This window comes from Heteronotia binoei, chromosome 6 (genome assembly GCF_032191835.1).
Source record: "Heteronotia binoei isolate CCM8104 ecotype False Entrance Well chromosome 6, APGP_CSIRO_Hbin_v1, whole genome shotgun sequence".
Lineage (NCBI taxonomy): Eukaryota > Metazoa > Chordata > Lepidosauria > Squamata > Gekkonidae > Heteronotia > Heteronotia binoei.
In genome coordinates, this window is record NC_083228.1 from 84,758,443 (window position 1) to 84,882,849 (window position 124,407).

The 124,407-nt window shown below is 42.5% G+C and overlaps 3 protein-coding genes across 3 annotated transcripts; all 3 read left to right on the forward strand.

Moving 5' to 3' along the window:
- The first annotated feature begins 3,628 nt into the window (after positions 1-3,628).
- PTTG1IP (PTTG1 interacting protein) lies at positions 3,629-21,854 on the forward strand. Its single transcript, XM_060242032.1, has 7 exons — positions 3,629-3,899; positions 7,357-7,409; positions 16,996-17,104; positions 18,524-18,629; positions 18,782-18,847; positions 19,353-19,399; positions 20,374-21,854. Exons 1-7 carry the CDS (start codon positions 3,800-3,802, stop codon positions 20,418-20,420), a joined length of 528 nt encoding a protein of 175 aa, XP_060098015.1. The 5' UTR covers positions 3,629-3,799; the 3' UTR covers positions 20,421-21,854.
- A 7,858-nt stretch (positions 21,855-29,712) lies between these two features.
- On the forward strand, positions 29,713-37,621 carry LOC132573985 (small ubiquitin-related modifier 3). Its single transcript, XM_060242033.1, has 4 exons — positions 29,713-30,017; positions 32,221-32,349; positions 33,027-33,098; positions 35,858-37,621. The coding sequence occupies exons 1-4, from the start codon at positions 29,997-29,999 to the stop codon at positions 35,918-35,920; spliced, it is 285 nt and encodes a 94-aa protein (XP_060098016.1). The 5' UTR covers positions 29,713-29,996; the 3' UTR covers positions 35,921-37,621.
- Positions 37,622-41,281: 3,660 nt separating this feature from the next.
- Positions 41,282-76,721, forward strand: UBE2G2 (ubiquitin conjugating enzyme E2 G2). The gene is made up of 6 exons (XM_060242034.1): positions 41,282-41,534; positions 47,394-47,429; positions 47,517-47,562; positions 62,530-62,648; positions 73,979-74,119; positions 74,423-76,721. Exons 1-6 carry the CDS (start codon positions 41,492-41,494, stop codon positions 74,533-74,535), a joined length of 498 nt encoding a protein of 165 aa, XP_060098017.1. The 5' UTR covers positions 41,282-41,491; the 3' UTR covers positions 74,536-76,721.
- The last annotated feature ends 47,686 nt before the right edge of the window (positions 76,722-124,407 follow it).

The following is a 124,407-nucleotide window of genomic DNA, read 5'->3' on the forward strand; positions in this document are numbered from 1 at the left end:
TGGGGGTTAGGTAACTGTTTGGTTAAGACAGCATGTTGTTGTCAAGTCGGCTGGATTCAATAACGAGTCTTTGGTTGAAACAAAGTTGCTAGTTTATTGAAAGCAGAACTGAAGACCATGATAGAGATTGAAGGACTGGGGTACATAGACATTAACCAAGCATTTAAGGTATAGATCAAAGGATTCCTACGGGCGGGGCACTCTATGCAGTATATTTTCGCACTAGGATGTTACTCCCTCGTTCCCAAGCCAAGGCCTTGGCGCTTCACACTCCCACAGACACCCGGCCTGAGAAGGTTCCACTATCTTGTTCACATATCAGCATTTCAAAGCAGGCTACATAACAAAGGCATAGCTAGGAGGGGGGAAGGAGAGTTAGCTAGCAGCATTCGGTGTTCAGTGTGAGCTACCCAGAATCCCTTACTTCTGAACCAGAGTTAGAAAACAGGTCGATCAAAGTACAGCAGACTTGACAGTTGTTAAAGGAAGTAAAGGCCAAAGTCCCATTTAAGAGAGATGGGTTGGGCAAGACAAAACCAAAGTGCTGAAGTATGAGGCTGCATACCACCAGCTGTTAGTGTGAGCTAGCTCACAGATTTTTAGCCTCCAGCTCACACATTTTTGTCTTAGCTCAGGAAAAATGATCCCAGAGCACACTAATTTATGCAGTAGCTTACAATTTTAATGCCAATAGCTCACAACTTTAATGTCAGTAGCTCACAAAGTAGAATTTTTGCTCACAGGACTCTGCAGCTTAGAGGGAACATTGGCCACCAGTCCCCTTAACTACTCAGACAGCTAGAGACAACAGCCCTCCAATAACTAAGATCATGAAAGCTTACATTCTGAATAAAACTTTGTTGGTCTTAAAGGTGCAGCTTGACTCTTGCTTTGTTCTACTGCTTCAGACCAACATGGCTGCCCACCTGGATCTAAGATCAAGAAAGTCAGTCTTGCAGGGTTGTACACTTAGAAGGCAAGTTTCAAACAAATTATGTTGGTAGCTGTAGCCAATGTAGGCCAAAGTACTGGCTTCAGACTGAAACCCCAGAGTTCAACACCACCACAAAATATAATTAAAGTGATTTATTAAAGATTGTTAAGGAATATACAATAAAAGAGCAGTGAGGATAAAAATATTAAAGCTAGATAACTAACCTAACATTTTTACAAGCATTGGTTCCAGTTAGATGTTACCTTGTCAAAACTGAGTCTCAGGTAGTTCCTAAGTCCAAGTCAAACAGTTGCTTGGCCATTCTGGCCCAAAACTAATTGTATTCCAGACAGAGGACAAGTCTAAAATAAAATATCTTTCCTTTATGCCTCATGACGTGTTGCCATGATTCTGGCTGACCAATCAAATGTAGAGCCATGATGTAGCTAAACTAACCACTGGTGTTACTAACCAGATGACTCAACCAAGCAGGTAAGATGCCAATGTTGCCATCCACCAAGTAAAGCCTCTCCTGGAATTGCAGCTGATCTCCAGATAACAGAGATCAGTTCCCATGAAGAAAATGGCAGCTTCAGAGGGTAAACTCTATGGTAGGGTTACCAGATGTCCTCCTTTTAGAGATGATGTCCTCTTTCTTTTGGTATCCATCATCTTTTGGGGTTAGGAATTAGGGTTGCCGCTGCCAGCTCCTTTGCACCTGCCAGCAGGGGATGGGGGTGAACTTGCCAGGAGCGGGGAGGAATGGTGAAAATAAATGGAATGTGCCTTTGTGACCCAAAGTGATGTAGGCATATCAGGAACATCAGATGGGTGGGTGAAACTCTGGGTTTTGGGCAAAACCCTATGGTAGAATTAGTTTCTACCACAGATTCTAAACTAATTCTACCACAGAAGCTAATTCTATGAAAGTAATTGTTTAGGATATCATTGTTAATCTCATTAATTGGGTTAAACCATTAGATCAAATGCATATGCACTATCTAAAGTGATTTTTAGTGGCTCTCAGATAGGAGCCAAAATAGGTCGTTGTATATTGCAATCCCTCTCCTGCTGGATTTTCCTATTCAGACAGGACATTCCAGAATTACTGGTGATTAAAGAGCAGCCAATTTATAGTGACTCCGAAGGGCAAAAGACTTGCAGAAGTGGTTTGCTATTGCCTGCCTCTGCATAATGACCCTGGTATTCCTTGGAGGTCTCCCATCCAAGCACTAACCAGGACTGACCCTGCTTGGTGGTGGCGGAGGAAAGTGACATCAAATCACAGCTAACTTATGGTGACCCCATGGGCTTTCAAGGCAAGAGACGTTTGGAGGTGGTTTACCATTGCCTACCTCTGCGTCATGACTCTGGTATTTCTTGGCAGTCTCCCTCCCAAATACTTGCCAGGGCTCACCTGCTTTGTTTCTGAAATCTGACAAGATCAGGCTAGATTGGGCCAGTTTGGTGAACCATTAAAAGGTAAAGGTAGTTCCCTGTGTAAGCACCAGTTGTTTCTGACTCTGGGGTGACGTTGCTTTCACAACGTTTTGGCTGCAGACTTTTTACGGGGTGGTTTGCCATTGCCTTCCCCAGTCATCTACACTTTCCCCTCAGCATGCTGGGTACCGGTACTCATTTACCGACCTCGGAAGGATGGAAGGCTGAGTCAACCATGAGTCGGCTACCTGAACCCGGAATAGTGCAATATTCAGTGACCTGTGAACTCAGTTTTAGCATGCATGTGTGAAGCAGAGTAATAGTTCTGAATGTGTCCATATACTGAAGTTCTTAATAAAGCTCGCATATATTGTACAATGCAGCGCAGAGAGATCTAAATGCAGGAAACGCTGAACGTGCATAAGCCAGCACCAAACACACTGAAAACCTGCCTTTGTATTTTTCTCATGGGCACACCCCTGGCAAGAAAGCTGAAGTCCGCTCGAGGACAGACAGTGAAATTCTACACAAAGTGCGTTGGAACTACATTGCTAGAATCAAAAGTGTAGCTTTACGCTGCACTCCTGATTTCAACCATGCTTCGTGTGGGGAGAGTTTTAAAGACTTGCCTATCAAATATACAGGGACTAAAAATCCCAAGATTGCTCTGTATGGCGAACTTTCCTCCGGCCATCGAAATAGAGGGGCACCAAAGAAGAGGTACAAGGACTCCTTGAAGAAATCCCTTGGCACCTGTGCATCAACCATCACCAGTGGTCTGACCTAGCCTCAGATCGCAAAGCATGGAGGCACACCATCCACCACGCTGTCTCTTCCTTTGAGAACGCACGCATAGCTGGTCTTGAGGACAAAAGGAGATTGAGGAAGAATCGCACTGCTACAGCACCAACCCCAAATCAGACTTTTCCCTGCAGCCACTGTGGCCGGATCTGCCTGTCCCGCATTGGTCTTGTCAGCCACCAGCGAGCCTGCAGCAGACGTGGACTACTGCACCCTTTTTAAATCTTCGTTCGCGAAGTCAAGCCGAGAGAGAGATCAAATATACAGGGACTAAAAAGCGCTTCCAATACCACATGAGAACTCACTCTACAGTTTCTCTTCTGGTAAACCAGTGGCAGGCCTGAGTAAAGACTCGAAAGGAGAGCAGAAGGGCTTGAGAAGTCACCGAAAACAGCCAACAGAGCAACTGCTGAGTCTTGCTCCAGAGACCAACCCTTCGCCAAGCCCACCGCCGGCAGACGCGGGGCCGCCTCTCGCGAGTGCTCTTTGTCCCGCCCTGTGCGTGCTCTCGTCAGTCAACAGTGCGAGGACTGGGCAGGGCCGCGGGTGTCACGGGGCGCTTCCTGTTGTGGAAAGCTAAGGAGTAGAGGTTGGTGCAGACAAGAGGACGACGCCGGCTCTGCCATGGGGACCTGCTTGAGAGGCGCGCTCCTGCTGCTCCTTCTCTTGGCTCTGGAAAACGCCGCCTGGGGAGAACCCACCTCCGCGCCCGCTCAGCAAGGAAGTAAGTCTTTCCGATACCGGGGGCGGGGGTGCGCGGACTGCAAAGGCGAGCCCTGGATAAAGGGGCGCTTGCGGGGTGGCGGAGCGGCTAGGCTCCCCTGCCGCATCTTTGGACAGCAGCTCGTGCCTTTCCTACTAACGTGTTGTGCCGTTCCAAACGGGGCCAGAAAGCTACCTTGCGGTGAGAAGGAAAGCCAACCAAGGAGGGCGTCCACGTTTGGAGTAGGCGCTTGGTGTGTGTTTCTCGTTGGCCTGCATTCCTTGGTCTTGTGGCATGAGACTTAGGTGCTTGAGGCGATTGGCTTTCTCTAATCTCGAGGGTGAATGACCTTGTTTACGCAAATATTTCTGGAAGGGAGTTCTAATAGAATTCTCCTGATGCCAAGGCCATGTGTGATGTAGACTCCTTAGCACCCTGTAAACACTTGGTCGTACTCGCTTGCGTTTAAAGGAGTTGAAATGGGAATTCCAATCAATAGAAGTCTGATTCTATCTATTACATCAAGTGCGAGTTAATTAATGTGTAGGCATACGTTTGAATTTAGCTGCCAGGCTGTGAACCTTAGCAACCGGTGCTAAGTGTTCCTTCCAAGGATTTGGACCTTTAACAGTGTCATTTTAGACTTCTGTTAGGGATTAAATGCTATGCCTAAGGGACTTTAGCCTTGTAATGGGAGTTGAGATCACTAGAACAGCAGTTCATTGCTGGAATTACTGTCAGCTCCAAAAATTCCGGCAGGATTGACTGCAGTGGCTTTGTGACCCTAATATGGAGCTTCTCCTGGGTTCTCAGAGTTGCTGTCTGACCTCTGCCTAGCTCGGTTGTAACTGTTTCTAAGTAAGTTTCTTTTCTCCTTAAGTAGGAAAAATGTAAACAACTATATTAGGCCATGCAAAATCCAGAACTAGAAACAAAATCCATGAAATGCTTTTAATGTAAAACTTAAGATGCGAATTTGAAAGATCTGTTTTTCTTCTCCTATTTAAAATCTTTGTGATGTCTAGCCCAGAGGTCCCCAATCTTTTCGATCCTGGGGCATCTTTGGAATTCTGACACAGGATGGTGGGCACAGTCACAAAATGGCTGCTATACAACTTGGCACTAACCACAGAATATCATGAAGAAGCTCTTGTCTTTTATTCTGCACAAAAGCCCAAGTTGTGCAAAAGCCCCACCCAGCCCTGCCCACTTTCTAAAAGCACTTGGTGGGTACCAGAAAAGGTCTTGACAAGTGCCATGGCACCCACCAGCGTGGCCTGACTCAGATATGCTGTTGGTCAACATTTATTTATGAAGCATCCTAGCCTCTCTATCACAGCATGACATTGTGAATTCCAGAAGGACAAACTGAACCAGGTGCTGGGAGAAGATGCTGAACTTCTCAGTGTTTTTAAAAATGAAAATAGCTGCCATGCAGGGCCCTGAATTGGATCTAGGCTGTAAATAGAAGAGGGTGTTTAACTCTTTCCCCCAATCCATATGCAGTTTCAAAATGTACTGTTAGTAACTTTGGAAGGGAAATGTGATGGTTTAATAAGACTAATAACAGTATGAGGGGTAGTGGTGGTTTTGATTGGAAAAATTAGGCATGGATGGGAGAGTTAATCTCCCCCCATGATCCCAGTTGGGGCACTACTGTTTCTACGCCAAGAACACTGGAATCAGATGGCCATAGATCTTGAAGTACCTAATTTAGTTAGGCCAAAATAAGACTCAGAGAGGTTTTATATCTATGTAATTTGTGCAGGATTTGGGACTTTTTAAAGTTATGCTGATGTCTAAACTTGAGTTAATCAATTACTGTGTTGCTGACTAAAATTTAAATCTTTATGATCTCTCACAGTTACTCACTTAGTATGTCTACAAGGATATGATACTACATATTCTTATTATAGCAAACATATATACAAACTTAGACAATGGCACAAAAATGATCACACAGGCTTTGGTGCTTCCTCTTCTCAAAGAGCTGCTGCTTTTAATTTCTTGTGTGAAAAATGACTGTTACAAAATAAGTGAACAGACACTGCCTCTATATCTCCTGTTTAAGGAGGCAAGAAGCACACTGAAATAGGAAATGGGTTTTGACCTGACTCTCACTAGTTGACAAAACTGAATTGGTTCCCAGTTCCCTATTTTCTGTTCCTAGTTCATTCTGCAATCCACCTACAAATAATATTGATGTTTAAATAGTTCTGCATTCCACAATAAGCTTTGGACTGACACAATTTGTTCATCCTAGGAATTAGGAGATTGTTCCGTCTGAGATCCCATATCATGTTGTCTGATTTAGGAATCCTAGTGAGGAAGAATTAGGACGCACCTTCCTCCTGGGGGGCGATCCGCTGCCTCTGCCTCCGATCCGGCGCTTCCCCCGCGCCTGCCTGCCTGGCTCCATCTTCTTCAGGCAAGTGCTGGGATCGCTCCACGTGGCCCCACCGCAAACCCAGCACTTCACAAGCACCGGCTGCAGAGGGGGCAGCGTGCTTCCTCCTTGCCTGTGTGCCTAGCTTCAGCTGTGATGTTTAAAGCAAGTGCTGGGATCGCTCCCTCCCCCCTCCGATCCCAGCGCTTGCTTTAAACATCACAGCTGAAGCCAGGCACACAGGCAAGGAGGAAGCACGCTGCCCTCTCCACAGCCAGCGCTCGCAAAGCGCTGGGTTTGAGGAGGGGGTGGGTGCTTCCTCCTTGCCTGTGTGCCTGGCTTCAGCTGTGATGTTTAAAGCAAGCGCTGGGATTGGAGGGCGGAGGGAGCAATCCCAGCGCTTGCTTTAAACATCACAGCTGAAGCTAGGCACACAGGCAAGGAGGAAGCACGCTTCCCCCTCCTCAGCCGGCACTTACGAAGTGCTGGGTTTGCGGTGGGGCCACGTGGAGCGATCCCAGCACTTGCCTGAAGAAGATGGAGCCAGGCAGGCAGGAGCGGGGGAAGCGCCGGATCGGAGGAAGAGGCAGCGGATTGCCCCCCCCCCGGAAGGTACGTACCTTCGGACCATAAGACGCACACACTTCCCCCCCACTTTTTTTGGGAGGGGGAAGTGCGTCTTATGGTCCGAAAAATACGGTAAGCATTTGAGGATGTTGCACCCCATAGTACATTTGGACCTCCCCTATTAATACATCCCTGGAATAAGGAGACTGGTACAAAGTGTCATAGAATGGTGCCCAACCTAAAGTTTGGCTTCTGAGTAAAGCCCTCCTAAGCAGCATATTCCTAAGAATCCCAGGTATTTAGAAATACAGTCCAATAGGAATTCTGAGATAATACTATCTCCTGATTCTAAAGATGAATGACTTGGGGTGATCTGAAAGTATTTAAAAGTATAAGTAACAAGGAACAGAATTTGGCCTTGTAACCAGTTTGCTAAGAAACTGATGGACTACTTATTTTATAATTAACACTATTTTAATCACTCTCTTTTTTTCTTTTTTTGCCTGTTTTCCACTCTCTCAATAGGCTGTGACCAGTACACAAATAAAACTTGTCAGGAATGCCTGAAAAATGTCACTGTAAGTAATCACCTCTTAGCCGAAAGTCCTGTTGCATGCTGTGTTCTTAAACAAAGTCAGCGTAACTCAGAGTTGTTCAGATATTCTACTGTGCACCCTCAGCACACTTTATCCCCTACAATTAAGAGAAAGAATCTGCATCTGCAATAAAAGTTCATGTAGACAGTTGTCCCTAACTTTGCTTGAATGGGCTGTATCTCCCAGACTGTGTGCATATGGGGGTTAGAATGTGTGTATGGAACTTCTGCAAGTTCTTGATTGGGGATTAAGGGTGGTAGACAAATAACCATATTTATTTAAGATAGACCATGTAATTCTAAAATACCATTTTAAAGGGCTGCTGCAAATATTGATAATTTATTGATTTTTACTTGGTATTTTATATTCTTGCTGAAACATGCACTGTGTGAAGAGGAAAATATAACATTGCTGAAAGACAGAGCATTATGTATCATGAACTTACAATTTAGAAGTGAGTGGTGCTCAAGGTTCCATGGTTTGGATTGGGTTTATTGGTTGTTTTCAATGCAGTCTCATCCAATGATAATCTTGTGACTGCTCAAGCCTTCATTTCTTTAGTTTTAGCTTTTTATTACTTAGACTAATTACAAATATGTGATTCTCAGCACAATGTTTTCCTCATCATGGTGTTGGTAGGGATCTTTAGATTAGATAACTTGCTGGCTTGTGTTGGCAGATGTCAGAATTTTTAAGAGACAAGAGTGTGCACATGTTCAGTTGGTCATGTTAGTAAACAGTCTTTATATTGCTAACAGAATTGTAGACTCAATTTATCCTGTAGTCAGATCTTACCTTGTCATTTTCTAGTTTTCTCTTAACTTATTGGCATTAGATTAAACACAGATAGACATATGGATTTAGACTGCAGTCCTATGCACGTGTAAAAGTGAATTTGGTGTAGCTTAAAGGGATTGGCTTCTAAATAAAACTTGAAGCAACATTAAATGGTGACAGATTTCGTTTTGTGATTGCACTTCCACGTTGTTATGATAGACATCAGTTTATGATAGACATCAGCTGGGCGATATCTACCAGATACCATTATGATAGGAACCTGTGTTATAGAGTGTCAACCCATCATATATTGTCAACTCAGACTAGTAGCTGTTCTCTTAGATTCTTAAATAGAGAAACATCTTTCCCCAGACCTTGATTTTTGAGACCCTTTAACTGGATGTGCCCAGTATTGAACCTAGGAATACATGCAAACCATGAAGTCTTCTGTTGATCACAGTCTGCTGTACTTTTCTGTACAGATGTATGTCTTCATTGCAGAGGCATGACATAGGATTAAGCTGGTTTCCTTCCAGTTTTGAAGAGCAAGATCCAATGTACACTGCAATAATTTCAAGACAGGAGACTTGATTTGAAAGCTAGAAGGCAAATTTCACTACAAAGTTATTGTCAATAAAATGGGCATTTATGGTTATGAACTAGAAACTGAAGCAGTTTCTCAGCTTGTAAATATGGGACAAGCTTTTTTCTCAGCACCCTCCCCCACAAACCATATGGTAATATAGTAGCATGATAATCAATATTCCCTCTAAGCTGCAGAGTCTTGTGAGCAAAAATTCTACCGTGAGCTCCTGGCATTAAAGTTATGAATTCCTGGCATTAAAGTTGTGAGCTCCTGCATAAATTAGTGTGCTCTGGGGTCATCCTTCCTGAGCTAAGACAAAAATGTATGAGCTGGAGACTAACAATCTGTGAGCTAGCTCACGCTAACTCAGTTTAGAGGTAACAGTGATGATAATATAGTAGCAAAGTTTGCTCAGCTTTTGTGGGGGAGGAAGGTGAAGACTATGGCCAAATACTTGACCTTCACCAGTTTAAATCTAAAATGAGTGTAGCAGTGTCTAGTAGTATACACTGTACAGTGTTCAGTATTCAATAATATTCAGTGTATTCAATAATACATTGAGGCTATTCCTAGTTGTGGCTTTGAACCCCTTTGTATTATATTGCTAACACAGAAAGTACTCCATTGCTTTTCAAATAGAGGTCAAAACACTTCTGCTTTACTTGTGCCTCCTGGAAATTTGTAGAGCAGAAAGTCCTTGCTCAGTTTCATGCAATACATTGGCTGAAATCCCTGACAACAGTGTCTTGCAATCACACACTTGTTTATTTTTCAAATTTCTCATGCAGATCCTAAGAATGTTAGCAGTGCCCATGACAACTTGCTAGTCTCTGATTTAAAAGGATAAACACATTGTGTTTATCATGCTTGGCATTAGAAATTGGGTATAATTTCTTCCCATCCCTTGATGATTTTATGTGGAAAAGCAGCCTTTAATGTTGTGTTGTAGCCAGACTGTTTTAGAAAATTGCAACTGTAGAGTTCATCATGTTAACTTCAGTTTTCATTTTAAATCAGTCTCTTTAAATATTTATTGAAGCTGTAAAAATCTAATTTACATATTTTTAAACAAAATAATCTGCTCTGTTTATGTAGCATGTCTGAGAATATGGATGCTTTCAATATTTAAGAGGTCTGAAACTAAAGTTCCTGCATTAAGTGAGAGCTCATTTGTTTCTTCAAAATGCCCCCACACCCTGTATGTAACAAGATTTTTGTGTCTGAAGACAGTCAACTGTACCCTGAGTTGAAAGTGCATTCAGTCACTTTCTGAAAAACTGGTACATGAGATATTTTTGAAATCAGCATTGTCTTTGATATTTTAGCACTGAAAGGCTCTCCAGCCATATGGCATTTTCAGTATTACTGAAAAATTCATCTCTGTTCAGAGTACCCTCTGAAGTAATATGTTTCTGCCTGAATTAGTATAGAAGAGAATTGTTTGAGCTGAACCAGAAAGCAATGAACATTTTAATTCTGTTTCCATCAACATTTAATGAGTGTAGCCACTGAAAAACAAAAACAAATGTAGTATGTGAATTAAGGACTGTTATTTTCAGTGTAGAGGCACTTTTAAAAGTTGTGCATTTCAAGGTAGGCATATCCTCACTGGCTTGGACAGGATATTCTTTATTGATCTCTCTATTGTATATTTCTAACAGTCTTATTTTTTCTCTCTCTGAATTGATCTAAAAGCAGATTAGGTTTGTTTTTGGAGACTAGAAATGTGTGAGAGTCAATCTCTTGGCAAACCATCTGAAAATATGTTTATTTATGGTTCAGGAACAGATGAAACAATCTTGCAAATGATACTGCTGAGCAATTTCTGTTCATTTTAGTCTGTCTTCTATGTGAAAGCTTTTCAAATCTCATTATATAGTAACATTTTATTTATGGCCTTCCTTTATCACTGAGACTCAAGGAGAATTACATAATTTTTAAAAATGCAGTTATGTGTCTTAAAATATCCAGTGAATGCTATTTGATTAGGATTACAGAGTTAGAGGACACTGCAGATGTGAGGGAGCTAAGGTCAGTGGGCAAAGGAGACCAATTTGAATCTTGTCACACCTTTACCCAGAACCTCAGGAAAACAAAAATTAACCTTGTCAAAAATAAATGAAGGCACATATAGCATTTTAAGTTCAAAACAAAGAATGAGTTTTATTATATACAGATAGGCTGGGAAGGAAGGAAATAATATCAGAGGAATATAATTCTTAAAATAGTTGACAGGCAGAAAATCAAACTTAGAACATACGAGAACACTTTATACTGGCAAACTGTTATTAATATAAAAAACAAACAATGTTTCCCTCAGCTGAATAACACTCTTAAATATAGATCTTTTGAGAGATGGATTTGGCTTTTAATATCTCCACATACTATCTCATTCACTTAAAGAAGTCTGACTGAACTTGTGTAAGAACTTCCCACTGCAGACCCTTTCCCCTAGCAGACTAGGTATCCTCTTGATGGAAAAGCTATACCCCGGACATTGATCTGCACCTAAAAATTTATGTACTGTGGCTCTGTAAAGCAACTTTAAAGAGAGACCAGGCTGAAGAAGGATCGAAACCATGGCAAAGTCCTAGGAGGGCAGTCTCAAATTCTCTCTTCTGGATACTTTGGACTCCTTTAACAATTATTGGATCTTCAAGGGTTCAACAGCAGAATACTTTGGAGGTGTTTAGCCCAGTAGAACATTTTTTGAATTATTTCCTGAGGATGATATGAGAACCTGAATTTTGTTAAAGATCTAGTTGCTGTGTTCAAGGAAAATACAAAGGTTGTATTGTAAGAATGGTGTGCTTTAATTGTTGTTTGTATAAAATTTATCAAGATATACACATTTTGAGTGTGAGAATTAAATAATGTCCGGTGAGTTATTGCTATTCCAGTTTAATCTAAAACCTTGGCTGATTTATCCAAAGGGCTTTAATAAAGATTGAATAGCATGGGGGATAATTCCAAGCCTTGTGGAACCACAGTATGAGCCCCACACTGATGACAACTGGTCTCTCCCTGTCCATAAGGAATTATTTAAACCAATCCAAAGCATATCCTTTGATCTCTATTTCTTTTCCCCAATGCCTAAATAGATGGCATGGTCCAGAGTCACAGAAGCTGCAGTAAGAGCAACAAAGAGGCATTGCCTTTTCTACACAGAGGTGGAGAGCATCAGTTAAAGCTGCCAGCACCATCTCTGGCCTGTTGCCTGGCCTGAAGCAAGGGTTCTAGAGCAGATGAGTCATCCAGGAAGACTTGGAGTTGTTCTGCTACTGCTCTCCATCTCATCTTGCCCAGGAAGGGCAAATTTGAGACTGGGCAATAATCGGCCATGTCATTCTTCTTTAGTGATTTTTTTTTAAGTAGTGTACTGGATGACCACTGTTTCAGTGACAAGGAAAGGTGCCCTGATTTATGGTACACATCATGGGATCACTGGTTTTAATTTAATTATTGGATTTCTAGTCCACTCTCCCCTGCACAGCAGGGCTCAGGGCAGATTACAACAATAGTTATAAACAAGTAATATAAAATAATTTAAACAATTAAAAGCATAATACAATTAATAAAGCCTACAAAAGCAAGATAGAAGACAATTCATAAATCTCTAAATGATTATCTGTGATGTGCTCCTTATGTGATATCAGTAACCAGGATAGACAAGGATCTAGAGTGGAAGTGGTAGCCTTCACAGATCTGAGGATCCTGTCAACATCCATCATGGTAAGTGGATCAAAATGATCCATAAATAGACCAGATGGTGCACTGGGAATTTCTGGTCTCTCTACTATATTGCTTGCTGGCATCCAAATTAGACACACTTGACATATTTATCCGCAAAAGACATTCCAAAAGCTATCACAATTAGTCATAATTTAGAGGCTGAAACTTGTGAGTCAGCAACTGCATGAGTAAGTTAAACAGCTCAGGTGGATGTGAACTAGATGATGCAATGTTGGCAGCGAAGTAGCATTCAGCCCTACTTCATAGATGTTCCAGTGAACTCGGTAGCATGCTCTGTCACATCCAGCTCAGGTTTTGGACCAATACTGTTTTAGATGCCTTCCAGCTCTCTTTGGGTTACCCAGTTCTTTTTCTTTCTTTCTTTTTGCATTCCCTTTTTTAATTAAACTTTTAAAAATTATATAAAACAAGTGCAGTCAAATATTCACAAAATCTTAACCCTTTAAATCCCCCTCCCTCTAAGACAAAAACCTATAATAAGATATCTATACCATTATCCTAGGATCAGATTCAGACAGGCGAAGTTCAAGAGGTAGATACAATAAGACAATGTGATCAAAATAAAAAGCTGTAAAGTTCCATAGTAAACCAGGGTGCTGGAGTCCATCTCGAGGGTTGGAGGCATTGATGGAGGGGCAGCCATGTTGATAGCTTCCAGGAGCTTCTCATTCCAGGCTCCCACTGGACTCTCAACAGAGCTGTCTATTTGGGATCTTAAAATGCTGCAGGGATTTATAACATTTCTTGCAGGTGTTCAACTTGTAATATAATCAAGTGAATACAAAACAAATATTAGCAAATATTAAATGACAGTATAAGACAGGTACTAACAGCTGGCTTCTCAACTCTTCATGCAAAAGATTTTTGCTACTTAAACAGGAAACTTCCTGTATTGAGGATGTTGTCTAGGTATGAATGTATAAAGAAGCTTTTGTTATGGCAGTTTGTATATGTTCTTGAATGGTGCCAAACACATTGTCATTTCTTTGGAAAGTATTGCAACTCTTGAATAGAACACTTACAGGTTCCAGAATCCTAAAACTCTAAAAACAAGCTTAATCTTCTCTTCGAATATTTTGGATCTTTTTAATCATTTGGCATACTGCTCCTTTGTTCACTTGTCTTAAGAACTGCCTTATGGGATCAACCCATGATAAATAGAGTCCAGTATCCAGTTTCTATTAGTGATCAGCTAGATCAGGGGTGTCAAACTCATTTGTTATGAGGGCTGGATCTGACATAAATGAGACCTTGTTGGGCCAGGCCATGTGTGTACCTATTTAAGATTAGGTAGCAGAGATATAAACTTTATAAAGGACACAAACACTATTAAATATATATTTTTAAAAACTTAAAACATGCTTAAAACATTAACACTCATTGATCTTAAAGGAGCTTTCTTTGTATTTCTCCCATGGGATCCATGGAACTGGTGCAAAGGAAACTCTGGCTCTTTCCTTCCTTCCCCAAGGGTCTGGTGGGAGAGGAGCCTCAGCCAATAGAAGGAAGAGAGGTTTGGCTCAGTAGCTGCTGTGTGATTGAGAGAAAAAATAATTATGGGATTACAGTTAAGATACACTACAAGAAATACAAAATAAAACTGTGATGTAAGGTCTACTATACTTTTACTTATGAATTTCACAATGATAGATGTAAAAACAGTTTTCAGCAGAGCTGAATTTTCATGTTACTTTCAATTTTCATTCTAAAGTTGGCATAATACTCTCAAAATGTAGAAGATGATATTGGATTTATATCCCACCCTCCACTCCGAAGAGTCTCAGAGCGGCTCACAATCTCCTTTACCTTCCTCCCCCACAACAGACACCCTGTGAGGTGGGTGGGGCTGGAGAGGGCTCTCACAGCAGCTGCTCTTTCAAGGACAACCTCTGCCAGAGCTATGGCTGACCTAAGGCCATGCTAGCAGGTGCAAGTGGAGGAGTGGGGAATCAAACCTGGTTCTCCCAGATAAGAGTCCACACACTTAATCACTACACCAAACTGGCTCTGTAGACAATACAGCAATGAGACCTCATGAAGGAAATAATTATTTCTTATAAGTCAGTCTTCATTTCAAGCAGGAACAAAGCCTCTTCCTCAATAAGAGTTTTAAAGATACTACCAACTACTGCTCCTTAAGAGAATATGCCAACTTTAGAATTGATCGCTTTATTCCAGATAAAAGTAAAATGGTTGGCAGCTCCACATAGAAAAGTAAAAAGTAAATTGCAACAATGGGTGAGTCTTAAGAGTATATGTTCCCTGTAAATAATAAAATAATGAAGTGAATAATTTGGGAATAAAATTTTGAATTCATCCTAGGGTCTTTTAAATGCACCATATTAGTGTAATAATAAATTTTATCAGAGCATTGTTATCTGTATTTATAAGATGGTTCATTCATGGAGAGTGTTTTGGCCAGCAATGAAATGGAAGGCTTTGCACAAGTTTTTAAAAAAAGATACTGGCTTACTCCTTCACTGCATACAGCTTAAGAAGAAGACATTAATAATACTGAAGAAGTGGCAACACTAAACACGTCTATTATTATTAACTACGTGCTGTATGACAAATCAACAATGAGCTCTGTTGAAAATTGTTTTTACTGTCTATCATTGTGAAATTCATAAGTAAAAGCATGGTAAAATCACAGTTTTATTTTGTATTTCTTGTAGTGTGATTGAGAGAACCTGGCAAAGCAAGCTCTGTCTCTCCCCTTTTTCCCCAAGGGAAGAGCCTCAGCCAATGGATAAAATAGAGGTTTTGCTCTGTAGTTCCTGCGCAATTGAGCAAGCCTTGCAAAGCAAGCTGTTCTGCAGAAGGAAGAAAGAGAAAGGGAGAAGGAAACAGATGACAACCAGTTGTTTGGGGCCTGATTCAGCCCCCGGGGCACATGTTTGACACCCCTGAGCTAGATAATTCTGGAATTAATTCTTATATTCTAATAGTGAAGTTGGCCAATCTTTGAATGCTGTGTATAGGCAAGAAAGATCTTTCTACAAACCTGAAAATGGCCCCAAGTTTGCAGAAGTCTGTCTGTGTCTCTGTCTCTCAAAATATGAAAATGATAAAAAGAGTGCCTGTAGCTTTAAGCAATAGATTCTCTCAGTGGTTGTTGCTAGGCAACCCCAGTATTCCAGGCTGGGTTTCACAGAATAAAAGGCATAGGGGAGGGGCAGGGTCCTTTCCAGGCCTATTTTGGCCTTTGAGGAAGGACACATTGGGGCAAGGCCTGCTAGGGTTGCCAGCTCCTGGTTGGGAAATTCCTGCAGAATGGGACACTTCACAACTGGGCCACAGTTTTCGTAGGAAGAGAATGCTGGGGGGAACTTAAGAAAGAGGGACAGATAAAGGTAGATTGGCTGTTGGATAATGCAATGTTGCCAGATAGGGTTGCCAACTCCAGGTTAGGACATTTCTGGAGATTTGGGGGTGGAGCCTAGGAAGGTGGGCAGGGACCTCAGAGGGCGAATATTGCCATTAGACGTTTCCCTCTGCAACTATTTTTCTCAGGGAACTAGGGTTGCCAACCTCCAGGTGCAGGCTGGAGATCACCTGGAATTGTTTCCTTCCTCAAACCTCATCCTTCCAAATCTCCCCCAAATCTCCAATTTCACAGCTTGGAGCCGGCAATCCTAAGGGGAATGATCTGTGTACTTAGGAGATCTGTTATGATTCCAGGAGCTCTCCAGGCCCCATATGGAGGTTGGCAACCCTAGAAAAAGAAGCAGGAAAATGGGAAAGACTATGGGACTTTCAGGAAAGGGAAAGAGGAAATGGTGGGGAGGGGACAATGAGATGCCTCCAACAAGTCCTTGTGAGTTCTAATTCCTTTTGATTTTATTTATGATTGTCCATTTTTTATAAGACTTTTTAGCAAACAGATGTACCTGGATTAACTTGTTTTAGGGAATCTGCAGTCCAGTTCTTGAGGCTGTTTAGTGGAACATTCCCAGGAATGTGCAGGATTGTCACTGAAGTCTTTCTTCCACTTGTAAAAAAGCTTTAATATTAAGGCTGTTTGAACAAATTACTGATATCCTAAATTTTTACATCTGAAAATGTCTTGTTCTAGGCAAGTTTGGCTAATAACTTCTTCCTGTTTTCAAACAGATGGGAGTTGAAATGGAAGACATTTGACTACCAGTTGTTTTAAACCAAATCTCTTACACCAAGAGAAAATGGAGGATATAAATGTTTTAACAATAAATAAATTAATAAATGACGCAGATAGCTAAAGCCTCATCATAGGTGTTCAGTAGTAAAAGTGGAAGCAGTCCTCTTATAGCTATTCTTGACAATGACCTTTAGAGAAACTGAATAGATTTATTAGTATTGCTTCCTTATATTAGAATGTAGTTGAGCAAAATAAACCCACTGCTTATCTTTCTGTAGTTTAGACTGGTTTCTGCTGTTGTTTTATTTACCTTTTATTTTCTCTCCTCTCCTCAGTGTTTATGGTGCGCCAGCAACAAGAAATGCATGGACTATCCTGTAAGGAATATACTTCCTCCCAGCTCTCTTTGTGCACTGAATTCTGCACGCTGGGGTGTCTGTGGTGGTGAGTGACTCTTAGAAATACTCCAAGAGTATTGTTGACATTGCTGTATTTAAACCATTTCTAGTTCACTTATTGCATACAATCTGTGCATCTTGCCCTTCATTACATGCTATAGCAACCTTGAGGGAAATTGGAAGCCTGCAGTTTGTTTACATTATGCAGAGATCAAGCCAATATTAGGGCCGACACTGCCACTAGGCAAACTAAGTGGCTGTCTAGGGTGCCGGTGGACTGGGGCTGTCGAATTGGGCACCCCCCAGTTGACTCCAAGTTCCCTGTGCTTCTCAAGAGTCTCCTGAGAGGTGTGGAATAAGGGGCTTTCTCCTTGCCTTTGCACCCCTGGGGTGCAAAAGCAGGGAGAGGATCTCTCTTCCCCCCCACACACCTCTCAGGCAAAGCAGGAAGAGGATCTCCCCCCTTTTATTCTATCCTATTGGCCCATTCTTTCCTGTGAGCCCATAGGATAGAATGGAGGGATTGGGCTGCCTCTGCAGTGCAATGCCAGAGAAGGAGTTTAAAGTTTAAATCCCCTTCTTTAGCTTCGCACCGCAGCAGTGGCCTGATCCCTTCATTCTATCCTATGGGATCATAGGAAAGAATGGAGTCCATTCTATCCTGCAGCCCATAGGATAGAATGGACTCCATTCTTTCCTATGGGCCAATAGGATAGAACGGAGGGATTGGGCTGCCACTGCTGTGTGACTCTAGAGAAGGGGATTTAAACTTTAAACCCCTTCTCTAGTGTGGTGCTGCAGAGGGGGGCGCAAGTCGCTAGTTTTGCCTAGGGTGCAAAAGGCTCTAGGGCTGGCCTTGGCTAATATCTATTACAAATTGACGAGTAAAGGGATTGTCTATGACACACCGATTTGAAATTCTTGTTGGTGTTCCACAAGAATTGATAAGACTTTTTAGCAAACAGATGTACCTGGATTAACTTGTCTTGGGGAATCTGCAGTGATATCTGTGAAATCCTTTGGGTGAACACAGAGGGGAGGTCACAGGAATCCCTCTTGCCAGGTAGATTAATCTTGGAAACCTATAATTGGGGCATAATGGTTATAGTCATCTCACACTTGTCCTCTTTGTCTGGTTAATGAAGGCTATTCTTTTGAGCATTTTTATCTGTTGATGAGGTGGATGGTTATAAATGCATAAATGCATGGGGAGGAATAGTTTTTATTTAGAGCATTTTAGCTAGAGATCCTCATGCTTCAGTGGCTATTTGTTGTTCACCTCAATGTAGGGGTATGAAGCTGTTGCACTGACTTATGGTTTAACTGTTAGACATATTACTTGTAGAACATTACATGTGAAAATTTATGTTTTGAAACAGTGCTTAGATTTTAAATTTTGTGAGATGGTCTTTTGTTATTGCTGTTGTTTTGCAAATGGCTCACTTGCCCTCTTATATTGTCTTAGTGAATTTTGAAGTTCTGATTATAACGATGTCTGTTGTCGGAGGAGGCATCGTTATTGCTCTGTGTGTTTGCTGTTGCTGCTGCTGCAGGAAGAAAAAGAGCAAAAAGCAAGTATCTGAACTTGTTTAGTGTATTTTGGCATAAATGGAAATAAGTGTTTTGATCCCATCAGGTTGTTACATGCATAATCATATATGTTACATGCATATATGTTACATGCATAATCATATATGTTCCAATTACTCTTATTTTTGAACAGACCAGATAAGGATGAAGAAAAAGCTGCCAGGGAGAAGGAACAAAGAAGAGTAAGGCAAGAAGAGAGGTGAGTTGCTATCAGCCAAAGGCCTTTTTGGCTTCTTCACACAAGATCTCTGAAATAGGCAGGGGTAGAATTCTAGCAGCAACTCCTTTGTATATTAGGCCACACACTTCTGATGTAGCCAATTCTCCAAGAGCTTAACGGGTTCTTTCTTGTAAGCTCTCGGAGGATTGGCTACATCGGGGTGTGTGTGTATGTGTTGCCTAATATGCAAAGTTGCTCCTGCTAGAATTCCACCCCTGGAAATAGGCTTAGAGCATTGCTGTGTTGTCTCATATGTTATTCCTTTATTGTGATTTAGTATATATTTGGTGCATTCTATGTGTCTGGAATAATATACTGTAAACTGTCTTGAAGGTCTTTTCTTATTGGGTAGAATGAAAAAGCACAGCGTAATATAGGTAGTTCTTACTAGCATTAACTTATTTCCTACTTGGAGGAGAAAAATATATGCAGTAACTTTTTCTGGGTTTTAATAACTCCTTGACATGCCTTGTATATCTTGCAGGAGAGCAGAGATGAAATCTAGACATGATGAAATCCGGAAGAAATATGGTAATTTGTCAGCTGCCTGTTTAGTCTGTGGATGTATATGATATGCCAATTTACTAGAGTCCAGGAGTTTTACCATACTACCTACTCCTTGTTTTCCAGCATCTGCCTAAAAAGTGGAGGTGGCTTCTCAAAAAGCCTGCATCACAAGCAGGATTTGAGCAACAGCTTTTTCACAAGAATTGTACCCTTCCCCTCATCAAATGTTTTTACATCACTAAAATCTTGGCCTTGGCAGCTCACAGTGGTTGCAGGTCACCAAGGCTTGGTCTACACATGCAGTAGAAAGAGGTGGTAGAAGGGACTGTACCACTTCAGCATTTTGAAGAGCAAAGCCTCATTATTAATGCTGCCCCATATAAAACCTTCCTGCCAATTAAAACGTTTGCATTTCAGGGGAAGGAGTTTTAGTCTAGCTATCCAAAAGCTTTGCTAATTTTCTACTGACAGGATGTTATTAATGCAGATGAGCTATGGAAAATCTCCTCTCCTGCAGTCTACTGGTAGAGTCCTGAGCACTCTGCTACTGCATTAACTCTTCAGCCCACTGTATGTCTAGACCAGGCCCAAGTTAAAGTAGAAATTGGTACTTCTACTCTTGGTTTCTTAACCCAAATCCTGAAAGTACTCTATGTTCTGCATTTGAGCTAACAACAGTTCATATTCTCAGAACCAGTCATTTGACTGGGATTTGATTGAACAAGGACTGTTGTTCTGGCAGTTCTGATAAGCTGTTATTAAAGCTCTGTTTCCCTTGGCCTCTTAAGTACTAGATTAACTCTGACTGGAGAGATAACCAGTTGAGTAAGCCAGAGTGCTAAGAAGCGCTATGTACTGTAACGTAAAAGTAAAAATAGGTGTCCATAAATATATTGCAAGGAAGGAAATGTTGCTTTCCTTTTATTTCTGTTGGTATATTTACCCCTTACCCTTAATTCTTAATGTTTCTTCTGACCAGAGCTTTTTATTTTTTCCAGGTCTGTTTAAAGAAGAGAACCCATATGCCAAATTTGAAAACAACTGAAATACCAAAACCAGCTCTGGCAATATTGTTTATACGATACAGCTGGTATACACTACAGCTGCTATACCTTACAGCTCCTGTATATATCTAGATGCCTTAATTGCAAATGAAAGAAATTGTCTTTGCACAAGACAAAGCCAACTATAATTCCAGGGAGCTGTTAACAGATCAAGCCAAACATACCTCTGAAATTCCTACTAGTCTAGCGAACTGCAAATGTTAAGTTTCTGTTCTCTGCCTGCTTTGCAGGGTCTTTGCTAATACAGTATCTTTATATTGTATATTCTTTGTCAGGTCACAGAGAGGTAGAGAATGTTTTGTCTTCTAGTATTTCTCTGATTGTAAAATGTAGCTGTTTTTAATGTAAAGATAGGAGATTCACACAAGCCTTAATTGTGCCACTATCAGAAAATGCCTAACACTTCTGAATTCAGTTTTTCTATAACACAGAGTTGTTGTTTTTTAAAAAAAACCCTGGGGTTATCAGGTTTGTACTTTTTATATAAATACTATTTTTTTCATCGTTAAACTGCTTGCCAAATATTGCTCTTTTCTCCTCTTGTGCCTTTAAATTACATCTCAATAACTGCAAAATTTATTTAAAGACTGATTGTATGGATTTTTATGCCAGGATGTACTGAATGGCTGTTTGTATTAGAATTTTAAAGGCTCTGCTGTACTTAAGTGCATTGATAGCTCAGTCAAACTACTTTTTGCTTGAACAAAAGTACTGTTTGTAAATATGTTGTTGCCAAATCCCTGTTGTATCTGAATCAGTTGAAATCTCAGAAAGAATATCCGTAATAGCTGAGATGGGTAGCCATGTTAGTCTATCTCTAGCAGTAGAAAAGAGCAAGAGTCCAGTAGCACCTTAAAGACTAACAAAATTCATGGAAGGGTATGAGCTTTCATGAGTCACTGCTTGCTTGTTCAGATACCTGAAGAAGTGATATCATACTCTGCCACATATGTTATTAGCCTTTAAGTTGCTACTGGACTCTTGCTCTTTTCTACTGCTACATAGTAGCCAAATAATCAAAAGAATGAAAATGCTTCCTTTTTACAGAAAAGACAGAGTAAACCTTGGGGCTAACTTCTTTTGTGTGAGTAAAGACCTGTTTCTCTACAGAGGGTTTAAATGTGCTGTTTGGATGCCCAGCATTTAGAAAAGAAAAATTTAGGAGGGTATTAATCCCTGAACATTCCATTGTGATCTTTAAAAGTGTATAGATACCAACAGTGGCACACGCACATGCTTTTAAATTAGGACTGAATGTATATAATCTTCTGTTTACTTACTTTCATAAATGTCAGTGACCTCTGCAGAGTTTTCCGGAGTCCTGCCTAAAACATGTATGTGATTCATGAGAAGTTTTCATATGCTTCTCTGCTGCCATATTAATAAAATGTTTAAGTATATTTCTACCTGGCTAACACAGTGAGCAGATTTTTAAAATATATTTGTCTCTTCCTGTTTGTCTCTTCCAGACCCCTCCCCCTCGAAAAAAAGTACTGTTAAAGGGTTAGGTAGTGGTTTGTTTTCATATAGGACTAGTTAAGTGTTCAACATTAAAAGAAGACAATTCAACCTTAATCATATAATTGAAAGTAGTAATGCTACCATTCTAACCTTTGAAAACAGGAAAATACTCTGATATAGTAATGAAAACACTCCTAACAATTTATATAAATATAAATCGGTGATATCCAACTCACAATTCATGTCACCAAACTCACATCGGGTAAGTCATATTCATAACATGTGATCAATACAACTAAGCACACATGAAACCTTGACTGAAAATTAATTTCAAACAACCCACAAACAAAATGAAGCTAGGGTACAAAAAATGGATGTTATGTCATCTTCAGCCATATCTCTTTCTTTATGAAAGCTGAGGAATTAGAAGTTTATATAGAGCTTCAAATTAACCCATTAACACAGGAGTGTCAAATGTGTAGCCCGTGGGCCAGATGAGGCCCCTGAGCAAGTCTGCTTGTTTGCCCTCTCTCTCTTCTTTCTGTGTCACAGCTTGCTTTGCCAGGATTTCTCAATTGTGCAGGAGTTACAGAGCAAAGCCTCTGTTTTCTCCCTTGGCTGAGGCTGCTCTCATGGGGAGGAAGAGAGGGGGTAGAGCTTGCTTTGATACTGATCACAATACTTTAAGCATGTTTTTTTTAGTTGTTTAAAATCTTTAATTGTGTTTGTCTGTATCCTTTATAAGTTTAAATCTCTGCTATCTAGCATTACATTTTATGACACACATGGCCCAGCAAGGTCTCATTTATGTCATATCCGTCCCTCATAACAAATGAGTTTGACACCCCTGCATTAATTGGTGCCAAAGCTTATAGTAGAATGCCCCATCTATCAGTAAATATCAGTTATAGGACACATGCTCAGATACTCTTTGAGCATCAAATATTACAGTTCTGCTTCACAAGAGTGGATTGCTATTTGTGAAGCCAATTTTTTTTTATTCAGTAGTAAAAAACTGCCAGTTAATATTTTAGAATACTAAGAGTTGCCAGATTCAGGGACTGGATTTCCCAACTATCTAGAATAAGTGTCTAGACTTGACATTAGACTCATATGCTTGGTTTTAGGAATCTTTAACAAAGTGATAGGGCTTCAATCCAAGGCTGGAAATAGTAGAATAATTGTAGAAAGATTGTAGACAAGAACCACAGTACAAACATCCAGTCCTGAATACATTGCATTCTGGAACCTAGAAATTCTTGTACCACAGTCCCAAAGTTCACACAATTAGCCACATTGCAACTTCCAGTTGCTGAATGATGTTTGTTTCATAAAGGAGGAAAAAACCCTTTCAAATAGGATGGGAAATTATTGAAGAATATCATGGCTGATTTCAGCTCCTTGTATCTATTTTGATTGAGGGTGAATTCCTATAGCCTGTTCTAGAAAAACAGCTGTGATTATATATGTTTCAGAATCTGGAATCTAAAGTTCTTTTGGGCCTTGATAAAATAGTTTCATGACTATGATCAACCAATTGTTGATGTATTTACTTTTTTATAGCCTGCCTTTCTAAGCAGCTTACATTGTTCTGTTTTATTGTTGCAACAAGCCCTGCGCACTGAGACTGGCTGAAGGTCACCCAGTGAGCTTCCATGGCAAAGTGAGGATCCCCCCAATCCTTGTCTGACATTCTAACCACTCTGCTAATCATTCACACTTCCATCTGAAAAAAAATGTTCTTTCTATGGACATCTCTGATTACATAAAGCTGTTTCCTTTCACACATAGATTATTGTTCCCTTCTAGTGCAGCATATTTCTGACAGATGTTCAGGACAAAATGCTTTGGAAATTAATGGCAAAGTAGCTGCCCAAGCAGTGAAGAAAGTTTTAAACCCTAGTGGTGTTAGGTTGATTTTAAATGTGTCTTCCTGCTTTCGAGTTTTATGTGCATTGCTTGCAGTTTATATGTGATACTGTGTTTTTGCTAATTTGCCTCCTTTACTTGAATACTTGCCAGTTTAAATTTAACATATAGACAACATCTTCTCTCCCCCCCCCTTCAACTTTTATTATTTATTTCTCCTTCATTAATCCTTTCCCCTCCAATCTTCACCGCAAACTCATGCCTTGGGTATGTTTTAGTCTTCTTTACCTTTTAGTTCATACAAATCCTTGCCTTCCTCATCAAAATATTTCTACTAAAATACTAATCCAGGTAAGCATGTTGTTCTGCATGAATGTTTTACTGTTAGTTTTCGACTGACTTTACTCACCATTTAAATCAGGTCAGTCCTTGTGTTTTCACTGGTTACTGTGCTATTTTGTAATATGTTCATTTTTTCTTTGCTTTTTATATCCCTTGACAGTCTTACTATATATATTTCTATTGCCCTTCCTCCATGCTCTCTGTATTGTCTGCTCACTTAATAACAATTTACTTGTGACTTAATGCCATTTCCTGTGTTCATTCTCTTCTGCTGTACCTTATACATGGAATTAATTAAAATTCTGTTCTGCTTCTCTGATTCATTTTAAATAGCTGTCAACAATAAATGATGAAAATTAAACCAAAAGAAGCTTTTTAAAAAGCACCAGAAAAATCTAATTTCTGAGACCATATTAGAGGCATCAAATTAAAACAGGATCATAGGAAGGATAAAAAAAATCACCAACCCAGCCACAAGCAGAAAGAAAAGCCACTGCCACCTAAATGCATGCATTAAAATTGCCAGATAAACCACACAGGGAGATAATTCTGAAAATACCACACCACCACTGAGGGTCCTGTCCCTAGTTACTGCCTACTTCACCTCAACTCATAGAATCATAGAGTTGGAAGGGACTTCCAGTTCAACCTTCTGCATAATGCAGGAAATTTACAAATATCCCCCCCCACACACACACACAGTGATTCCTGCTCCATGCCAAGAAAATCTCCAGGATTCCTGGCCAAATTGGCCTGGAGAAAACTTGCTCCCTGACCCCAAAGTAGTGATCAGCATTTCCATGGGTGTGTAAGAAAGGGCCACGAGAACTCAACACTGATGCAACCCTTCCTGCCCACTTTCCTGTGTTCTGCCTAAGTTCACAGAATCAGCATTGTAGTCAGATGGCCATCTAGCCTCTGTTTAAAAATCTCTAAAGGAGAGCCCACCACCTCCCGAGAAAGCCTGTTCCACTGAAAAACTAACTGTCCACAGATGAGAGGGACATGGAAAATGCCCTTTCACATGTTAAAAAGTCAGAACCAACAAATAAGGTTTCTTCCCCATCTCCACTTTGCTCAATGTATACCTTCTTTTGCCTCTGCACCTGTTAGTCCACGTAGATCTTGAGATCCTAGGAATTTACTGGGCTGGGGGAGTCTTTATTAATTGAATAACTTCTTTCTTATATTTTTTCATGACTCAAGATGGCTTACAAATCACAAGAACACAACATCACAGTTTAAAACATTCTGGATACCACCCTTCTATTGAAAGGTTCCTGTAGCCTGATCTTATCAGATCTCAGAAGCAGGGTCAGCCCTGGTTAGTATTTGAATTGAGAGACCACTAAGGAAGTCAAGGGTCACTATGCCGAGTAAGGTATTGGCAAACCACTTGTTAGGCTCTTAACTTGAAAATCCTATTGGGTTACTGTAAGGTAGAATCACAGAGTTGGAAGGAGTCATACAGGCCATCGTCCAACCCCCTGCTCAATGCAGGATCAGCCTAAGCATCCCTGACAAGTGTTTGTCGAACCGCTGCTTAAAGATTGCCAATGAAGGGGATTTCACAACCTCCCTAAGTAGCTGATTCCACTGTAGAACACCTCTTAATGTAAAAAAGATGTTTGTTACTTGACTGCACTTTACACACACAATACTTGGTTAAAACCCCTGGCAAGTAAAATGGCTTTTCTGAGTCTTATAATGGCAGTTTTCTGAACAGTTAAGACTTTCATCACAAAGAAACCAATGTGCGTAAAAGATTTTGGTATTGGAATACCTTTTTTACCATCTCCTTAAATCTATAGTGAGGGACTGAGATTCATCTCTCAGTGTAATTGCATCATTACAAGGAGAAAGCAGAGAACAAAGAATCATACATATGCTTTGTAACTTTTCTCCATTTTTGTTTCAAAGACTCATTTCCCCCCATACAAACTTTCATCCAGGATCTAAGTGGTTCCTTTGATCAATTTGACAAGTTGTGGCATGTGCTAGTAAGACTGAACAAAGTATGCTGCTCTTGAAATTCATTTGGAATTCCAAACAAAGCTTTAGTGTCTATGTAGCCCAAGCCCAAATTTGTTTTTCACAAGAGGACTTTGTCCTAACCATTAGTTTAGTGGGAAGCTCTTTCATCTTAGAATTCAGAACCTGTCCAAAGGCCGGTGCACTCCTGCATGCTCATTGCATCTTTCCTATTGCCATCAAGAGATTACTGGGCCTAATTTCTAGTTGACATAAAGTTGTGATCAAGGTCTTTGCTCTCCAATTTATGAACATGGAGTGATTCAATCTGCACTTCAAAGGATTCTTCAAGATACTGTCAAGAAGAACACCATATGCAGTCTTCACCTTTATGTGCTGTGGCTGGGTTGGGGGCATTGCTGCACAGGGTCATCGGTTCCTCCTTGGAATGGGACAGCCTGCCAGCCGTGTGAATGCCAAAAGCTGTATGAAAGTATTCTTCATTGGATTATTCCCTTGTCACTCTTTCTTTAATGCCAAAACTTTACCTAAACCCATGGAATATAATGTTTGTAGTGATTACAATCCTGAGCACATTTACATGGAAGTGAGGCTTGGACTGCATTTTATTTGTAAGCAGAATACAGTTATTTCAGTTCCTTATCTGTAGATAGGGCAAATCTGTTGTAAACTGCTTGGGATGGATCATGGAATAATACACACAGTTTATAAATACTTAAGTGGATGGTTCATCTGTGAGGATATATATCTTTGTTAGGATTTTGGTGTTTGCGTATCTGTATAAGTGAATATTAATACACATACACATGCAGGTTCTTGTAAATAGACCCTCTTTTGTTGGGTGGATCACCAAGAGATCCAGTGCTTCAGTATTCCAGTGCTTATTTCTCTCATCTGATCAAGGCTCCTGCAGGTGCAAATGGGCAAAATCAAGTATCCATACACATGCAATTTCTGTTGCAGCATCTGGTGGAATAGCCTACTTGATGAGGCTAGGAAAGTCCACCTTCCTGGTTTTCCACAAATTACATAAAATGAAATTATTCAGAGGTGTGTGTATTTTTTAGCACAAGTGGAGTGTGGACAGTATTACTGTGCATAATTTGCACTGTCGTAAGGAGGTTCCTACTATGTAACTGCACTATTTAATGTGTTATATCAACATTTATATTGTTTCAGCTCTGCTTAGATTGCTGCTTGATTGCAGATTTTTACAATCCAGATCCTATTGCATAGTTTACTGGATGCTGGTTGTATTAATTTAAACTATGTAATCCACCTTGAGTTTCAGTAAAATAACAAATATTCTGACCCTTTGTTGTGTTCCAAGCACATTTTTACCTGCAAAGCAAAAGCCTTAATGACCATGGCTCAATATATCTTTTTGCATCTTCAGAAATCTGCATATATTCTTATCATTGTAACTAAGCCAAAATGGAACTGATTGAAATTCAGACCTGGATATGCAATGACTTCAGGCTGGGTTGTGTGCAGTAGGGATCTTCGAGAAACCAAAGGGTACTGAAACTGACTAGATTTGTGGCTGACTAGAGACCTGACTAGAACTGACTAGACCTGGATATGCAATGACTTCAGGCTGGGTTGTGTGCAGTAGGGATCTTCAAGAAACCAAATGGTACTGAAACTGACTAGATTTGTGGCAATGTAGCAACCCTTGAAACTCTGAATTCAGTTTGCATCTGCACTAATGCATCAAATACAGGAGCCCACCTATCTCCTCCTGAAGTGTTTATCTGCTTATTGGAAATCGATAGATTTCTCCACCCTATGGCTTGATTCAAACATGATTGAATTAAATCAGGGCTTTTTTCCCCTAGGGGAATGCAGTGGAATGGAGTTCCAGAACCTCTTTGTGGAGAAAAAATATCAAAAAATGTTTAAAAGTTCATGAGGGGCACCCATGCATTCATTTCCCTCTCGAGAGTTCTGGCATTGCCTTTTCCTGGAAAAAAAAGCCCTGAATTAAACTATGTTTAGTGTAATCTGAATACAGCCAACTGTAATAGCTGTGGTTAATTAGGGTCTTCCAAATCAGGATCTGAAACTAGTTTCTGACTAGAATAAAAAGATCCAGAGATCTCCATTTTTGCTCTTGTCTGACAAAGGGAGCTTTGATTCTCGAAAGCTTACTATGGATCTCTAAGGTATTAAGGTAGATGCAACATATATTTCATGCATAATAATTTTGAGCAGTGACTCCACACAAATATTTAGGAATCCAAAAGAGATTGGGATTGAAACATGCCAATTCCATCTGGGATGCATGTTATTACTTTTATCTGCACTGGAAACTAGACAGCAGATTGCTCCAATTAATTTTTGGTGGCATTGTAGTGTGGGCTTCAGTGAGAATGTCATTGGATTCTTGAATTTGATATCGAAGGATTTTTGAATTGGACCTTGATATAAATTTTGTATTGGACATTATATTAACTGTGAAATTAATATTGATATAATATACCAGATAAGAAGACAAGAGGAAGTGTTTTTCCATATAGTGTTTATTTGCAAAGTCAGTATTTGTTGTTTGTACTCCATACACTGTGGTATCCCTTCTTTTAATAGGATCTGAGTGATGGCAAGTCACAAGTTACCACAGTTAAAATAAATCTTGGTTTTGTGTGGTCTCAGTTTGTGGGGGGTCCAATATTCATTAGCTTAATGCTGGTGTCAGGGGCATGGGTAGGAAGGTTTGTACCATTTGCATCATCATAAATCTTGTATGCTCTTTAGGAGGGCGACAGTTACCCTGGACCTCACACATGAAGATGGCTACATCACATTACCAAAATATTATACCTAATGGTCAAATTACATCCTTCCAAGATAATAATATTGATCAGTGAAAATTTGCCATCCAGTATTGTTAAAAAAAAACTTTCCAAACGGATATACATACCATTTTCCCCAGCAGATACAGCGAGAAAACGGACTGGAACATTCAGCACTACCCTGCTTACAATCATTAAAAGGGCATGATGACCTGTTTTTGTGACACTGGTGCTAACTCAATTATAGCCATGCCCAGGTTATGATGACCCTTCTAAGAAAGAATCATATTATGGTTGGAATACTGGGATATGATTATAATATTCCTGAAACAGAAGCACCATTTGATTTCAACTTAATTAAGGGTGCTATCCTACACACACTTGGCTTGGTTGGGAGCCAAAAAAGCTTAAATTCACAAAGCAGATGGCAGGCACTGTACATTTGCTGAACTGATGGAAGAGAAAGAGAGGTGAATAATCTGCCATGTTTTATTCATTTAATCGATTTGCTTTTTTAAAACATTCTTTCACAGACTCCTTTTGTGAACTGTTTTGAATGTAAGTAAGAAAAATCTCTATGAGTATGTGACGTGTTGATGTGAACGTAAAGACTAAAATGCATTCATGTAAAATATATCTTTGAGCCTGGTCTCCTAGATTTTTGCAGGAGAGCCGACTTCCTTAGGGTTAGGGAAGGCAACTTGATCCCACCCATTTCTCCGGCTTTTTGTTTTAATGACGGTACATTTGAAGAGCTGACCCCGCCCCCTTCCTCCTCCCGCGCTAGAAGCTTGCCTCGCCCTCACCTAGCACCTTCCCCCTCAAGCGTTCTCGCTTCAGCGGGCGATGACGCACGTTCACCGCCATCCCCTCCACCCCGCTAGGCGCGCTCCCGACAAGGAGAGCATCGATCGGGAGCGCGCCTCGAGAGCGTGCACCCCCACGTGACCCTTCCAGGGCCAACAGGGAGGCGAAGATTGCGGGGCGCGAAGCGCGTTCTCGTGAGCAGTTGAGGAGGGCGGGAGAGCGAGCGCAAGAAGAAGCGGTGATCCGAGCGCGTGCGGACTCGCTCTCTGAGAGGTCTCTGCTTGACGCGTCGCCATGTCCGAGGAGAAACCCAAGGTAAAGGGGGGAGCAGGCGAGAGGACCCCCCTTATCGCATCCCGCCACGACCGCAGCCCTGCGCTGCTTCCCTTCCATCTAGCGGCCCAGGCCCGGCAGGATGGCGCAGGCGGGCTGGTTCTGAGCCTGCGCTGCACTTCTGTCTTGGGGCTCGTCCAGGCGAGAGCCAGGCTTACTTTCCGTTCCAGGCCTCGGGTGGAGGTTCCCCCGCCCCGGTTGTGAGCGAGACCCGGACCCGCCTCACCCGGAAGGAGGGAACTGCAGAAGGGGCGGCCCGTCGGGGCTCTTCCTTCGCGCTCCCGCTGCAGTTGGCGTTGCATACGCTTAGGCCGCGCCCGCGCCCCACGCTGGGCTAACTCCGGCGCTCTCTTGCCCCTCCCCGAGCGAGCGGAGTTCCCATTGTCAAGGGAAGAAGAGGGCGCGATCGCCGCGTGGTCGCCCTTCTCACGTGGAAGGCTGACCCCGACTTCCCTTCTTGGTTGCCCGCTCGGTAAAGAAAGGTGTTAAAGTCCAGGTCACTTGAAAAAAAAAGTCTTGTGGCGCACTTATCGTGGGAACGGTTTCGGTCGCTTAGGTCTTATGTTCTCGAAAGCGTTTCCAGTGCAGTCAAAGTGAAGTGGTTAGGTTCAGGCTGTGATCATCGTATGCATGTTTACTCAAAAACAAGTGCCACTGATCATCTGCAGGTTCTGGCTGTAGCTGGTCTCAACGGAGCCTGGGCCCTTTCACATTGAATTCTTCTCTAGTTCTGCTATTAAAGTGCTTGAACCGATGGTAGTGTGCTTACTTGGTGTTCATATGGTGCAGAACCTAAGCGTAATGACTTGAGTCAGTGGATACAAAGAATATTAAATATCCAAATGTTTTATAGCAAAATTAAACAAGAGTCTAGAAAATACGTAAGAAAATATTTCTGTGTAGATTTCTATGAGCCAGAGCTCTCTTCAGATCATTCTCTTGTAAGTAATCCAGATGTGATATTTGAATACTCAGAAATAGGGCTGAGGGCATTATTGAATTGGGTGATCAGTTAATAATAGATTGCAAGTGGATTTTTTATTTTTCCTGGCAAAAGAGTTTTGGCTAACAGGCCTCCATGTTGTCAGACTTTCAAAGGAACTGGTCGACCACTGCTTGAGACAGGATGCTGGACCAGTGGTCTGATCCAGCAGGGCTCTTCTTATGTTCTTATCTGTGTAGTTGGTGGATATATGGCAAAGCAAACCCAATGTAGCAGGCCACCCTCATCCATTACAGAGGATATAATGGTATTGCATTGCATGTTGCTAGTTAGGGATGGGCCCAAATTTTAAAAATCTAGTTCAGGGCAATCCCCAAATTGAGCCAGAAGGCCTGGAACCAATGAGTCTGGTTCCCCTTTCTCCCAGCTGGTCTCAGTTGATAATGCTAAAATTGGGAGAGTGATGTGTTACTGTATCTTTTAAACAACTGCTTCATATCTGGTTTAATATAAGCAATCTGTTGTACTTTTAGTTAGTAAATCATCCCAAGATAGTAGAAGTTTATTGCTTTTGGTAGTTTTTAATGAATTCTGAAAATAGCTTACTTCCTATCTGGGATATGCTCTGGACTTCAGTTTTAAAAGTAATGGTACAGATACGGAATGTTAATGGTGTGTTGGAAATCTGGTATAATATAGGAACATGTTATTTAGTTGTGCCTGGAATTAGCTTAATGGTTAAACAGGAAGCGAGGGTGTAGTACTACAAAAAGAGGTATTGATCTCTGAGTTATGGTCAGTGATCCTGGAACATTAGGACTGGGCTGCTCCTACTGGTGCTGTTAATCTCCAGTTTACCATATGAACTAGGGTGATCAGTATGGAGATTGAGGAGGTCCTTGTGCTTTGCAAGACAAGAATGCATTTATCAGTGTACCTAAATCCGAACAATGGTCAGGTGCAGTTTTAAATAGGTTTTTGCTGGATTTTGTGTCCAGTGTTCCCTTTAAGCTGAGTTAGTGTGAGCTAGCTCACAACTTTTTAGCCTCCAGCTCACACATTTTTGTCTCAGCTCAGGAAAAATGACTCCAGAGCAAACTAATTTATGCAGTGGCTCACAACGTTAATGCCAGTAGCTCACAAAGTAGAATTTTTGCTCACAAAGCTCCATAGCTTAGAGTGAACATTGTTTGTGTCATGTCTTTTTTGCTCTATGCAGTGTGTCGTTATTTTGTTTTTCAGGAAGGAGTAAAAACAGAAAATGACCATATCAATTTAAAAGTAGCAGGTCAAGATGGATCGGTGGTCCAGTTTAAAATAAAAAGGCACACACCGCTGAGTAAACTGATGAAGGCTTATTGTGAGAGACAGGTAAATATATTGACCATATTTTTATGTTATTGTCTTGTATATCGTCCAATACATAAAAGTGCCAAAATATCATTAATGTGATGGTGAAATGTAATGTTTTCTTGAGGCTTATGACATGAGTAAAAATATGAAGTCAGTGTTGGTTATACTGGAATCCTGAAGCGTATGAAACACAGTCTTCAATATATTTCTGAGGTGAGGAAAAGTTGAAGGCAATAGGAAAAGAGGCAGACTTTATATGAAGTGGATTGACTCAGTAAAAGAAGACATGACCTTCAGTTCGCAAGACCTGAACAAGGTTGACAGTGATACAAAGTATTGGAAGTTATTAATTCATAGGTTCTCTTAAGTCAGAAGTTACTTGACAGCACATAATACACTTTTACAGGATGTACTTGCTTCTGTGGAGCTGGCTTTACATTGGGCCAATAAGATATTTTCACAGTTATTTTTATATCCCTTGTGGCTGTGCTTAGATTAATAAGATCATGTAGAAATGTTGCATGAGGACAATACTAAGATGAGCTGAAACTTCGTTATAAAACGTGTGCCATCAATCAGTTGTGAGTTTATATTTGTAGAACTTATGATTATGAGCAATATCTACTTCAAATTGAACAAAGATTTCTTTCTGTGGATTCTGTGATAAGTTTTACATGTTAACTTTCATATTGCAGGGTTTGTCAATGAGACAGATTAGGTTCAGATTTGATGGACAACCAATTAATGAAACAGACACACCTGCACAGGTAAGAGTATTAATTAACAGAGCTGTGTCAATTACTTCAAAGGACTGCCTGTGTCTTTGGGATTCTGCTAGTTCCTATAATGGATTCTGTTTATTCAAAAAACCGAACCTGGGCATGATGGATTAGAATTGCTAAAAATGGTTTGAGTCATATAATCCTAGAATGGAATCTCTCTTCCTGTAGCCTCCTGTGTACACTGAAAAGCTGTTTCTAAGGGAACAGACAGGGATGGGGAGGGGCACTGTAGAAAAAAAGGAGAAATAATTAGAAATCCACCTCCTTTCTTTTGTATAAGCTCATGAGGGGAAGAACTGAGTTTAAGAAGTTGTTGCAAGTGGGAAAAGCCTAATTCACACCTTAACCAGGACTCTTTTCTGTAATATTCTGAATCTCATCAACTTTCTGGTCATGTTTAATGATCACAGCTTTCCAGACAATAACCAGTCCTTCCATTCTATTCTTGAATTTCCCTTACAATACAGACACATCTGGAAATCTTATCAAGTGCATAATCAAGACCATCTACCTATCTCCTGACTGGTTGTTTCCAGGTATTAGTCATACCTGCCACCCAGTCAGTTCAGGAATCTCAGCCAGGGTCATCTCCTCCCCTTGTGCCTTATTTATTTATGCCCCATAACTGCTTTTTCCTGTATAAAGTACTTGATAGTCATTTAATCTCACTGGACATAGTGTCACAGATCTGAATGTCATGTCAAAAGAAATATACAATGTAAAAGTGCTGAATTGAGAACTTTTCAAAAAACTAAACACTGTCCTGATTTAAACAGGTTTGGATTTCCTTGCATTTCTTTCTAGTAGTAGTAGCAGCAGCAGCAGCTTATTGTATTGAATCTGGCCACTGGCCATTACAATTAAAAGAATAAAGAAGTTTAAAAGAAATTACATGCCTAATATTATAAAACTACATTCAGTTATACCACCAGAATGTGAGACAAGGCTTAGTGGTGTGTTCACGCTCATCTCTTCCACTCCACTTGACCTGTATAAAGACATTCCTGTCTGCCAGTGTGGAACTTTGAGACTACATTTGAGCTGCAAGATCAGGCAATATATGCAACTTTTTTTACTTTTAATTTTTTTTCACATGGGGGGTATTTGAATTTTCTGCATCTTGCAGGGGTTGGACTAGATCAGTGGCTCCCAACCATTTTGGCACCAGAGACTGGTTTTTATGGAAGACAATTTTCCCACAGACCAGTATGGGGTGTTGGTGCTGGGTTTTTTGCTGCCCCAGGCTACCCCCCCATGTCCTGTCCCTGCCCCCCCCCCGGGGGGTCTTTAAATGAAGGATAAGCGAGGGTTGCTGCTGTGCTGCCCCTTCCATCTACCTGGGATCTGGGCAAATGAAACAGGTGGTGCTTTGGAGTGAAACTGCTGCTTCTTCCAGGTGGACAGAAGGGCAGTGGGGCTGCTTTGCCTCGCTCCAAGGCCACTTCCCCATGGGTAGTCTTTAAATGAGGGGTAGGTGAAGGTCTCTGCTGTGCAGCCCCTTCTGCCTGGGTTCCGAGCAGATGAAAGAAGTGGTGCTTTGGAGTGAGGCTGTGCTGCCTCTTTCGTCCGCCTGGGTCACAGGCAGGCAAAAGAGGCAGTGCAGTGCCTCTGCCTTGCTCTGCGGCCCAGTTGCTAACAGACCATGGACCGGTACCAGTCCACAGCCTGGGAGTTGGAGACCCCTAGATGTCCCTTCCAACTCTGTGATTCTAATGTATTTCCTCTTTTCCCTAACTTTCCTGCTTTCTGTTCCAACTATCTTCCCTTTCAAGTCTTGTTCAGAGCAAACGTTAATACTGTACTCTGTTCTTCCTTTCAACCTCTGCATTTTACCTCTCCCCTCCCCCATACACTGTACATTTCTCCAGGAAGGGTTTAGACATGAGAGAAAATACTTAGATTAAAAAGGAACTACTTCAACTAGGATTTATTCCCTTTGCTTATTGATTGCATATTTACCAAATGTCTTGTGATTTTGCATTTTATCTAGCTAGCTTTAGTGCAGCTTATTCCCTAAATCAAGTGTGTTGCATTACTTTTTTTTTATTTCCCTACTCTTCATTGCTTTTTCTGTCCTTTTGTATTATTTTCTGTTATCTTATATGTTCAATAAAGATTAAAATCCAGTTACTTCTCCCTCTGTCTTCTCTCTTGACTCCACTTGTTCTAAGTTTGTAGTTGAGTGAAACTACAGCAGATCCCATACCCTGGGATTTGGTGGTGCACATATAAATACCATGTATGTGAAGCTGTTCCTTGCTCCTGTGATAACAAGTTGCAGTCTCCCAGACTGCATTCCATTATTTCATGAGCGTCTTCTAACCCCCAAGAGTAGCTGTGTGGAGGAGGTAAGAAGTCATAGGAGAGAAAAGTGGGGCGATCCAGTAAACTCCTTTTTGCAGGCTCCAACTGAACATGGTGTAAAATGTAGAAGCTGTTGATTAATTTTGAAATGTAATCATGCTGGAATCTGAGGTATGGAGACTCTGAAAGGTTAACAGCTTTCAAAATGGAAGAACAGTGTGGTAAAGAAGAAATCTGGAGTGGTGAATAAATATTACATGTTGTTACTGACTTTTACACAGGGTGCTTCTGAAAAAGACATGCATTTTATAAGGAATATGTCTTTTATAGATTTCTATTTATATTTGACCATTTATATTCTATTCATTTGTATATTGCCATTTTAACCCTTGTAAACAAGGAATTTTCAATACTCATCACTTTTTTCCCCACTGTTACAGTTGGAGATGGAAGATGAAGACACTATTGATGTATTTCAGCAGCAGACGGGTGGCATGTGGTAGACATCCTGTCCTTGGGGGAATGTAAAATGTCACTCACTTTATCATCTGTCCTTGGATTTGCTATTAAATAGTAAACAAATGAACATGCCAATCATACAGGAATCTTCTCACATTCTGAGGACACTTACCCAAATTCTTTTCCTGTCCCTGATATACTGCGTGTGCAAGTCGAAGCTGTGTCTGTGGAAAATAAGTGCATCATAAAATGGGCCCAGTCGAAATTAAATTTTCAAATAAGTAAAATACTGGCTGTTGTCTACTGTCATCTTGTTCTTATAAATCTGTGGCCTGAATACCCATCTACTGTAAAACAAGAAGTCTTTAGTCTGGCTTTTGTTGTTTTTGTTTTACAGCTTGATTATGGCAATGTAAATATTGAAATATTTTTTCCTTATAAATTTCTCCTCAGAAAGAGTGGCGTAAGAAAGAAAAAAAGATTTTTACCATTAAATGCAGTTATTTTAAAGCTGCCAGTGGGATATGCAGAAAGGACAGTACTTGTGGACACATATTATAGTGGCAGTTTACAGTAATACAAATGTACATGTGCTTTTTCATAATAAAATAGCATAGAAACAGGTTTTTTTAAAAAGTAAAGGAATGTCTTGAGTTTGTCAGCAGCTGCAGCACTTGCATTTGTTAACTATCACCTGTCCAGGGTTGAGCACCGGAGTATTTGGTAAAATGTTTAAATAATGGACCATAACTCACTTGGAAAGTCTGCTGTGCGAGTCTTGTTCATTTTAATGGGATTTATGCAGGACAGATTATTAGTGGCTAGTTCCCAATGACTTCTCATTATTGATTTATTGAGTTATTAATAAAAATGCGTACCTTATTTCCACCATCTGTTTCAAAATCTGAACTTGTAGTTTTTTCCCCACTCTTATTTGATACATTGAAGAACATGAACTGGGATTCAGAAGGCTGTGCATACTATTTGTGTGGACAGAGTTTTTCTAGCCCCACCCTCGCACTGCAGCTCCTCATTCCCTCTCACACTTCGTTTTGAGGGTCAAGAGCAATCCCCTCCAGAGCCATGTGCAATGCAATGGTAGGAAATGTAGCTGATGTGGGAGATAAGGGATTGTGATGTACATGCATGCACACTCTGTGTGGTACAGAACTATTTTCTATTTACACATAGGTTGTTTGGGTCCCAGCCATGAATTTGGAGGTTCTAAAAGGACTTTCAAGTTTAAATATGTAGATTTGCCATTGAGAAATTTTTGAACACAAAACATGAATAATACAACTTTCTGAAAAGTTTTAAATGCAATGTTGTGACAGCCAGCTTCTGACTATTTTGGATATGCTTCAAATGAAAACACAAGATCATTCTGCTTACTTTCAATAGGCTATTCACTGCTGTTTCAGAAGGGTCACTTTTCTGCCTCTTAAATCTACTTGTCTGTGTTAGATCATCTACTTGCAGGACATTCTGCTGGGAAAGTCTTATTTTCTCATTTGATTGTTTCTGGGCTAAGGAGAGAAGTTCTCTTAAATCTGTCATTGTTCATCAATTTGTACTATATTTGTGGTCCTTTACTACTGTATACAGTAAATATAGTTTGGTACTCTGTCTCTTGGCTTATGCTTAATGCTGCTGCATTTCATATGACTGTATGCAAAGCTATATCACTGAAATGCTGACAACATTCATGTGTACATCTTTATTAAAATTCTTTTATTGAGAGTGAAGTACTGTTCAGGGTATAAACGTCTTTTCAGGATGCAAGTAACCCTTACGTGCTTGTTCCACATTCAATAATTGGTGACTATATGTTTGTTCATTAGCTATTTCACTTCTGTGCTCTAAATAGCTACGATAAAATGAAGCATATTTTTTGTGCAATAGTGGAGCTCCTGATGTGTATGAAAGAGTTGCTGTTTTTGTAATCGGTGCTGTAGAAAAAACAAAAGACATGTTACTGCTGTGAGAAACAGTTAAAAGAATATGGTGCAGATTCATGTGTGGGAAAAGTGGTGTGAACATTATTTTTATTTGTAAGTATACTCTGGGCTTTCCTCTGATGCATTTGTTTTAAGTAGCATATATATGCTTTCATAAATTTATATAATGAAGCTTTAGTAGAAACTTTTGAAACATCAGAAGATAATCCTAGCACTCAAATCTCCTATGCATAGAAAAGTGTGCTCAGCATCCTGAAAATATACAAAAATGTGTTTCTGTTATACAAGACTGCCAAAGGTAGGTCTGACACTTGTTGCTTTATAGTAACAAGTTACACTGCCCTTTCTTGTGCTGTTACAGACTTCTGGGTTCGTGGATACTCTGTTGGATGTACACAGATGTGAAGAGATGCTATGTCAACTAACACACAAATCTCAAAACTATTGGGAGTCCTGCAGTCTTCAGCTATCAACTGTTGATTGCTAAAACAGTTTTACATTTCATTAAAACAAGGCAACTTAAAAAGAATGGTTTAGTACATTTATAGCAAAAACAGCTAAAGCAAGTAAAGCTACCTTTTAGTAAAAAAAATTCCTTTTAATATTTTATTACACAAAAAACAAATTGAGAAAAGGGAATAAAGAGATTGAAAATTATTGTTGTACATTTGGCTTCACAGCTTCAGTAAGATGTTTCTGCACCTCCACCTACTACGTAGTGTGCTTACATCTTGCTGTAGATTGCAAGTGTTGGACAGAGAATGAAAAGCTGTTGCAGCAAAAGATAAATGGATTCTAGACAGCATAAAAAGCATCCACACTTGATTTGTTCCTGATCTGATGAATTAGTTTTTCAACTATATTCCACAGGTGCTGGTACCATATAATGAGTAATTTTTGCTGTGGATTTCCAGGACTGATAAAATGGATTTTGCTGATTATTGATTTGTTTCTCCCCTCACAAAAAAATTAATGATCGAGTATTTATGTTTTTCTGGTGTTAGAGATTACTTCAGTGACTTCTGTTAACTTAAACATTTTGAGGGGAGGTTTCTTCTCAGTTGCCTTCTAAGTTTAACTTCTGTTTTTTATTTCAAAGTATTTCCTTAAGCATTACATATTTTTATACCAGGAATGTGCTTTTATTTATTGGTAATAGATCAAAACCTGGATCTGGCTAAAGGCTAGCTATTTAGACCTTATATAGCGAGAGGGGAGGGATGGTGGCTCAGTGGTAGAGCATCTGCTAGGGAAGCAGAAGGTCCCAGGTTCAATCCCCGGCATCTCCAACTAAAAAATGGTCCAGGCAAGTAGGTGTAAAAAACCTCAGCTTGAGAACCTGGAGAGCCGCTGCCAGTCTGAGTAGACAATACTGACTGACAGACCAAGGGTTTGATTCAGTATAAGGCAGCTTCATATGTTCATATGAGACCAGTCCAGCAGACAGCAGGTAGATGATCCTTGCTGACCTTAAGCAAAGTTCCACCCTCTTTAGAATTGCATTGTCGATGAGATACGTTTAAATCAGAATTTTTAAAAGGTGATCGTAATTGATGCCAAAGATGATCCAGGGGTGGGAGTCTGTTAAGACACTGAGCTTTTATCATGTGCTCTACAATTTATAAGTGTCTTTATAGTTGTCATGTGCTCTTCAGATTTATAGTTGCTGTAGGATTGGATGTGGGTTGTCGTAATTTGTGCTTGGAGAATTGCAATGCTAGTTTTGGGTTTTTGTTTTTTTTAAAAAAAAACTTGTTAAAAATACGAGAGCAATGTGTTCCAGAAGGGTTTTTCTAGCCATCTAGTTTGGGTATAATGTTTTCACTTATTTTGTATCTGCATCTATGAGGACTTGATCATAACATCTGCATACCCTGCTCTTCTCTTGATACAGTCAGCAGCCAAGGTGGGTGACAAAAGATAAAATATAAACATTGTGAAGATGTTGGGAAACGTAAAAACAATATACTTTAAAAAGTTATAGTATTAATTAAAAATGTATGCTTTCCCCTCTTCTGCAATAGTATCTGTGTCAAATAGACTAGGATAGAGTCTGAATTGTGGGGGCAGAAGATAGCATTTGTTATTGCTTTGCAAAGGTAACGATATTACTCTGAAACAGGAGTGCAGTAGCACCTTTAAGACCAACAAAGTTTTATTCAGAATGTAAGCTTTCGTATGCATGCATACTTCTTCAGACAAGGAATGAGGTATATTGAGCGGACTTACATATAGCTGGTGGGCAGTGGTTTAGAATACAAAGTGGTACAAATTTAAATCCAATTTGAGAGAACATTTGCTCTGGATAGCATTTGTGTGGGAAACCAATAAAACAATGTGAGAATGTTAATTATTGCTAGCAAGCCTGGGCCAAAATGAGGACCTTTCTCAGGTTTGCCCCCTGCAACAAATTTACTTTTTAACATGTAACAAACGCATAAACATAGTTTGCCATTAGAAAAATGCATTAAAATATAGTGGAAGATGAGTTTAGCATATGTAATGAGATAAACCAATATCCCTGTTCAGTCCTGGGGAGGTGTTTGTTCCAAGTTCCATAATTTGTAATTCAGCAATTTCCCTTTCCATTCTGTTCTTGAAGTTCCTTTGCATTAAAACAGCAACTCTGAGGTCACCCATTGAATGTTCTGGAAGGTTTCTGTCTTCTGCCTGGCCCTCTTGGCAGCTGGAAACTTGTCTTCCTCTTTTCTATAGTGATCAAGAATGTGAGGTCTTGCAGAGCAAAGGCGTCTGAAGGCTCTAAGCCATAGGTGGCCAAACTTGCTTAATGTAACAGCGACAAAGAATAAACGTCAGATGGTTGAGAGCTGGGAGGCAATGAAAGAACTAGATGGAGGAGGGAGAGATGGAAAGAAAGCAACTTTAAACGTTCTCCAAGCCACTGAGTAACAGTGGTGAGGGCTTCAAGAGCCACAATATGTGTGAAAGAGCCACATGTGGCTCCTGAGCCAGTTTGGCCACCCTTGCTCTAGGCCAGGGGTGGCCAACGGTAGCTCTCCAGACTTTTTTTGCCTACAGCTCCCATCAGCCCCAGCCATCAGCCATGCTGGCTGGGGCTGATGGGAGTTGTAGGCAAAAAAAAATCTGGAGAGCTACCGTTGGCCACCCCTGCTCTAGGCTATGCAAGTTTATCCTGGAATAAAACGTTAAGTGTGTCTATAGATACCAGTAGACTCCTCTTGAGTCAGAAGCCTGATCCCACGGCGATGGAGTTCTTTCTCGTAGGAAAAAGGCACCTGTAATCAGAGGAAGACTCCCTGTATACTTCTAGCTGCGGTCCTAAGTATGTTTTCCGGAGCTTACGCCCCATTAACTAGCATTGGGCTTACTTCTGAGTAGACGTGTTGCTCCCTCTATGATCGCGAGAGGGTGAGGGGGGGGGGAAGCTGAGCTCCAGAACAGGAGGCTTGCTTAATCTTTCGGTGGGGGCGTGCAGCAGCCTCTGTCTAGTCTCCGGCAGAGATCTGATAGCCGCTTCGTGCAAATTTATCTATGGTTGCAGAGAAAAAAGAAAGGCTTCTGTTTTGTCTCTCTATGATATCTGCCGACCCGGAAGCAACTTCTCTGAGAGTTGCGGTGACTGCAACAAAAGCTACGGCTTGATCAGCTGGCTCTTCCCGGCGCGTTGGCTGGGCAATGGCGGGCACGGCGCTCAAGCGACTCATGGCAGAGTATAAACGTGAGTGCCTACGTAAAGAAGCCGTTCTTGGGGGCTTCGTTGTGTGGCGGGTTCTTAGCCGAGCTGGAGTCAACTTGGCCACTGGACTCCTTTTGTTTTCCTAAGTAGCGTGGGCTGTTCTTCGTTGCTGTGAAAGCCCCCCGGCCTTCGCTTGACCCTGGTGTCTGAGGAGTTGGCGCTGGAGCGTCTTCCTGTATTTGTAGAGGAAGGAGAGAAGATGAACTGCTGTGGACTGGCACGGAGCGGGGATTTCAGTTGGTTTTATGAGAAGGCTGGCTCACTCGGTGGCGTACATGAGAAATTCTTAAGGTTACGTGACGTCAATCTTTAAGGTTACGTCATTAAAATCTTTATATTAAAAAAACAAGAGGAGGCCTTTCTTCCGAGTAATTCGCTCACTCCTCCCCCTCAAGTTTTTTCTTGCAACAGCTTCGTGGGGCAGGGTAGGCTGGGAAGATTACCAAACTAAGGTCGCTTAGGGAAGCTTAATATCAGAGTGGGGATCTGAACCTGTACCTTTAAAGGATTTTGTGTGTGAAAGAGAGAGAGCCAGTGTGGTGTAATAGTTAAAAGTGCAAGACTACTTACTGGGAGATCCAGATTTGAATCCCCACATCGGAGGGAAGCTTGCTGGGTGAGCTTGGGCCAGTCACACTCTTTCAGTCTAACTTTTTCAGGGTGGTTGTGAGGATAAAATGGAGAATAATGTAAGCCACTTTGGGTCCCCCGTGGGGGAAAAAGCTGGGTACAACCAAAGTAAGTAAATAAATAAATCTAGATTATCAGTCAAATCCAGGAGAGTAGCATGTTTCCTACCTTTGATGGAGACCATGACTGATTCAGTTATGAATTTGGAGTTTTTACTTAATCATTGCAAGAAGGGTGAGTTAATTAAACTGTGGAAAATGCTTTTGTGTATCTCTGTTTAGTATGGAAGCCACCAGCTGATCTGCTAATGTGATTCTGTGCTTCAGTAACTTGGAGGCGGTGTTCCCTCTAAAATGAGTTAGTGTGGGACTGTTGTAACTCACATTTGATGGAATTGCTCTTGAAGAGAAGTTGGAATCTCCAGTTGGTACAGAATACTGCAGCTTTATTACCGTCAGGAGCTAGTGAATTGGGCACATTATACCTGTTTTGCCAAAAGGAACTTTCACTGCAAAAAGTCTGGTGATTAGTTTCCTATTCAGTCCAAAGTGCTAGCTATTGCTTATAAAAATCCATTGAAGCATGGAACCCTCATATTTGTAAGAGCTCCTCTCCCTATATGCTCTGCTGTGATCATTTGAACAAGGCCGTTTGAGGTATGAACCTTGCAAAAAAGAAAGATTTGTGGCTGCCAGCACCTAAGCACTCTCTGTGGTGGCTCCCGCCTAGCAGAATAGCCTACTTCAGGGGTGGCCAACAGTAGCTCTCCAGATGTTTTTCTGCCTACAACTCCCATCAGCCCTAGCCATTGGCCATGCTGGCTGGGGCTGATGGGAGTTGTAGGCAAAAAACATCTGGAGAGCTACCATGGCCCACCCCTGGCCTACCTGATGAAGTCAGGAAGGCACCCATACTGGGTCATTCTGCACAGTGTATAAAATGGAAATGTATATTAGAAATTTTTAAACGAAGAGGTTCTATTGTGCTTTTTAATATTCACCAGAGGTTTATTAATAGCTTTGATATTTGTTGGCTGGCTTTTGTAGACTAGAAATAAAGTGATAAAAATAATCTGTTGTCACGGCACACTTCGATGCCATTCTTCATTGAAAAACAAACAAACAACCCCCCCCCCTCCGAAAAGCAGCTAGGTTTTCTGTAGCCAGACATTGGGTGGGATCACACTGGGAATTTGGCACAGCAGCATCCCAGCTTTGAAAAAGCCGGTGCTCTTTGATATATGCTGTGGCAACAACATAGACCCCACCCTGCTGCCAGAAGAGACACAGACTGTACATGCACAAGAGGAATATTCAGACTGCTGCTGCATGTGCGGGGCTTGTGCATCACGTGTCCCAGCTGTTCAGACAGCCAGGAAATGTGCCCTGCATGTGTGTTAGAGATTTACTACTGGGAAGTTCCTGGTAGCTATTTAATCTGGTCCCAGCCCATCCTAAAACTGGATAAGTATGGGTGGGACTTGGGGGGGGGGGCAGATGTGAGCATGTGATTGTGCACATTAAATCTGGAGAAGTCATGTGTCTCTTTAAATCACTGCTCCAAGTCCAGCCAGCTGGTGGCTTGGAGAATGCATTTAAAGTTAAAGTTGTTTTCTTTCCACCTCCCCCTCCGTCCCCCATCTATTTGCTTTCTATCCATGTTTCCTTCCTTCCTTGTGTCTCGTAAACATCTGACATTCAAGTTTTGCAGCTCTCAGACATCTGACATTAATTCTATGTGGCTCTTACGTTAAGCAAGTTTGGCCACCCCTGCTGTATGTGGGGTCAGTATGTGAACTAATGCAAATATTACATATACACTTGTCTTATATACAGAGTCAGATAACTGGTCCATGCTAGTACTGCAGACAGTGAATGACAGTGTCCTGTTCGAACTTTTTTCCTCGGAACATTTGACTGGAGTGCAGGGATTGAAGCTAGGATTTAATTCATTTAAAACCTGTGCTTTACAAACTTAGCTGTGTACCTTTCTGTATCTCAAGAAATGGTAACAAGATGGATGCATTAAATGATGCTGGCATTTGCATCTTCTCCACTAGAGAGAGCAAAAACTTCTTTTTACTGATGTTCATTTCTCCCATCTTTCTATCCTGTCTTTGCTTGCCACATGAGGCTTTTTGTAGCAAACTCCTAGAGATTTAGAAATTGGTTAGGGCAGACACGGGTTAATACATACTGTAAAAAGAAAGGAAGCTTGTAGTTTTCATCAACCAAGCAAAATACTGTTTTTCATATTAAAGCTATTTAAAATTTTCTGCCTCTTCCTCCTTTTTTACACTTAGTCTTACATATACAATGTTTCTGAACTCAAATTGCATAACATCAACAATGTATATATTTAATTTCTGCAGCAATGGAGCCTAGACTTTTTCCCAGTGAAAGCTGGCATTCTTAGAATTCTGTTTTATAAAATTTGGATGGTCTAAATCTTTCCTGTTGTTATGACAGCTGTTGGTATTAAAAGTAACTTGGGGTATGCAGCAAAAAAGGGATAAAATCAGTATTTATTGGGTCTAGATATATTGCAGTTGAAAAATATTGGTATTCTTGGTTTCCTGAGTTCCATATGCTGGTATGGTATTTAGATCCAGTTTCCCCCACTAAGTTTCTGATATTATATGGCTCCATTATTTCCTATAGGGAAGGTGTTTTTTTTTTAAAGAGATACTAGCACCAAAATTGCTTAGGAGCTGCTGGTGCTTGTCCTTAAAAAACAAACAAACAAATTTCAAGTGGATTGGACCATGGGGTCCAATTCTGTCAGCCCATAAACAAGGTGCCCCACACTGTCCTCATGTTTCCTATGGAGGGAAAAAAACCCTGTGAAAATGTAAAATCTGAGAATCTACTCCATGCTATTGAGGCTATTGCTAAGTCCCACCAATGTAATACAGGAGAATCTGAATCTGTGTAACATGCATGAATCTAAGTCAGATGTGAGAATCCACAAAAACCAGGAACCCTACACAAATCAACTCCAGCAGAAACAAATTTAAAACAAACAAAAACCCTTGGAAGTTACATAATCTTACCTAGAGCAGGCTGGCAAGCCAATCCAAGCCTCAGGAGTCACAGAAACACAGCTGGGGTGGTGTGGGGAAGGAAAAAAGAAAAGGAAAAACTGCTGACTCCTGATTATTCCTGGTTAATCCCTAATATTTCAGGATTTTTCCAGACCCATTTTTTTTGTATCCAATAAAATTCCAGTTATGTTTTGGGGAGCTGAATATATTTTTTAAAAAGAAGAATTGCAGATTTATACCCTGCCCTTCTCTCTGAATCAGATACTCAGAGCGGCTTACAATCTCCTTTATCTTCGATAGGTATGGCTAACCCAAGGCCATTCCAGCTGGTGCAAGTGGAGGAGTGGGGAATCAAACCCGATTCTCCCAGATAAGAGTCCACGCACTTAACCACTACACCAAAGTGGCTCTCAAGAAGGTATTTTTCAGGTATATTTCCTGCTCAGTTATACCCACATCCCTAAAAATAACAATGGGAGTAAACATAAGAGAAGAGTTCCTGCATTCGTGGCCATATTTTCAGTCATTGTAGGCTCTTATGCCACTACAAGAGAAAAAAAAAGGTGCTGTCCCTTCTGTTTGCCATAGAAATAGAACCTCTTGTAAATACTGCACGAATTACCTTGTAATAAAAGGGCTGTATATTGACACCCAGATTCATATTCTCTATCTTTTTACAGATGATACAGCAATTATTATGAGTTCAAAGAAAGAAAGGTCAAAGTTTATGAAGCTGTAGTTAGAGAATTACAAGCGGAGGGCCCACAAGGACTTGCAAAGGGCATCTCATATTTTCCTTTGCACTATTTCCTCTTTCCCTTCCTTGAAAATCTCATAGCCTCTCCCCACTTCCTGCTTCTTTCTCTTCCTTCCACCTACCAACCAGCCTTCCTTTATTTGCCCTACCTTCTTCCATCTTCCTGGCAGCCTCTACTAGGAGAACTATGGCCCAGTTGCCTGGTGTTGGCTGCTGTCCTGGGCCCAGTTGCACAACAAGGAGCCCACAGGGACTTGCAAGGGGGACCTCATTTCCTCTCCTTTTTTCCCTTTCCCATACTATTCTCTCGTTCCTTCTTCCTGGCAGCCTTTCCTTGCTTGATTCTGCAGGGAAGGAAGAGGGGGAATGGAATGCACGCTTCCTACAAGTTCATTGCGGATCCCTATTTGTCAGTAATGCAAAGTCCCCTGTGCGAGCACTCTGGGGTGATGTTGCTTTTACAATGTTTTCTCGGCATCCTTTTATGGGGTGGTTTGTCGTTGTCTTTCCCAGTCATCTACACTTTCCCCCCAGCAAGCTGGGTACTCATTTTACCGACCTCGGAAGGCTGGAAGGCTGAATCAACCTGGAGCTGGCTACCTGAGCCAGCTTCCGCTGGGATTGAATTCACGTTGTGAGCAGAGGGCTCTGACTGCAGTACTGCAGCTTTACCACTCTGTGCCACAGGGCTCATTCAGTGTTAATACAGAATATGAGACACTCCTACAATTAATGTCAAAACTTTTTTATCATCGTCCTGTAAAATACTTGAGAAAATATATCCCTAAAAAGCTGTTGTGCCTAAATAAATGGAAAGCTCAATCTGACATGACTGTAGAGAATTACATCAATAAAGAGGATGGTTCTCCTGAAGTTCAGTTGCTTTTTTAGAGTTGACCATTATCTCCAGAGCTAATTAAAAATGGCAACTTTTATTCAGTTTTATTTCTCAAGGGAAAAAATAATCACACTGTGTATAAGCTTTCCAGCCTCTCAATTCTTCTAACTCAAAGAGCATCTAATTAGTAAGAAATATGTCTGACCAGCTATGGATTTTAATGGACTGCTTGTCTTCACAAAATGGTGCAATGACATCCCCCCCCCCCACACTGCTTGCCTCTTAATATCTTCAATGTCACATAATCATTTTATAAAATCTGTTTTATAGATCTGGAAGACAGTGGCTATCTTCCCCCTTCCCAATTCCCATTTTTAAAAAATTGTGCATTGTTTTATAACCAAAACCACAACCATTTCAAACAATCAGTGACATAGGAAGTGTAAGTTTAGAGACTTTCATTAAAATGAAAAATGTATGGGTTGCAATAAAACAGAATACCATGGCAGTTAAGACTGTGTTGGCCAACTGTGAATGTTGTGTGCTAAAAATAGTTGTTATTCTTAATTTTAGAGTTGACTTTGAATCCACCAGAAGGGATTGTAGCTGGTAAGTAATTTTATTTGTTCTTTCATATCTATATATTTGAAGTTCAAAAGCCATTTAAATAAATAATACATTTCCATCTTTTAACAGGCCCTATGAATGAAGAGAATTTCTTTGAATGGGAAGCTTTGATAATGTAAGTTGTGATATATTTAAATAACAGCTAAAAGTAGAAGGCTATATATGCTCATAGACACTGCAGAAGCTTAATTAATCCTGTGTGAAACAAGCTCATTGATTCCTTGGAGATGTTTTGTTTTTAGAAGCTTTGTATGCTGCTTTTCCAGAGATCTGCTCGAGGTAGCTAATGATAAAAAGTTAAACCATGCAGTAAAACAGCATAGTAACACTAGTTCTAGCAGCTGTATAATAATCTCAATCTCTGTAGTCATAAAACCACTAACCAATAAAGCAGTATAAAATAATTTAAAAATAAGTCATTCCAGTATCAAATAGGCAGGGTACAAGGCATAAAATAGAAGAATATAGTCAACTAAAAGTGTGGGTTATTTCATCCTTTAAAATCCTGGGTAAACAAATGTTTTAACCTGGCATCTAAATGCCAGCAGGATAGCTTGAGAGGAAGATGACATTCCAGAGGCCATGTGCCACCACTTAAGAAATCCCACTCTGTAGTTGCCCCTCACCTTGCCTTTGTGGGTGATGCACATGATCATCACAGCTGGTGATGTAGATAATGTGGGAGGAGGTGGTCCTTCAGGTACCACAGTTTCAGTGTTGTAGGGTTTAAAAGGTAAGATCAGCACTTTGAATTCAGCCTGGAAACAAATGCAGATCTTTCAGCACAGGCATGATAGGATTGCGGTCTCCAGCTAGGCTAATTGAAGCATCGAGACCAGGGGTGGCCAAACTTGTTTAACATAAAGCTACATAGAATAAACATCAGATATTTGAGAGCCACAAGACATGAACATCAGATTTCTGAGAGCTGCAAGACAAGAAGGGAGGCAAATAGATGGGGGGAGGGAGAGGTGGAAAGAAAACTTTAAATGCATTCTCTGAGCCACTGGCTGATTTAAAGAGACAAATGCCTTCTCCAAGCTGGCTGATAGGGTGGTGGGATCTTCGAGAGCCACACAGTATGTGTGAAAGAGCCACATGTAGTTCCTGAGCTGCAGTTTGGCCACCCCTGATCCGACACTTTAGCCCAGGGGTGTCAAACATGTGGCCCAGGGGCCAAATCAGGCCCCCAGAGGGCTCCTATTAGGCTTCTGAGCAACTGGTTCTCATCTGCTTCCTTCTTCCTCTCTCTTGCTTCCTTCTGCATCACAGCTTGCTTTTCCAAGCTTGCTCAGTCACACAAGAGTTACAGATCAAAGCCTCTGTTTTCTTCATTGATTGAGGCTCCTCCCCCCAGGCATGTGAGTGATTAGAAATGCATCTTTATCTTAATGTATTTTACATGGGCTAAAGCAGGGGTGTCGAACTCATTTGTTATGAGGGCCGGCTCTGACATAAATGAGGCCGAGTCGGGTCATGCGTGTCGTAAAATGTAATGCCAGGTAGCAGAGATATAAACTTTATAAAGGACACAGACAAACACAAAGATTTTTTAAAAAATTTGAAATAAAACATGCTTATAATATTAGCACTTTTGGGCCTTAAAGGTGCTTTCTTTGTATCTCTCCCGTGCAATCCAGGCTCTCTCAGTTGCACACTGGAGCTATTGAGCCAAGCTTCCCTTCTATTGGCTGAGGCTCATCCCCCTCCTGGTCCCCTGGGGAATGTTCAGTACAAATTCTAGTTATGTGACACTGTAATATAATGGAGAATTCTTTGGATTGAGCTCTTGTGCACAGTGTCCTGCAGGACCAAATGTAGATAACTGTGGTAATGAACAAAAAAAGCAAACTGTATCAAAGCTTTTAAAAAGTCTCTGGGAAATTGACTGTTGGCTTACATATTGAATCCTGTCTTCATAACATTTGTATACCCATGGGAAAAGCACTTTAAAACTTCTCTTTCTAGGGTCAGGTTTAATTGCACTTCAACATTTCCTTTGTGATTGTAGTTTTAATGTAATTGAGAACTGATTAGCTGAATCTGAAAATGGGAATGTGTTTAATTTATAAACCACTCATTCTTGATTGTTTACCTTTGTACCACTACAACTTGTTTGGTTCTGCTTTCATTAATTACATGATGTATTGGGGGCAGCCAAACTGTGGCTTGGGAGCCACATGTGGCTCTTTCACATCTATTATGTGGCTCCTGAAGCCCCCACTGCCCTATCAGCTGGCTAGGAGAGGGCATTTTTCTCTTTAAATCACTTCTCAAGCCAAGCCAGCCAGTGACTTGGAGAATGCATTTAAAGTTAAAGTTGCTTTCTACTTCTCCCTCTCCCCTCCCCCATCTATTTGCCTGCCTGCCTAGCTGCCTTTCTTCCTTCCTTGTGGCTTTCAAACATCTGATGTTCATGTCTTGCAGTTCTCAAACATCTGATGTTTATTCTATGTGGCTCTTACTTTAAGCAAGTTTAGCCACCCCTGTATTAATAATGATTCGGTTTGGAAGCTATAGTGATTGAAATGATAATCAGTTTGGTGCAGTGGTTAAGTGCGTGGACTCTTTTCTGGGAGAACTGGGTTTGATTCCACACTCCTTCACTTGCAGCTGCTGGAATGGCTTTGGGTCAGCCATAGCTCTCACAGACCTGTCCTTGAAAGGGCTGCTTTTATGGGAGCTCTTTCAGTCCCAACTACCTCACAGGGTGTCTGTTGTGGGGGAAGAAGATAAAGGAGATTGTAAGCTGCTCTGAGTTTCAGAGTGAAGGGCGGGGTATAAATCCAATATTGTCTTTTAATACTGTAATAATGTTTCTGAAAATGTTTTTCTGTTTAGATGTAAATGATCATGCATGGAGTTTGTGTACTGCAAAGATGATTAAAATGAGCAGATATTTGAAGAGTAAAACACTGATAAGTGGCAGTTTTTCATGGGCATGAAGAAGTAGTGAGCCTTGTGTTACTTAGTTAGTATAAATATTATTTGAGTACCATAATGTTAAAATTTTTCAATCAGGCTAATGCTGTTTGGGGACAAAGATGAGTTATTTGGAATAAGCTACATTAATTTCAGTGGCACTCCGTTGCAAGCTGCTGTTCAGGATTCACTTTCATAAAATACATGTTCCATGTGCAGGAAGACTTCACAGGCAGAGCAGTCCTGGGGTGTGCCTGTGCTGTAGCAGAACTATAGCACTGCTAGTCTGGTCCCATAGTGTTTAGTTACAAAGCATTCAGCAGGAAAACAGTGTGTGTTTGTGTGGAGGTTGCTTTCTGGGAGCACTGCTATGGTACCGTCCCCGGTAACCGCACTGCTGTGTTCCATGGAAGTGTTATTGCAATATGGTGAGACTCTGATGGCCAGAACGGCCAGAACCAGTCAAGAGTCAGCAGACATGAGGACTGAGCCAAGGATCTGGATCAGCCCATGGGTGGAGAGAGGCTGGACTGGGGAGGATTGCTAGTTGTCAGCAGTAACCCCCCACCCTCTTAGAGGGACCAAGTTCCTTCACAAGTCCTGGGCTCCTGACAGTGGTGTAGGGACCCAAGCATCCCTCCTGACACCCCAAGCCAGCCCACCTGGAGCAAAGGGCTCCCAAACCTCAGAAGAGGGAGGACGGAACCTCATGAGCAGTCTGTACAATAGCAGGTGTCCTCTGCTCACCATTGGGGCATATTAGGTCACCCACACTGCCTAGGGTACCCCTATGCCTCCTCACTGGCAGCAGAGCAAAAGGGAAGATGGGAGGGCAGGCTGTTGAGGGGGAGCTCGAATCATGTCCAGTGGTTCCCCCAGCAGCTTCCTGATGCACACCTGTCCCTCCCATTGCAATGGCAAACAGCCCTTCCAGGTGCCTGTAGTTGTCACTACAAATGCTGCCAGTTCTTTCCATACACTCTAAGTCTGCATGGCAGGGAGTTGTCAGACAGCATCCTGTGCCATGCATTGTATGTTAAGCTGTGGCACCTTCTGGAAGAACTACGGTATTTGTAGAACTAAGGGAGCATGATTGGTTGGCTGCTGCAGGTAAGGGGGGTGCTTGGCTGCTGCAGGTAAGGGGAGGGCCAGTTTGGTGTAGTGGTTAAGTGTGCGGACTCTTATCTGGGAGAACCTGGTTTGATTCCCCCCTCCTCCACTTGCACCTGCTGGCATGGCCTTGGGTCAGCCATAGCTCTGGCAGGAGTTGTCCTTGAAAGGGCAGCTGCTGTGAGAGCCCTCTCAGCCCCACCCACCTCACAGGGTGTCTGTTGTGGGGGAGGAAGGTAAAGGCGATTGTGAGCCGCTCTGAGACTCTTCGGAGTGTAGGGCAGGATATAAATCTTCTTCTTCTTGGCTCTTGGTCAGCATCCTGAACTGCTTGGGGACCCAGGGGCATGGCTGCAACAGGGGCACTTGATATTCCCAGATAATGGATGCTGATGGGTTACACTGCCATTTTTTCTTGGCACAGCCTTGTGCCTCTCTTGGAGGCATTCCTAGGCTGAAAGGGCTCAGGGAGCCAACTAATTCCAGCCTTGTCCCTTAATCTGCCCACATTGCCACCAACTCAGAGGCCTGCGCCAGAGTTGTGCCAGTGTGCAGCCACTGAAGGTCTATGTACCTGAGAGCAGTACAGTGGTGCTGGGGTCCTTCACCAGTGTAACTTGCCCTTACGCCAGCATATCTCTAAAATATGCTGGTGTAGGTGGCTTTCTGAGCCCATTTCTCCCCCACCATTAGAATTGCTCTATTAGTAACATGTCTGTATGGTTTCTACAGTAGATACATGCTTTTGATGATGCTGTATCAGTGCAAATGATTGAATCTAATTTCAAATTTAGATACTTGCTGGAAGCCAAGGCTATCTATAGAGTAGTAATGATTTCTAAAATGGGAAACAGCTTGTGTCCCCATACAATGTGAGTACTGGGTTGTGCATAGTTTAAGGTGTATTGGATTTATATCCTGCCCTCCCTGCTGAAGCAGGCTCAGGGAAGCTGAGAGTCATTTAAAGCAATATATGAAGCTAACTATGTTTTCCCCTTGTTGGAATACACTAGTTTATTAACTTCAAAAATGATAGGGTTTAAAATTGTACAGTATTTGTTACCAGAACAATTTAGCCCACTAAAATTATACCAAAATATTTATTGTTAGAACTTGGTTAGCCTGAAGGCTGATTTTTAAAAATAACAAGTACAAATTTGAGCCAGTAATTTAAAAAGCTGTCTAAAGAAGTAATTATATTTTAGTTTTAGGTATATTACTTTTTTAATGTGTATGTTTACTTCAGTTTGGAATTCCCCCTCTTTGTGCATTGATGAGATTGGGGCTGAGGGAGGGTTGCAGCTGCTTTCTTGAAAACAGAAGAAACAGTTCATGTGTGCTTAAAAACAATTATTATAGAATTAACTGACCTCCCATAAGTGTTTGTTCTTTCAGTACTTGCTCACATGAAGCTTGTCTACCCTTCTATTTTCTGTAATTGTACATTGCTGATGGAATTTGAAGTTATCCTGTGCTTTTGCTTATGTTTGAAGATATGTGTAATATTACACTTGTGTAATCTGACAAAATATTTTTGCCTTTACAAGCAACAGAAGCAAAAACACCTGATATGTACCAAATTATTCTTCAGTCCTGGTACCATGTTAAAGTGATTTTGGACAGTGTTCTAATCTGTTATTTATATAGTAAGAACTGGAGGACTGACAGACTGCTTTGAAGTTTTAAGGAATACAATCCATAATGAAGGGAGCATTTATTCAGTGTCACTCTTTGGAAAAAAGAAATTGAGGCAAATGAACTTACAATGGTCTTTTAGAAATGATAGCGGTAAAGCACTAGGTTATATTGACTTGTAAAAATAGTTACAACTAGAGATGCTGCAAAATTCAGAACTAATTTACTTGTAACATGAATTTCTATTGTTCGTAATATTGGTATTTTACAAGTTCATGTGCTGCTTTTGCATTTGTGTGGTTTGCAACTTTCATCACACAAACTGCCTGAATGATTCCTGATGCCTTATTTTTGAAAGCATTACATAAGCATTTAGTAATTCATCATTGTACTTCACTCTAGTCTTGCCCCGTGTCTCCTGCCTTCCAGATAGCCCAAGCATTTGAATGGGGCTGCTGCTTTTCCATTTGGGGAGGAGTCCTGAGAGAAAACTGCAGCAATCATTGATGGCAAGCACCTCTTCTTAATGACTGCCTCACTGTTGCTTTCTCCTTTGCAGGCAGAGACATGCTGCTGGAAGAATAAATAACAGTATCTCTTGTGGTCAGCCAGTTATGAAGCGTGGTGTCATGATACATAACATAGGCAGAGCACTGTACAGTAGCCTAGGCAACATTGTGCCTTTCCCTGCAAGCAAACTGTAATTGTCAGTGGAATTCTGAAGAGGTGAACTGTGTGTGTGTGCGCACGTGTGTGGGTATTGCTCATAATTTGCAACCTAATTAAGCTTTGGGTGTAAAAACAGAATAGGAATAGCATTTGGATCGGAAATATACTTTGTGCCTTATCCTTTCTTTGCAAGCTGTAGCCAAGTTGAGAACATATGGTGTAGTATGGAGGCAAGTATATTCTAGAAATTCAGTAGCAGTTTAAATTTTTTACATTAAGAAATGCATCTTGTGCTTGTAGCACAGGTGCTGCTGATTTTGGGGGTAGCTGGGAATGCTTTGTTAAGGAAGTGCAAACAGATTGTCCAAGAACACTTTCATGGATGAAAGGTTCTCTGTATAATGTTTACAATAAAGTTATAGAATTCTGGGTTTTTTTTACATTTTGGCAGGGTCTATACATCATTTTGGGGGTTAATTTCTACCCCCTTTTGTTAACTGGTGTATATTTTAGAAGTGTTAGCAAGTTTCTTTAAAACATTAATGTATCTGCTTGTTATCATAATGACCCAGAGAAGGTTAAATATAACCTTTTGGTCCCAGATGTAAGTAGCTGTTCTTGCTCAATTAACTAATCTGATGATGTTTTTTTCTTGGATCAAAGGTTAGACATTCCAGATAAATATTCTCAACAGCATACATCTAGTCGTTTATAAAAGCTAAAACTAATATAATTTTCAAGAGAAGACCACAGGGTTCCAAACTATGTGTTGACCATAATAGATACAAATATGCCCAGATTTTATTATAGAAACAATCAGCTTCTTATTTAGAGAACATTGGGTTGGGTTGTTACATTACTAGCTTGATGTTACATAATTTAAAGCCAGATAGTTCTGGCAAATCCCTTTACATGACCACTTAAGAACTTTGGGACCTAGAAATTCAAAATGTTTCAGCTGGTTTGCAGGAATACTGTTCCAGCCATGGAACTGTGTCAGAAGTCTTTGGATTAGCACAAAAACACTGTTCATGAGTAAAGTTCCCTCATTTTTATTCTTAATAACAATAGCATAGTAGTTTGTTCACAGAGCAGTGGAGCCCCTGTGTGCTGAGTGAGCAACCAGTGTGCCAATATGAATGCATCTCTCTTGGAATGGGGTCTCTTGAAGAGGCAGAGTGAAGCACTGAGAAACAGTTAAGTTTGAAGACATAGTCCTGCCATTAATCCAAAACTGCGTGGAAGCAGATAAACATGCAGTGAAATTTGAAATAAGAATTTAATTCTTTCTTCTAGCCAAAAGGCAATTGTTCTGATATAGGTAAACTATTTGATAAACTTTTACAGTTGCACTAAAAAGAAGGCTAATGTGTCAATCTCAAAAGTCTAAATATAGCATTTACCAGAACTGCTTATAAACTTTCAGAATAGCTACTAAAGTGCTACTTAAACTTGACTCTTGCTCTTGTATGACACTCAAAGCCTTTGTAAAAAAAGCTTTGGGGTCTTTGCATGATAACTGGAGCAAAATGAAACCACATAACTTGAAACTGTTGATGTAGTACTTAATGATGTGTCACACTGATGCCTAAACATAATACATTCGTTTTCCAGTAACAAATACCTTGTTTTCACTTAATCTTTTCCTTCATTTTTGCCTCCCCTCAGCATTTTTACCGATGCAGTGTTATGCTTAGCATGAATATCTTGCAAAGTATTGTACAGAACATAGAAAGCAATTAGAGGGAGTCTTTGAGATTTGAGAAGGACCAAGTCCTTGCTCAGCCATGAAGTTCACTAGGTGGCCTTGGGCAAGTCTCTCAGACTAACAGGATATACACTAAATGAGAACTCCATGTTAATAACTGAGCTCTTTGGGCGGTGAGGGAAATAAGACATGAAGATCCTGCCTAAACTTTTTGGAAGCTATATTAAGTAAGAATTTACGGTAGGATGGGAAAAGAAAGTGGGATTTAAGAGTAGAGTAGAAGTGCAGGAGGGAGGGAATTTGGTAACAATAAAGGGTATAAAAATGAGGCATTTGCTAAAATGGGTCTTGAAAGAAGGCATTTGCCCCCCAGTGATGAGAGGTCGACTGTGTATGCCTAGGAAGCAATATTTACACAAGTGAGGCTAGAAAAAGAGAAGAGATGCAGACTGAGTCTGGGTACCATTAGAGTAGAGGCATTATCAGAGCTTGCAATTAGAAATGTGCTCAGATTGTAATGTGATTACAGACTGTGAACACAACCTTTAGGGTGATTACAGACCGGCACTTTGGGCTGACTCAGAGATGCCTCAGAAATCGACCCCAAAAATGCTTCCACACGCAAACACCTGTCGCTCTTCCTCGTCCCGGCCTCACCCCGGCCTCCAGACTGTGGCTCAAAAAACTACCACTTCCAAAGTGGCAGCAAATTTTTTGAGCCACACACCAGTGCCTCCTCCAAATATGGAAGCGGAAAGGCACAAGTCTTGTGCGTTGGTGTCCTCCCTCCGGCCCCACCCCTCTCAGAAAACTGCTGCCTGCTCCACCTTCAACTTAAGGCTAGATCCTGCGTGGCACCTGATATTACAACCACGCAAAATATGCTTAACAATTTGCAGCTTCAGGGGCCAGACTCCATCCTGGAACTCCAAATTTCTGGTGTCAAGGCATCTTAAGTCACTTTTAGCAACTAAGCAGGTTGACCTGGAATCAGTAGAGCTGTTAAACGATACCAACCAGGCATTAAAGGTCCTGCTAACTTTCAGCAGCACGAAAATTCCACAGCTTCTCCTAATTAGGAAATCTTCCCTTTGCTCCAAAGGTGTCTTCCCTGTAAGAGTCTTCCAGAACATCTCAGTTGCTCCACTTTTTCCATCAGTGTCCATAGCCACTCGGTCTGGGCAAAAGGAAACTACCATCAAAAGCACCTCTAAGCCTGCTGTTGCTATCAAAGGAAGCAGCACTCCATCAAACAAGGCTATGCCAAATGACCTAATTAATTGGACGGAACCTGTTGAGTCTCCTCGCCTCCTGGGTGAGAACCCTGTGGGCCAGCCTGACTTGGAGGGTGACCTCCTGGTTGCTTACGAAAACCTGTCTACCACTGAGCAACAACTAATTACAGCCAGGTTAGAAGAATTGAAATCCTGCTTATTGTCCTACCAAAATAAGAATGAGAAGTGTCTGACTCCTCCCCTCCTGCAAGACCCTACTACTATGCTTACATGTCCACCCAAAGTTCAGCCGGACCTTCTAAGCGCCTGATTGAGGTGGAAGCAGAGATTCACCCTCTCCTGGACTCTGGGATGGCCAGCCCCATGTAACCCAGTGTGGTCAATCTTATGCACCTCCTCCTGAAGCACTTCCTGGTTCCAGTTTCAACAATGGCTGTATCAACTTTGATTTGAATAACTCGCTTGATCAGCTAATTGAAACTGACTGATGTCTAACAATGCCCCAGCCCTCACCAGTGAAACTGTTATCCTGGAATGTAGCTGGCTGGGGAAGCAAGAAATGGGACTCTGATTTTTGTTCCTACCTCAAACAATTTGAGATCATCTTTCTCCAGGAAACCTGGACAGACTCTTTGATTTGCCTCGAGGGTTTTCTAGCATACTCCTTACCTGGGTTTAAAAGTAATTCACGTGGTCGTCTCCAAGCAGGCTTGTCTTTACTAGTCTCTCAGCAATCTAAATTTAAAGTGCTGGAACTACCTGCTTGCAACCCCCTTGCCCATGCTTTTCGTTTTAGCTGTCATAGCTTTGTGTTCATTGTTGTTAATGTCTACCTTCCCTCCTCTCCTGACAAAGCTTCGCTATGCTCCCTTTGGGATCGTATGACCACATATCTCGAACAACTTGAGCACCTCTTTCCCACGACAGATATTATTTAACTTGGAGATTTTAATGCTAGAATTGGTAAAGATGACCAGGAGCTCTTGGCTCTTTTGAACTTAGACCCCAATGTTTCCCTCCCTTGTTTTTTTAGGCCTGGCAGGATTTCTAAAGATGCCCGCATCAACCAGGCGGGCATTCTATTTGCTAAGTATTGCATCCAATTTGACTGTCATTAGGATGGAACTTGTGGTTTTCTAAGTCAGGGGAGTTCTTTGTGTGGATATTTGGCCTAATTCCAGAAAATGTGTAAAAAGCAGAATCTCTACCTTTGTAGGGGCATAATGTCCTTTTCAGGCTGGGGGGGGGGAGTCTCTCCAGAGGTAGGGAAATTGTTTATATTTACAAAGGATGTTTACAGAACATGGTGGCCTTCATACTCTGTCTAGCTTCAGCTAGAGGAAAAATCTAGTTCTCTGTTCTAAAAAGGGCCTTGTAATGTGCTCATATCTTTCTTTTGTTCTGAAAGGCTTAACACTGAGGCCTGTGGCCCATAGAAAAATGCTAATTCATATATGATTAGCACTAATGCAGGTTCTATGATTAAAGTTAGTGCAATATGTTTAGAGTTAGTGCAAAATGTTTGGCACTCTGTGCATGTTCTAGTGCAAATCTGAATCTACATTCTACAATTTTGCCCAGCAGAAAACATGTATACTCACAGGAGAGAGATACTCTGCTGTCATGGAGGCTTGGTTTGTCATTTTGTCCACCTGGGCTGGGGGAGCTCACTGGTGTGCCCATTTTTTCTGACATGGATTGCAAATACTTGTACAGGTGTGTTCCTGCACTGTTGCCTGGGAATTCTGGCTTCTTTGTCATGATGTTGTGTCCCCTGATTAGTTTCTTGTATGCCAGCTACACAGAAACAAAGTAGCCCATACTTGAAATACTGCTTGTTTTGTTATAGATGGCTCATCAGTAAGGGGCATTTTCTTCTGAGGGAAAATGAACATTATGAGCAAATGAAGCACAGCTCCTTGCCCCAAATCCATTATTTGCAAGCATTGCAACTTTGCTACTTGAAACTGGAATGTGAGAAGGTACTAAGTTTTGAGAGGGATGCTGCAGCCCTCTCTTATACTGCAGCCTGCCAATATATTTTCTCTTCTTCACTGTGTTATGAAATCCTGCAGTAGTTTGAAGTTCAGAAGCCAAAACCGTTTTATCCCCAGAGAAGGATTATATAATTTGTAAACATAAGCCCTACCCTGGATAGCCCAGGCAAGCCCAGCTTCATCAGATCTCAGAAGCTAAGCAGGGTCGACCATGACAAGTACTTGAATGGAAGATGTCCTTAGAATACCAGCAGTTGGGAGGCAGGGGCAGGCTTTAGTCAATCACCTCCCTGAATATCCTCCATATCCCCAATAGAGGTCAGTCACCAGAAGTCGACATGACTTCCAGATGCACATATGCACATATAAATACACAAAAATATCCCCCCCCCCCAAAAAAAAGTATAAATGCAGAACTTGGGTTTCTCAAGCATCTGCATTGTGTCTGCCATTCTGAAATTCAGGCTTAAACAGTATTGTTGTTTTTTGCTCACTTCTCTCATTTCTTCAGCTATGCCCAGAAACAACTGGTCCATGCAGTTTTGGAGGAAAAAAACCATATACATGTACTTAAAAACTTTGCCTGTTCATAATTTAGCTTGCAGAAATTATGGTTGGTGCTTTCCAAAATTTGTGTATGTGTGGGCATGTCCATGTCCGCACACAGCTGTATATAAACTTCATATGCTTCTGTTCATGCCAGTTAATAGGCCTGCCAAACCTATATATCCTAATTGTACACCCTGAGGACTGCAATTGCTTTTATAACATGTGCTAAATTCTACCTTGTACATGTTCCCATAGGGCCATTAGTGGAGTACTCTCATAAACTTTGGTTTATGTAGTGCCTGTTCAGTGGCAGTGCCTGATACCTCTGTCCATACTATGTAACAACATCTTCAAAGAGATCAGCACCTGCCGGCTAGATCTCTTGACATGAAGGTACTAAAATCTGGAACATGCCTTGAAGACAGATTGAGTATAATTGAGCAAACACACCCTTGTAATTAAGCAGTGTTGTGACCTTCCTAGTAATTTAATGTTCAGGCTTTGATTTTTTCCTTTATCCCTCCCTCTTCAGCTTCTTGTTTTAGGTTAGAATAGATGAATGCAAGCACATTAAGTCTTCATTCTTGAGATTTCTAAACAAGACTGAGTTTTTCAACATTTGTGGATTTAACTGCTTAGTACCTGTATTGGCATGAGTACCAGTTACCTGTATAATGTGAGGAAGCTACCAGCACTGAACAAAGTCAGTCTACTGTTTACTTGGCTGACTGGAGTTGACTGGGAGTGAAGAGAGAAGTTTGGGATGCAGGGCGTGGGAAATGGAAAGTAGCCTATAAATGGAGCAGTTGGAGAGGGAGAAAACAGTAAGGGCTTGTTCATCCATGTGAGCAAGCCAGAGTTTCATTATGTCGTCCATTTGTGACACAGTAATGTGGAAATGAGAAAGACCAGGTTAACAGTTTTTCTTAAAAAAAGTTTTTTTTCATGGCATTAAAATTTTGAAAATTCTAACTTATAAAATATTAAATGGCATTAAGAATGGATCAGTTAGTGTGCCAACTCCTTGTTGGAAGATGCTTACAATAAGAAAGCAGATTGCAATAGGAAAGGGGTAGGTTTTAGAGCCCCGTGGCGCAGAGTGGTAAAGCTGCAGTACTGCAGTCGGAGCCCTCTGCTCACAACCTGAATTCAATCCCAGCGAAAGCTGGTTCAGGTAGCCGGCTCCAGGTTGACTCAGCCTTCCATCCTTCCAAGGTTGGTAAAATGAGTACCCAGCTTGCTGGGGGGAAAGTGTAGATGACTGGAGAAGGCAATGGCAAACCACCCCGTAAAAAGTCTGCTGTAAAAATGTTGTGAAAGCAATGTCACCCCAGAGTCGAAAACGACTGGTGTTTGCACAGGGGACTACCTTTATCTTTTTAGGTTTTAGATATCCAGAGAGAGATGTAGCCAGTTAGGCTGACTATACTTTAAACAAGCTTAAAAGGTCAGTTTGTCATGGTGAATATGAGGAGAAACTTCACTGTGAACAGGGCTATATAAGAATGCACTCTTAAGCAGCTATTTTCATTATTTCCATTATTATTTTGGCACAGATTATTTGGGGGAACTGGCTCCTAAGTATTTGGTTTTAAGAGAGAGAGAGAATGAGAATGCTGGCAAAAAGCTTCTTTAGTTCCAGATGTCTAAGTTTAAACATGTGTGGTAGTAGAACTATTTCCTTAACTCTCCTAATGAGGGCTAAACATATTCCAGAAGGGATAGAATGTTGAGAGCAGATGAGTGTCTGTTGAGGGCAATTGGATGGGGAGGCCAGTCCCCCTGATCTAGCACCTGAAAGCCTAGACAATCCTCTAGAAAGAGATTTTTGAGGGTTGGGATAGGATTTCCAAATGATTGCCCCCTCTTGCAACTGTTCTAGCTTATAGAGATTTAAATGTTGTTTCTGAGAAATATTAGTCTCTTTTTTATTGAAAGCACAGAGAAGAGGGTTTTTAAGAGAACAATTGATCCTTTTTTTTAGGCGATTACCATATATACTTGTTGAGCTATTAGAATGGGGGGGGTGTGGAATCTGAAAGTGTTAGACTTACCAGAAAGTTTGAGTAATAAGTGAATTTTTTAGTTCCCCTCAGGCTGGTTATTCAAAGGGGAGGGGCAGGATGATGGTACAGAGCATTGTGGGAAAGCTTTCAGTGTACAGCTGATAGATACATTTAAGTTGTACTGTATATTTAATTAAATTAGATGGTGTAAATGCAAAATAGGTTACATATATATAGGAAGAGCAATGTAGAAAATACAGTAGTAATAGTCACAGCGGTAGAATATGTCATGCTTGGGGAATCATAGGTCTTTCTTGCTTCTGCTTTGTTTTCTGAGTGTCACTGTTGACTATGTAGGAGTGGACTGGACATGCAAAGTAAAGTGTGTAGTTGTATCTGTGACATCTGTAACTTATCAACATGTCCAGCTTCCCCAAGAGCTGTATTAGATGAGGTCAATGAAAACGAATGGCCAGTAATGATGCATCTGAGATAAGTAAACACATTTCTTCCTGGTGAGTGGGAGAAGAAAATGACAGCTTCTACTGAACTATGGCACAACATGGTGTCATAGACATTGCCTAGAATGGAGGCATTTTGCTGAGAAGTCCTCAGCTAGTTTTATTTAGAAATTACATTGCTCTCTTGCTCTGTGGTGCCTTCCCGTCACCCGTGGATAGAGATGCAAAGGAAAGGTGAGTCTTTGTTGACTGCTCCAAATGCTTAAATTTAGTCAGACTGGAATGAATAGTATCTGAAATCGACTTTCTTGGAAGGTATCCTATGAACCACAAGTGGAATGTGTTCACAGTAAGTGGAGCTTTCTCCTCACAGCCACTGCTTATTTATTAGAATATTTTTAGCCACCTTTCCTTGTGGCTCAAAGCAGGATCTTTATTTTTAGTGAAGGGAAAGGGAATTCTGCTGTGAACATCTTATGCTCACAGTTCACAGGGTACAACCATTGGATTATAGGTAGGAAGGAGATCCTGTAAATTGTTCTATGACTCTCATTGGTTATGGAAGAGTGATTAATTGCCCCCCCAAAATTAAGTGTTTCAATTTTTTACAGAAGAATTGTATGCCATAATTGCTTATATCCAAAACTACATTTTAGTAGGCAATATAGACTTAATTAAAGTGGATTTAATGGCAGTCTCCTGCAGTCCAGTACTATTTTCTTGATTTCATTTTTAGTAAGTAATATGTTGGAGCTGTTTTAAAACTGTTTAATTTTTGTTTTGTTTATAGGGGCCCAGAAGACACTTGCTTTGAGTATGGTGTTTTTCCTGCTATTTTGAGTTTTCCTCTTGACTATCCTTTAAGTCCTCCAAAGATGAGGTTCACGTGTGAGATGTTTCACCCCAACAGTAAGTTCTTCAAAGAGGTTGCACCATATCTGCTCATATGGATGAAATATCCTATTGTCTATTTACCATTGTGGCATTCTCACAGTGGAAATTTAAACGACGCTTCGAACACTTATTTGAATGTTTTAAGTAGTAGCAATTGTTTTTTTGTTTTTTTAAAGTAGTACCCTGTGCAAGCACCAGTTTTTTCCGACTCTGGGGTGATGTCGCATCACGACGTTTTCACGACAGATTTTTTATGGGGTGGTCTGCCATTGCCTTTTCCAGTCATCTACACTTTCCCCCCCAGCAAGCTGGGTACTCATTTTACCGACCTCAGAAGGATGGAAGGCTGAGTCAACCTTGAACCAGCTACCTGAACCTAGTTTCCACCAGGATCAAACTCAGGTTGTGAGCAGAGCTTTGACTGCAGTACTGCAGCATCTTCTTCGTGGTCTCTGTGCTTCACACTCATGGGATAGTGCACTTGCGCCGATCCCCGAATCGGTATCTGAAAAGCCCGGGATTTTTCCACGCTCGGCGCCACTGGGCATGCGCAGGCGTCCCAATGCGCATGCTCACCGGCGCCCGCGCGGGGATCCCGCCAGTTCTTTTCTGATTGCTGCGCTGAGAGGTTTCCTTTCCGTTTCTCCGGTCGGTGAGAATTCTTGGCTTTGCCTTTTTCTCGTCTAGCCCATTTATTGTTGTTAGCTAGTTAGTTAAATTAATAGTTTAGTATAGTTAGTGTTAGTTTTTTTAAAAAAAAGCATTCTTTGTTTGTCTGGCGAACTGCCCCTTGGGGTGCTTCGCTCCCGCTTTCCCCCGTTTTCTCTCGGATCATTCTGAGTAGTTTTTTGTGCGGCTTTTTTCTATGGAACGTCGCTGGGGGTTTTTCAAGCGCTGCCGTGCTTGTGGAAAGAAGATCGCCCCTCCGGACGGCCATTCCCTGTGCCTGTTGTGCCTGGGAGAAGCGCACCGAGTAGAATCCTGTCCGCACTGTCTCCGCTTCTCGAAGCAGACCAGAAAAAATCGGGCGGCTCGTTTATCGGCGGCACTCATCGAGTCGGCTCTTCGGCCTCATAGACCGATGGAGTCATCGGTACCGAAATCGACCGACGCCCCGGCACAGGAGCTTGCATCGGCCGATGCTGCTCCGATACTGACTTTGCCCGATCTGCCGGAAGAGCGTGGCTCCACAAAACGTTCCCGCGAGGGCTCGGTGGATACGCCCGCTAAGAAATGCCGAGAGGACTCGGGGACCCGAGCTCCTAAGAAGGCGAAATCGAAGGAGAAGCGGAAGCGGCCCCACACTCCTTCCCTGTCGGTCAGTACACCGGCGTCGGCGATCCCTAAACCGCCGAAGAAGATTATGGCCTCTCCACGCCGAAGCCCTTTGAGTCAGCAGCGTCTGTCGGCATCGGAGCAGGAGCCGGAGATCGACCTGACCCAGCGCTCGTCATCTTCTGGGTCCCGTCGACGTTCGGCTAGCGAATCGACCTCGAAGGTGGAACAGTCGGCACCGGTAGTCCCGTCGGTCCCGTTCAGACCCCGGGACAGACTTGAACTGGAGCGGTTTCATGCGCCTCAATGCTTCCCAATACCACCATGGGAGCAACGCAGGTGGCAACCTCCCTACTCTTGGTACGACTCCTGTCATCGGCACCCGGAGGACTACCAGGACTGGGAGCGAGCATCGGAATACTCCTCCATGTCGAGGGTCTCGCACCGATCCAGGAAGGCGTCGGCATCAGTGTCGGTCCCCCCGGATCGACAGTTAGTTCCGGTTGAAGCTCCGCGTCGACCACCGCCGGTTCAGCTGCCACCGCGAGAGTCGACCCCGATCCTGTCAGAGCATTCCACCCATCAAGACTCTTCATCGGAGTCGGACGGCGAAGTTCAGGACTTAGAGCCTTCACCGGTCTCCCAGACGGCTGAGGATCTTCCGATTTCGCCGTCGGAGGATCTAAAGTCGTATTGGGACCTCGTGAAACGCATCGCGGCCACCCTCCGACTGCCTGTGACCCAGCCAGAACCCGTAGTGGACGACAACGTGTTCGATATAATGCAAAAGAACACGTCCACTGCGGTCGCGTTGCCGGTTACCAAGGTGATCCTTCAAGTGGTCAAGGAACCTTGGAGCAAACCTTCTTCGATGCCGGTGTCATCCAAGCGGCTGGACCACATGTACAGGGTCCAGGAGACTGGGGCTGAGTTCTTATTCACCCATCCACGTCCCAACTCGGTGGTAGTCTCCTCCTCCTCGAAGGCTAGGAAGGTTCACTCCTCTCCACCGGACAAAGAAGGGAGGAAGATCGACGGAATGGGCCGCAAGGTCTACTCAGCTGGGGCACTCGGCATAAAAATATCTAACTATGCAGCCTGCATGGCTAGGTATCAGTATGCCGTGTTGGAACAACTTGCCCCGTTCCTCTCTTCTCTAGGTGAGGACAAAAGGGCCGCTGCAACTAAGTTACAGCAAGAAGGTCTCGCTGTGGCCAGACAACAACTGGCTGCAGCGAAACACATGGTGGAAGCCTCAGCCAAACAGATCACCTCTGCAGTCTGCATTAGGCGTCACTCCTGGCTTCGGTCTACGGCACTCCACCAAGACACAAAAACCTTCATCGAGGACCTGCCTTTTGAGGGTGACGGGCTCTTCAGCACCACAACTGACACGGCGCTGCAAGAGTTCGATAAGAGCGTCAAGACCTCCAAGAACTTGGGCATCCAATCCACCCCCCAAAACTTCTAGGTCCAAGCAGTGGCCTAAGCCCTGGACCAAGAAGCCCTATCAAAGGTTCTCCCCTGAACAATGGCGTCCCCGGGCTGCACAGCCTGAACGACCCTCTTACTCTGGTAACGGCAGGAACCGCTACGGGGCCCAGTCCTCCAACAAGTCTAAGGGGGCTCGTCCCCAGAAGCAGGGGGTTTGACTTCCTGCAAGCACGCGTCACCGCTCCCACTGTTGGCTCTTCCATCCGCCTACGCCCCTTCCTGCCTGCCTGGGAGTTGATCTCCACAGACAGGTGGGCACTGTCCATCGTAAAAGAGGGCTACAAAATAGAGTTTGTTCAGACCCCAAACCAGTCCGTGGTAGTTACCACTCCCCCTTCCCCACCTCTGCTGGCGGAGGTGAACAACCTCCTACAGAAACAAGCCATAGAGGTAGTTCCGCCGGAGGCCAGGACAGGAGGCTTCTACTCCCGTTATTTCCTGGTCCCCAAATGGGACGGGGGTTTGAGGCCTATCATGGACCTTCGGAGTCTGAACAAATTCATTCTGTACCAGAAGTTCAGAATGGCTACCCTGCAGACTATCCTGCCTCTCATCAATCAGGGAGATTGGATGGCGACCCTGGACCTCAAGGATGCCTACTTTCATGTCAACATCCACCCTGCATTCAGGCGTTTCCTAAGGTTTGCAGTGGGTGCTCGGCACTTCCAGTTCAGGGCCCTGCCGTTTGGACTGTCTACCGCTCCTCGGGTGTTCACAAAGCTGATGAGTGTGGTGGCTGCCCACCTTCGTCTTCAGGGAGTTGTCGTCTTCCCATACATCGACGACTGGCTTCTTGTGGCGAAGTCGAAGAAGAGTTTGACAACGCATATTGCCATCACTCTGCGTCTTCTCGGCACCCTGGGATTGCAGGTCAACCTGGAGAAGTCCCATCTGACTCCATCAAGGACAGTTCAATTCATAGGGGCTTTGCTGGACACAGATCAACACCGAGCATTCCTTCCTTCGCAGAGAGCGAAGGACATCATCAATCTGGTACAGCTTCTTCAAAGGCGGCAGTGGGGCACGGCTCAGGAGCTCCAGCGGATGCTGGGGCTGATGGCTGCGACGACAAGCGTGCTACGTTTCGCAAGACTGCGAATGAGAGGACTGCAACTGTGGTTCTTACCTCATTTTCGTCCTCTCAGAGACTCGCCTCGAAAGAGGTTTTCCATCCCACCTGGGACTATCCAATCTCTGCAATGGTGGGGATTGGAGAGCAACATCTGTCAAGGGGCTCCCTTTCATCTACCAACCCCTACCGTGACTATTGCCACAGATGCTTCCATGTGGGGGTGGGGAGCTCACCTGGAAGACCTATGTGTGGGGGGCCAGTGGCCTCCAAAACTGAGTCGGTGCCATATAAATTACCTGGAACTGCTGGCGGTTCACTTCGCCCTCCGCTCCTTCCGCCCTCTGTTAGCGGGGAAGACTGTGGCACTGCTTACGGACAACACCACTGCCCTGTGTTATATAAACAGACAGGGGGGGACAATGTCCCGCAGACTGTGCTCGCTAGCGATGGATCTCTGGACGGAGTGCCTCCAGTGGGACATTTTTCTGAAGGCAACACACCTGCCGGGGGTCCTCAACATTCAGGTGGACTCTCTCAGCAGGGGTGGAGCTCTCCCACACGAATGGGAACTGCAATGGCGGTTCCTGGAGTCGGTGTTCCAGCGTTGGGAGTACCCACAGCTAGATGTCTTCGCCACAGCGGAGAACAAAAAGTGCCCCTTGTTCTGTGCCAAGGGAGGTGCGGATCCAGCCTCGTTGGGAGACGGACTCCTACTTCAGTGGGGGGGCTGGTTCCTTTACATGTTCCCACCCTTGCCTTTACTGACAAGGGTAGTCCACAAGTTAGTACAGGAGAAGCCACGTTGTATCCTGGTGACTACTTGGTGGCCCCGTCAGAGCTGGTTCTCGATCCTGCTCCAGCAGTCGAGGGGGGTCTTTTACCAGTTCCCGACGGATCCGGATCTGTTGTCGGCCCAGGGCGGGCACGTACTCCACCACAACGTGCCTCACCTGAAGCTGACGGCGTGGTTCATCGACCAGTAGGTTTTTCCACCAGGGTCCAGCAAGTCCTCCAAAGCAGCAGGAAGCCTTCCACTCGTGCCTCTTACGAGAGGAAGTGGAAGAAATTTAGTAACTTTGTGGCTGCCTCTCCTAGGCCGCCTGATTCTGTTGGGCTTCCAGCAATTTTTGAGTTTCTTTTATCCTTGGTGGATGAGGGGCTGGTATTCTCCTCCATCAAGGTTTATTTGGCAGCTATCTCTGCTTTCCATGGTTCAGTAGAGGGCTACTCTGTTTTCGCTCACCCTCATTCCAAGAGGTTCATGAAGGGACTGTTTCGCCTTAACCCCCCTTCTAGATCCCCCCCACAGTTGTGGGACTTGACTCTGGTTCTGGACAAGTTGACTCGTCGTCCCTTTGAACCCATGGCAACATGTTCCTTACAACTTTTGTCTTGGAAGACTGCATTTTTGGTTGCCATTACCTCAGCACGTCGTGCGGGGGAGCTCACGGCGATGCGCTGTGACTACCCCTACCTTGCCTTTAGGGAGTCAGGGGTCTCCCTGGCTCTGGACATCACTTTTCTCCCCAAGGTGGTTTCCCAATTCCACCTTAACTTAGAAGTTTGGTTACCCACATTTTACCCTAGTCCTTCCTCCGATGAGGAACGTAGGTTGCACGCGTTAGATGTTAAGCTGTCCTGTTTTATTTGAATCGTTCATGGGGTTTTCGTAAGGACAATCAGCTTTTTGTCTCCTACTCTGCCCCTAAGTTAGGGTCCAAGATTTCATCTCAGAGACTTTCCAAGTGGCTTACTGAGACGATTAAACTTTGTTATTTGTTGGCAAAGAAGCCTTTACCTGGACCTGTTCGTGGACACTCCACTAGGGCGATGGCCACGTCGGTGGCATTCCTGAAGGGTGTGTCCCTTTCCGATGTCTGCAAGGCGGCTACCTGGTCTTCTCCGCATGCCTTCATGAAGCACTACGCGCTGGACGTGCATGCTCAGCAGAGGACTCAGTTGGGAGCTGCAGTGCTGCAAGCTGTTTCTTCAGGTTGACCGTCTTCCCACCTCCAGGTATGCTTTGCTTGCTAATCTCCCATGAGTGTGAAGCACAGAGACCACGAAGAAGATAGACAGGTTGCTTACCTGTAACTGTAGATCTTCGAGTGGTCATCTGTGCATTCACACTACCCGCCCTCCTTCCCCACTGCTGACGGTCTCCCTCCAGTATGGAGCTTCCAGCGGTCAGGAAGGAACTGGCGGGATCCCCGCGCGCGCGCCGGTGAGCATGCGCATTGGGACGCCTGCGCATGCCCAGTGGCGCCGAGCGCGGAAAAATCCCGGGCTTTTCAGATACCGATTCGGGGATCGGCGCAAGCGCACTATCCCATGAGTGTGAATGCACAGATGACCACTCGAAGATCTACAGTTACAGGTAAGCAACCTGTCTTTTTCCACTCTGCACCACAGGGCTTAGCAATTGTGACCTAGCTCTAAATTCTCTTTCAAATACTGTGAATATTTTTATAATGTGCGCCCTACAACTTGCATTTTGGATCTGTGCCCGTCTTGGCTGATAAAAGCTTGCCGGATGGCATTATGTGATCCACTTTGATCCATTGTCAACAGATCCCTCATAGAGGGGGTCTTCCCCACACCTCTTAAAGAGGCTGTGACCCACCCTTTCTTGAAGAAACCATCTTTAGAACCGACCAATTTGGCCAACTATCGGCCTATGTCAAACCTGCCCTTTTTGGGTAAGATTATAGTGAGGGCGGTGGCGATACAGTTACAGGGTTTCCTGGAGGACGCTTCCATAATGGACCTGTTCCAGTCCGGCTTCTGCCCAGGCCATGGAATGGAGATGGTGCTGGTTGCCCTCATGGATGACCTCCTGAGACATCTGAATCAAAGTGGCTCGACAGTACTGCTCCTATTAGACCTGTTGGCTGCATTCGCTACAGTCGACCACCAGCTGATGTCTAGCCATCTTGCTGACGTGGGGATACAGGGGTCTGCCTCACAGTGGCTCTCCTCTTTCCTCCAAGGTCGGGGACAAAGGGTGGCGATTGGGGAAATGCTGTCCCAGAGACACCCACTTATTTATGGGGTGCCCCAGGGGGCAGTTCTTTCCCCAGTGTTGTTTAATTTCTATATGCGCCCCCTTGCCCAGATGGTCAGGCAGTATGGGCTGGGTTGTCATCAGTATCTATCTATTGATGGGTGGCCGGTCTGGCTGCGCCCCAGAGAATTTGGACCTGGAGCTTCAAGCTGTGGTATCATGGCTCAGGCTGAGCCGGCTAAAGCTGAAACCAACGTAAGACAGAGGTTCTCTATCTAAGTTGCAGCGGCCCGGGAAGGGTGATCCCTCTGCCGGCCTTTGATGGGGTGCCATTGACGCCAGCGTCGAGGGTTAAGAGCTTAGGAGTGCTTCTGGAGTCCTCCTTAACTATGGAGGCCCAAGTAGCAGCCACTGCCAGAGCTGCTTTTTTCACCTTCAGTAAACGCAGTGACTTAGCAATGTTGATCCACGCCTCGATCACCTCAAGAATCGATTACTGTAATGCTCTCTCTGTGGAGCTGCCCTTGACTCAGATTCGGAAACTGCAGTTGGTGCAGAATGCTGCAGCCAGGCTACTAATGGGGCTTCCCTGTCAGGAGCACATTCAGCCTGTGCTGAGAGCGCTGCACTGGCTGCCTGTTGCGTACCAAATCTGTTTCAAGGTCCTGGTATTAACCTTCAAAGCCCTATATGGCTTCAGACCTACCTGTTCCCCAGAGAGCATTGTGATCAAGCTCTCAAAATCTTCTAGCTGTCCCTGGGCTAAAGGAGGCTAGGCTCCACTCCACCAGAGCAAGAGCCTTCTCAGTTGCAGCTCCAGTACTTTGGAACACCTTCCCAGAAGCCATCAGGGCCCTGCAGGATTTATCGCAGTTCTGCAGAGCCTGCAGGACTGAAATGTTTTGGATGGCATATAACATCTAATGGGAAAGAGCTACCACCACATCTGAATCCATTGTGCTTTTATTACTAACTGCCTAGGATCTGTGCATGTGAGAAAGAAAATATTACATGATCTGCCTGAAGTAGCACCATTGCCATTTATCTGATTGTTTTATTGTTTTAATATTGCTTTTGTTTACTGTCTATTTTATGGTTAGCCTCCTTGAGTCTGTACAGAATGGGCAGAATATAAATATAACATAAATAAATAAATAAATAATGTAATGCAGGAGTGGCCAACGGTAGCTCTCCAGATGTTTTTTTGCCTACAACTCCCATCAGCCCCAGCCATTGGCCATGCTGGCTGGGGCTGATGGGAGTTGTAGGCAAAAAACATCTGGAGAGCTACCGTTGGCCACCCCTGATGCATATGTTCAATCCAGCCAAACAAGACTTGGGAAGATTTTCCCTTTGTAAATAACAGCCACAGTAGGTGTGTTGGAGGGAAGGTTCTTCTCAATTGTGTCATTTTCCTGGCTTCAAACAACCCACCCCTAGTGTTTCATGCAGTGGAGAGAATATACTGAGACTATACAGAGAACCTGTGCTTCACCTACAGTGGAAGAGTGTAGGGGAAAGAGTTAACCCCACGGTATAGTTACAGTCCTTCCTGTAAAAGAGTAACACACTAGAGATCAGTCATAGATCTTCCATATTCTTGTCTGTCTTGGCCCTTATTATGGCCAGTTTGTGTGAAGTTACTCTCTTCTGCTGTTTCAAGCAAAAAAAGGAAATATATTTGCAAATGTTTTCCCTACAGTGCTGTAACTTGATCTATCTTTCATTTTATTTGGCAGTTCATCAGTGCTAGAGGGTGCTCTAGTTTTGCACGTCCTTTGTAACAAAAGACTGGGAATTTTGGAACATTTCGTTCTGATTTAAGAGTTCTGATAACTTGATTGAAACCCTCCTTTTTCCTTCTGTTATTGTTCCACTGGGTTCAGCAATGTTATTTGCCAGTAACTCTATTTTTATCTGCTTTTTGTCTGACGGGTATATTGACGTAACAACTTGAGAAGGTATAGAATGGTAGTTCTATTCCTAAACTTGCAAACTGTATTGCTTTGTGATTTTGCAAGATCCTGTTTTCTTTGCTCTATTTACCTTAATCCTTCACACAAGTAATACTAATCCATCCATATGTTGCCTTTCTTCCCCTCAGCAATCAATCTCTACCCTAGGGCTATGAAGCTGTTGTAAAGGCAACAGCCTATATATAGCACCTAACAAGTTGCAAACTTGTATAGATATTAGCTAAAGGGAAAACTGGAAAATGTGCTTGGCAGTTTTTAGTGGCCCATTTTAAAGTACTGTATTTGGTTGGAGGGTGGCTGGCTGGATGGTAAAATAGTATTGGGAGTAAATTTTACTTACTTCATTTTATACTTTGCCTTTCTTCCCTATGAGGACCCAGAGTAGCTTGCATCATTATCCTGTCCTCCATTTTATATTCACAACAACTCTGTGAGGTAAGTTAGACTGAGAGTATGTGATTGGCCCAACGTCACCCAGCAAACTGCCATGGCAGAGTGGGGATTCAAACCCAACCTGACACTCTGACCAATAGACCATGCTAGAAAAAATAAGTGAGCCAAATCTTTTACACAGTAACAGGTTAGAATAGCATCACCATGTTTATTTCCAGCATGATCTGCCTCCAATCCCATTCAGAGATTCAAAAGAGGATGCACACCCTGATGCATGATGAAAAGGTGCACAGAAGATTTATTGAAAAAGTCTTAATGGTTCGATTCGTCTTCTTTGCACCTTTTCAAAATAATATCCAGAAAAAATGTGTTTCTCTTTTAGCCATAAGATTATCTTTGGGGAGTATGAAACAAGAAACTACTAGCCTGGGCTCTTAAAAAATATTGGGCTGGATTCTATTATTGTCCAAGCAAAAGGCAGCTCTGTTCTCACCTTCCCCTTCTCACTTCAGCTGTTTGTAAACCTAAAGCAGATATTGTCAGGGATCCAAGAAACCCACGGGTAAAAAAGCTCCCAGGTTAGGGGGCTATGATGAGGAGAAATTGGATGAAATTCACAGAAGCATAATCTTATTCCTATTGAGACTGATCTAGGGGCTTTTATTGTCCTTTTCCTATAGTTTCTTGCCTTTTCCTTGCCCCAGCTTTCCAAACATATTAATGGAGTCCATACCTTGTTACAGACCTTTTATTACAAACTAATATTGTAGTTTTGTGATATTTGTACAGTCTCAAAAATCTGTCTGCATCTAGTCATTTTTACTCTAGTTTTCAGAGTCTCGCTTGGGTAGGAACAAAAAGCGATTCCTTATTCAAGATCATAAATTTTTCCATAGTTAATGTCTACAGGAAAGATTAATCTTACCTTGTTTCTTCTTTGTGGCCAGGCATTCTGTGTGTGTCTGTGCTTTGGTTTTTGTATAGATGCCCTTGTTTGAATTATATCATCTTGTATTTTGGATTATACAATTTAAGAAATGGATGTTTCATCATTGATATCTAATGAAATGTTCCACCTGGGGTTCACTGGTAAATGATGACTTGTTTCCTAGAACTGCCAAGGATATATTCTGTTGTTGTCATAATGGGTTTAATCCTAACTATAGACTCTTCTGCAGTGGAAAAGAAGAAGCAGTTTTTCCCAAGTCCTTGCCACCTTTTGCTGCTTTCAGGGATTTATTATTTTGATGGGCTCTGCAGCTGGCAGCAGGAGAGAGGGAAACAAGGAAGTTTGTTCTTTGAGCAGTGTGCTGTTCATGCTGGATCTAAGACATAATTTTATATTAGAAGTTTATTTTCCTCCAAACTATTTCAGTCCTTAGTTTGTTGAAACAGTTTGTGACCCTGAACTTCAGACCCATTTTTCTCCAACATCATATTCATTAATAGTTTTCTTGAAGGTAGGCTCTTTCTAAGCCTGATATTTTTCACATATTTAAGCAATTACTTGTACTGAATGTTGTTAGCCGCCCTGAGCCTGCCTAGGCGGGGAGGGCGGGATACAAATAAAATTTAATAATAATAATAACTTTATCTTGATCTCCATATTTGTTTGTTGCCCCATCTATTAACAGAATGGTTTTAGAGCTTGAATATCCTGTGGTTACCTAAATTAACTACCTTTTAGCAGTATGATAGACTGAAGCAGGGGTCCCTAAGGTCACGCCCATGGGCACCTTGATGCCCGCCAAGTGTTTTTAGTAAGTGAGTGGAACTTTTGCCCAGTAAAACTTCTGATTGGCTGTTGGAGATTTAATTGGCATTGCAGTTTTTTAAGATGTTGCTTTGGCAGGAGTTGCCACCACCACACAAGGATATTCACTGTGTGACTAAAAGTAAGCTATGGCAGCCATTTTGTGGCTGGCTCTGCTTCCTGCGGTGGCCATTTTGTAGCTGCACCCACCAGACTGTGTCAATTCCAGAGGTGTCCACAAGCTCAGAAAGGTTGGAGCCCCCTGGACTAGAGAGATTTTGTTGCAGTTATGGCAGGAAACTTAATCTTCAGCTGTTTCCTCCTGAGTATGCAAAGAGCATAGTACTTCACTTGTAAAGTATGTGTTCCTCTTTTCAGTTTATCCAGATGGCAGAGTTTGCATCTCTATTCTTCATGCCCCTGGAGATGACCCCATGGGCTATGAAAGCAGTGCTGAACGATGGAGCCCTGTACAGAGTGTAGAGAAGATCCTCTTGTCAGTGGTCAGTATGCTGGCAGGTATGGAACAAATGTATATGTAGATCCTCAGCTAGAAAAACTGTTCTCATAGTTAACAGTCTACCACCATTCTCTAGTACTTTTTGTAATATCTCATCCATCCCCTCCACTAGGCTTCTGTTTGTACCTCTGTGTGCATATTCATGTACGTGCTTGTATATGTGTGTATATGAGTGTAATTCTTATACAACAATAAATTTGGTGCCACAAGCCTCTTAGTTGTTTTTCCATTGAAGTAGATATAATTCAAAGGTATGAGAGCTGTCTAATTGTTCCCATTGCCCTTTCTTTTTCCCATTTCAGAACCAAATGACGAGAGTGGAGCCAATGTGGATGCCTCAAAAATGTGGCGGGAGGATAGAGAGCAGTTTAACAAAATAGCCAAGCAAATTGTTCAGAAGTCACTCGGACTTTAAAGGGAAAAGAAGACTGGGAAATTGACAATCGTAGCAATTTGAACTCTTCTCAGACTGGAAAATGGCAGTTCTCTCTATTGGTACCAAAAGCAAATCTTGCAAAATGCTCAACTGAGTTTCTTCCGCCGCCGCCAGCACTCACATACCATCTTATTATTATTTTTCTCTATTAAAAAATAGCTGAAATTACAGTTTTTTGCAGTTACTCCAGTCTAAGCCTACTGTAATCAATAGGTTTATATTGGAGTAACTCTGCATTAGGACTGCATGATATTTAAACAGATAGGATACAAATGTGTTTAGCATTATGGTAAAAGTTATAACTGCTGTAGTCACGTTGTACTATGGAAAACTTGGGCATCTATTATGTAGCTCTCAAGTTACCTTCATTTTATTTTCTTTCCTACTTTAGTGCAGTTAACAATGCAGTACTGTGCACTTTCTGATGGCTAGGCTGAAATTACAAGTGCCCAGAGCAGCAGAAAAATGCATCTTAAACACTACAGAAATCAGTTTGTTGGAAGCAGAGAGTTACCCTTAGGATATCGTTCTTAGATGGTTTCACATCACTTAAGATAAACGGAGAGTTGTTTAGTGTCTTTCTCCTTGAGGACATTAAATATGAATGCAGCAGAGTTCTTAGGCGGGATTATTTTGTGAGCAACTGAATGACTGCATCTAATGAAGGTGAACCACAGAAGGAGTGATCAGTGTATTTGGCAGTGTGCTTCCAGATGTAGTATTTTATCTGCCCATAGGATATGGCTTCATAAAGCTGCTTTTGAAAACATTAAAGCATGCTGAGTTTGGTGTTGAGGCACTTGTTGAACTTCTTATGACTGCATAGACTTGATGTCATATGAGTAATCATCATTCCTAAAATACCTTGGATGCCTGAGACAAACTCCCCTATCTGAATAGATGCTGGAAATAACTAGCTATCGTACTTGTCTAGCTGTACTGCAGAACAGGAATCTTTCTAAAGTTGTTTTTTCAGTTCTCATCCATAATGATGTAAAGAGTCTAGAGACTCTTGGAAGTAAATGGAAGCAGGAAGATCATAATCATAAGTCATGGTTTGCAGGTATCAATGTTGCCCAGATTAGCAGGAGTTGGTGCTTTTTAACATAATTTACTCTTGCACTCTCTTCAGTATTGGAGTGGGAGCCTGTGGTTTGCATCCATGGAGCACTTCTGCAGTTGGGAGTATTTCTGCCCAAGGAGTATGATTTTCTTGCCTCCCTGGTCCCAGTTTTAGAGGTATTTTGAGCTGTGGTGATGGTGGTGGGGAGAAAGCTGTGCTCTAGAAGTAAAAATCCTTCTGCCCGTGAAAACACTCTGTTGAATTAAAGCCTTTTTGCTAGTGGCAATTTCAAGAAAATACATACCACAGGAATGAAAATTGGTGCTCTGTTCCTCTTTGTTGGTAGGACAAAATACGTAAGGAGCCAGCTGTCAACATGTATTTCGTGGCCAGATTCTTAGGAAGAAGTAATGTCTGTGATTTATCAAAGGACATGTGTCTACATTGCTTCAGAATATTAAGTAAAGTTACCTTGCAAGAATTCCGGAACACAGACTTGGATTGGGGTTCCTTTTTATATGCTGTTTATACTTGAATCTGAGTGTAGGATTTAGATCAGTAAAAATATTTTGTTAGCATCTTGTGGATCTGAGCTCACATTATAAATATGCAATTTTGAATGTCATTTGGCCACATCCTTATTCCAGTGAGCTGAACTGTTGGGTGAAGTGGCCAATGAAAATTGTTCTGAATAGCATCTACAAATGTTGCTTTTCTTTTGCAAATGGCAGGTGTTTGTTCATTTTAATAGATTCAATATAGCTTAAAGAATGCAACATGAAAAGCTCTCCTGCTCTAGCCATGTGCGCTGACAGTATTTAAAAACAAGACTTGTATTCCTTAAATAAAAGGCAGATTTTATTTTATTGAAAGTGCACCAATAAATGTGAGAAATGGTAGTAAAACTAAATAAGAACATGGACTCTTCAGAGTCCACAAAAAGTGTACGGATAGAAAATAAACTATGTAGCACATTTGCAGTATAATGCGATATCTGTTTGCTTGAAATATTCCTGCCTTTCTCCTGAACATCACTGGCAAATTGTAACAATATAAAAACAATATGATAAAACAAACATAAAGACCAATCTGATATTCCTCAGTTGCTTAGACTCATGCTATTTCCATAACTCTATGGACTAATTCTCTTAAAGCCTCACTGGAGAGCAAGGATAGCAGGAACCCCTGACCTTTTCCAAGAAGTTGTTCCAGAGGAAGCCACGGGGGGGGGGGGGGGGAGTATGGAGCAGAGGTCCCTCATTGGCTATTAGCCACAGTGTGTGTGTGTGTGTGTGTATTTTGGTCACTGTGTGACACAGAGTGTTGAACTGGATGGGCCATTAACCTGATCCAACATGGCTTCTCTTATGTTCTTTGTTTTGGCTGGCATTTGGTGATCATACATTTAAATGCATTGAGGATTACTTTAATTGATTATATAATCAGTTATGATACTAACATATAAGCAGCTCTCCAGTATGGTTGTCCAATATACATGTGATGGGAGAAGGTAAATAGTCACCTTTCACATTATGGCATAAGAATAGATGCACAGTTCTTCACTATGTCTTCCTACTGTAGTGGGTAAAGCAGATTTTAGGAAACAACATACTGACGATCCTTTAGTTTGGATGCAAAACAGGCTCTATACCAGGGGTGGCCAACAGTAGCTCTTCAGATTTTTTTTTGCCTACAACTCCCATCAGCCCCAGCCATTGGCCATGCTGGCTGGTGCTGATGGGAGTTGTAGGCAAAAAACATCTGCAGAGCTACTGTTGGCCACCCCTGCTCTATACTATCTTCAGCAGAGGCTGGTTTGCATACTACCTAAGTCAGTGTTTGCTATATAATCTGGGAACTGACCTTGTTTGTGAGGAGTGACTTGCTCTGTTCTCCTGTTAGTTCTGAATGTAGATGGGTATAAGGAAAGACAACCACATTCCTCTGAAATATGTACATTTGCTCTTTCTTTTAAATGTAAAGTTGCTTTTTGTAAGGCTGTGCTGCAGATATAATGCCAGGACCATACCATCCTTTATTCCAAGGGTCCTCAACATGGTGACTGCCATGGCATCTGCTGCAACCTTTCCTGGTGCCTGCCAAGTGCTTTTAGAAGGTAGGTGGGGCTTTTGCACAGCAGGGCTTCTGATTGGCTGTGCAGATTAAAAAGCATCATGTTAAACGGAGTTTCTCCTTGAAGTGTTAAGGAGATGCTGTTAGAGTTTTATATATAACATATCTCCCTAACATTTTGTGGTTGACTTTGTTGCCTGTGGCAGCTATTTTGTGGTTGCTTTCACCTCCTATAGTAGTCCTTTTGTGGTTGTGCCCACCACCCTGTGTTAGAATTCCAGTGATGCCTGCAGGCTCAAAAAGGTTGGAGGAGATTTTTAAAAAATAAGGCCAAGGCTGATAGTGCAAATCAGATAAAATTATATTTTATTACTCAGTTAAAATTCCAAAAAAAATCCCTATGCATTTTGCCTACAGGCTTCATTAGGGCAATCTGTAATTTATAATATACACAATTACACCACTGAGTTTACATAAATACTGGTGTATTTTAAATTATATAAATAAACAAGACATTATATTAAAAGTCAAAATCCAGGTTGCAAAACATCAATCACATACAAAACCTCCAGAGCTCACCCTGTTCTTGAGATTGCCAGAGGAACAGAAATAAGATAAAACTGTCCAGCACCAACAGGCTTGGCCTCAAAATTAAAAGAATCTTTTCTTGTGACTAAATGAATGTTATAAACTTGTTCGTCTTGCAGTAGTTCTTAAAAAACCTCAGTGGTGTAATTGTATATATTGTATATTGCAGATTCCCTTGATTAAGCCTGTTGGCAAAACGTATAGGAATTTTTTTTGAAATTTTAACTAAGTAATAAAATATAAATATAATTTTAATTGATTTTGCACCATTGGCCTTGGCCTTATTTTTTATCTAATGTGACTGATGTGGCCCTTTTATTTTCTTCAAAAAGGTTGGGGTTAACACCTTTATTCCTTTTGACAAGGATGCTTGAGCTGATAGATTTTGCATCCCCTAGCCCCCAGCAGTACCTCTAATCAGTGTGACTTTTTTGTTCCCAGTAAGAGAGCAGTTCTGTAAAACTTGTTTCTTGTCAAGTGCCAGGATTATTTTAACAAGTGTTACTATAATATGCATGCAAGCAACTTTTTCACCTTTTTGTTTAGATTGTTTGCTTTAGGCTTTGTAGTTTCAGCAGTTGAAAAGGATACAAACAAATGCTGCTCCTTTGGCAGAAAGCGCTGTGTCAGGACACACACACACACACAGAGGCAAATGAGAAACATAAATTAATCATAGTCCCCCCCCCCTCAAACGCTGCTTTAAAAGAACTACGGTAACTGCTATATTAAAGGTGTTGGAACCACATAAAACAGTTGAAGCTTGAGGGCAGGGCTGATCTTGTATCCTTACTGGCTTCTTTTGTTTGGCCCAGTTCTGACTTTACGATTATCAGCGTGATGATAGAAATATGTGCACTCAACAATCAAGTTGGCACTGCAGGTTTAAAAGTTCTACATGTACTGCAATTTACACCTGTTTGTAAAGCTTTCAGTGTTGCTTGTGACTTTCCTGTAGAAGGAAAATGCATTGCAAATAGATGTATTGTCTGTTTCTGCTAGAAATGCTACTGCAGTGGTGCTGGAAGCTGCATCTCTGAAAGTGAATTACAATGAGGTGCTGATGGTTTATATATTGTCCTATGTACTTAAATTATTGCATTGTTAGGTGCACATTCTGGTGAAGATTGGCACCTGAAGGAGTGGAAGTATGCTTTATCATCTCACGGCTTATCCATGGCTAAGGCAGTGCTTTCCATTCTGTGGGGTGTAATAAAAAGGAGGGAAAGAAAGCTTATGTCTATGATACCTCACCTGCTGAGGTGATATAAATAAGGGACTCCCCCACTCACATATTTGAGTCTTAGTTTTGATACTGTATAGATCTGCACAGGGCTTTTTTTTCTGGAAAAAGAGGTGACAGAACTCTCAAGAGGGAAATGAAGAGAGATACACAGGTAGCCCTCATGAACTTTTATACATTTTTTGAGAATTCTGTTTCCACAAAACTGTTCCAGAACTCTGTTCCGCCACATTGCCCCGGGGGGGGGGGGGGGAAGCTCTGGATCTGAACATTCAACATATTTGAGACTGTTAATACTGGACATTTCCTAGCAAAGCACAGATCTGAAGACTCATATAAAACATTTTTTTAAAAAAAATAATTATACGATAGAGGGATATCCATGGTACCTTTACTTACAGATAAGGGACATCTCTCTGAGACACCACTGTACTGACTACAGCTACTGCTGCTGAACTTAAGAAGCAAAAACTAGCTTCCTCCATTGATCCATGACTTAAGAAGGTGGAAAAATTGCCTCCATGGGAACAGAGACAACATAAAGCTAATTTTAAGGAGGTATGGAAACCATTATGTTTTCTGGCAATCATAGCCTTAACTGTACAGTGGAACATCACATTTTTTCCTGTGTATAAATGTATTTTCAATTGTAAAATCATTTGGTGAAAGGATTTAAAAGCCACAAGCTATGCAAAGCTGCTATAATGTCTACAAATAGTTTCATGTGCAAATGTTCCTGAGACAAGCCTATTTTTTCAAGTGCCTCATTTCTTGAAGTGGTGTGAATCTGCCTGAATCTTTGGGATTTGCTTGTGGTTGTATTTTACAAAACTTTTGCTAACCAAATGAAATAATGACTAAGTTGCAGCTGATTTTTCCCACTGTTCCAATTTGGGTCCAGGATAGAAAAAACCCTGCCAGAAATTTAAAAGAAGACAAGCTGACAGCCTATGTTACAATTATATGCATGTTATTAGAAGTTGTGTACATAAACCACATTTGGTTTAATGTCAGCTATTCAACCATCTTTTGTGTCCTTTGATCTCTAGGGTCCAAGAACTGACACCTGTGCTCTTGCCTCTCATAAATGGCCCTATGAATTCATCTTTTTATAACAGTACCTGAGAAAGGGCATGACTGAATTGTGCATCTGTTTGTTTGTACCATTTCTTTTGGCACAACTTGTCAATTGAGAAAGGGTTGGCCAGTTTAATGCCCAAGAACATGAAACTGAGATACCAAGTAGAATGCTTTTTCTCTAAGAATATCTTACCCAGCTTGTACAGTTTTGGTTATATATATATATATATATCTGTATAACACAATATGCAACTTTTGCATCTTCAAGAGAAAATTATCTCATTCTGTTTTCAAAAGCAATTTAAACTGTACGTGTCTCAAAGATGACCTGAATGCTTGAGGAAAGCTTCCTTTTCACACAGCATTCAAAAATCTAGATAATTGAAAATGAACTCTAGAACTGAAGACCATCCCTGAAACAAGAAAGCACTGAATGTTATACTATGACAATATTTCCTATCGCTTTTTCCCATTTAAGGATATTTCAAAAACCTTATATACCTTTGAGAATCACTACCATGATACTCTGTCTGCTGGACTGATCCTAGAACACAGTGATTTATTTCAGCGGGGGAATGTTATTGGTACCTTTGACTGCTACCCATATAGGTAGCTTGAGAAAAGAAAGTGTGGATCCCTCAGAATCCATAAATGTGGAGTTTCAGGAAAATGATGCTTTTAACCACTTCAACCACAGGGTGGTGCTTACAGCTTACAGGAAGAAAAAAATTGTTCCACAAACGACACAATCTAGTCCTGGATGGTAATGTTGAAGGAAAATAACTACCTGTCCAAGCACCATATCCTGTCCTTAGGAGCAGTCCTTTAGAACTTATTTTTCTACTTCTTTTTTCTTTTTTTCTACTTATTTTTTCTACTTATTTTTCTTAGGAGCAGTCCTTTAGAACTTATTTTCTACTTCTAAAGGAGCAGTCCTTTAGAAGTAGTCCTTTAGTACTTATTTTTCACTGATGGACTTGTAGGTTCACCAGAGACTCCTGAGAAAGCAAAGCTTAGTCATGAGATAAGAGGCAGGTTCTGTTATGGATTAAAAGCTGGTCAAGCAACAGGAAGTAGAAAGTAGGAATAAATGTAATGGAGGGAAGTAAGCAGCAGGGATCCCATAAGGATTGGTATTGGGGCCAGTGCTATTCATAAATGATTGGAAATTAAGGGTGAGCAGTGTACTGGCTAAGTTTGTAGATGACACAAAATTATTCAGGATGGTATAAAAAACAACAAACCAAGGCTGACTATAAAGAACACCAGGAGGATTTCCACAGATTGGGTGACAATGTGGCAAATGAAGTTCAGTAGAGGTAGGTGTAAGACAATGCACACTGGAACAACATCAAAAGTCCCAGTTTTAAATACATGATGATGGGGGTCTGAACTTGCTGAGAAGAAAAGAGACATTGGGGGACATAGTAGACAACTCAATGAAAATGTCAACGCTGTGTGCTAGTAAAAAAGGCAAACTGCTGGGGATTATTAGGAAAAGGACAGCCAATATTATAATACTCCTCATGCACTCATAGATATTATAATCTATGATACTCGTATATATGATATATCTATAATACTCATACTATACTATAATACTCAGATATCATATGCTATGGTACAGTCTCATTTGGATTACTGTGTGCACTTCTAGTCAACATATCTCAAAAAGTACAGAAGAAGGCAACAGATTATTTTGGGATTGGAGAACCTTTTCTATGGGGAAAAGCTGAGGAGATTGGAAGTTTTCTGTTTAGGAAAGAGATGAATACAGGGGCATAGAGGTTTATAAGTCATGGGGTAAAGATATTGGAAATATTTTTTTCTTCTCCCAAAATACTAGGAGTTGAGTGTGTCCAATGAAAATGGTGGGCAGTAGATTCAGGACAGACAAGAAATTTTTGTTTGCTTAAGTGATTAAAATGTGGATTTCACTGCCATAAAATATAGAGATGGCCACAGACAGAAATGGCTTTAAAGGAGGATAAAATAGATTTATGGAGGATAGGTCTATCACTGGCTGCTAGTCATGATGACTTAAGGAAACGTCCGCATTCAGAAGCAGTAAGCCTCTGAATTCCAGTGCCAGGAGTGTAAGAAAAAGCCCCCTACTTTTCATACACATGGACATCGTGATCACCAGTATGGTTGCCTGGGTGCCTGAAGTTTTGACTCGCACACATCTGCTCTAAGAAGTGGTCTTTGCCCACGGTTTCTAAGGCTTATGTGGATACTATAAGCCTCAGCTTTGCAGCAGCATACACCTCTGGATGGGTGTTAGCCAGAACTACAGACAAGCTTCCAGCTGCTCCTTGTGTGCCCAGTCTTGGCTGCTGCAGTGGAAGAAGCCACGCCACCATGAACTGTACAGGCAAACAGTTTCCAGCCTGTTTCCATGAACCAAAGGCTAACACCACCAGAATCCATCTTGTTTTCCTGACTCCATTACAGCCAAGCAAGAAACGTATCCAACAGCTGCATCAACTGCATAAGGCAATCAAGCTTTTCTTAGGCGTGGATCCTGCCAGACCGCCTAAGCCTTTGTCTAACGGAACTCAAGACAAAGACTGGTGCCAAGAAGAAGACTAAACAAGGGGAAGACCATCTTCAGCTAGAGCCAAGTTCCTTTGTGTAAACTGGGTGTTACCTTAGGTAGCAATTTGGCCATTACAGCAAATTGGCCATTACAGCAAAGCAAAGCAAGAAACGTATCCAACAGCTGCTTTTCTTAGCTTTTCTTAGGCGTGGATCCTGCCAGACCGCCTAAGCCTTTGTCTAATGGAACTCAAGACAAAGACTGGTGCCAAGAAAAAGACTGAACAAGGGGAAGACCATCTTCAGCCAGAGCCAAGTTCCTTTGTGTAAACCGGGTGTTACCTTAGGTAGCAATTTGGCCCTCTATTGTCACCTTTTTAGATAAATTTGGTAAACTCAAGCACACCTCCACCCAGTAATTTCCCCCATTCTTTCCCCCATTTTGGAGGCTCACCCTGGTCCATTGCAACCTGAAAGTCCAACCAGGTACCCCTGGACCAAGCTTGTTCATTGGTCAGTCATGGGCACCCAATTAGGTGCCACCAATTAACTTGCTATTGGCTACTGCAGAAGTCCAGCCCTTATGGTCACTGCAGAGCCTCCCCTTTTCTGAGGTCATGTACCAGCTGACCACCTGTCATCCACCCCTGTGCCTCCCATCCCCTAAAGGCTCAAGGTAGTCTATATAACCTGTAACACAGCTCCCCACATGTGTGCATCTAGCAGTACCCCAGTTCCGCTGTCTAGATCCATCCCCGATTCTGGCCACAGTTTTGGGTCCATTTCCCCTGTCCTCTTTCGTCGCCATTGGAGCCTTCTTGAAGACTACGATCGGTAATTATCACCCTGTTTGTCTATCCATGTGTTGTCTCCATATCTCTCTCAATATTTCCTAGGACTGTATGCATGATTTTATGAGTATTTTATCTTGTATGCAAGCCTATATTTTTCTGGAATAAATTTTAATTGTTTTACTTAATTAGAGTCCCTAATATTTTTAAGCATTAATTTCTGGACGTGGAATCCTGTATACACAGGTAAAAGATCCTGATTAAGCCAGGTGCCCACTTGACAATTCCCCATCCTCGTTTTGAGGGCATTTTGGCTTACAGGAGGCAATATCAAGGGAAGGCTTTGACCTCAGTGCTCTGTTGTTGGCACTCCAGAGGAACTGGTTGGCCTTTATGTGAGACAGGATGATGAAGAGACCATGGGTCTGATTCTGCCAGGCTGCTTTTATTCTCTTTTCTGGCTCACTTCTTAAACAATTCTTTCACAGTACAACAGTGCATGAGGAACTGGAGGATTTCACTTTTGCAGCTTAAATTTGGTGTGCAGGATAAATATAAAACCTTCATTGACTCCATTGGACATGTGGTAGTACTACATCAACGATATTATGATGTGGCACTGATAGCATGCAAAAGGTTCAGGTATGGAAATGCCTTCAAGTTTTCTTTATAGAGGAGTAAAATCTTTTTGTGCCAAAGGGTTGCGTTTTGCTTCATTGAATTGAACTTGAGGCAACTAGAACACAGTCTTGAAATGGTTTATCATGTTATTTTATTTATTAGAAGTGTATTTATAGCTTTTTAGTACTTAGCATGTATACATAACTAAAATAGCATGTATATGTAACTAAAAGTATTCCATGTAAGTCATTCTTAAAACAGCCCTGCAAGATAGATCAGTATTGCTTTTCATTTATATAAAAGAGGGCTGAGGCCAAGAGATCAAAAGACAGCATCTAGAAAGTTTGTGTCTGAGGTGAAATTTGCACCAGGGACTTCACTGATCTGTTTTAGCCACTAAAGTATGCCAGCACGGCTAATCTTAAAGATAATTCCAAAATCTGTCTTGTTCTATCACCTCAGCAATCATGTTGGGTAATGGCAAGTAGAATTACTCTCATTTTACAGATGGGGAATTGAAGCCAAGGTTACAGCTGCCAAATGAATCCATAAGTGAGTAGAAATCCCTTTTAATATGTATTTTCCTGCTTCTTTTTAAAAAAATATTTGGTTTTTCATGTTTTATCAAAACTAACACTGCAGGTGACAACAAATTAAGATTGATTCTTCACTAGTCTTTGGCCCAGTTCCATGCTCCTTTTCCCTGAAGCTCTTCTGCCTGATTTTGCACACGCTGCCATGAGGCCATGACTTATCCCACCTCTTTCCCAAGCTCCCTCCATGGCTTCAGGATTCTCTGAAAACAAGGTTCTTGAAACAGCAGAGGGAATTTAGGGAAGAGGCAGGGCAAGTTGTGGCCCTGTGGCAGCATGTGCAAAATTGGGCAGAAGAGCTGGGGGTAAAAGGAGCATGAGATTGGGACAAAGGCTAATGAAGAACTGGTCTGAAATTCAAAATGTATAATGGAATGACTGCTATGTCTCTCTCAGTGCCCTTGGGTTGACTTTTAGCCATGCCACTTAGAAGGACTGGCTCAGATGTGGGCAACCTGTGGCTCAGGAGCCACATGCAGCTCTTTCACACACATTGTGCAGCTCCCAGAGATCAAGGAGGAACATAATGCAGGCTTACTCTCAAGTAACTGTGCTTAGCATCGGGACCTCAGTCAGCCTCTGAGTGCTGACCCATAGGAAGGTGACTGTTTCTGCCATGACTATTTGAGAAGAAGGGGAAAATAGACAGGCTTGCAAGTTCTTCTCCACCACCAGAGAAGTCGCCTGGAGACCTAGAGAGGGGAAAGAGAGTGCAAGAGCTGAGGGAACCACTGGAAGGAGGGATAAAATAAGTTTCATAGCTCTTGTAGGAGCTGTATTTACTGATGTAAAGGCAGAGAATGCATAATGATGCAAACGGTGGTCAGTGATTTATATGGTACATGTGTATTTCTCCCACTGGTGCAAAAAAAAAAAAAATGCCTAACCTTTCCCTATACTGGTTTTAGGAGACTGTTATTCCCAGTTTTTTTTAATACTCTCCTACCATAATTGTGTTGTAAAGTGCATACATATGTTTTTCTTTCTGTACAAAGGAAGTATTAAGAGTTTTAATAAAGACGTGTGTACAATATTTGTTGATGTATAGTGTCAAGCATCGATATTTCGCAATAATCAAGCTTTTGTTCTTTAATCAAAGTCTTGTTTTATTGAAAACTCCATGACTTGCTCCAAGGACAGATTCCTTGGAAGTAATGGCATACATAGTATTGAATAGTATCTTATAGACAAATTTCAAAAGGCAGGGTTACAGATAACTTCAAAAGAATAACATAAAGATGCAAATTGAATTGAAGGTTCAAAGGCTACTCTCTAGTATCTCTAGGGTTGCCAAGTCCAATTAAAGAAAAATCTGGGGACTTTGGGGGCAGAGCCAGGAGACTTTGGGGGTGGAGCCAGGAGACTTTGGGGGTGGAGCCAGGAGACATTGGGGGTGGAGCCAGGAACAAGGATGTGACAAGCATAATTGAACTCCAAGGGAGTTCTGGCCATCACATTTAAAGGGACAGCACGCCTTTTTAAATGCCTTCTTCCATAGGAAATAATTAAGGATAGGGGCACCATCTTTTGGGGCTCATAGAATTGGACCCTCTGGTCCAATATTTTTGAAACTTGGAGGGTGTTTTGGGGAGAGGCACTAGCTGCTATATTAAAAATCTGGTGCCTCTACCTCAAAAAATAGCCCCCCCAGAGCCCCCAATACCCATGGATCAATTCCCTATTATTCTCTATGGGAATCGTTCTCCATAGGGAATAATAGAGTGCCTAGTAGACATTTCCCTCCCCCCCCACGCTTTCTAAAGAGGGAGGAGGGCCTCCATACCAGGAAATCCCCCCTCCCTGCCCCCTCCCTCTCTCTCTCTCACACACACAAATACTTACCATACTTGGTCTTCTTCCAGCAGAAAACGAAAGTAAGGCTGCACAGGAAAAGAAAGGGAGGGGCCGTTCCTGTTTCCTGTGCAGCCTTAAAGGAACACATTTTAAAAACGGATCCCAAGCTGTAAAACAACATGATGCCTACAGGTATGTTCTCTCTCCCCCCGCCCCCAGATTTTTTAAGAGCGGGGGAGGAGGCTGAATATTCGGGGGTCCCCCGCCAGGGCGGGAGGGTTGGGAAGCCTAAGTATCTCTTTTATGGCTACGGAATGTTAACATCTCCATTTCTCATATACATTCTCTGCTAGCTGATAAGGCATGGCTGGGTGAATCTGGAGGAGAGGCATTCTACACCATTAATACAAGGTTACACTAAACATCCTGGATCCAGATGGATTTATTATGCATCCACAGGAGGGAGGGAGAGAAGGGGGGAAGAGAAGAAAGGTATGGATAAAACCAACACTTAGAAATAGTATGCTTGACATATGGAGCTGGGTATGTTTAGCCCAGAGAGGAGACAACTGAGAGATGAAGGCTATCATATAGTGCAGAATTGTTTTCTGTTATTCCAGAAGGCTTAACCAGAACAAACAGGTTGAAATTAATTCAGAAGACATTCTTCCTAAACATTAGGAAGAATTTCCTGACAGAGCGGTTCCTCAGTTGAACAGGCTTATTCAGGAGGTATTGGCTCTCCTTCCTTGGAGGTTTTTAAACAGAAGCTAGATGACCATCTGGCAACGATGCTGATTCTGTGAATTGGGCAGATCATGGGAAGGAGGGCAGGAAGGGTTGCATCAGTGCTTAGTTCTCATGGCCCTTTCTTACATGTTCAGGGAAATGCTGATTGCCACTTTGGGGTCAGTCAGCAATTTTTCTCCAGGCCAGTTTGGCAAGGGATCCTGGAGGATTTTTGCCATCTTCTGGAGCAGGGATCACTTAGGATATATGTCTGTGTGGGGTGGGGGGGAAGGTATTTGTGAAGTTTCTGCATTGTGCAAGGGGATAGATTAGATGACCCTGGAGGTCTCTTCCAACTCTATGATTCTATATCTTGCAGCTCTAAAACATCTGACATTTATTCTGTGTAGCCCTTATATTAAGCAAGTTTGGCCTTTCCTGGAATAATCCAAGGGCATTCAATGAACATTATGACTTGAGTGGGGATTTAAACTTAAGTCCTAGTTCAACACTGTAAAGACCATATGGCAGCATGCATAATATGCATACTGTTTTTAATATATTACATTTCCATGCATAACGCAATGTTTTATGGATGCATCTTGAAGGAATGAATGAAGTGACAGGTGGGGTAAGGGGTGAAACAGCCTGAACAGCCACAGGAGCAGATGAAAAGCAGTAAAGGCATGGCTTGTCTGCATGTTACTGATGTTCCGTGGCTGTAAATGGCTGTAAGGACATGCAAATACTTGTTTGTGTATGTTGTATAACTTAATGCTAATAAATAGTTAGGATCTAAAGAATTGCAAATTCCATGAGCCCAAGGGGCCTTTATGGTTGTTTTTGTTTCTATACCATATGATAAGTTGTGTTTAAAACAAGCTGCTTTTTAATATGGCATGGTGGTGGGAAATGTTGTCAAGTTGCAGCCAATTTATGGCTATCCCATAGTGTTTCCAGGTAAGAGGTGTCCATATGTGGTTTACCATTGCCTGCCTCTGTATAACAACCCTGGAATTCCTTGGTGCTCTCCTATCAAGTTACTAAACTTGCTTAGCTTCCAAGTTCTGATGAGACTGGGCTAACCTGAGACATCCAGGACATGTTAGGTCACAGATGTCAACAATACAAATGGGAAAAAAATCATACTGGGCTAGCACAAGCTGTTTGCAAGAGTCTAAGCATCCTGATTAAAGATCAGCATTTGTGAAATTAAATTAGCATGACCCTCATATGCTCATTGACAGCCAAATTTCATGTTATACACAAGCATCTTTAACAAAACCATGGTGGCTGCTGCTTCAGGAATTGGTAACTTGTGGGAGAGATGTTCAATTCTTAGCAGCTTTCCCACCTGCAGATACAGGCTTTCCTCACTGAAGTGCCTGGAATGGTGGGGTGCAGCAGTAGATGTGTCTCCACAGCAATGTCCCTGCCACAAGCTGCTTGGCCTACAAGAGTCAGCTGTCCATGTTTTATTAGGTTAATTTACATGTAACATGGTGTTTGGCATGGAGGCCATGGAAGAATCCAGCCACAAAAAGTGAGAGGGGAGTGAGTCCTTGGCTGAAAGGCCACTTGTAGTTCTGGCCAGTATGAGAGAGAGGTTGTGGGCTATTTTTAAGCAAAGCAGTCTGGAGGCCCTCAAGGCTTCATGGGGATTGAAACAATGAAAAGAACCAGACAAGCAATTACTGCTGCTTTGCAGCAGGATTAAATGGATTATTGCTCCAAATGCTGCCCAGCAGCAGCTGTTAGAGGGGCTTGGCTGTAGCCAGGTGTCTGCGGGGCATTCTCCTGGCATTGATAGGATTGCCAATCCCCAGTTGAGGGCAGGGGATCCCCTGGTTTGGAGGCACTGTCTCCCGCTTCAGGGTTATCCACTGGGCATTCCATTACACCCTTGGAGGCCAGTTCCTATAAGACACAATGCAGAATCAATCTGTGGGTATCGGACTGATTTTGGAGGCAGAGGCACCAAATTTTCAGCATAGCATCTGGTGCCTCTCCTCAATGCCCCCCCCAAGTTTCAAAAAGATTGGACCACAGGGTCCAATTCTATGAGTCCCAAAAGAAGGTGCCCCATCCTCTATTTCCAATGAAGGGAAGGCATTTAAAAGTAGTGCAGTCCCTTTAAATGTGAAGGCCAGAACACCCTGCAGAGTTCAGTCATGCTTGTCACAACTTTGCTCCTGGCTGCACCCCCAAAGTCCCCAGATATTTCCTGACTCTGACCTGGCAACCCTACCTGGCAAAGCTGAAGCTCCCTCAGGACTGCCTGTTGATAACAGGAAAGTGTTGGATGTTCAGCTTGTTACTGAGACTCAGTATCCTCCTGCCTTGTGGATGAGGTCTCTGCCTTATTTCTTGCATAGATCATGGTCTTGACTACAGGGCACCTCCTAATTGACTGAGTGGATACTGGCATGGAAAATCAGTCTCTGTAACAGGATTGCCGGCTCTAGTTCAGGATCTCAAGGAGCTGGTATAGCCTGTTAGTTGTTCTAAAATCCAGATTTTTAAATAAATAGCAATACAAAAGCAATTTTTTAATAAGGGCACAGATGCAGACCTAGTCCCAATCATGGATCAATTTTGATCAAGTCAATGAAAATACTGGTATATAACAGACTGAACTATTCTCAAGAACTGTGGGGTATATTCAGTAAGACCACTTCTAAATTCCTGAGCTGCCCTGAGCCCATTTTGGGAGTAGGGCAGGGTATAAACTGAATAAATGAAATGAAATTCAGGTTTACATCACTGATACAATGATGATAATGATGAAAGTGGATTATACCCCACACTTCTCTCTGAATGAGAGACTCAGAGTGGTTTACAATCTCTTATATCTTCTCCCCCCAGAATAGACACCCTGGGAGGTGGGTAGGGCTGAGAGGGCTCTCACAGAAGCTGCCCTTTCAAGGACAATTCCTACAAGAGCCATGGCTGACCCAAGGCCATTCCAGCAGGTGCAAGTGGAGGAGTGGGGAATCAAACCCGGTTCTCCCAGATAAAGAGTCCATGCACGTAACCACTACACCAAACTGGCTCTCTGATAGTGGCTTTCAGCTTTGATTTCAGCAGTTGCATGACAGCAAATGTACTTTCACATAACATATGAACATATGAAGCTGCCTTATACTGAATCAGACCTTCAGTCCATCAAAGTCAGTATTGTCTTCTCAGACTGGCAGCGGCTCTCCAGGGTTTCAAGCTGAGGTTTTTCACACCTATTTGCCTGGACCCTTTGCCTGAACCAAGGAGACCCAAACATTGTCCAGCATTTAGCCACATAGCCAGAAATTTCAGAATAGTTTTCTGAAGAGGATGATATTGGACTTATATCCCGCCCTACACTCTGAATCTCAGAGTCTCAGAGCGGTCACAATCTCCTTTACCTTCCCCACCCCACCCCACAACAAATTTTACAAAATAGCTGCCTGACTGCCCACTCTGTGGTTGCCATGCAATAATCTGAACAAGGTGAGCACACTGTGAAATGGGTGAAGGCTGGAATGTCTGAACAAAACTTTCTATTTAAAAAAACCTGATGAATCACTGGCTCCTTTTTGACAGCTCCACAGTCCCTCCACCAAATACTATGATCATTGGTTCCTATACAACTGTATTTTTCTGCCAGATATCCCTCCCTTTCACACCTGATCTTACTTCATTTCTCACTCATTTCATAGGGAAGTTTCCTGCTTTTTCTCTCCCCATAGAACTTTCCCACCAGAGCAATATTTTGAAGTGGTTTGGAGTAAAGTTCCAGGGGCGGAATACTGGCCACCAATATGGGAGCCTAAATGGGGGCTATTTCCAGTGTCATCCCACCCACTACCCACCCCAAAATGGCAGAAAGGGTCATTTTATTTCTTGAATTTCTTGCTCTAAAACAAGGGTGTCAAATGTCTGGCCAATGGGCCAGAACTGGCCCACCCAGGGCTTTAATCAGGTCCACAGGGATTTTTTACTTCTTACCTCCCCTCCTGTCCTTACCCCTTGAAGCTCCAAGGCTGCCTAAGCTCCCATCTCCTCCTTCCTTGTCTTTTCAGGCTGAAGCAGGAAGTAATTCTGGGTTTGCAAAACTGCAAAGAAAATGTTGAATGGATTTTCCACTAAGGTCTCTGTGCCAGTTAGACTACTCCCAGAGTAGTCTAATGAAAAATCTATTCCATGTTTTCCTTGTAGCTTTGTCTGTGCTGCAATGTATTTTAATGGAGTGGAGCTCAGTTTCTCTTTTCAGTGTTTATATGGCCAGTTGGAACCTGTACCTTGGTGGGTGGAGTTTGTGTGATCTTGAAAATAAGGTGGTGGATGCTTTGAGCCAGCATGTCTTTGCTGAATGGACCTTTGAACTGGTGCCTAGTGAGTATTCTAACCTGGAAACCCACAGCCAAACGGGGATATTATACTGAAGAGCCATTTGAGAAGACATGGGGGCAGGGAGAGAAGCTTGCAGTGCCCAGCCATTTCATGTCTTCCTAAGCTCAGACTTGCCAAATGGCTTGATATTGCAACAGACAAGTCAGGCATTCAGAAGTGTGTGGAGAAGCCAGAGAAATCCATAACCCTGGACTTTCACTGTATTTAAAAAAAAAAAAAAATCAGAGAGAGGTGAGCACAAGGGGCAGATTTCTACCAGACAGAATAGGGACAATGCTGTCTGATTTGATCATGCATATATTAAATCTGGGAGGCAACAGCAACAACATCAGATCAAACAGCTTGTCTGACTGCAGTCTATGAGTCCCCACTGGGGACAAAAGTGGGATATGAAACAGAGAAAGTAGCTGGCAACCTCTGGGAATTCTGCTTTTTACCATAGAGATCTGGGAAATCACTGTCAGGCATATATATGACCAGAGGTGCTGTCATTGTCATGTGATGGTTGTCACACCCCCCCCATGCTTTTGCTCTCACTGCTCTGTGGAGCAGTAGTAAGAGCCTGGGGGGGCTGTGTTGCAAGTAAGACTTAGCATAAATGAAATAATATAAATCATAGTTCAGGGTCCTGAACAAAGTTTGGCATGATATGTGAAGACCCAGTTTTGAACTTAGCTAGTACATCTCATTTGAAAAACTAAATGTGGAAGAAAAGGAAATGCTATTTGTATTCCAAGTGCCAGCGGCATTTCAGTTTGATATTAATCTGTGCCATTTTTTCCCCAAGGAAAGGTCCTTTTCATATTTCAAAGATTAAAACTTTCTTCAGCAACCATAGAATACATACTGCATGAACATAGTAATCGTGTTTACCTTCTTTTCCCGTGTAACCAACCAGAAAGTGAATAGCAATCTATCACAATTGTAAGATTTATTTAGGATTGCCAATTCCCAGGTGGGGCAGGGGATCCCCCGGTTTGGAGGCCCTCCCCCTGCTTCAGGGTCATCAGAAAGCGGGGGGAGGGGAGGGAAATGTCTGCTGGGCACTCCATTATTCCCTATGGAGACTTATTCCCATACAAAATATTGGAGAATTGATCTGTAGGTATCTGGGGCCCGAGGGGGTGCTGCTTTTTGAGATAGAGGTACAAAATTTTCAGTATAGCATCTAGTGCCTCTCCCCAAAATACCCTCCAAGTTTCAAAAAGATTGGACCAGGGGGTCCAATTCTATGAGCCCCAAAAGAAGGTGCCCCTATCCTTCATTATTTCCTATGGAAGGAAGGCTTTTAAAAGGTGTGCAGTCTCTTTAAATGTGATGGCCACAACTTCCTCTGGAGTTCAATTATGCTTGTCACACCCTTGCTCCTGGCTCTACCCCAATGACTCCTCGCTTCATCCCCAAAGTCCCCAGATATTTCTTGAATTGGATTTGGCAACCCTACATTTATTGCATTTTTTTAAAGATTAGGGTATCTGACTTGGAGCCTCTTACAAAGGAAAGCAAGATGCAAGGGTGATTACATAGGGTGAAGAGGGAGATAGGTCCAAAACCTGGGTTAGTAAGAGCAGGGGTAGGAGGAGAATGGAGCCCAAAAATTATGTTGACAAATAACCATGTATGTGGAGTTCTTGAACAGGGAGCTGCTGGATGTTTTTTAATGTCCAATGCTCCATTTATAAACAGTGTCACATGTACGATATAAACCTAGTGTGCTTACTATTTCTTAAGTAGTACAAGTATGTAAGCAAAACATGTCCTGTATTAAGGGCAAAAACCTTCTTACCATTCAGCTATTGATTCACTTCAAATTATGGTCAATATAACAGAATTATGACACCATCTGCAGCAAAAAAAACCCACCCTTGTGCATAGAACATTACTAAATGTTTGGCTACAGTTTCCACCATTTGTTGTGTTAACCTTTTCTACTTGTAAAAACTGTCTTTGCTCACTGGTAATGGGGATGTAAAAATGCTTTAAATTAAGTAAAATTTATGGGTAAGCAGATAGTACTCAGTTATGCTGTAGAACCCTCTCCCTTCAAAGTGTGTGGTTCCAAGTACAAGTGGCCTCATGCTACTGGATGGGGACTGTGAATTGGGTGAGGCAACTCAAGAACAGGCATGCTCAGGCAGGCTGGGTGGTCTGCCTGACTTCAGCTTGCTCCTCTGCATACAACTATAGTAATCACTGGGCAGGTGGATAATACACTGGGTGGATAATACACTGCCACACTGAAGGTTCTCAGGAGATCTCAATTTTGTATGGGCTCAGTGTGGTCGCAACAGGCAACTGTTATTGTGGTAGAAGAAAAGTTCATCTTTAAGTTACCTGGCGCCAGCCACTTTCTTCAGCTTCTACCTGATTCATCACCAGCTGTTACCTGCACCTCTACAAAGATGGTATCTATCCTCTTTTTCCCTCACATTGAGATTCAACTAGCCAGTGTCTGAGCTGCTGAAGCTGAAGTGAGATACCACTGAGTATCACAATGACATTGAGTGGGTGAGAGACTGAGGAAGATGGCAATACTGCTGTGGGAGGGGACATTACAGTTGTCCCATTTCACACCACTCTAGTGCCTAGCAATAGGCCTAGCGATGGACCCCATATAGCAGTGAGGCCTGGGCAACTTTCTCTTTTGCCTATGGGATAAAGTATCCCTACTTCTAAACATGGGATGTGAAATAGTATGGTATAGCCCAATTTCAGCAGGATCAGTACTTGGATGGGAGACTATCAAGGATAGGCTTGCCAGCCATCAGTTCCCAGCCAGGGAATCCCCCAGTTTTGCAGGCTCCTCCCTACTGCCAGCCAACTGACTGGGGTGGGGAAGCCCAGCCCCCCCCCCCCCCCCCGGACCACCATGATGCCTTTAAATCTATGCAGGATTAAAAACTTACAAACTATCTGTACTTTGAACTGTGTGTGTGCCTTTAAATCTGAGAAAGAGGAAAGCTGAATTGGTGAGGCAAGTATGCAGAGCCACATGGATCTTCCTGGTGAGTGTGTGAAGCATGTAAGAAAAGAAGAGACACCAGCAAAGTCCTTCTTTTTGGAGGAAGACCCCCACTCCCTAGGCTGCTCTGCTTTCATTTACCTGTTAGTTTGAAGAAATTGGTTGAAAAACAGCAGATGGTTACACTCAGCAACTCCCATGAGTGAATTGCCCCAGTGAGATCACAAAACTGTGTGCCTGCTAACTGTGTTTATTTTGGCTGCTTTGTGAGAGTGTGTGTGCATGTTCACTTTCATTTAGTGGACATGCAGCTGCTGGGGGATGAGGAAATGAAGACTATATTCAGTGAAACTGCACTGCTGTATTTTTATTTATTTCAGGGAATGGGGAAGTCTCTCAGCTGTACCCACAGAGTCCCCAAATATTTTCTGAATTGGACCTAGCAACCATAACCAAGGAAGATTTAGCAGGGGAAGGCAAGGGCAAATTGCTTCTTTTTAAACACTTGCCTTGAAACCCTATGGGTTGCCAAAAGTTGGCTGCAATGGACAGCACACACACACACCCCTCTCTGAAGTTGCTAAATGTACATCCAGAAAGAGAAGTCAGGTCTGTTGCTCCTGAGAAAAGTTCTTAGAAATCAAGCATGACAAATTCATATTTTGGATCTAATTTGAAGGTCTCGGGGACACTGGTATGCCCAGGCTCCTCTTCATGAGAATGTGATTTCAAAGCTGACATTTAGCTGCAGAACCTTCTACTCAGATGGCTGTTTTGTTCCTTGTTAAAAATCCCAGCAAAGCTCATCTGGGCATTATAGGCCATTACAGCAATCGCCCAACTATAAACCACTTTCAGACATGTAGTCTTGTTCTCTAGAGAGGGAATAAGGGTTGATTCTGATTTGGAAAAAAGTTACTTCAGAGGTTTAGGAAATCTGCACGAGACTCTTAAAATGTGGCTCTTGCTTCATGAGAGGCCATTTCAGATTATGGGGTTTACCAACATATGATTACTGTTAATTATATATTTTGCTGTGTCATTAAAGGGTATAAACTGCATGTGAAGCAAAAGGAGAAATGGCCTCTTTTAAACAGCAGGTGTTTCAGTATTTGGTAGTAACTGAATAGATTCAGATGAGGGCTGGTTTTGTGCCACCATTTTGGAATGATGAAATGTGGATTTATATAACTTGGCTTTTTTTATATTTTAGGAATGTTAGAAAGTGGTTGTGTGATTGCTGTAGAATGAACATATGTCTAGATCTCTGAAGGTGTTTAAAAGCAACCAAACGGCACTGACCACATTTTGGTATTAATGAGCTCTCTTATTTTTCTAAAAATACAGCTGTCTCTAAATTGAAACTATTAAATGTGCCTGTCTCAGAGCAGAACAGTTAGCATCTGAGAATTTAAAAGTTGCAAGACTTGTTTACTAAAGAAAAATGAGGCTTCTGGAAAGTACAAGTTTTGTGTCAGATCTAAAACCACAGTATGAAGCTTTTGTAACTTATATGGCAACATTGAAGAATATGAATCCAGCTTGCAATTTTTTGAGATTATAGCAAAAAGTTTTTTCAATCTGTAAGGTACTATATATTGTACAATATTTCAGTGACAGTAATATCATCTGGTGTATTGGTTATGATTATGAGCAGTTTTTTCGCAAAAGTGTGGTGCACATTGGGGACCAGTACTATACACATTTAGGGCTAATGGTAATTGCAGGGAGTCAGCATGCTTGAACAGAGAAAGAGGAATTAATTTTGTTTTTGCATGCAAAAATGTATTTTTATATGAAGGGCCATTCATTGTAGAGACTGATCATAAGCCGCTAGTAACTATTTAAAATGGAAAATATCTAATACCCAGCTTTGCAGTAAGAGCAAGTTTCAGGTTCAGTAGAACCATGAAAACATCTTTATTAGTTGGGGGAATTAGCTTAAAGGAGACAGAGCAAGAGGGGGTAACTGGGATTCTCCACCTATGTTTGTGGGAATTTTCCCCTTAAGAACACTTTTAAAATAAACCAGACAGATGTTAAACCAGAAATGTTTTTATTTAAGAGAAAAGAGGAAAAATCAAACTTCATATACAATAAATACAGAGAGCTAGCAAAGGAAAGGCAAGGTGGAAAGGGGAAAAACGATTTTAGGGAGGGTTATAATTACCAGTCTCAGATGGAAGAAGTCTGTGGAGGCAGCACAAAATGACCATTGTTTTGTAGAGTGGAGAGAAGACCCAATGGGTTGGGGGTGTGAGTATGAACCCAAGAACACACACACTGCACTGGTGCTAGGTGTTGTTGATATAGGGCAAAATGCACCCCGGGGCAAGCTGACATATTCACCTGAAAAACAATAATTTGATGGGCTTTTCTGAGGAGAGGCGTGATGAACTTGCAAGTAGTGGACAGGAGAGCTAATGCGTTTAGTGAATAGAACTGAAGGGTGATTAAGTGTAATTTAATTAGGGTAAGTGGGTGCAGAGGAAGGAATATTGGACTTGATAAGTTTAGTCCAAGAGTGAATCAGTAGTTTTGGGATACCCATTGTCATATAGTTATGCATCTCTATGGGACGTGGAGGGGGCCATTAGCCCGTCAGCTGCTCCGACTCACCTTCCAAAATACTTTCCCAGGCTCTTACTTGTCTGCCATCTATTTTGTTCCACTTTAGGCCAGGCAGTGCCTTGTACTATGATTTTTAAGACAATACTTTCCACCTCTCTAAGCTATAAACTGCCCTCTGTGAGAGGAGGGATCCGACTGCTAACCCAGGAGCTGATGGTATATTGCCTTATGCCAAGGACAGATATCCTCTTTGTCAGATGGGTGAGCTGACCCTGGATCTCACTTTTTCCATATGGACAGGTGGAGCAAATCAGTCTGGATGGCTACAAAGTAAATATTAGCAAAAACAAAATTGCCCTGAAATTTTCAGTTTTTCTTTTAGCTAAAGGAGGGTAGGGGGAATTAAGGTTTTCAGTTTCAGAAAGGCTATTATTTGATCAAGGAGAGGGAAACATTCTTGGGAAAATACTGGGCAGCTCTTTTCCCCCCTTCCTGGAGGTGTGTCAGTATTTCAAGGAAACAGTCCAAACTGGAATCTGCTGTGGAATCCTGCCAAAAGTGAATTTGCCCCCTAAACCTGACTGTGTGCTCTTTCCCCTGTGTTTGTTAAACTAGCAATTAATATCTGGGAACACCCTGTAAGCACGCTATATATGGGAGAAATATGGCAGTAATCTTTGGTAAAAACCCATAAGGAGCTAGAAGGTAAATGCTTATAATTGTTGTGCTGATGGATGTGACATTGTAACAATCTGGAAGCAGAGAGATCTGATGTTTAGACACGTATAATATGAAGTACCAACAACATTTTTAACAGGCTATTTACCTGTCAAGGCATAGTTTACTGGTGGTGACAGGAACTTTTTCAAATTCTGTTATGGAAACAGTGGTAGCATCCAGCCATCCCTCAGGAAGGGACAATATAAGTTACATTTGGCTGAATCTCAACATATTCTCCCACTGAGGGGCACAAGGGCTGAGCAGCCCCATAGAAGATGTCAAATTGTGTGCCTATTTGAAAGCATCTCCACTGAGAGAAACATCTTTGCAAGGAAGAGAAAGAAGCAGTGGTCAGACACCCATGAAATCGGCAAGACACCAACATTACATCAGCTGGTGCTGAGCTTGGCAAAATGCAACCACTCATGGCCTTTGAGAGTTCTGGTTCATTCATTCCATGGCAGGCTTTCCTTGTGGTTGTTGCTTCTTTCTATAGTGTTCTAGGTGTGCTGGAGGCACAATCAGCAAAATGCACAGCTGCCTAAAATAAAGAGGAGCAAAAATTAAATTAATTAAATTTCATTTTATATAGAAAGTTAAATATAAGTTATTAAACAGTTATGGTTAACAACACACACACAGAGAGGTGTAGTGGTTAGAGTGTCAGACTACAGTCTGGGAGATCCATGTTCAAATCCCTAGTTTGCCGTGGAAGCTTGCCGGGTGACCTTGAGCCAGTCAGTTACTCTCAGCCTAAACTACCTCCCAGGGTTGCTGTGAGAATATAAGTGATGGAGACAAGAACACTGTGTTGGGGAGAAAGTCAGGATATAAATGAAATAAATAAACTAAAAATAGTAATATTAAAAGGACTGATTACTTTTAAAGTAATAATTTGTTGCACAGATAAAACCATTCTGCAGTATTACAAAATAAATTGGTGTTTCTTGTTTTTAAAGATGCTATGTTACCATGCAGTCCTATGTAGAGCTTTGTTGTTGTTGAGTCCACAGTTGAGTCCGACTCTTTGTGACCTCATGGACAAAGTCATGCCAGGCCCTCCTGTCTCCTCTCTGCTCAAATTTGTGTTTGTTACATCAGTAACGCTGTCCAGCCATCTCATCTTTTGCCATCCCCTTCTTCTTTTGCCTTCTGTCTTTCCCAGCATCAGGATCTTCTCCAGTGAGTGCTCCCTTCTCATTTGGTGGCTAAAGTATTTGAGCTTCAGCTTCAGCATCTGACCTTCCACAGGACAGTCTGGGTTGACTTCCCTTAGGACTGACTGACTGGATCTTCTTGCAATCCAAGGGACTCTCAAGATTCTTCTCCAGCACCACAACTCAAAAGCATCTATTCTTCTGCGCTCGGCCTTCCTTATGGTCCAGCTCTCACAGCCATACATTACTACTGGGAATACTTTCACTTTGACTATACGAACTTTTGTTGGCAGGGTGATGTCTCTACTTTTTATTATACTGCCCAGGTTCGCCATAGCTGTCCTCCCAAGGAGCAAACGTCTTTTAATTTCATGGCTACAGTCACCATCTGCAGTGATCTTGAATCCCAGAAATGTGAAGTCTGTCACTACTTCCATGTCTTCCCCTTCTTTTTGCCAAGGTGTGATGGGGTCGGATGCCATGATCCTAGTTAGTTGTGATCCACACAATCAAAGGCTATAGCTTAGTCAATGAAACAGAAATAGACGTTTTTCTGGTATTCCCGTGCTTTCTCCATAATCCAGCGAATGTTGGCAATTTGATCTCTAGTTCCTCTACCTCTCTGAAACCCAGGTTGAACTTCTGGTAGTTCCTGATCTACATACTGCTGAAGCCTAACTTGTAGAATCTTTAACATGACCTTGCTGGCATGTGAAATGAGTGCAATGGTGTGATAGTTTGAACGCTCTTTGGCATTCTTTGGGATTGGAATATAAACTGACCTTTTCCAATCCTGTGGCCACTGTTGCGTTTTCCAAATTTGTTGACATACTGTGTGCATCACTTTAACAGCATCATCTTTTAGGACTTTGAATAGCTCAACTGGGATACCGTCATCTCCGCTCACTTTGTTGTTAGTAATGCTTTCTAAGGCCCATTTGACTTCACACTCCAGGATGTCTGGCTCAAGGTCAGTGATTTTACTGTCATGGTTGTCAAGGACATTGAGATCCTTCTTGTATAATTCTTCTGTGTATTCTTGCCACCTCTTCCTGATCTCTTCTGCTTCTGTTAGGTCCCTCCTGTTTGTGTCCTTTATCATGGCCATCTTTGCGAGAAACGTTCCCTTGATTTCTCCAATTTTATTGAAAAGATCTCTTGTCCTTCCCATTCTATTATTTTCCTTTATCGCTTTGCATTGTTCCTTCAGGAAGCCTCCTTATCTCTCCTTGCTGTTCTCTGAAAATCTGCATTCAGTTGGGTGAATCTTTCCTTTTAACCTTTGCCTTTCACTTTCCTTCTTTCCTCAGCTATTTGTAAAGCCTCATCAGACAGCCACTTTGCTTTCTTGCATTTCTTTTTCTTTGGGATGCTGCTGATTGCTGCCTTCTGTACAATGTCACAAACCTCTGTCCATAGTTCTTCAGACACTCTATCAACTCTAGTTCCTTAAACCTATTCTTCACTTCCACTGTATATGCATAAGGGGTGTGATCAAGGTCAAACCTGAATGGTCTAATGGCTTCCTCAGTTTTCTTTAGTTTAAGCCTGAATTTTGCAATGAGTAGCTTATGATCTGAGCCGCAGTCAGCTCCAGGTCTTGTTTTTGCTGACCGTAAGGAGCTTCTCCATCTTTGACTGCAGAGTATATAACCAGTTTGATTTCTGTGTTGCCCATCAGGTGATGTCCATGTGTAGAGTCACCTTTTAGGTTGTTGGAAGAGGTTGTTCGCTATGACCAGCTTGTTCTCTTGACAAAACTCTATTAGCCTTTGCCCGGTTTCATTTTGTTCTCCAAGGCCAAACTTGTCAGTTGTTCTGGTTACCTTTTGACTTCCTACTTTGGCATTCCAGTTCCCTACGATGAGGAGGACATCTTTTTTTGGTGTTAATTCTAGATGTTGTAGATCTTCATAGAACTGGTCCACATCAGCCTCTTCTGCATCGGTGGTTGGGGCATAGACTTGGATTACTGTGATATTGAATGGTTTGCCTTGGATACGAACCGAAATCATTCTGTCATTTTTGAGATTGTATCCCATTAGTGCCTTCCTCACTCTCTTGTTAACTATAAAGGCCACACCATTTCTTCTACAGCAGGGTTTCCCAAACTTTTCTTTCCCGTGGCCCGGTTATTTTTACACTTCTCCTTCGTGGCCCACTAAAATTCATGGGTGGAGCCAGGGGACTTTGGGGATGGAGCCGGGAGACAGGAATTATGTCATTTCCTGTGGTGTCACTTCCAGGTCAAGGGCCAAGTGATGTCACTTCCAGGGCACAATGAACCAAAACTCCACCAAAACCAAAACTCTACCTTTTCCTGTGATGTTACTTCCAGGGCACTCCCCCAAACCTGCCTCTTCTTCTGAAGTAACTTCGTTTTCAGAAAAATCTCTCTGAAACGCATGTTGAGCCAAAATGGGGGTGGAAAGTGGGTGGTCTGCAACTTTTTCATACATTCCCAGGGTCCTCTCTTTCCACCCTCACACCTGCATGCACCTATCTGTTTGTGTATTTTTCTCCAGCTTGCAAGCACTCCTAATGCCCATGTTCAGTTGCCTGCACCACCTACACACTCCTTCCTCAACAGCACTGGCCAGTGTATGCAGTTGGAAGTGCTGTTCATAAATGATTTAGAGTTGGGAGTGAGCAGTGAAGTGGCCAAGTTTGCGAATGACACTAAATTGTTCAGGGTGGTGAGAACCAGAGAGGATTGTGAGGAACTCCAAAGGGATCTGTTGAGGCTGGGTGAGGGGGTCAATGTGGCAGATGCGGTTCAATGTGGCCAAGTGCAAAGTAATGCACATCGGGGCCAAGAATCCCAGCTACAAATACAAGTTAATGGGGTGTGAACTGGCAGAGACTGACCAAGAGAAAGATCTTGGGGTCGTGGTAGATAACTCACTGAAAATGTCAAGACAGTGTGCATTTGCAATAAAGGTCAATGCCATGCTGGGAATTATTAGGAAGGGAATTGAAAACAAATCAGCCAGTATCATAATGCCCCTGTATAAATCGATGGTGCGGTCTCATTTGGAATACTGTGTGCAGTTCTGGTCGCCGCACCTCAAAAAGGATATTATAGCATCATAGAAAGTCCAGAAAAGGGCAACTAGAATGATTAAAGGGCTGGAACACTTTCCCTATGAAGAAAGGTTGAAACGCTTGGGACTCTTTAGCTTGGAGAAACGTCGACTGCGGGGTGACATGATAGAGGTTTACAAGATAATGCATGGGATGGAGAAAATAGAGAAAGAAGTACTTTTCTCCCTTTCTCACAATACAAGAACTCGTGGGCATTCGATGAAATTGCTGAGCAGACAGGTTAAAACGGATAAAAGGAAGTACGGTACTTCTTCACCCAAAGGGTGATTAACATGTGGAATTCACTGCCACAGGAGGTTGTGGTGGCCACAAGCATAGCCACCTTCAAGAGGGGTTTAGATAAAAATATGGAGCAGAGGTCCATCAGTGGCTATTAGCCACAGTGTGTGTGTGTGTGTGTGTGTATATATATATATATATATATATATATATATATATATATATATATATATATATATATATATATATATATATATATAAAATTGCCACTGTGTGACACAGAGTGTTGGACTGGATGGGCCATTGGCCTGATTTAACATGGCTTCTCTTATGTTCTTATGTTCTGTTGCCATTGCCATCAGGAATGTCAGTGCTGTGTACCACCCACAGTGGGCCCTGGCAGTTGCTGTACCTCAAAATATTGCTGACACATTTAGTAGGCCCTTCCTTCAGCTGCTACTACTGGAACCCTTCCTCAAGCTACAACCAAGCTTGCTTGGTTTCAAGAAAATCTTTTGACAGCTATTTTTCATACTTTTCCTTGATTAAAACACTGGGAAATTGCTGTGAAAGGCAGCAGATAATTGTACTGCAATTAATGAATTAATTTCAAGTTATATAAAATTAATTCAAGCTTTTCTGCAGTTATCCCAAAAAGGATATTTAAGAGGGGCTTGCAGCTTTTTACTTGCTGTGTTTCCCATGCCTTTAAAAGCAACCTGTTGTGCAGATATTTAGCCAGTGGACTTCTTTTATCCTTTTTAATATCTACAGGACAAGTTCAATTTTGGTGTCAGACAGCTGTTAAAAGCAGGACCAGTAAAATGGTGCCAAGTTCATAATACCATCACTTCCAGTGCTGTTGATATATACAGCAGTAATCTCCAATAATCTCTTTCTGCCCCACACCTCTAACTTTCACTCACTCAAACAGAAATCTCATAGAAAGGCCAGCTGGCTACAACTGGGGATGCCAATTTTTCATTGACAGAGCTCCTATGTCTGCAACAACAGTATGATGAACAGAAACGTTTCATCCAGTAAAAATGGAAGGAAAGAAAGCAAAGGAAAGAATTAAATGAAGGAAAGGAAAAGAAAAGAAAGACATGGAAAGAAAGAACATAAGAGAAGCCATGTTGGATGAGACCAGTGGACCATCTAGTCCAAAATTCTCTCATACAATGTCCAGAAAGCACCAGAATGTCCACCAGTGGGGCCAGGGCACTAGAAGCCCTCCCACTATTGCTTCCCTCCACCCCCAGCACCAAGAATACAGACAGAGCATCCCTTGTAGATGGAAAAAGAAAGAAGGGGGGGGGGGGACAAAGGGGCAAAAAGCCTTACTCATAATCAGATTATCCCAGCTAGCAATAATTCTGCCCAGAGGTTGTTTGGTAAAAAAATAGTTACTGGAATGCCCACTCCCCACCCCTCCCAGCTGAAAAAACCACACACCCCTTCTTTGCCGCCCAGGCCTCCCAGGAAATATCCCCAAAAGAACATACTGCAAGGTACATGAAAGCTCATACCTTGGGAGAACACTTAATGGCTCTAAAGTGCCAGTGGGCACCAGCTTTTCTCTCAAACACTGGGAGAGGGTGAGAAGAAAAGAGAGGCAGTCCAGCTCCTCTCTGCACAACACAGAGATGGGGGAAGGAAGGAAGCCAAACAGAGCTCAGGCTTTGCAGCCGGTGTCAGTCTTCAAGGCTAGCTTTTCTCTGCACAACACAGAGACAGGGGAAGGAAGCCAAATGGAGCTCAGGCTTTGCAGCCTGTGTCAGTCTTCAAGGCTAGCTTTTCTCTACACAGCACAGAGATGGGAGAAGGAAGGAAGCAGAGCAGAGGTCATACTTTGCTGGGGTTGGGACTAGCTTTGGCTTTTCTTGTGACCCGGTAGTGAGGCTGCCGCGGCCCAGTACCGGGTCTCGACCCTGCAAATGGGAAACAGTGTTCTATGGGACTTTCCCACAATAATAGATGTAGTGATCCTCTGAGTAGCCCCGCCTGGGTTCTCCGTCCTTCACCAGGCCCGGACTAGCGGGCGGGGGGGGGAGGGGTGGCCTTTTTCATGCGGGAGGATTGCTCCTTCAGGATGCTTCCGCCGCCAGAGATCAAGGGCGTGGAGTGTGTGGGCCTGGAGTGGGACGTTGGGGAGAGTCTGGCAATCTGGCTGGTGTACCGTCCGCCTAACGCACCAGCCAGTGCCCTGCCGTCCTTGATGGAGGCTGTAACAGGCTGGGCATTGGAGCATCCTCGACTTATAGTCCTGGGTGACTTCAATGTCCATGCCGAGGACGCAGCTTCCACTCGTGCGACGGACCTAGTGCTTTCCATGGCAGCACTGGGACTTTCCCAATATGTAACAGCACCCACACACCAGGCTGGGCACACACTAGACCTGATCTTCGCGGCGGGAGTAACAATGGGTCAGATATCTGCTGAGGCAGTGCCATGGTCTGACCACCAGGTCCTGAAGGCCCGTGTGGACATACCACCTCTGTCCCATTTAGGCGGTGAGCAGATTTTGGCTCGCCCGTGTAGTCAGATGGACCCATTGCGGCTTCAGATGGCTATGCGGGACCCTTGGCCTACCGGCGACTCGTTGGATGGACTGGTGGAGACCTGGAACAACCGGCTCTCCGGGGCCATCGACGAAATCGCCCCCAGACGTCCTCTTCATCCTCGATCACAATCCGCCCCGTGGTATACCCCGGAGCTGCGATCGATGAAACGACGATTAAGATGACTAGAGAGACAATGGCGTCGTGCTCGTGACGAAGCTACGAGAACATCATATAGGTCATTTATGAGGGCCTATGAGATGGCTATTTGGACTGCAAAGAAGGAACACTTTGCATCCAGAATCGCATCTGCGACCTCGCGCCCAGCACAATTGTTTAGTATAATTCGGTCATTAACAGAATTGCCGCAGGGCAAACAAAATAGTAGAGAATTGGAAATAGGCTGTGAGGCTTTTGCGAGCTATTTCGCAGATAAGGTCTCATCACTCCGACACAACCTACCCGCCATAATTAATACAGTAGATGAACTTGGGGCACCGAGCACGTCTTCTGGTTCAATTCTGGATTCCTTCAGTCCACTCAGTCTGGAGGAAGTTGACAGGACCCTTGCAGCTGTACGCCCTATGACCTGTAGGTTAGATCCGTGCCTGTCTTGGCTTATAAAGGCTAGCCAAATGTGGCTACGTGAACCACTACAGGACATCATCAATAGGTCCCTGATTGAAGGGATCTTTCCCACACCTCTTAAAGAGGCAGTGGTCCGTCCCCTCTTAAAAAAAACCATCAGCAGACCCAGCCACATTGGCGAACTATCGGCCGGTGTCAAACCTTCCCTTCCTGGGTAAGGTCATAGAGCGGGCGGTGGCGACTCAGCTGCAGGGATTCCTGGAGGACACTTCCGCACTGGATCCATTCCAGTCTGGCTTTCGGCCAGGTCACGGGACGGAGACAGTTCTGGTCGCCCTCATGGATGATCTTATGCGACATCTGGATCAGGGCGGCTCTGCAGTGCTGCTGTTATTAGATCTGTCAGCCGCTTTTGATACGGTTGACCACCAGCTACTGACTGACCGCCTCACCGATGTGGGGATACAGGGATCCGCCTTGCAGTGGCTGACTTCCTTTCTCCAAGATCGGGGACAAAGGGTGGTGATAGGGGAGGAAGCATCCCAGAGGCACTCCCTTAGTTGCGGGGTGCCGCAGGGAGCGGTCCTATCCCCGATGTTATTTAATATCTATATGCGCCCCCTTGCCCAGATAGTCAGGAGGTATGGACTGGGTTGCCATCAATATGCGGATGACACCCAGCTCTACCTAATGATGGGTGGCCAGTCTGACTGTACCCTGGAAAATGTAGACCTGGCATTACAAGCCGTGGCCTCCTGGCTCAGACTGAGTCGGCTGAAATTGAATCCGACGAAGACGGAGGTTCTCTACCTGGGTCGGGGCGGTCCGGGGAGAGAGATCCAGCTGCCGGCCCTTGACGGGGTGCCACTAATACCGGTCCCCAAGGTCAAGAGCTTAGGCGTGCTCCTTGAGTCCTCCCTTACAATGGAGGCTCAGGTGGCAGCCACTGTTAGATCTGCCTTTTCCCATCTTCGGCAAGCACGGCAGCTGGCCCCTTACCTGGACCGCAGCGACCTAGCGACGGTAATCCATGCTACGGTCACCTCAAGAATAGATCAGTGTAATGCTCTCTACATGGGGCTACCCCTGACGCTAACCCGGAGACTACAACTAGTGCAGAACGCTGTGGCACGGCTGTTAATGGGGCTACCACGACGGGAGCACATTTGGCCAGTGCTGAGAGAGCTGCACTGGTTGCCTGTTGTGTTCCGAGTTCGCTTCAAGGTGTTGGTATTAACCTTTAAAGCCCTTTATGGTCAGGGACCTGCCTATCTACGGGACCGCCTTTCCCCATATATCCCCCAGAGAGCACTGCGATCAGGGACAAAAAATCTGCTGTCTGCCCCTGGCCCAAAAGAAGCCAGGCTATGCGCAACAAGATCTAGGGCCTTCTCGGTGGCAGCACCAGAACTCTGGAACACCCTCCCAGAAGCTATAAGGGCCCTGCGGGATTTGTCGGCGTTCCGTAGGGCCTGTAAGACCGAACTGTTTAGACAGGCTTTTCTGATTGACTGAAAATGGGCTGCCACCGGACATCCTACAGAAGCTGGTGGTCATAGTCAGAACCCAATACCGCCAGACTGGATTGAGATAGCGTAATAGTTTTAAACTGATAAATGTATTATGGTTTTATATGTTTTATGGAATTGATTGTTTTTATGATACTGTAAGCCGCCCTGAGTCTGCTTGCGGAGAGGGCGGGATATAAATGTAAAGTAATAAATAAATAAAATAAAATAAGTTGAATTCACCCATTCCCGTCCATTTTAGTTCACTGATTCCCAAGATGTCGATGTTCAGTCTTGCCATCTCTTGTTTGACTACATCCAGCTCACCTTGATTCATAGATCTTACATTTCATGTTCCAAAGCAGTATTGTTCTTTGCAGCATCAGACTTTCCTTTCACCATCAGACACATCCACAACTGAGCGTCCTTTCGGCGTTGGCCCAGCCGCTTCACTCTTTCTGTGGTTACTTGGACTTGCCCTCTGCTCTTCCCCAGTAGCATATTGGGCACCTTCTGACCTGAGGGGCTCATCTTCCAGCGCGTATCTTTTAGCCTTTTGTTACTGTCCATGAGGTTTTCTTGGCAAGGATACTGGAGTGGTTTGCCATTTCCTTCTCCAGTGGATCACATTTTGTCTGGGTTCTCAGCTGTGGCCTGTCCATTTTGGGTGGCCCTGCAAGGCATAACCCACAGCCTAAATGAACCGTGCAAGACCTCTCGCCACATCTGTAGAGCTACTGCACTTATAACTCTGCACAGGGATGCATTTATGCAAAAATGTGAATATTTTAAATATTAAATCCTAATCCCCTCCCCATTCAGCTATCAGAACTGTTATCAAACTACAGAGGGCTATGGTGGTCCGTGTCTGACAAACCTTCCAGTCCTTTGTATGAATTAACTCTCTTCACTGTTTTTGTGGTAGAAAAAGCCCAGCAGGAGCTCATTTGCATATTAGGCCACACTGCCTGGTCTGAAAACATGTGGCTGCCGCATGGCAGGTCGGGCCAGCTGGAGCCCTGGCCAGCCCAGGTGGAGCTCTGCTCCTGTGGGCTATGCAGAAAAAAAGCTTGGCTATCTTATAATTTTAGTGGTCATAACATGGCTGCTATTGGGTCTGCAGATAACTGGGCCATTTTAGGACTAAGCAACTCAAGATGCAAACTAGCTCCTCTTTTCTCAAAGGGATCCTATATTTTTCCGAGTAAGAATTTCCATTCATATTTTTCATTAAATCAGGAGCCTGGAAACATCAATGATGCTCAGTCACACTAATGGCTTTCATTACAATGGTGGTAATAATAGGTTTTAACACTTGTCACCAGGCTGCTGCTGCTGTTTTCAATATGCTCTGCCGTCCATTTAATTACATTTTAAAATGTCTGAAATATGCATATGTGGCAGAGATTCTGGATATATTTATTTTCCACCCCCAAATTACCACAAACCATCAGTGTCAAGTCTACCCTTCAGAATGCTGCATAAAAAGCAAGCCACAGTTTTTGGCTTTGACACAGACTCTTTGAGGAATCTGACTGAATCCATGTAAATGACTCCAGCCATTTCCACAAATGACACATAAATCAGTTTTTGTATTCTGCACATATGTAATTTGAATGAAAAACCTACATTTGGCTAGAATGTGCATTTAATTTTAAACTGGGTTTCTCCCCTACATGTACCTAAGTAATATTCCCAAAGGGCATAATCTGAGTTAGAAGTATAAACCATTGAGTTTAATAGGATTTATTTCCCAACAAGTCAAAATTTACTTATTTGGGATGAAGCCCAGTGAACACAGGCTGTCAGGCCATTTGTGAAAACATTTTCAGAACGTCCTCTTCCACCCTGCCCTCAGCATTCAGTCAGAAACAAAGACACTGTGAGCCCACTCCCTTCATGCCTGAGTAAACAGGTGGCTTATTTGCTTCCATGCCCTAAAAGTCAATAAATAACATTTGTGGTAAGCTAAAAGGATAGGAGACCCTTATTTGTAACTTTTAATGAAAGGAAACGAAAAATTGCTCTTGCAAATAGAACTTCACAGAGAACATGTTTGACAGTTGAATGTACCATGTTCTATGACTGTGATCACCTTTGAATTGGACCTCTGTTGTGTTCACCTCACCACCATCTGCCTTGAATGCCTGTTGAACAGCTTTGCAGCTGTGCAGTAGCTGCAAGAAGAACTTAATTTCCTTGTGCTGGTGGTGGTTAATTTCTGTGCCTTTCAGGGACTTTTGCCTCTGCACAGTAGGTGAGATACCCAGAGTCATGGATGGTAGGAGTAGGACCAGGTAATTAAATGACGTGGGAAGGGAATTGTGCCTCCCATAAGGCTAAGCAAAAATATGCATGCATGAAATGGCATCAGTAACACAGACTGAAGTAAACACCAAACCATAAGACTTTTAAAACCACAGTGTTTAAAGTTTGTGGAAGTGAAAATGAAGTAGAACTGTCTAAGAACATGTATGCATGAAATGTTGGCAGTTTCAGCGTACCACACTGAACTGTTTGACCAGTAAGAAGTAACTCAGAAAGGTTCAAACTGTTTGTGAACTGCTGAACTAATAATAATTATTGTATGGCAGTGGGCATAGTATAGCGAGGAGATCCAATGATTGTCTGACAGCCTAAAACTCTGGATCTGACATAAATGAGATCTTGTCAGGCTGGACCATGTGCGTTGTAAAATGTAATGCCAGGTAAGCAAGTTCTCCCTCCCCCAATTCCTTCTCAGGGAGAAGCCTCAGCCAAGGGAGAAAATGGAGGCTTTGCTCTGTAGCGCCTGTGTGATTGGAGAGTCTGGCAAAGTAAGCTGAGATGCAGAAGGAAGCATGAGAGGGAGAAGGAAGCAAACAACAGTGAGTTGCTTGTGGAACTGATAGGAGTCCTCCAGGGGTCTGATCTGGCCTGTAGAACACATTTTTGATGCCCCTGCTCTAGGTTTTTTTGTGATGGGTAGGGTTCCGAGTCCCCAGGTCCAGGTGGGGGATCCCCTGCTTTCAAATGCTCCTTCCTACTCATGGCTGTTTCCCAACATGGCTGTTTGGGGGCAGGCATTCCCTGCCAGTTAGTTGCCTGGTGGGTAACTCCCACCCCCAAACAGCCATGTTGCACAGGGTGTAACTAGTGTGATAATGGAACATCGAAGTGACATCACATCAGGAATGTCCTGCGGCAACACTCTGGCTTTTGGCAAAACTTTGTTTGTAGGGCAGTTTTACCAAGAGTTGTGCCCTCAAACCAGACATCACATGAAGTTCCTGTCCCTTTCAGAAACGTGCCCCCAAATACCTCCGCTGGTGAGAAGGCAGGACCTGGCAACCTTAGTGATGAGCTAGATTTATTTTTTGGGCTGAGAGAACTGTGACTGACCCAAGGCCAGCCAGCTGGCTTCAAATGTAAGAGTGGGGAATCAAACCTGGTTCTCCAGATCTTAACCACTACACCAAACTGGCTCTCTACTGCTAAACTAATGGATCAAAACTACTGAACAGGCTATAAACCAGCCAAAATTCAGGACTTCAGCGATCCCAACTTGCAAATGGAAGCCTAGAAAGAAAGGAACTTACCATCCTTTGAGTAACAGCTAGGATTGCCAGGTCCAACTAAGAAAATATCTGGATACTTTGGGGGTGGGACCAAAAGACTTCCCCATTCCCTAAAATAAATAAAAATACAGCAGTGAAGTTCCCCTGAATACAGTCTTCATTTCCTCATCCCCCAGCAGCTGCACTTCCACTAAATGAAAGTGAACATGCACACAGACTCTCTCACAAAGTGGCTAAAATAGCTAGCAGGCACACACTTTTGTGATCTTACTGGGGCAATTTACTCACGGGGGTTGCTTAATGCAACCATCTGCTGTATTTCAACTAACTTTTCTTCGGAACCAGACAGAAAATAAAGCGCTTAAAACATCAAAGCATTTTAATGACTAGCGCTATTAACACCATCTTGGAACCACAAACTACATCTTAATTTATATTGTTATATTCTTAACATTTTATTGTAATAGTTTAACACTGTTGTTTTACTGTTTTAATTGTTGTTAGCCATCCTGAGCCCAACTGGGGAGGGTGGGGTATAAATGCAAATAGTAAATAAATAAATAAATCCAGACTAACAAGAAAACAAAAGGAGAGCAGCCTAGGGGGTGGAGTTTTTCTCATTCCATAATCAGGTTCTAGTTAACTCCATTCTACTATACACACAAAACTTCTTAAACCAATGCAAAATGAACAAAGGGATTGTACTGGCTTCCTTTCTCACACGATTCACACTTTCACCAGGAAGAGCCACCTGGCTGTGCTTGATCACCCCGCCCATGCAGTTTCCCTCCAGCTGAGATTTAAAGGGACATTCACAGTTCAAAACACAAGCAGTTTGCAAGGTTCTTTTAAGCCTGCTAAGGCTTAATGGCACATTGTGGCTGTTGGGGTGGGGCTTCCCCCCACCAGCCAGTTGCCTGGTGGCAGGGAGAAACCTGCAAAACTGGAGGATCCCCCTCTGGGACTTGAGGGTTGGAAAGCCTAGTAACAGCACAGAAGTACCCTGTTCCATGTGCAGAAGGATCAACACATTTAGATCAGTATCTGGATAGCAGGATCGATATATTTAGCCAGAAAAGTGCCCTGTGAGCTCATGCTGAGGCCCTAAAGTATTTCAAGTTAAAGAATACTCAGAGATTAACTTTAAACAATTATAATTTAGTAATTGTCAGTAATCTGTTTTGTATTTAGAGGACCCTCATAATCTGGGGCCCTAAACTGTACTTTATTTAGTTTGTGCATAAATCCAGCTCTGCATGTATTGTCATTGAATTTCAGTGAAACAGGGTTTTGCTTTGAGGTGATGGTGGTGCTAACAGGGGAAAATGAACGGTAATTTAGGGCAGGAGTCCTGGATCAAGCCCCTTTTCCCAGCTGCCAAAGATGCAGCAATTAAGAGTGTAAAAATATGGGAGCATCCTCCATGTAATTTCTGAAAGTGCTGACTTCAAAGGCTTGAAAAGTGGCTACATTGCCGTGGCTCACTTGCAAAAGGGTATAATTACAACAAAAGTGTGGGGAGGGGGAGCTCAGGGTGCGATCAAGGGCTTGCTCATCATCGTCATCACATGAAGCTTCCCATCTATTTATCTTTTGCTTTTTGTCAGTGAAGGCCTCTTATTTACTGACGCACAGCCCTATTAGGAACAAAGGCAGGTTCTGTTTGATGTGAATAAAATGCAATCTATAAAAGGGAGGCCTGTGCCAGGTTATTCTCTGATAGTTTATTGCTTTCTTCTTCCTTTGCTCTTTGATATGTTGGCTGTATTCAGCCTTCCCTCTCCCTTTTTAGTGGTGACAATACATGCCAGATTGCATTGGAAATTTGTTTTCCTGACCCCACCACCTGCTTCTTTGTTAAGGCTGCCAACCTCCAGGTGAGGCCTGGAATTAGATCTGATCTCCAGATGATAAAAACAGTTCCCCTAGAGAAAAAAGGCTGCTTTGGATGGTGGACTGTGTGCATTATACCCTGCAGAGCTCCTTCACACACCCCCCCCCATATCCCCAGGCTTCACTCCCAATATCCCCAGGAATTTCCCAGCCAAGAGTTGGCAACATAGACAATAGAGTCTGTGTGTAACAGTTAAGTGGACACCTCCTATGGCTTGTGCCAGAATCGATGGCTTATATATACAACTGAAGCTAGGATACACGGAGTCCCACTCAAGTAGAAGACCCAGGGATTTGTGGGGCCACACTTTTGGTGGAGGCCCAGAACACTGCTGTTGCCAGGTCGGCCTTATATAATTTTTAGCTGGTCAGGCAATTAGTTCCTTATCTCACCTCCCGGGATTTTGCTACAGTGATCCATGCAGTAGTCACTACCAGGCCGGATTACTGTAACTTGCTCTATTACAGGGTGGATTGGTGCTTGGTGGGGGGCGGGGTGTGTGTGGAAACAGTGGGAGGGCTTCTAGTAGTCCTGGCCCCACTGGTGGACCTCCTGATGGCACTTGGGTTTTTTTGGCCACTGTGTGACACAGAGTGGTGAACTGGATGGGCCATTGGCCTGATCCAACATGGCTTCTCTTATGTTCTTATTGCTGTAACTCGCCCTTGAACCTGACCTGGAAACTGCAGCTAGTGCAGAATGTAGCGGTGAGTTTGCTGATAGTGATGTCTGTGTGGGTTCACATTCTGCTAGTGTTATTCCAACTGCACTGGCTGCCAATTGAGTACAGGATCTGGTTCAAGGGTATGGTACTGACATTTAAAGCCCAATGTGACCAGGGACCAGCATACCTATGGAACCATCTCTCCCCGTATGTACGCAGAGAGCCTTATGCTCTGCAGATCAACATCTACTGGTAGTCCCTGGCCCAAAAGACATCTACTTGGCCTCAAGCAGGGACCTGGTGTAACACACTCCCATCTGAGATCAGGGCCCTGTGGGACTTATTACAGTTCCACAGAGCCTGTAAAATGGAGCTGTTCCACCAGCCCTTTGGCTGCGGTAGCGGACATTCAACCATCTCAACTTCCCCTACTCACAATAATTTATTATCTGACTAACATCTTGCAGGAGGTATTATGTACTGGCTTGAAGTTGTCTTTATCTTAATTGTCATCCTGTATGATTGCTTTAAATCAGGTTTTTATTATTGTATGTTCACAGTTATTTTTACATATTGCGAGGTGCCCTGAGCCCACCTGTGGGATAGGGTGGGATGTGAGTTTAATAAATAAATATCATAGCATCCATGGCAGGCAGGTCTTCTGATATAGCCAGAGACCTCCTGCCCCATGTCTTGCCTCTCCTGATGCTGCTTGATGGAGCAATGGAAAAGAAAATTGGTGTTGTGCTGATGCCATTACATCACTTCTAGCATGAACATAAATGCTTCACATTTATGCTCTAGAATTCATAGAAACTCTGTGGCTGAAACCTTCAGAGATTTGGATGGATCCTAAAGCATCACTCTGATATGGTGGTATTACTTCCAGGTTCACATTGGAAGTGACCTTGCAGCAGCATGACCACCAATAATCAGGTCTCTGACTCGTCACATCTCCTAAGGGTTGTCAGTGCTGCGCCTTTTGAAGGGAAACAGAAATGTATTTGTTCCCATTTCAGTCCTGTTTCTGTGTTTACATTTGACAATATTTCCTTCCAAAGATAGGGATTACCTTTAGTGAGGAAAAATGAAGGAGTAAGGCAGCGGACATCTCCACAGACTAAGCTTACAGATGCAGAGTAGTCTGACTTCAAACAATTTCCTATCATCCTTCACAGGTAAAATAAGAGTCAGGTATATTCTTTATTATTGGCTCATTGGTCTTAATATTTTGCCCACAGGTTAGCCACAACTTTTCAACTTACACTGGCACATTGATTGCATTTGAATATCTAATCATCTGGAGACATGTGCATTTATAAGATTTTCCACTCTATCAACATGGATTACAACATATCCTTTCTAAAATCTCTCTCTTCTCTTGCTGTGTAAATCATTATGAACTCAGCTGTAGAAAAAGGGTGTGGAACATGTACCAGCACTAAATGACTCCTTTGTACAAACAAAAGTGAGGCAGGAAAGTAAGCATTACAGTCTTTTATTTGGCCTCAGGAACTAAAAGAAATATATAATATATAATAAAATATATAATAAAAGGAAGCTTCTGATTTTCTCTGCGACAAATATAAGTTGGGTTTTTTTTTTTTTTCTTATTCTATGTTTATGATGAAAAACTCTTTTTTCTATTATCTAAATTCCTTATTCACCAAACCCACAGATCATTGAGTCATTATTGTCTGTTTCGTGCAAAAAGTCTGGTTTCCAATCAGCAATAAATGAACAAATTGTCTTTAATCAATGGAGTAAGCGTAGCTATTAATGCAAGTTCCGGCATCTTCTCCAACCATTCTTCTATTGTAGGCAATAGAGCTACAATTTTACCACTAGTATATGCAGTATTTGACCATCAAATGAACAGTCACCAACTCTAACAGAACGCCTTAGACCAGGGGCATCGAACTCATTTGTTATGAGGGCTGGATCCTACATAAATGAGACCTTGTCGGGCTGGGCCGTGTGTGTCATAAAACGTAATGCCAGGTAGCACAGATATAAACTTTTATAAAGGACACAGACACAGTTAAATATATTTTAAAAACTTAAAATATGCTTAACATATTAGCACTCATGCAATACTTTGTTTATTTAACAGTTTCTGATAACTGACACCTCTTGCTCTTATAGGAGATCTCCAGGGGCCTGATACAACCCTCAGGCCTTACACTTTGTAAAGCTTTGAGTGTTATAGTGCCTCAATCACAATTTTAGCTGTGCATTTGTCTTTTCCTCATGTTTAAGGAACATTAGAAGCTGCTTTTATATATACAAAGCAGTAGTAATGAAAAACACATTTTACATTTGGAGAGAAAAAATATATCAATTTTTTAATACATGTGTAGTTTCAGTTACCAGAAATTGTATGGGAGCTACTTTCTGTGGCTTCATCTTTTTCCATCATTCTGTCTTTGTACCCAAGACCACATAGGTAAGGCCAATAATAGGGCTTCTTACTGTATTATCATGTGGTCAGGTTGGGGACTGACATCAGGTTTAATCAAATCATTTTGGCCCTACCCAAATGGTTACTGAATACAAGCATTACCAGAGTGGTGTGCAGCTGTATTAGATAACCCCAGCTGAGATATCATGTTGACTTGCAGCCATCTCATTGAGTATTTTTGATGGAGTTTGTTACAGCAGTATGTAAATACCTTTTATACCCAATTTACTTAAAGTGGAGGGCTTGTTCTCCTTAGACGACACACATGCATTCAAAAATAGTGAGCCCCTTAAACCAAAAGACAGGCAGTATTTTTATTTCATTGGCATTTTATATGGAACAATTACTTAATCCATGTGCTACTTGTAGCTAATGAGTTTACACTTGATGCTGCTTTAGGCACTAGAGAACAGGAATAAAAGAGCAGAAAAATTAACTGAGCTCTTTAATCAATTCAAAATGCTACTTTGAACACTCAAAGAAGTCATGTGGCCTTGTGGATGGTTTCATTTGGGCAATGATCACACATTAGCAGACAACTCATCGAATAGTTGACTAAGATGTCCAGAAGTCTGACCAAAGATTTAGTTACTCATCCTATTAAGCAATCAAAAGAATAAGAGCATCACACAACATGCAGAACTTCTGTAAGCCTGCTGGGAAGACTCTTATAAAAAGAGAGGAAGCAGGAGGCAAGCTTTTATGGTACTCCTTTTAAAGGTTTCTCTGTGATTACTTAAATGACCTTGTATGCCAGAGTGGAAGGTGATTCCCTTATGTGGCCTGCTTCATTTAAGCAATTCATAACTTTTGATCATCTTTAGAATTGGATGCCTATGTCCTTCATTTTCTAAAAAGATATGAACTACTAGGAATAAGACCTGTTGTGAGAATCAATGAACAGGCTCTAGAAAGAGACTCTGGGCACGTGCCCCAGCCTTGGGCACTCAGTGTCAATTGGCTGCAGTGTCATAGCATGATGACGATCACACAGATGCTGAAGCTCAGCATGCCTTTTGTCTGCAGTGCATTGTTGATGCTTTTTCCTGTCATATTTGGCCTTGTGGTGTTTAGCATCAGTGTGCACTTGTAGTGTGATCTGTCTTTTTTGGCCTGACATGGTTGTCTTATGGTATACCAAGGAGTATGCACCTTAAGGTGGTCATTTTCTGTAGGGAAAGTGATCTGACTTCAGCTTTCAATTTCCTCCCCCTCCCTGCAACCTCAGAGAGGAAGGAAATTCAGGCCTAATTTTGGGCAGGAACTCAGAAGTGGAGCTCCAGAACCTCTACATTTTATTGTGCTCTTCCTTACCCCACCCCCTGCCCAAATACTTGCTTCTGGGCTCCATAGTTCAAGCCCCCTGTGAGAATTTTACTGAACTCTAAGATTTGGCAAACTTTCTAATATTTTCCCCCAGAAAAATGGGAAAATAACCAAAACATATAAATCAGACAGATGGCAATCTTCATCATGCCACTGTGGCCACATAGGAGAAAGTAATTTAAAAAGTATGATGGCAGTAAGGTTTTATTAGAACAATTATAATTCAAGAAGCATTTTAAGGTAGATGCTGAGCAAATATAATTTAATACACCTTTTGGTGATGTCAGGGGTGTGTGGCATATGCAAATACGTTATGCAAATGAGTTGTGCTAATGAGCTCCAGCACCTCATTTTCTACAAAATGACCCCTGAGGAAAAGTATAATCTTTCTCCACAGTGTGAACTAAAGCAGGAGGGAGGCAACCTCAACACGGTATAATGACACAGTCCACCCTGCAAAGCAACCATTTTCTGCAGAGCAGTAGTAATTCTGAGTGATCTCCAGCCTTCACCTGGAGAGTGGTAACAATGGTTCCACAGGAGGAAGTGGCTGGTTTGGAGGGTGTGACATTGTATGACATTGTACCTGTCTGGTATGACATTGTACCTGTCTGGTATGACATTGTATCTGTCTGAGGTCCCACCCTTTCCAAGCTCTACCCCTCAAATCTCCAGGAATATTTTAACCTGGAGTTGACAACCCTATCTCCTTCCCAGCCAGCCATCAGTCTACCTTTATCTGCTCCTCTGTCTTCAGCTTTCCATCTCCTCCCCCCCTTCCTGCAGCCTCTACCCAGGAAAAGTACAGTCTGTCTCCACAGTGGGGACCAAAATAGCTTACATCATTCTCCTCCCCCCCTTTTGATCTGCGCAACAACCCTGTTATGTAGGTTATGCTGAAAGTCTGTGACTAGTCCAAAATCACCCAGTCAGCTTCCACAGCAAGAACTTGGATCTGGCAGATCTTGCTCTGAAGTACAAACTTCTACACAACATTGGCTGTCATGGTGGGGGGAGGGGTTTCTGTAAGCAGCCAGACCTAGTTAAGGCATGCCAGCCAAGAGGCATCAAGTCACCCAGATGGTGCTGCCAGGTCTAGGGTTATCAACCTCCAAGTGGAGCCTGAAGATCTCCTAGTATTACAACTGAACTCCAGACAATTTCCCAGCCTTGAGCAGGCAATCTTAGTCAGGACTGAGTTATCTTGAGTGGGGTTTGATTCCCCAATCCTCCACTTACAGCTGCTGAAATAGCCTTCGGTTAGCCATAGCTATCACAGGAGTTGTCCTCGAAAGGGCAGCTGCTGTGAGAGCCCTCTCAGCCCCACTTCACAGGGTGTCTGTTGTGGGGGGAGGATATATAGAAGATTGTAAGCCACTCTGAGTCTCTGATTCAAAGAGAAGGGTGGGGTATAAATCTGCATTCTTCTTCTGCCAAAATAGGCCTGGAAAGGACCTCCCCCCACTTTTTACTGATAGGATTGAGGTTGGAATACTATGGTTGCATAGCAACAGTCACTGAGGGAAAAGTGAGTCATTGGCAAAGGCAGCTTCTCCGGTGGCCCAGTCCTAGTCTGTCCTGGGACTGGCGGGTGGGGTTCCTCTCTGTCAAGACTGAGTGACAAGTGCCTCAGCCTATGGGAGGGTAGGTGAGTCATCACCAAGATGGCTTGCCTTTTGTATCTATTATAGGATTAGCTTTTGAGCTGGGAAGAATGTAGTTATACCTTAGGCTCTTCTCCTAGTAACCAGTGGGAAAGAGTCTGACTGGCAACAGTTGAAAATCTAGGTACACCAAGTATTACACATGCTTTCTTTTTCAGAAACAAGCAGTAAAAGGAACCTCCCTACATAGGTGCCTTATTTTCAGGAGGTAAATTTACCAATGCCTATCAGATTCATGGCCTTCTTTGCAGTTGTCCCATCCCTATGGAATGGCCTACTAGGTGATGGATATGAATTTAACTCTCTGGCAAGATTAAAGAAATTATGCAAAATGGTTCTTTTCCAACAAGCCTTTGGAATCTAATTTCTTTGAGTGTGTGCTTTTTTAATTCTAAAAAAATTAGATCAGATAGTCCTTTTCTGGGTGGGACACCTGGGGACCATAACATTCTGGCTTTTTCCAGCACCATTATGAATCATTGATACCTTGGGTAGTGCAACCTTAGCATTAATGCTATAGCTTAGAACATTACTTCTGCACCCTCTTCTCCCCCACCTCACCCCATTCCTTATTGTGTACCTTAACAGTAACATCAGCTAGTTCAATAGGTCATCTTTTCCAGTGGTTTCTTTTAGCATTTTACATACTTTATTTCAGTATTTTTGGCAATAGGTCCACCATTTCATTCTCAGTATCTCTTTCATTTTCCATTATTGCTCTTGATGCATTATTGGTATTGATGCATCTTTTATTGATATGTGGTTCACACACAGAAATTGGAAGTGATATGATTCACGGTTTCTATCATTACTAACTTTTCTAGTCGCTATACACAGGAGCACCCAAGACAACACAGATGTCCACAGTAAGTAGTTGACACTCACAGGTTAATATACTTAGTAAAAAGGGAGACATTTAGGAAGGCCTCATTTGCACATTAATATTGTAGGCTTATATAAGACCTTGTGTACACCTTTGAACTTGTGCTACATCTGGACTACTGTAATGCCCTCTACTTGGACTGCCTTTGTTATGAACCCAGAAACTCCAGCTAGTGCAGAATGTGGCTGCTAGGCTGTTACTGGGGCTGCCCAAGTGGGAGCACATACAGCCAGCACTGCAGGAACTGCACAGGCTACCAATAGTGTACCGGATTCATTACAAGGTGCTAGTTATTACTTTTAAAGCCCTGTATGGCCGAGGACCCATTTACTTGATGGACTGTCTGTTCTCACATGTTCCTCAGAGAGTGCTAAGAACTGGATCCCAACATCTCCTAGTGATTCCCGGGCTGAGGGAGGCAAGATCAGTGACCATCAGGGATTGGGCCTTTTCAGTGGCAGCTCCGTCCTGGTGGAATCAACTGCTGGAAGAGGTTAGGGCCTTGTGGGACCTCGTCCAGTTCTGCAAGGCCTGTAAGACCGCTCTCTTCCGGCAAGCCTTCAACCTATCGTAGGAGATTTCTGGAATAACCGCCATCCTGGAACGATGAGGAACATCTAATGTGTTAGTACCAAACTGTATATTGTTTTAATTTATGGGTTTTAACTTATCTATTTAAATGGTTTTTATTGTTTTATGACGGTGATCATAGCATGCTATGACTCGGATGTAAGCTGCCCTGAGCCCGCCTCAGGGGAAGGCAGGGTATAAATCGAATTAAACAAACAAACATCTGAAGAAGTTGAGGACTGTGGCAACAGTAGGCTTCAAAGAATCCTTGACTTCCATGCTGTGAATTTGGCTTTTCTCACCAATGCCTTAAGTTATTAATATGAAATGGTAGTACAATGGGAAGGGCTCCATTTGTGGCAGAAAAACCTCAGCAGTGTCTGAAGTCTCTTGGCCTGACATATGGCAGTCTGGACCCAATTTGAAGTCTGAATTAATGGTTTTGATGTTCAAAGAATGTCTGCCCATTTAGTCTGGGAGCCCTGGATTCATTCCAGCTCAGATCTGCTTTCAGTTCTTTTTCACCAATGTATTGGGGGTTTATATTTCCAAAATTGCTTTTTTATTTGTAAAATAAAAGTGGAACATGGTCCAACCCAATAGTAGATTTATACTTAGAAGCTGTGGAAGGTGAGTAGACAAGAGAGAAAAAGGAGGAGAGGGTAGACATGTTTATATCCACACATTTGTTCCCCAGCTTCTGGTTACTCTGTTACAGTTCCCAGCTCCAGTGCCAACATGTTGTCACACTCTCCCATGGGCTTTGTTCTTGATTTATACCATTCTTTATCCAACACAACAACCATCATCACAACAACTTGATGGCATCCCTAACCTCAAATGAAACTCGAAATACATATTGCAACCATATCCAGAGACTTGAAGAATTTGTCCTAGAAAGAGGCTTAGCATTGTTGTGTCCTGAATGCCCAGAGAAATAATAATTATGAGTTGGAGCCCCTTGCTGCTGGTTTTTGTTGTTGTTGGGGTTTTTTGCAGGATTAGCTTGTATGTCTTGCGAAAGGATATCCATGTGGCGAGAATTCAGTGATGGCTGCAACCTTGCCACACATGTAGCTCTTTTAAACTATAATGGGGAATATGGAAAAATGAAGAAATTGGAATGGAATTAAATTGCTTTCCTTGAGCAACTGTACATAGTCCTAGTGCATAGGCATGATCCACGCAATTTGGAATTTCTGGTCTGCCTGATGCCTAAAATAAAAATGTTATACAGCTAACAATTGTTGTGGGGTTAATGTAGGTAATTATTTGGTTGTCAGGTGATTCACAAAATTTAGCAATTAAGGGACCCACACTTTGATATTTTTTTTTTTTGCACATCCCCAAATTTTTCTTCCTTCCTTGCCACCGCACACCAGGCAGCCCTTTTTCCAAGCACAAAATTGGAGGGCTGTTTCTCCAATTCTCAGATGGAAGCGTGAGCATTCAATGTGTGCCCGTTCAGTCCTCTTCTTCTTCCATTACCTTTAACAAACCAGATCTCCTGATACATAGAAATATATTCAGATATAAAAGGTAGTTTGACCTGAAAACATGACCCTTCAGAAACCCAAGACCAAAAGAGAAGGAAACACCAGCCTTGACCTGGATAGCCCTGGCAAGCCGGATGTTGTCAGATCTTGGAAACTAAGCAGGGTTGACTGTGGTTAAGTTCTTCGATGAGAGACCTCCTTTGGAATACCCAGTCAAGAAGACAGGGGCACGCTGTATTCAGCCACCTCTCTGAATATCCTCCAGGCTCCTAGTAGGGGTCAATCACCAGAGGTCGACATGACTTCCAGGTGCAAACACACATACAAACACATGATACCAAAGAGAGAGAGAGAAGGAAACACCAATAAATAATTACCTAACACCTTCAGCTGATGTGGTTTTATTCCTATTTGTACCTTTCCAGCTACCTGTTTGCTTTTGATGCGTAGGAGCTAGGGACATAGGATTGCCACTTTAAAAAAATATTATTTGGCAGGATTCTGCTGTGGTGGTGTCAAAAGCTGTGCCTGTTACATTTATGTCAGTCATGTTTCATCTATGTAGGCAGCTTGCTAGAAAAAGAGACATCCCCTGAGCAAGCCAACAACAGCAAATTACTGAGAGAACAAAAAATGGGCTGGATTTGTGGATGGGGACCTCTTCTGTCTGTGGGCTCAGTTAGAAGAACAGCTGTCTATCATGCCTTAGGGTGTCCAGCCAAGCGGCATGTGTGTGGCCTATTTTTGCCTTACCACTACAATTTATCCTGCCATAGAACAGGCAATTCAAATTTTAGCTCCCACATGTAACAAGTGCAAAGGTCTGAGGGGGTAACACTCCCAGATGAAGAGCATGCTGCTTATCACATTTAAAAAGTTGTGCCACCTTAAAACTGTACTGTTCTTTGATTATAAATGGGCTACAGAGATTGAAGAGGACGTGCAGAAAATAACCTGCTGAAAAGCAATCTTCAGGATGTTCAGATAAGCACAGGATGGCTGCAATTGCAACCTTGATATACTAGTTGGATTGTATTGAGGAAACCAACATCCATGTAGGGGACACCTGTACATGATCACATGAACCAGGTCTTTGGTTTAGGAAGGTCAGCATTCTCTACTTGGACTGGCAGCAGCTATCCAGAGTCTCAGGTAGAGGTCTTTCACATCACCTACTATGTGATCCTTTTAATTGGGAATGCCAGGGATTTAACCCAGGCCCTTCTGCATGCAAAGTAGATGCTGTACCTCTTTGCCATCTTGTCAAAAGTAGCCTAGGATTGCCCCGTCCTAGATAGTCCAGGTAAGTCTGATCTCATGAGATCTTGGAAGCTAAGCAGGGCCAACCCTGGCAAGTACTTGAAAGGGAGACCAGAGACTGGATTTACACCCTCCCCTTCACTCAGAGTCTCATAATAGTTTGCAATCTCCTTCCCTTCCTCTCCCCACAACAGGCACCCTATGAGGTAGGTGGGGCTGAGAGAGCTCTGAGAGAACTGTGACTGGCCCAAGGTCACCCAGTTGCTGCATGTGGAGAAGTGGGGAATCAAACCCTGTTCTCCCAGATTAGAGTCCACACTCTGAACCACTACACCAAACTGGCTCTGCCTGCCCCAAGCATTTGTGTATCCAGTTTAGTTCCAGAGCTCCTTAGGCATGCAGGGGAACTGTCCATCATATTTGGTGGTGACTTGGTCGAGGTGGAAGGATTGGAATGAGTGGAAAGCTTAGTCTGAATGATACATAACCAGTCTGGAGATACAGCTCAGAGGATGGGCAAGTTCTTCAAAAGCAGGAAATGTGTTCTAAGTGGTACTTGGCTGCTCTTCCAGGACATCAGTTTTTCATTTTGAAACACAACTTGCAGGAAAGCCAGATTAATGTGCTAATTCCATTGTCAAAGGACAACATTCATGTTTCTGTGGTGACAGTAATAAAATGGTGTTGCGATTATAAAGAGACTTTGCATTTGTCTCTAATTCTTATATTTTAGAATGTTAATGAAGAGAGCTCCTAAAGCCAGATGCTTTCTGGCTTGCTTCCTCTTCTGAGGCCATCACCCCAGGTGACCTGCTGGTGTGCACAGAAAACCCTCTCATTTCCAAGGGAAGCTCACAACTGACCTAAACTTCAACTAAATACCACTTTTAAAAACTGGCATCAGTTTCTTTCGTTTTCTATACATAACACTCCAAATTGTGTTTTGCCTGACTTTATACAAGCATGTGTTCAATGCAGCTGCAGGAATATTCAGAATCCCAGCAACTGCTCAGAAATGGTGTCTTTTAAAATGCCTTTGTTCAAAATGATGTGTGTGTGTGTAAGTGTAATTACAGAGCTGAGAAGACACTGGGCACATACGCACGCACATGGCTATAACTTAATCCAGGTTTGCAGCATCACGGGAGAGGATCAATTTAGGTGCAAACACAGCTGAGCTCCT

What these genes read in the sequence shown, in the direction of transcription:
- UBE2G2 (XM_060242034.1), top strand. Translation starts at nt 41,492, where the DNA reads ATGGCGGGCACGGCGCTCAAGCGACTCATGGCAGAGTATAAAC. An exon ending in GAATGGGAAGCTTTGATAAT is followed by an intron (nt 47,563 to 62,529) that starts GTAAGTTGTGAT and finishes TTTTGTTTATAG; the next exon opens with GGGCCCAGAAGACACTTGCT. An exon ending in AGTGGTCAGTATGCTGGCAG is followed by an intron (nt 74,120 to 74,422) that starts GTATGGAACAAA and finishes TTCCCATTTCAG; the next exon opens with AACCAAATGACGAGAGTGGA.
- PTTG1IP (XM_060242032.1), top strand. Translation starts at nt 3,800, where the DNA reads ATGGGGACCTGCTTGAGAGGCGCGCTCCTGCTGCTCCTTCTCTTGGCT. An exon ending in CGCGCCCGCTCAGCAAGGAA is followed by an intron (nt 3,900 to 7,356) that starts GTAAGTCTTTCC and finishes CTCTCTCAATAG; the next exon opens with GCTGTGACCAGTACACAAAT. An exon ending in AGAGTAAGGCAAGAAGAGAG is followed by an intron (nt 18,848 to 19,352) that starts GTGAGTTGCTAT and finishes TATATCTTGCAG; the next exon opens with GAGAGCAGAGATGAAATCTA.
- LOC132573985 (XM_060242033.1), top strand. Translation starts at nt 29,997, where the DNA reads ATGTCCGAGGAGAAACCCAAG. An exon ending in TGTCCGAGGAGAAACCCAAG is followed by an intron (nt 30,018 to 32,220) that starts GTAAAGGGGGGA and finishes TTTGTTTTTCAG; the next exon opens with GAAGGAGTAAAAACAGAAAA. An exon ending in AGGCTTATTGTGAGAGACAG is followed by an intron (nt 32,350 to 33,026) that starts GTAAATATATTG and finishes TTCATATTGCAG; the next exon opens with GGTTTGTCAATGAGACAGAT.